The sequence below is a fragment of the Lepisma saccharinum genome, chromosome 26 (assembly GCF_977018435.1).
Source record: "Lepisma saccharinum chromosome 26, izLepSacc3.1, whole genome shotgun sequence".
Lineage (NCBI taxonomy): Eukaryota > Metazoa > Arthropoda > Insecta > Zygentoma > Lepismatidae > Lepisma > Lepisma saccharinum.
In genome coordinates this window covers 47772227-47906662 of record NC_139254.1, presented here as the reverse complement: position 1 = coordinate 47906662, position 134436 = coordinate 47772227, and the positions used below count along the sequence as shown (strand labels likewise).

The window sequence follows — 134436 nt, the reverse complement described above, 5'->3', positions numbered from 1 at the left end:
AGACGTCTTTCTCAACAGAATCCAACTGCAGGTCTCGGCAAGTCTGGACAAGTTATCCAGCAGCATAGGCGCCGACTCCATGGGGCTTGGGGGGCCTCGAGCCCCCCAGTATTAACGATGTGGGGGTTGAGCCCCCAAAATAATTTTGCTTAAGAGGATTTAATGTATTATTTTGCTTCTCTTGCAAAGTTTACTCTGAATTGTTCCACATGAACTTATCTTTAAATACACATTTAAAATTTTCTAGACCATCAACTTTGGGAAGGCTATGACCAGAGACAGCAAAACACGTGACTTATTACTATATACTAAGAATGTAATTATGAGTATTGTTAAAAATGTTTACTAAAAAGAGTTTCAAAAGGCGATGTGCATGAACTAGGGTAGTGGATGGGACGTCCGGGCTACAAATGGCTCTAACATGACATTCAGAACGAGATCGTTGATATATTAGGGAGATCTGTTTTGCGCTCCGTGGTAGCAGATATTAAAAGTCGGGAATATTTTGCTATTATGGTTGACGAAACTTGTGACATATCCATCCGTGGACAATTAATATTCTGCATTCGAAGTGTGAATTATAAAAATGATATTTTGAGGAATTCATGGGCTTTTATTAGGGGTGTGCGGGACGGGAAATGTTCGAAATTTCCCGAAGTTCTGAAAATCTAGAATTCTGCACGTCATTTTCACTTTAAGTGATTTCTGGATTACAAACTAACAATTTACGATAAGTTCAAGAAATTGACAATGTAGATAACGTCGAGAAATAACGACATTTTAAAATGAGCATTCGGTATTTCCCGACTGCTCTGGATCCCGAAAAGTCGGGAAATAATTTTCCGAAGCGGGGATCGGGACGGGATTTTTTTTTTCCAGATCCCGGTCCCGACTTTTCTGGATCCCGCACACCCCTATCTTTTATGAGATTCCGAACATAGAGGCCAAAACTTAAGAAAAGAAGTACGGGAGTCATTCATTAATTTATTTCAGTGATCAGAGCCCCTCCCCCATAATTTTGACATGTCGGCGCCCCTGTCGAACAGGCATGTTACATTTCACCCCCCCCCCCCGCCTCCCATTTCCAATCCATTTCTTTCTGGCTCCGTGTTTAAAGCACTGATAGTTGACACAAGCGAACGGGCAGATATGAGGGTACTTCACCTGTTTCAGCTTGATATTATTAGTACGGTAAAAACATTAGAGCCGCGGTGGTCCAGTCTAACTGCCACGCTGGAAACTCGGGTGCGACTCCCGGGGTGGGTGACCTAAGGTCGGAATATAATGTGGCCCTGGGGACCACCCAGCCTCAAATCAATGAGTACCTGCTGGCAAGCCGTGGTTAAAGTCGGCTGAAGCGTGGTGCTGATCACATCACCTCAAAAATGTCCGAGATCGAGAATGTGTGGGGCCCTATTCCCATATCCCCTAAATGTACTTCATGGCACGGTGCTATATGCACGGGGAACTTTACGTTAGTACAGTAAAAATGTAGAACTTCACAATTTTACCACCACGTGATCTCTGCACGTCAATTTCATATCAGATCTATTTTTTTTATTTGTTTACATAGTTTCAGGTACAGTACAGTAGAGAAACAGGAAAGCAAGAAAAATACAAAAGGTATAGAAACAGTTCAAATGTTACACATATGTTTTTAACAATTGCCGGAATGTGTGTTCTGGAAAGAAATTCTTAACACTTGGGAACAGTTTATTATATGGGGATTATTCCTGAGTAAACTAAAATAAACGATCAGACAATTCGATTATTGATGGCGGGAAACAAAATGAATCACTTGATGTAAAGAAACAAAGGTACCTAGAAAAGATTGGCAATCTCCCGGAGGCAAGGGACAATACTAATATTTTCCAAGGCAATGTTGATCTATCATCAGCTTCGTTTTAGATGATACTTCTCCAGGTTGAAATTAAGCTTAGATTAATTATAAACATTGAAACACTTCGATAACAACAGTAAAAGAAATAATAATAATATATTTATTCGAATTTAGTTATTATTGTTGTATATTATTATCATATTATCATGCTATTCGATGCACAAGGCGAGTGAATATCCAGCACAATTATTTTCCATTAATACCTTTACATTTCATAGTTACTATACTGAAATACACAGTTATTGTATTTTGTTATTAACTTTTGCAAGTGTCGTTCAAGAAAGGACTTTAGAAGTTAGAAAACATACTCACAAAGTTTATATTGTGTGACCTCGTCTAAAATTATAATTTCTCGAATTCTGAAAACTGTGGAACCATTTATTCTTTGAATTAAATGGAAGAATATGTATTTTTCACTCATTTTAACGATCTAATGCATATTTTACATTGATCACTCTGTTAGAATACTAACCAAGTTAAATTTATTTCTGTTATTAACAATAAAAATAACGAACTTCCTGTTTTTTGCAACTTGAAATGAAAGATGCCAATTTCCAGAGGGGGGAGAGGAGGGGTCGACTGACCTACAGACGCTCATGGACAGAGCACTTATAAACACCCAAAAGGCAAATGCGTTATAATATGATTATAAATAGTTCCAACTTTTAAATGTAGTCAACACATGTCCGTTAGACAATTATAATTTTCGAAACACGAAAAATATTTGCATTTGATTTGATGAAGTGCCGACTGCAGAGCCTACTTCCTCGTGTTTGTGTCCAATCTTTTCGCTTTACTGCCTAAATCCACTGATCTTTCAATGTCGGGTCTGTCTGAAAACGATGCGTAGATACCTGAGAACAATTGTTTATTCCCTATCTCATGTTGAAACCAAAGTCCACAGAAATATTGTCGCCTTTTCAGAAGACACTGCCTTTACATCATTGAATTCAATGTTATTATTTTCAAAACCGGAAGTGCAGTTCCCGCCAGAGCCAAGGAAGCACAGAAATGTAAACATGCGTTGAATAGCGCCCATAAGTGGGGAAGAAACGTGGAATTGTGAGAGACCTTTACGTTGCGGGTCGGTTGTGTGGGTAAACAATGATAAACCGTAGCTCAACAGTCCATGAAGGTCAAGGCGTCTTCACTCCCACGTGCGAGGTGGGAGACCATTACGCAGACCCTCTCACTAGGGGGGGGGAGGGAGGTGGGGGGAAGTCTTGATGAAAATCCAGGCGGGGGAAAGAAAAACCTCATTCCATCTCAAAGGCCCGTAGGCCTCCGGGATGGCTCAGAGGTAGCGTCGTCACCTTGCAATCAAGGGTTCCCGCGTTCGATACCCTGTGGAGGCCCATAGTGTTTCGGATCCCACTCTAAACTGTAGGTCCAGTCCCGATTACCCTTACTGTGCATAAAGAGGGCTTAAAACACCAAATAACTCCATCAAAGACCCGTACCCAGGATTTTTTTTTAGGGCGAAGGGGGGGGGGAGGAATATCCGAAAATAAATGCGGAACAAAGAGAAGGACCCAAAATGCTGTTGGATTAGTTGAGTTAGGGTATTTTACGTCACTTTTCTGGCACGTTTGGTTAATTGTGTAATCGCGACGATGAGGATGAGTGATGATAGGATGAAATTGATGAAGAAACACTCACAAAGATATGATATGCTAGCCACTCTACCACGGCGGTCGGCGAAATGCTGTTGAAGTATTAGATGTGACCAGCAATGCTATGGTGGTATTGCAAGGACTTATAGAGTTATAATTGTAGAGTTGACCCAGAGTGAAGGAAAAAATTCAACTCACAAACTCCCCAAACCCGACAATCAGCAGCACAGTCGCTCTAATACAACATCTGAGTAGACCTAGTGTCCGGGTACCCAGTCCTCTTTTGAGGCTCGAATCATCATTTGAGGCTCGTCGTAGCCTTAATGGATTTCTCTCGTAAGGCATGATCTCCACTTGAGGGTAGAGTTGGCAACACTGTGGGGGCACTGTAGCCTTTTATGAGGGGGGTCTATTGCTTTTTGTTTACATCTGGTAACACTGCCGTAGTTTGACAGTGTTGTTAACCTAGTGGGTTTTTTTCACTGAGGCTCGAATCATCATTTGAGGCTCGTCGTAGCCTTTTATGATGTATATTTTGAGGGGCCTAGTGTTGGCGACACTGTGGGTTTACTGTAGCCTTTTATGAGGGGGGGGGGTTTATTGCCCTCTGTTTACATCTGGCAACACTACCGTAGTTTGACAGTGTTGTTAACCTACTGGGTTTTTTTCACTGAGGCTCGAATCATCATTTGAGGCTCGTCGTAGCCTTTTATGATGTATATTTTGAGGGGCCTAGTGTTGGCAACACTGTGGGTTTACTGTAGCCTTTTATGAGGGGGGTTTATTGTCTTCTGTTTACATCTGGCAACACTACCGTAGTTTGACAGTGTTGTTAACCTACTGGGTTTTTTTCACTGTAAATTTTCATCAAAGGACCTGAGGGGTCCATGTATTTTTTATGTCTGGCAATACTGTTGGGGGCCTAGTGTTGGCAACACTGTGGGTTTACTGTAGCCTTTTATGAGGGGGGTTTATTGCCCTCTGTTTACATCTGGCAACACTACCGTAGATTTTTTGACAGTGTTGTTAACCTACTGGGTTTTTTCACTGTAAATTTTCATCAAAGGGCCTGAGGGGTCCATGTATTTTTTATGTCTGGCAATACTGTTGGGGGGCCTAGTGTTGGCGACACTGCGGGTTTACTGTAGCCTTTTATGAGGGGGGCCTATTGTCCCCTTTTTATATTTGGCAACTCTATTGGATGTTCTTTTTTGAGGCTTGGGTTTTGCCAACCCATCCGAAGAAAATTCCACTATATGATCTTTTACTGGCTAAGCTAACCTACAAATAGAAATTGGCAACACCAACGAGCATCAAATGATGATTTCGAGCCTCAAATAATGATTTCGAGCATCAAATGATGATTCGAGCCTCAAATAATAATTCAAGACTCGTCGGTATTACCAACCCACTCTACAAAAATTCCACTATATGATATTTTGAAGCCTTTCACGGTGTATGTTAACCTCACAAGCAGTGTTGCCAACTCGGGGGCGAGGCGTAGCCTTTTATGGTGTATGTTAACCCTACCAGCAGTGTTTCAACTCGTCGTAGTTTTTCACGGTGTATAATTTTTACACGCGCGCGCGTGTATTGTGACGAATGCACTCTCTCATCCTTGAAGGATGAATGCACCTTATCGTAATTTTCCAACTGTGGGACCAAATGTTTATATATCATGACCTTTGTAAACCTTTTTCGGGAACAATGTGTCGCACACACACACACGCGCGCGCGCGTGCCTGTATTGTGACGCAAGCAAACAAAAAAAATTTTGCCTGTTATTACAAAAAAAACTTTGACCGTATTCTTAAATAACTAACAAGGACAATGAATCTTTTTGGCTTCCGCAAACAGATCAACATGGAGACTGCACCGCCAAATTTCAATAACCTCTTACCTTCCGTATTATCTAAACTCAATGGTTTACTGATTGTTCATCTCAACAGCATTTGGACCAAACTGAATGACGATGTGGGCAAGATGTTTTATGTTTTTAATAACAATTTACATTTCTACGAAATTCCGATCGACGGGAAACTTCAAATCACCGTGAATCCGGAAAACGCAGGCGAAATCAAAATTTCTACCGGCAAGAATATTTTTCGAATCAAGCACGACAAGATGCTTTCTAACATTACGTACGATGTGTCTGCAGGAGATTATTTTTACATGGAACTCCTCGGAGATTACGACAAACTTATTCCTCTCTTCGTAGAATTACGAATCGTCTATCCTATTATAAATAACCGTTAACCAAAAATGCCTAACGACATTTTCGGCAACACCAAGCGTGTAGACCACGCAGAAGAGATTCTCATGTTGGACATTCGAGTTAAGAAGTTGAGGACCGATTTGATTGCTTTGCAGGAGACCTTAAACAAAAGTTTAGAGTCACGCTTGTGCTTCTCTTGAAACGTAATCTCTAAAAAAAATGTCTAGACAAGCCATCGTCGAAGAATTGCATAAACCTGCACGCCGTAACTACGAACGTTTGGCTGTGGTAACCAAGGGCATCGACGACCTCTGGCAAAGTGACCTCGTGGAGATGAGTAGCGGCAATTTGAAAAGCGTGCATAAATTGAACAAGGGCAACAAGTACCTTCTCACCGTCATAGACACGTTTTCGAAATTCGCATGGGCTCTACCTTTGAAGGCGAAAACGGGAACGTGCGTCACGGAAGCATTCAAATTAATTTTTCACGAAAGCGGCGGCAGACAACCACGGTTTCTGCAAACGGACAACGGTAAAGAATTTTACAACGCCGTATTCCAAAAGTTTATTCAAAAACACAAGATTCAACATTATTCGACCTTCAGTCACATCAAAGCCAGCATCGTGGAAAGATTCAATCGAACCTTGAAAACACACATGTGGAAACGATTCACGCTTCGGGGAAATTACAAATGGGTCGACATCCTGCCGGAACTCGTCGACACCTATAATGATACGGTACACAGAACGATAGGCATGAAGCCAGCCGACGTTACCAAGTCCGACGAGCAGCGTTTAATTTCTACCGTTTACTGTCCAAAGTACACACCCACGACAAAAAAAGCTAAATACAAAATTGGAGACCAGGTGAGGATCAGCAAATTCAAACGCACCTTCGAGAAGGGATTCACAAAAAATTGGAGCACGGAACTCTTTACCGTGGTTCGAGTTTTACCCGGAAACCGACACACGTATATAATAAAAGATAGTAGCGGCGAGATTTTGAAAGGAAGATTTTACGAAGAGGAACTCTCTAAAACAAAACACCCCGACACGTACCTCATCGAGAAAGTATTGCGTAGGAAAGGTGACAAACTGTTTGTCAAATGGCTGGGACTTCCGGAAAAGAGTTGGATCGACGCGAACGAAGTGATCTTGTGAGTACGTGGAACGTGGTGAAGCGTCTACCGGATCCGGAAAGTCAAACGAGAAAAAAAAAGAACGGTAAGTTGCTTCCCGACAGCATCCGCTGTCTGATCGTAGGTCCTTCGGGGTGTGGGAAAACGACACTGCTCGTGGACAATTTTCTCCTCGCACCGAATTGGTTAGATTGGAAGAACAGGCACCTGTACGTGTTCTCGAAAAGTTTGGAGCAATCCAAATACCAGCAACTGATGAAAGTGTACGATGGTCTGGACATTGCAACGTTCGCCTCGGAAATAAAACCACTTGACGATTGTCGTGAAAATTCAGTCGTCGTGTTCGACGACGCCATCCTGGAAAATCAAAATGAAATTCGCAACTTTTTCACGCAAGGTCGTCACAAAGAAATGGATTGCTTCTACCTAGCTCAAACGTTTTCCAAAATTCCAAAACAGTTAGTACGCGACAACGCTAATTTCATATGTTTGTTTCGTCAAGATCACACCAACCTCAAGCACGCGTACGATGACTACGTAGGCGGAGACATGAACTACAATCAATTTTCGGAACGCTGCTGCTCTACTTGCTGGAACGGTGACGATTTCGGATTCGCGACGATCGACATGACGAGGAAACCCAACGACGGAAAATACAGAAACAAAATCAACGACTTTCTAAACGTTGCAACGTTGTGAGAAACGACGTGTATAAATAACGTCATGACGAAACGAAAAATCGATGACGAAAATCTCAAGCTTCGCGATTACCTCGCGAAACGCTTCAAAGGTTGGAAATCCGAGAATCGCGGATTCTACGAAGAGAAGAAACGTCAGGATCAACCCGTGATCGATGCCATCAGCAGTCTAGGTAAAGAAATTAAAAGTGTCACGGAACAAAATAAAAATTTGATCAACGAACTCGTACCGCTCGCAGCTAAAAGTTATGCCGTACCCACGCCTATTTCGAGCATTCCTTCGACGCCGTTCGAACTGAAGGATGCACCGGCACGACGTCGAGCCATAGGCAGCACGTCTTCGGATAAAATCGAGTTCGGACCTTTGGCACGAGACTACCTGAGCACGGGGAAATTCGACAAGGATGAAGTGTTCGGATTGTATCCCAGCATGGAAACCAGCGAAGGCGGCGGTGTGGTGTGGAAGATTGGGAAATCGAAGGTGACCTTCGAAGGCAACGACATTAAAGTCAATTTAGGCGACAAGGATAGTTGGACCAGGTATCCGGGTACGGTGGGACTGTGGGAACTCGTCGCCAAAAAGCAGCCGAAAGATTACACCGACGAAGATTACCAAAGTTACAAGGAAATTCTGATCATGACGGATGCCTTGTACCAGAACAACGACGCCTCGCAGAATAGGGTGAAATCGAGCAGCGGCGAGAAGTACAGGAATCTCATCAAACCGATTTGGAACCAGGTCTAAACAGGCAGCGGCGTCAAACGCTACAACACGTTACCCAAAGAATTCGTTTGGGTGGACGACGTTAGGAAACTCGTGGACCGATTGTTGGTGATAGCCGGCGAAGAGAATGCAGGCAACCGTAATTTCTACAACGAGAAGGTTGGCATCGTGGAAATGATCAGCACGAAACTTTCCAACTTCATCGTGAACGACGACAAGGGCATAGGTTACCTGATCAAAATCATCAACACGCTGCCTCCGAAATTTTGGAACGTGGCCGAAGGAAAGGGACTCGTGAACGACATCATCAACAAGTTACCTTTCGAGATGCATCTACCTGGCTACCAGTACTGCGGACCGGGTACCAAACTCGAGAAAAGATTGGAGAGAGGAGACAAGGGTGTGAATCCGTTGGACGCGGCATGCAAAGATCACGACATCGCCTACAACACCACGCAGACGGATCTGGATGCACGTCACGAAGCAGACAGAAAGTTAGAGCACGCAGCTTTCGAAAGGTTCGTGAGCAGAGACGCATCGCTGGGTGAACGGGTCGCCGCACCGGGTACCACCATCGCCATGAACACGAAACAAAAATTGGGGTGGGGTATATAAATAACATACCGTAAAAAAAACTACACAAGAAAAAATCTCAGAATATATATATAAATAACATACCGTAAAAATAACACATAGAGCATCAACATGAAGCCCAAGGGTGTCGTGTACCAGATACCATACTCCAATCTTAAAAATCTAGGTGCCCTCGATGGGTTACTCACCAAGAAACAACGCGAGAAGAAACGTTCTTGCTTGTCGAAAGGACACGGAATGAAATTACTGCTCAGCACACCTCAATTGAAAAGATTGCAGCGTTCGCGGAAACAGCAAAAGATCGGAGGTTTCATATTCAGCATCCCCGCCATCCTGGCAGCATTGGGGGCCGTTGGAAGTTTGGCCGGCGGAAGTGCCGCCATCGCGAAAACCGTCATCGACTCGAAGAAGAACAAAGCGGAATTGGAAGAACAGAAACGTCACAACCTGGCCATGGAGAAGAAAGGAGGAAAGGGCGTGATGAGGAAGTTTAAAAAAAAGAAACAGAAGCACTCACCAACCGAGACATTGAATCTCTGATCGGACCGTTACAAATCAAACACTTCAGAGGAGTTTTCATGTCCGACTCGTTACCTTCAAGCATTAAAAGAAGAGAATGCGGAGTAGTCAACTTGGACGGTCAAGAAAATCCAGGCACGCATTGGATATGTTACCACAAAAATGATGATAAAGCATTCGTTTTCGATTCTTTCGGAGGTGTTCCACCTACAAATTTAATTCATTATCTGAAAACGAACAAAACCTCTATATACTACAACGACGAACGCATTCAAAATTTCGGAGACTTGAACTGCGGTCATCTCTGCCTCTCCATGCTCGCGTTTCTCTCTAAAATAAATAACCCTACGATCGAGGATTTCCAGAAAGCATTGTGGAACCTCAAACAGCATCACTAGGATGGGCGTGTTCCATCTCACGAGCGAATCTTCAATCTTGAAACTCACGCTGCACGACGACATCGTCTATCCTAAATCCGTGGCTCTGCGTGCATTCTACAGCATGTACCTCATACCTAACGTCACGCAGCACAACAACAAAATTAGCGTCGGAAGCGAACACATCGTCGTCACGCCAGGACAATACAATCTTTCCACTTTGCAAGCTCAATTACCCAAAGGCACATACCTTTCTCAAAATTCGGTCACGCACAGAGTGGAAATCCTATCCGCGACGGAGACCGTGGACCTGGGCACCATGGGAGAACTTTTAGGTTTCGAGAACGACACCAAACTCGAAGCTGGCATCAAGCACGTAGCAACCAACATTCCTAAATTCTTGGCCATAGAGACTCTGAACGTACACTGTAACGTGGCCGAAGGTATGATCACGAAATCTTCGGACGGATTGTTAGGAAGTCACAAGCAGACGGGAATCATAGCCACTTTCAAACCAAGTTCCGAGTTCATGGAACCGATCATCTACACGCCCTCTTCGCCGATCTATTTTCCAGTATGTCGCAACCGCATAGACGACATAGAGTTGGTGGTGACGAACGAGAAAGGAGACGTGGTGGATTTCGCAGGTGCCACTACGACGGCCATCGTGGAGATCAACGTATAATAAATAACCATACATGTAAAATGGAGCAAATCGAAAGTTACGAATTGCAATCTTTCCCTCCCAACCGTCGCACGTTCGCCAATCTGAACGAAGCGAACAGGGAGATCGAATACGACGTGGACGTAGGCGACGGGTTCGTTCATCCTCACAGAGCGGACCTCTACCTTCAATTCGACGTGGTGAAGAAGGAAAGCGGAGACGCGTTTCCTGCAGCAGCAAACTTGATACTCGTGGACAACTTCGTGCCTCACCTGTTCTCGCAGGTGGAGGTGAGGAAACACAACACCGTCATCGACAGAATAGATTATCCAGGCATCACGTCGACGGCAGTGGGAACGTTGAAATTATCCAAAACGGACGCAGCGTACTACCAGGCCGGGGGATTCGAAGCCGGGACCAAAATATCGACGAGAAGTCACACGGTGCTCTTTCCCATGCGTCTGCTGCCTGGTTTCTTCTCGGACTACAAGGAGATCATGTGGAAGGGAGGACTGAGGATCACGTTTCGAAGAGCGGCCAACGACAACGACGCACTGATGCGATACGCTACTTTGGGTCCGGACGGCACCACGCCGATAGCCAATACTTTACCCGAAGCAGCCAAGTGCGTCATCCGGAGCATGGAATTGAGAATGCCGGTGGTGGAATACGAAACGAACTACGCCCTCAAGTACAAAGCGGAGATCTTGAAAAGTCCGCAGGTGCCGATTCACTTTCACGGTTACCAGTGCGTGCAGAAGATGGCGTCGGGAAGTCACATGGAATTCGACGTGACGACGCAGTTCAACAACATACAGTTCGACATGCCAGATTTCGTCGTAGTGCTCTTTCAGACCGGACGCGATAACGATCAGGAAAAAGATTCCAGCAAGTTCGACGACTGCAAGATCAAGAACGTTTATCTGAAGAACGGTAGAAACGAAGTGTTCCCGCGCGAGAATTACAACCTCGACATGACCAAAGACGATTACCTCAAACTTTACGAAGCTTACACGGCTTACAAACGCGTGACCGAGGGAAGCGTGGACGTGTACTACGCGCCCAGCGAATTCAAAGCACGGAGACCCATGACCGTCATCAACACATCTAAGAGGAAGCAAGTGGTGGTCAACGATCGTACCCACATCAAGATCGTATGCGAGTTCCACGATGCCTTGCCTGCAGATACTCTGTGCAGTGTCATTCTTATTGCAGAGAAAACATTTGTGTATGACGTCAAGAATGAAAGAGTGACTGAACAGTTTTAAATAAATAAAAAAAAATAGCACACAATAAGAAATGTGGAATTTTATATATATAAGTACAAATTGCAATTAGCAGTTTCCAGAAGTTTAATTTTGCTGTGCCATGCATGCATGTAATCGAGGAAGTGGAAGTAAATTAAAATTGTTTTTTTCGCATTGCCTATTACTTTTTGTTACACTCTGGGCAGGTCTTACTAGTTTGGAGGCGATAGTGGCCCCACGGAAGTGTATGGACCCCACATTCAAGAATACACCTCTTGTCGTTGTGTGCATCCAGAGCAACTTTCCTGACAATATTAGTTGTAAGCACATGATCGACGCTTTGGATACGATGCTCTTTTTGTAGAATGGGCGATTTTGTTCTGAGGCACTCGAGGTAATCCTCAAACTTGAGGTGCTCCCGAACCACTTGCCTGCTTACACCCTTTGCCTTTTTTGTTACAGAACCCTCAGCCCGGATCGCATAGGCTTTGGCACGAAGTCCAGCAAACTCCACAATCACATCCCCGTCTTTCTCGTCCTTGAGTTTGCCGGGTATTTTTTTGTTCCGGGGCAGAATTCCATACCGGTTTAGCTGGGGATAGCCCGATGTGTCGAAGAGCTTGACAAGAGTTGGAACTTTGGCTATATCACCATATGCATCGGCCGTGCGAACATGGTATACCAAGCTGTCTGTGTCTGTGTAGAGGAGCGAGATATTGTGGTTGTAGTGTGCACGTAGTATGCCGTAATATGTCTCGAACATGCACAACTTGCTCAGATCCAAAACTGCAGCTCCCACATAGATGGGCTTGTTGAGTAGCACCTTGCCCCGGTTCATGTGAATCAGAGACATCTGTTCGTTGTAAATTGTTCGAGACCTGAACAGCGGGCTTGCAACAAGTCGACGACACTGTGTTTTCTTCGTCACCAACCTCACATCAACGCGATTTCGCACATTCTCCATGGTCTTCCCAAATACCGCATTGTTCATTAATTTGAAAAAATCGCGATCAAGTTCCGAAGTGGCTACAGTGCGATGGTTGGTGTTCAGTTCGATGTACGGCTTCAACCATGGAGACTGCCTGAACAAGAGCACGTCGTAAACTGCTTTGACCGAGACCCCTTGCTGCATTAACCACTAGAGGTTCCGGTAGTGTAGCACATAACGCTTTTTGGGCTCCAAGTCCATGACGAGCTTCGGTTGATCCGAGCCAGGTGGGCACTTCAATTCCGGAGCAGGCGAGAGGTCACAGAATGTATCCTGCAGCTTCTCGGGGAAGTCAAGGTCCACCTCGGCAAAAAACCCAAACTCGTCGCACTCTTTTTCGATGTCGTGGTATAAAGGATCAACCCACTTAAACTGTCCTGTTGGGAGTGGCTGCATCATGGAGTGCCCGTAAAGATTATTCACGTCAGTGTACATGATGTAGCTTGATGGTTGGGAGGGGTCGTAACCAGTGGCCATGTGGTGATTGTTGGCGTGTGCGAAGCGTTGCGACACTTGGACCATGCCGCCCCGGATAGCTCTCTCGATGAAAAGCATGATATCATTATCGGAGATAAGTGAAAGTTTAACTTTAGTCAGCAGGAGCATGGCCGACCATGCCAGTCCAGGAAGGCTGTAAAAATATACAGGGTCCAGGTTGTAAATGTTTATCGCAGTTGCCCGAAACGCCTGGAACACATCGGCAAGAAGCGTCACATCAAGCTTCAGGTATGCATCGTGGTAATCACCGAAAGTTCGGCAACCCAACTCGACCCACATAGACTGAGCATGCTTGTACTCCTCGTCGGTAATACCAGAACCTCTCAGCTGGCTGTAGAACTTATCCTGGGGAGGCAGCAACTCTTCTTCGAACTTGGAAGGGTCTGTGACGTATTCGTAGGGGTAGACCCCTTTACGTCTGATGAGTGCGACATCTAAGTTCGGGAAACTTGATGTGGTAATGGCTAGTTGGTCGTCTCTGAGCTTCCCAGCAAGAGCATCGAGGCTTGCCTGGAGGAACCTCAGAGAGTCGAGGAACCGAAGCTCGATGCTGCTGCTTGAGTCGGGGATCGGCACCCACTTGCTGATGCTAATATAACGCTCCTCGTTCTGTGCCAGGACATTGATTCTCGCATTGTCGTACCCTAGATGTGTGACCAAGTGATGGAAATCATATCCCGAGCCATTGTGAAAAAAGACCGGTATGAAGCGCGGGTCCCTGGCTCTCAAGTTACATCTGTTGCACCACGGGCCAATGTAGCTTCCGGTCCCATAATGGTCATGGTGGTGGACCTTTTTGTTATCGTCAGTGAAGACCGAGTTGCAAACAGGACAATTTAGAGCTATTTCGTGCTGATGCTTGTCTTCCGGAGACAGAGGCAGCATGGGCTTGGGGGCCAACAGCACCTTCCCTATCTTGATGGCTTCCTGTTGCATTCTCTCCAGGAAGTGTTTAACCGGGTCGGGACCGCGATACACATAGGGCTCGGAGGCAATATGTTGGTCTCGCCACACCATAATATAGGAGTAACTCGAGGCCTCGTGGATTTGGAAAGGAATGGTAGAGGATGTTTCGAGGTTGGGCTCGCAGTTAGACAGAGGTTGAAGAAAGGCCTCGAAGTCTGCTACAATATAGGCAGGATGCTTCACCATAGCACTGTGCATGCGAAAGCACTCTACTGCACCAGGTTCGGGCAGGATAATTCGTGCAGGCTTGTTGGTACCACAGTAGAACATGTGGCGAGCTAGCTTCTCAGCAGCAATGTTGGGACCTCTGATGCGCCGGTAATCCTGCTGTTCTCGATTATTAAATGTAGCCAAGCACCTGCGACACACCTCGACGTGGGTTTTGTCTTTGCTCCGTTGGCTCGAAACAAGCCGAGAGAGGGAACGGATAAGGGTGTAATGGTGATGGGTTTCGTCCTTGATGAGCAGGAGGTTGATTTCTCGTACCTCGTTGTTGTTGCTCACGTTGCTCACCCGCATGGGGTGGACCTCATTTTCGTTCTCGGTGAGACCGTAAACATTGATGGCTAATTGTAGGCCCAACAAGTCACGAGCACGAACCTCAAACTTGCGAATATGCGAGACTTCTACAGGGTAGGCAATCCCGGCCATTGCATCCTCCAGTTCCGACTCATACTGCTTGTAGTGGTTAACACGACGTGGACTGTTTTCCCAAGGTATAGGGTGCAATGCTGCCAGCACCGACCAGAGGAAGCATTTGGTGTCTTTGTTCTGAATATTGAGAACAGCTTTCCTTGCTTCAACCTCGGGTGGCAGGGCAATATAGCTAGACCCTGCCAGTGGCAGGGACTTGCTAAGTTTCAGACGAAGTTCATGGGGGTCGCCACACAGCGAACCGCCCGAGCCTTTAGCCTGATGCTCCTCGTGCTTTGCCACAAACTCCTCGACAAACTTGTCGTAGATGCTGTCGAGGTCAGTGATATCTGCCTGATGCAGTGTTTTTGCTTTTGTGGCATGGAAGAAATTATATATTTCATCAGACGGTTTCTTATACTTGCAGCATAGCACAGCATAGAATTTAGTGGAGTATGTAGCCAATGCATCGTTGAGGATGGATATTATCTTAGCTCGCTCGCTCTCCAGAAAACTACGCACATCGCAGAAGCTGTCTGATGTTATGTTAAAGTCTTCTAATAAATGCTCAAACGCAAATCGGTCTGCTTTCTTCGCCAGCTTGACGCGTTTGGCAGGTGGCGATGCATCGAGGGAGGTTACTTCTACCTTTCGCTTGGAAGGTTGCGGTAGAGATGTTCCAGTGCTCTTGCAAATAAGCTGGTGTCGCTTGAAGTTGGCAATAGAAATATTTTTTCCACACTTAGAGCACAGTTTGGTTGCACATATTCGCTTTCCCGGCACACAAGTACGACAGTGTCTTTGAAAATTTTTACTTGACACAGTAATTTGGCACGTAGGGCCATTTTTTTTCAGAACGCATAATGCAGAGATTTTTTGGGGGTATGTTATTTAATACCTAATGCTGTGCAATGCAAAATATAATTGCTCACTTTTTTTTTAACTATTTTCTATGACCTTACTTGGGTTTTTTTTTTCCGCCAAATTATATGCTTCTAGTCTCCTATACAATACAATATACGAACAATATTGTCAACAGTATCATATTTGAGCACGTCGCTTATCACCTAAACACTACAGCTCACAGGTTGGGAAAATCTGACATGAAAGCAGATAATACGCTTATGCCTTATTTATATATAATTTTCACGGGCGTACAATATTGTCAACAGTATCATATTTGAGCAGGTCGCTTGTCACCTAAACACTACAGCTCACAGGTTGGCAAAATCTGACATGAAAGCAGATAATACGCTTATGCCTTATTTATATATAATTTTCACGGGCGTACAATATTGTCAACAGTATCATATTTGAGCACGTCGCTTGTCACCTAAACACTACAGCTCACAGGTTGGGAAAATCTGACATGAAAGCAGATAATACGCTTATGCCTTATTTATATATAATTTTCACGGGCGTACAATATTGTCAGCAGTATCATATTTGAGCACGTCGCTTGTCACCTAAACACTACAGCTCACAGGTTGGGAAAATCTGACATGAAAGCAGATAATACGCTTATGCCTTATTTATATATAATTTTCACGGGCGTACAATATTGTCAACAGTATCATATTTGAGCACGTCACTTGTCACCTAAACACTACAGCTCACAGGTTGGGAAAATCTGACATGAAAGCAGATAATACGCTTATGCCTTATTTATATATAATTTTCACGGGCGTACAATATTGTCAACAGTATCATATTTGAGCACGTCGCTTGTCACCTAAACACTACAGCTCACTGGTTGGGAAAATCTGACATGAAAGCAGATAATACGCTTATGCCTTATTTATATATAATTTTCACGGGCGTACAATATTGTCAACAGTATCATATTTGAGCACGTCGCTTGTCACCTAAACACTACAGCTCACAGGTTGGGAAAATCTGACATGAAAGCAGATAATACGCTTATGCCTTATTTATATATAATTTTCACGGGCGTACAATATTGTCAACAGTATCATATTTGAGCACGTCGCTTGTCACCTAAACACTACAGCTCACAGGTTGGGAAAATCTGACATGAAAGCAGATAATACGCTTATGCCTTATTTATATATAATTTTCACGGGCGTACAATATTGTCAGCAGTATCATATTTGAGCACGTCGCTTGTCACCTAAACACTACAGCTCACAGGTTGGGAAAATCTGACATGAAAGCAGATAATACGCTTATGCCTTATTTATATATAATTTTCACGGGCGTACAATATTGTCAACAGTATCATATTTGAGCACGTCGCTTGTCACCTAAACACTACAGCTCACAGGTTGGGAAAATCTGACATGAAAGCAGATAATACGCTTATGCCTTATTTATATATAATTTTCACGGGCGTACAATATTGTCAACAGTATCATATTTGAGCACGTCGCTTGTCACCTAAACACTACAGCTCACAGGTTGGCAAAATCTGACATGAAAGCAGATAATACGCTTATGCCTTATTTATATATAATTTTCACGGGCGTACAATATTGTCAACAGTATCATATTTGAGCACGTCGCTTGTCACCTAAACACTACAGCTCACAGGTTGGGAAAATCTGACATGAAAGCAGATAATACGCTTATGCCTTATTTATATATAATTTTCACGGGCGTACAATATTGTCAGCAGTATCATATTTGAGCACGTCGCTTGTCACCTAAACACTACAGCTCACAGGTTGGGAAAATCTGACATGAAAGCAGATAATACGCTTATGCCTTATTTATATATAATTTTCACGGGCGTACAATATTGTGAGCAGTATCATATTTGAGCACGTCGCTTGTCACCTAAACACTACAGCTCACAGGTTGGGAAAATCTGACATGAAAGCAGATAATACGCTTATGCCTTATTTATATATAATTTTCACGGGCGTACAATATTGTCAGCAGTATCATATTTGAGCACGTCGCTTGTCACCTAAACACTACAGCTCACAGGTTGGGAAAATCTGACATGAAAGCAGATAATACGCTTATGCCTTATTTATATATAATTTTCACGGGCGTACAATATTGTGAGCAGTATCATATTTGAGCACGTCGCTTGTCACCTAAACACTACAGCTCACAGGTTGGGAAAATCTGACATGAAAGCAGATAATACGCTTATGCCTTATTTATATATAATTTTCACGGGCGTACAATATTGTCAACAGTATCATATTTGAGCACGTCGCTTGTCACCTAAACACTACAGCTCACAGGTTGGGAAAATCTGACATGAAAGCAGATAATACGCTTATGCCTTATTTATATATAATTTTCACGGGCGTACAATATTGTCAACAGTATCATATTTGAGCACGTCGCTTGTCACCTAAACACTACAGCTCACAGGTTGGGAAAATCTGACATGAAAGCAGATAATACGCTTATGCCTTATTTATATATAATTTTCACGGGCGTACAATATTGTCAACAGTATCATATTTGAGCACGTCGCTTGTCACCTAAACACTACAGCTCACTTGTTGGGAAAATCTGACATGAAAGCAGATAATACGCTTATGCCTTATTTATATATAATTTTCACGGGCGTACAATATTGTCAACAGTATCATATTTGAGCACGTCGCTTGTCACCTAAACACTACAGCTCACAGGTTGGGAAAATCTGACATGAAAGCAGATAATACGCTTATGCCTTATTTATATATAATTTTCACGGGCGTACAATATTGTTAAGAGCGTCAGTTTCCGTAGAGCTCTCTTTTTCCATCTTCCCTCTATACAGTGAAGCTGTAGAAGACACAATTAGCTAACCTGGCATACAACATACTTTCCTAATTAATATGGATATTGTCACACATTCCTCTTATTTTATACTGTTGTAAATGGAAAAGATTATGTACGGTAAATGTTTTGTACATTATAGGGAAAAAATGCAAAATATCCCCCAACTTTAATTCGATCCACCTCTGAATCGAATTTTTTACATATTTCCACGCCGCTACACATTGTTCTATTTTGCTTCTTTTACTTGCCTTGCTTAATTAACTCTCGCTAATTAGCATTTTTTTGGAAGAAGTCAAATAGAACAACATATGGCGGTATGAGAAATATGCAAATTAAAGAATATTTTAGCAATATGAGGGCCCTAGCAACTAGCTTCGTCGACTAAGAGTACTCTTTTAAACATCTTCAGCTAATTTTTTTTTTTTTTTTTTTTTTTTTTTTTTTTTTTTTTTTTTTTTTTTTTTTTTTTTTTTTTTTTTTTTTTTTTTTTACTATTCTGTTTACATCTATGGATAGTTTTCTTTCATGTTTACATACAATTACATTACATCGAGATATTTACCAAAATATTGTGACAATCTGACATTTTGTTTTTTTGATTGTTTCCATCTAGATCTTTTAAGATACATTGTATATAGGGTAATATTTGGTTCAAACTTTTTGCTGTATATATAGTATATTGTATGTGCTATTAGCCACACAATGGCATTTTGTTTCTTCACAGGGAAATGTTTGAAGTCTGGTAATATACATATTTTTGCTTGAAAGCATTGTGGCGATATACGACATATTTTGGCAAGGCACATAATGAGAAAGGCCCAAATTTCTGAAATTCCTTTACATGTAGTGAGGCGATGTTGATTTGTATCCACCTCTCCACATTGTTTACACTCATTTGTTGGTAATCTTTTTATTTCATTTAGTCGAACATTTGTTGGAACTAGATCATGCACCAGGGTATACCACAAACTTCGTATGTCCGTGTCAAGGAACGGCTTGTGAAGATTTTGCCATACATTGGACCAAATAACATTAGGAAATTTTTTTTCTATTCGACTCTGCTGCAAGCTAAGTTGTCGTTGAAAATGTTCATACAAATATTTTGACAGAGTATTCTCCTTCAAATCCATGGGAAACTCCACATAACTCCATTCTTGTACAAATATTCGTACATACATAGAATTCTTTGTTAGTCGAGACAAGTTGGGTGGATTTTGTGGTGGAAACGTATCGGTAAATATACGCAACCACATTGATGTAATCGACCCTTCAGTTAAGTACAATTTATAATTTCTAGCTAAAAATAGCGACTTACATTTATTTTCAATATTCCATAGGTCTAGACCACCTGTCATGTGTGTTTGACACATGATCGGGAAAGGTACCCGAAAAAAATGTCCGTACCACATGAACCATCCCACAGCAGACTTTATTTGTCGGAGATATTGCTGTGTGATTGGCAACACTTGCGCGACATAATTTATTTTACTAAAAATAAAAGTGTGTAGGAACCAAACACGCTGAATTAAGTTGAGTTTTCTTCCTCTCATTTGATAGCACTGTAACCGGATTTCGCTTACTATTTTCGTCCAGTTTAGATCCAACATTCTGGATTCGTTACTATGATAAGTGATGCCTAATATTTTAAGTTCGTTCACATATTGTATCCCTATGTCCGGATTGTCTTGTTTCCAGTTGCCAACAGGTAAAGCCTTTGATTTTGTCATGTTTACTTCCGCTCCGCTGGCAGAACAATACAAACACATTGCATTTAGTATATTTTGGAGCTGGTTCGTTGTTGTTACACAAGCTGATAAATCGTCTGCGAATGTAAACACTTGCGTTTCAAGGAAAGCACTCGCTGCCGGCGGGGCTCGGCACTGAATATATCGAAGTAACGGGTCCAAGGTCAAAGCGAAGAGAAGCATACTCAAGGGGCACCCCTGGCGAATGGATCTCGTCACGTGTATTGCAGGAGTCACGAATCCATTGATAAGAAGACGGGAAGTTGCCTTTCTATAGAAACTTTGCAAAAGAGATATAAAGTCTTCACTGAAGCGATAGGCTCGAAGTACTTCAAACAAATATTGGTGAATTACAAGGTCAAAAGCTTTTGTAAAGTCAAAGGATAGTATACAAGCTGATGTTTGTTGCATTTCATAATAAGACATGATATCACGTATACCCGCCACCGTTGAAAATATATTTTGAGTTTTACTGACACATGTTTGCCGTGAACTGAGTAAGGAAGATAATATAGGTTTCAGTCTATTAGCCAAAACTTTTGCCATAATCTTATAGTCACAGTTTAACAAAGTAATGGGCCTAAAGTCAGTAACTGCACTCGGACGCGTTTTTTTGGCAATCAGTACAATTATACCTTCATTTTGAAGCACGCATTTGTTTCGAAATGCATCTTGTATTATCATGACCAATTCATGTTTTATAATATCAAAAAACCGTATATAAAATTGATAGCCTATGCCATCGTTCCCAGGAGTGCGCTTAACGTTACAAGTACGCAGTGCCTCATACACCTCCTCGACGGTGACGTCACTGTCTAACAAAGTTCTGTTTTCGTCCGTTAAAAATTTATTTACCGATGTGAGCAATTGTTGTACAGCCAATTGATCTACTTCTTTACCAGTATACAAATTAGTATAATACTTGTAAAACACTTGTGATATACCTTGTTGGGTTCTAAGTGTATCTTCGCCGGAATCGACAATATTATTTATCAATAGAGCTCTCTTTTGTTTTTGTGTTTGTACATAGTGAAATAGAGAGGTTCGTTCATCTTGCAAAGATGACGCATGAGTAGCTCTTATCTTTATACCCTCCAAGTGATGCCGTTGCAACGTAAGGATTTGTGCTTTGTATTTTTGTATCTGTGGATAATGTTCGGTGACATCAGGTCGCATACATAACTCATGTAAACATTTGTAATAGAAGTTCAACATTAAGTTCCGGTCACGTGCACTCTCTTTCCCTAGCCATTGAAAATAGGATTTAATTCGAGGTTTTACGTATTTTACCCACCACGTATTGTAATCAGTATAGTGTTTTTGTTGCCGGCACCAATACTTCCATTTTTCTTCAAACATATCATTCACATTAGGTTGTTGAAGTAGGGCAGAGTTCATTTTCCAATAGGACGGACCCCAAACTAATTTAGATTCTTGTAGATTAATACTCATTCTGATTGCTATATGATCTGAAAAAGGTACCGGCAAAGCATCTATTGTCGTCACATATTTTATATTATGACCAAGTGTATAGAATCTGTCCAATCGCGAACCTGCTTTGTTATTGAAATAGGTAAACACTACATCCTTTCGTTTTTCGGTCCAGATGTCCTTCAGCTGTAAGTCGTTGATTAAGGTCGTTAATGCTAAACTATTTTGAAACTTGCCTACACAATCACATGATCGCAGCACCTGATTAAAATCACCACCTAGGATTATACACGAATCATTATTTGGAAGTAAGTATACCAGCTCATTCTGGTAAAATTGTTCCCTTTTCCATCTGTTTTGCTGTCCGGAGGGGGCGTAGATATTAACAAAAGTATAACGTTGACTTTGAAAGCTGATTCCCCTCCCATCAACTAATTTTTTTACATTTTTTATTTCTATCCCACTTCTGATTAAAATTGCCGTCCCTCTCCCGCTTGTTCCCAAATTTACAATCGCCTCGTACCCATATATGAAGTTAAATTCTGCAAAACATACTTCTTGCAAATATAGAATGTCAATCGAATGTATTCGGACAAAGTCCGCAAGCACTTTGCATTTTACTGGCGTCAGGATCCCATTGATATTAAGGGTACAAAGACGCGTGCTGTAATTCATGCACAAAAAGATATTATATAAAACTGTATATAAGGATACCACGTAGATGTACATTTTTGGTGCTCAATTTGACGAAAGTAAGTATTTGTCCTAAGTGGGTTTCGGAATGACAATAATCGTTCTTGTGCATGACACAATTTGCACTATTTTTTCTACCTGTTATTATATCGATATTCATGTTGTAACTCACTAACATGTAATATGGAAATTTATGCTGTACACACTGGGAAAGTAACAAATTTATGTCTCGCACTACACCCGGAAATCATTCTCATCTCAAAAGATAAACAAACATTTCTCCTTACACTAACTACAACACTATCACGCGCATCAGTAATTTTCATGAGGAATTATCTTTTCACTAGCACTAACATTAGCACCTAGATTATTAACACTTTGGGACCGGGTAATTCGCACTGGGGAGGGAGAGAGGGGGCGTTGGTCATCAATCTTCTTGGTCGGTGGGTTGATTTCCGCATCCCTTTGAGAACTTTTCTTGCGCTTCTGCTTCGTCAACTGCTTCTGCTGTCCTTCCATGGATAGCTTCCTTCTGGTGGCATCCTTCAACGGGGCCCTTGGAACAGCAACAGGCTTCACATGACGTGGGACTTCATCTGGAGTCAGCTGGATATCAGAATTGTCATGCACATTCATCTGGTCTTCACACTTGATTTGGTGGACACCCTCTGGTAGATCTTCATGTAGTTCCATTTGTACAGTTTCTTCCCGTTCTACTTCATCAGCCCATAACAGTGAATTTTCCATGGTTTCGTCCGTCGCGTTGTTCCCCGAAAGTGTTACCACTGCAGGATCGTCTTTCGGTGCGTTCTCAGTTGACGCTGTTGGTACATCACCCTCTGTCTTCTGCCTCAATGTCGTTCTGGTGGGTATTGGCAACACTGTGGGTCGAGAGTCCAATTGTGTTTCTTTGACAGTGAGTTGCGTTGGTGGTCGATTGACACGTTGTGCATAGGTGCTGGGTTCCTGGTTGTTCATAGATGTGCCCGCTTGGACTGCGGTTGAACTTGCTACGGTAGGAGTAGTGCGTCGTCGTCTTTGGGGACACATGGCTGCTGCGTGTGTCAATTCGTCACAGATCTTGCAAGACGGCTGCTGCCCATAATATGTGACCCAATATCTCGCACCTTGAATCGTGACGTAAGACGGTATTGACTGCTTCAATACCATCCTCAACACTTTTATGCCCGTGCGGGTACGATAGATATGTTCCTGCGAGTAAGTCTCGTCGTCGATAGACTCTATTTCTCCATATTTTATGAGTACCGCAGCTAATGCCTCATCCTTAACTTCCATCGGGATGACATGTAGTCGCACCATTGTTGTTATTCTGTCCGCCCATTCCAATCGTACATCATGATCACCATCCTCATCACGAAACACCAACATTCGTCCACACTTCCGTATTATTTGCTCACCTAACAGGTGTGATACCAGTTTTATGTATACACACTTACGAAAATGGTCAATTTCAATGCTTAGAACCTGGTCTTCGGTGAGAGCCAGCGTTTCACTAATCCAACGGTGTAAATTCACTGACGTGGGTCTCTTTTGAGCACTCGAAAAGGACAATTTTAACGTGTTAACACGACGTGTTTCCATTATACAACAGTCCGAATTACTTCTATTTGACTCGTAACTAATATTCCTTTCTACTCACCAGGACACGGCCTCGTTCGAACCAAGCTGCAAGCACCACGCGAAACGATGTTTCTCGTACGGCTGCTTCCGCTCGACTGAATTGGCACACACTTCTGCTCCGAGCACAGATTCTATACTCTATTATATAGAGCTGTAAGATAAACAGCTAGTACTGTGCCAACATAGCAGCAATGTCTCTTCTTTAATTCGATCCACCTCTGAATCGAATTTTTTACATATTTCCACGCCGCTACACATTGTTCTATTTTGCTTCTTTTACTTGCCTTGCTTAATTAACTCTCGCTAATTAGCATTTTTTTGGAAGAAGTCAAATAGAACAACATATGGCGGTATGAGAAATATGCAAATTAAAGAATATTTTAGCAATATGAGGGCCCTAGCAACTAGCTTCGTCGACTAAGAGTACTCTTTTAAACATCTTCAGCTAATCGTATTACTACGCAAGGACGTTTAAAATTTTTGGGTGTTGAAAAAGTTTGACCCTACTTTTTATTTCTATTGTTTGCTAATAGATGGCGCTAATAGTACCCCCTCCCCTCCCTCTCCCCTCTTCTCCTCTGCTGTATGACAAATAGCACAAACATAAAAATCAAGATTTTGGAGAGCAAAACATAAAATTTGCATGCATCTGATGTCGAACCGGGAACTTTTATCTTTCGGGGAGTCAACATTATTTTTTTACTCAGTCGTCATATAACATAAACACACGCAAACATTCACATGTGCTTTTTATTATTTTGTGTTCGGTAAGTACAAGTATATTCTTACGTAAATTATTGTTTAATTTAATAAATTGTAAACTCAAAGCCTGCTATACTAACACTCCTTCTGTCTATTGAAAGCGAATGTTGCGTGCATGCGGAAATAACACAGAAAAAAAAAGCGGATGGAAGCAATTTAAAATCAGTGGAGCAAGGTCAGTATTACGAGAGCGTAAAAACACGTGTTTTCATTCAACTTCGAAAAATAAGAATAAATGTGTGCATACAGAACACATATGCTTTCTTTTCACAGTTGTAAAATCATATAAATTGTACATGAAGTAAGTTGCGGGAAGGCTCTCTCTTTTATGTCTGTGTATATGTTGTACAATTAGGTACAAGTATTGTACAATTAGGTACAAATTGTTGTACAATTATTTTCCCCAGTTGTCCAGTTGGAGTTAGGGGCACAACACTGGTACTATTTGTAATCACAGTGCTTACTCATGTATTTTGTTTAATATTTTATTTCAAATTCACTGTCAGAAACTAGTGTTGCCAGTTCCTGGATGTAGGTTTACCTACTCTGTTGGTTGTCACTGTCAAGCTTCCAGTATTCGTACAGCATAAAAAGCTATAACCCCCCTCTCAAAATATATACATTGTATACGCCAAGATGCTCAATAGTCTAGCAACACATCATGAAAAAACATGTCAAGAGAACCCAGTGGGTTTATAAGTCAGTGCTGCCAACTCCTATTTGTAGGTTAGCTTAGCTAGTGAAAGATCATATAGTAGAATTTTTGTAGAGTGGGTACGCAACACCGACGAGCATCAAATAATAATTCAAGCCTCAAATAATAATTTCGAGCCTCAAAAAAGGAACATCCAATAGAGTTGCCAAATATAAAAAGGGGACAATAGGCCCCCCTCATAAAAGGCTACAGTAAACCCGCAGTGTCGCCAACACTAGGCCCCCCAACAGTATTGCCAGACATAAAAAATACATGGACCCCTCAGGCCCTTTGATGAAAATTTACAGTGAAAAAACCCAGTAGGTTAACAACACTGTCAAAAAATCTACGGTAGTGTTGCCAGATGTAAACAGAGGGCAATAAACCCCCCTCATAAAAGGCTACAGTAAACCCACAGTGTTGCCAACACTAGGCCCCCAACAGTATTGCCAGACATAAAAAATACATGGACCCCTCAGGTCCTTTGATGAAAATTTACAGTGAAAAAAACCCAGTAGGTTAACAACACTGTCAAACTACGGTAGTGTTGCCAGATGTAAACAGAAGACAATAAACCCCCCTCATAAAAGGCTACAGTAAACCCACAGTGTTGCCAACACTAGGCCCCTCAAAATATACATCATAAAAGGCTACGACGAGCCTCAAATGATGATTCGAGCCTCAGTGAAAAAAACCCAGTAGGTTAACAACACTGTCAAACTACGGTAGTGTTGCCAGATGTAAACAGAGGGCAATAAACCCCCCCCTCATAAAAGGCTAAAGTAAACCCACAGTGTCGCCAACACTAGGCCCCTCAAAATATACATCATAAAAGGCTACGACGAGCCTCAAATGATGATTCGAGCCTCAGTGAAAAAAACCCACTAGGTTAACAACACTGTCAAACTACGGCAGTGTTACCAGATGTAAACAAAAAGCAATAGACCCCCCTCATAAAAGGCTACAGTGCCCCCGCAGTGTTGCCAACTCTACCCTCAAGTGGAGATCATGCCTTACGAGAGAAATCCATTAAGGCTACGACGAGCCTCAAATGATGATTCGAGCCTCAAAAGAGGACTGGGTACCCGGACACTAGGTCTACTCATCTGTCACACAGCGTACAGCTTGGTGCTCATTGTTTACATTCAATTCTCAGAAGTATTCAAATAGTACCGTGCGTCCATTTTCTTGCGAGGCCGAGAGATCGGAAGAAATGTGGCGGGCGGCACTAGCGGTGATGCCGACATTTTCGACTAGTAAGGTCCCGCTTAAGGTTACCCTCGAAAGTGTTTAGCTTCGCTCGGAATCGTATGGAGGTTTAGAATGTGCAACACTGAATCAAGGTTACGTTGCAGACTAAACCTTTAAAAGTCAATGATTCACCTGAGCATTGTTTGCAATCTGAAAGCTCCGAGCTTGAGTTGTTCTTTCCTTCGCGACAACAGGTGCCCTGGACAGAGCTGCGAATGGATTGAGGAACAGACCTTGAACCAATGGCGTATTAATTTCGTACTGTGTGAAATAGAGTGTACCGAAATAACCATCATAGTATCGACAAACTAAAATACAATATAAGGGCAGGACTTGGAAGAATTACGGACGATGAACGTTTGCGTGTGAATCAAAATTTCATCAAACGATGCCAGGAATGTGTGAATGTAGGTGGATATCACTTTGAACAACTCTTATACAGGGTGGCGCAGAGGAACGGGAAAATTTCAATTGACGTAAAATTCACGAATAATCACAGGATCACAGGAAAAAGTACATTTAATGATGGATATGCATGTACATAGTATGCCATTAACTATTACATCAGAAAGATCGAAACTGATCGAAAATGTCGGCATCCCCGCTAGCGCCGCCCGCCACACGTCTCCCGATCTATTGGCCTCGCAAGGAAATGGACGCGCGTTACTTTGTTCCGAAAATTAACAGTGTTTTCAAATTCCCTTTAATATGCTTATACTAGCACCATTGAACAGCCATGATAATTCTTGGTTTAGAAAATAATATATTTATAAATTAAATGATACGTTTTCCGTTGATTGTTTGGTGCCGAAGTTAATGGAATAAATTATATTAAATTCCTCTAATTCTGAGTTATCCATAAAAACTAGGCATTTTTGCAACATCAATGCAGTTCAAAGAAGTCGGACAGTGATGGGCATGACATGCCAAAACTTTCACTACACGCACGCTTGCTAAATAAAAGCACATATTTTTACATCTGTGTTTACAAATATTTTATAACGTAAATACTGTTCGTCAAAGATTAGAATGAACTCCAGCAGTCTTAGGAAAATATCCTATGCTACAAGTCTTCTTTCAGTTGGTAGAAGTTTTAAACACTTCCACTATGTATACATGATGGGGAACTGTTTAATGAGAAATATAAAGTTTATCGGCATGATAAACCGGTTAATAATAGGGGAGGAGGAGTTGCCATTGCAGTTAGGGAAGGTATTATTTCTAAGCACATAAAGTTAGATGATAACCTTGATTTATGTTGTGTAAAAGTAACCATATGTAATATAATATATATTATTGTTGTTGTCTACTTTACACCTGGTTCTAAGGTAGACAAATATGCAGCTTTTTATAGCTTATTTGAGGACCATGAAGAAATTCAAAACAATAATCTTATTATTGTTGGTGACTTCAACCTTCCTTTAATTGTAGATTCAAATTATAGGTTACAAAATGGAGGAAGTTGTTATAGAGTATTGGATGACTTTTTAAGTCTTCTTAACTTACAATCTATTAATAATATTAAAAATAGTAATAATAGAACACTGGACTTGATTTTAACTAACATCAAAAATAACATTTTAGTTTATAGAGAAGTTGCACCTCTTGTTAAAGAGGACAAGCATCACCCTGCTTTAATAATTAATATGAACATAAGAAAACCAACAAATACTTTAAAAAAGAATAAAACTTTAGTGTACAATTTTCGAAAAGCAAACTTTCTGAAAATCTATGAGTTATTTCGGTTCACTGACTGGACCTTCTTGAGTAGTCTCAGAAACGTAGAGGAAGCAGGAAGCCAATTTTATGATGTAGTAAATACGGTATTCGAAGCATCAATTCCAAAAAAGAAAGCTTACGTAAATAATAAATACCCTTGCTGGTTTACGAAAGAAATTGTGGAGATATTGAAGTTAAAAGAGTATCACAGAAAACGTATGAAACATGCAGAGGACAGTAAATTATTGTATGAGGAAACCAGGAAAAAGTCAAAATCGTTGATAAATAAAGCTTATTTTAATTACACTAAGGAGATGGAGGAGAATATCAAACATGAATCACGCTATTTTTGGAAATTTGTTCGAAACAAAAAGGATAAAAATAGACACAGTAATAGTGCTATGGTTTTCAATGGGAAAGTTTTCGATACTAGTCAGGATATTGCAGATACCTTAGCACACTACTTTAAATCTGTTTATGCGGATTCCCCTAGTTCATATAGAGTGTCAGAAAATGATGAGCTAAGAGTTCCACATTCATTATGTATTGAAAGAATTACTGAATGCGAGTTTAATAATGCTATCAAGAAATTGAAACCTAAAAAAGCAGCAGGTCCAGATGGCATACCGCCTTACGTATTAAAGGGATGTTCCGAGGTCTTGAAAAAACCTTTACTGGTGATATTTAATTTAATATTGGAATTACATACCTTTCCAAATATGTGGAAATTAACACGAGTGTGCTCAATTCTGAAATCTGGAGATAGTAGTAACATGGAAAATTATAGACCAGTTGCAATCCTCAGTGCTCCAGTCAAAGTACTAGAACAAATTCTATATACTAGAATTTTTAATCATGTAAAAAGTTACATAAATAGTAACCAACATGGATTCTTTCCTCATAGATCCACTGTCACAAATTTAGTAAATTTCATTCAAAATGTTTATAATGCAATTCATAATCGGTCAAGTGTTCACACTATTTACATGGATTTCTCCAAAGCTTTTGATAAATTAAATCACGATGTATTACTATGTAAACTTGCAAACTTTGGTTTTACGAGTGACATGTTATCTCTCATTATTTCGTATATTCACAATAGAAAACAATATGTGACTTACAAACAATCAGATTCACATCAATACTTTGTAAATTCTGGAGTCCCTCAAGGTTCGAACCTTGGTCCACTTCTGTTTATTATATTTATCAACGATTTGCCACATAAACTTCAGCACTCCAAACTTCTCATGTACGCAGACGATGTTAAACTGTATAAAGAAATTAATTGTACTCAAGATATGTTAGATCTTCAGAATGATATAAATGTACTCTATGATTGGAGTATGGATAACGATCTAAGGTTTAATATTATAAAATGTAGCTTTATGGTATTTTCGATGAATAAACACCCATATGAGTATTCATACAGAATTAGTAATGAAAAGCTGGAAAAAGTGTACTCTGTCAAAGATCTTGGTGTTGTTGTTGATTGTAATTTATCCTTTGAGGAACATATTTTGAATATTGTTAAGGATGCATATAGACGACTAGGATTTCTCATAAGAAGCTCAAAGAGCCTATATAATTTAAATGTTATTATGCTATTGTATAACAGTACGATAAGAAGTAAACTCGAATATGCGTCGGTTGTATGGTCTCCTGGGTTTATATCTTATAAAAATAGAATAGAGCAAATTCAAAAAAGATTTCTACGGTACTTATACTACAAGAAGAATCAAGTATCTGCTTACGAGATGAAATTATCTTATAAGTATTTATTGAAAGAGTTTTGTTATGTAAGCCTCAGTAGTAGGAGAGAATTAGCACAACAAATATTTCTTTACAAAACAGTAAATGGAATTCTGGATAATAGTAACTTTCTTCATCAGTTTAAATTTAATACTAGAAAATCTAATCTGCCGATGCGACACCTTTTCCTCTGTGATATCCCGAGAACAGAAAAATATAAATCATCACCGTTATTCAGGCTTTGTTCTGCATATAATAATATTTCTACAAAGCATGAAAATCTGGATTTTAGTCTGCCACTTTCCTTGTTTCTAAAAACACTAAAACCAATTTTTGAAAAAGACTAGATATACATCTGTGAATCCATTCTACTGTGTATTTTCCCATTGTTCTGAAATTATTTTACCTTCTATGCTATTTTATTATTATTATTATTATTATTATTATTGTTATTATTTTTCCGTTCAATATTATGTAAAGGCTATGTTCCGAACAATGAATATTTATGTATATGGTTGCATGTATATATGTTTCTTTCCTGTAGTACTTCACTTTTAATCTTGTGTGTATAAATGCGTTTTGTGTGTGTTTATATGTAATCTACACTTTTATATGTTTATTATTTGAATTATGTAAGCTTTCCTGTAATTGGAGATTCTCTCTGTAGGAAGCAAACGAATAAATAAATAAATAAATGTCACTAACACAAAACCTTTACGACAAAATTTTGCTCAACATAAGGTAACTACAGATAATTTAATTGTTTAAACGGGTATCTGATATTGCACCACCTTGGAGAACACCATTTCACATGAACAACTTGTCACAGGAAAAACAATGTATATTCAGCAGCTGTGGCCATGGACGTCCGCAGGACTTTTTCCAGAAAGTGGCAAGCAAGGCCTTTTTCCCCCCCAAGGAGGCATATGTTTTCCTATAATAGTGATGCACTCTCCAGAAACACTGCTTCAATCTGAAATTATTATGTTCCTTCAATGCCCTCATAATAATTAACATATATTACTATGTCTGAAATGAAATTATGTGTGATATATAGGGTGATTCAGAATTCATTTTTGCACACTTCTAGGGGTTGTAGAGGGGACTTAGTAGATCAAGTTTTGAAAAGTATCCCATGTCCGAAAACGTACCGTTTTGGTACTACACAGATGACAAGATCACATAATTTCACATCTGCCGCTTCACGGTAGGCAACTCACATTGACGGAGGGCGACGTCTTCAGTCACCTGATGCCATGTGTGCTGCTTCCAACGTCCTCTCTTTACAATCTGTTTACACAGTACATGTGGTTCCAACGTGATGGCGCACCAGCAAGCTTTTCCCATGACGTCCGACAACATCTCAAGCAAACATACGGAGACAGGTGGATAGGGCGCGATGGACCAACTCCTCGGCCACCACGATCGCCGGATATAACTCCTCTTGAGTTTTTCGTATGGGGCCACATGAAGTGTCTTGTTTATGAGACTCCTGTAGTGTCGGAGGAAGAACTAGTTGCACGAGTTCTGGCTGCAGCAGAGGCGATTCAGCACACACTAGGTATTTTTGAGCGTGTGTATTGTAAGCCCATAGTGTAATATTGCACATGAATGACGGATGGAGACTCAACAGACAGGTGACTCTGGAAGGTTCTGCCATTGGCTGGGCTTCTGCGCTGGTCGAGCGAGAAGTTTAGCGTGGCAGATCCTTGCCGACTACGAGAGACTTCTGACGTACTGGACACTGGCTGGACAGGCTGAGTATATTGCATTACAGTCTATCGCCCTTTATAGGCCCTCATGGCCGGGTGTAATTTACCTAAAGTCCATTGATTTATTTTGAGTTCTTAAAAGTGCAACAAAAGGAAATTGTTTTAGTTTAGATTTTTTTAGGTGGATTGCTCCGGGTCATGTTGGCTGTGGGGAGGGGGGGGTTGGGCTGGGTTGCGATTTGCTCTGACTCGTGTAGCCTTTACTTACTGACTGCTGACTATCAAATGGGACAAATTAAACTAGGTTAACTGGGAGATAATCCATAGACATTTCTGTTGAATTAATTGTATTTGGAAAGTATAAGTACTAATATGTTTTGTAATAAATATTGGGTTAACGAATATTAAGTTCCAATTGTATACTTTAAGTACCTAATATATGATCATCCACTGCGCCGATAAGACAATCCTCGTCTCACTTCTTTGGTATTAAAGGGGAAACAAGAGACGTAGAGGATTATAGTATGCAAACATCGTTTGGAGGTACACTCCTTGCAATGACGTTCAGGGTCGCCACATCGAGCAGCTCTTGTAGTGACCCAGGTAAAGCGGGAGATATAAAATTATCTGATATTGTCATCTGTGTAGTACCAAAACGGTACGTTTCCGGACATGGGATCCTTATCAAAACTTGATCTAATAAGTCCCCTCTACAACCCCTAAAAGTTTGTAATAGGAATTGTGAATCACCCTGTATATAATTTTTATGTGGACATTCATTTTCTGGGGGAAGTGCCACCTTGTCCCCCTTCCGGACATCTATGGTGGCGGTAATTGGATGCGAAAACTCTGGGGGCAAGGAAAGTTTACTTTATAGTGGACAACAGCTTAGCTCCAAGGGCAATATTGCGGGAGCAAAAAGTAGAAGGGCAACTGCCTCCTTGCCCCTAATCTGCAGAATTTTAGAACAAAATTGTATATGTTGCATTTGAGGTAGTATCAGAGCCATTCGACCATCTAAGTATGAGGTAGTGTTAATAACAGGAAATTTTCTGAAATGTTAATAACAATAAATTTGCTAGAGAATAAAGTGGGAAAGTCCAATTACATAAAAAATAATGTACTCGTATACCCTACGTAAGTGTATGGAACTCTCACTGACATGAAAATACTTCAGTTTCCTTAATAGTTTTTCTTAATATTGTTTAATATTATTGATAAGATTGCTCTACACTAAATTTTCTATTTGGCAGTATTAAGGGGGGCAACCGGGCGCACGCCTATGCATTCAGCCAATTACGAAATGGCCGCGCTGTTTGCACGGCGAACCCCCAGTCGTTGTACGTTTCCAATACCGAGTTAAGCTACCCATTCTTAGCTCCCAATTTCCTTACGATTGTGGGAGGCCACCGATCGCATACACTGGTCGAAATCTCAGGAGAAAAGTTGTTGCGCTTCCCCCAGGAGGCTCGAATCAGCCCGAGCCAAAAGCCTTAGACAAGACGGTTACGATGAGGCACTATCCTTGTGGATGGATATTTGTAGATTAAATTCATTGATTAGATTTTTTTTTCACTTTAGCATTGATGAGTTTTTGCAACATTTTCATGGCGAGAAGCACAACACTGAGGTATGGGTATCCTCATATTCAAAGCTAACCTTCGATAATCACATATCAACCATCACGAAAAGGCAATCCGTATGCTAGGCTTACTGTACAGATTCATCGAAATCAATAACCCGAAAGCAATTTCCATTTACTTCAAAACATTTGTGTCCCCCTTTCTAGAATATTGTTCACCAATCTGGAACATGTCTGCCCCTTCTCATACCTCCAATATCGACAGTGTTCTCAGTTTTCCCTCTCGATCCTTCGATATAGAGTGCCTGCCCTGAGACACCTGCCTAAGAGAGATCTGCTTGTTAATCTACACATTAATACTCCAGAAACTCGTAGATACGTTGCAGATATGAAATTGCTATACAAGATCATAAATGGAAACTTAAGATGCAGCATCCCACTCCACTAACTCTCACTCAGAGTGCCCAAACATAAAACACGGAGCAAGGAAACTTTCCACACTGCAACCCCCAGACTCTCACTCATACAACGTTCACAATTCCATAGCCTACCAAATCAGTTCAATATAATCTCAAGCCAAACAGATACATTCAGTTCATATTCATCTTTTATCACCAACATGGAAAAAATTGTACATAAGTAATGCCTTTGTGAAACTGATCTGTTTACCTTGGTACTGTTTTGGCTTGTTTTATTTTTGTTTATTTTATTTTATCCTTTCTTTTGTGTTTTTAATCTTAAACTATTGTTTTACTGTTGTTTCTCTCTGGTTTAAAATGGCTTCTGCTGTAATGGAAATTTCAATAAAATAATAAAAAGAAATCATAATACCTGTTTTGTGAGGGGGTGCCATAGAAAGTATGAAGAGCAAAATCGAGGAACTGACGATTGCTTTCGGTACTGATAGGTGAGGAATGTTAAGAACGGAGAATCAAAATATGTACAAATGTATACTCATGGAAGGTTTGTTTTCGCATTCAGTGAGCCTGTAGAGAGAATCAACTAGCTACTGTTCGTCCGTAGATGGGAGCTCAAGTTTATGATCGATATGTTTTTGTGAGGATCCTCTTGTGATGGGGTTCTTTTCAGGGGAATTAACGGAATGCTCTTTGTCCTCTTTAAAGAAATAGTGAGATCGTTTTTGAGAATTCTATTCCAGATTCCGCTGACAACACCACAAGTAGTTCTATAAGAGCTTGTGTTGGATAAATGGACCACGTTCTGATGAGATTTCTTTGAAGAATACACCTTCTGGTACTAAGTCTGCTGATATATTATTTGTATTATTAATTCATCCATATGCGACTATGAAACATATTCATATTGGTAAGGCTAGCGTTAAAGTAAATACTAAATGGCTTGATCTAGTAAATACTTCTTCTTCCTCTTTTTTTGGCTCAAACAGCTTTTGCGATTTCTAACCAAAGTTGATGAATTCAGGTACTATTGCTATTATATATGTATATATGTTCCCAAATGTTGTTTAATATTTTCACTTTCTTCAAAACAGTAATGACATATTGAGTGTTGTAGTCTATTCTGTTCTTATGGTATAACGAGGTCTTATTAATTTAAATTGTCGTACGGGTCATCATGGCTGTTTATATTGTAAACATATGTGTTCTAGCGAAACTATGAAGATTCCAAATAACTGCAATACGAGATTCAGATATTAATGTAGTAGATAAGGATATCGGAAATGGAACCTTTGCATATTGTAAGTTTTTATATAAAGAGTCTGGGTGTTGTTGTCTTAAGGGACATTCAGAAATTGTGGATATTTGTAGATTAAATTTATTGATTAGAAATTGTGTTTTCCATTTTATCATTGATGATGCATATGGTAAATACATATGGGATTAATCCAAGAAATATTAAATAAAATTATTGAAAATATGCTAATGATTATTAATGTTCTTCCTTGATGATTAAATATCCCTAGAAATGTTTTGAATTCTTCATGTAATTTTGATGTTATTACACAGTATTATATATAAAAGATGTCCGTGATTGTATTAATCAGAAGGGAGTGGGTATTATTAATAATGTTATAAGAAAATACATGCATAGGAAGAGAAAACAATATGTTAGTGAGATAATTCATGTAAAAAAATGGGCTTAAAGAGCCTCCTGAGGGACGTCTGCCACTTTCTACTAACGGCGAGGATGAGATGATATTCATGGAGAAAAAACCCAAATAGAACACTCAAGCCCACGACATGATTTAAACCCGGGGCCCTTGACGTTGAAGCACGCTGTGATTCTTTATTATGTGGGAGGTAGCTCAGTTCGCCAATGCCTTTCCTTAGTATTAATCTTATATTACGCCAGTTTTTTGACTCTTTATATTAATCGAGGCGATGACAATGGATAATGATAAATGAAATTGATGAAAGGACGCTCTCAAACAGGGCTGTTAAAGATCCAGGAATCGTAAAAAAAAAAAAAAATCAATTCCTGTCCGGTCCGGGAGAGAAACTCATCACGCGTAAATGGGTAATGGACCGTAAAGAACCCTTTTATATTTGAAGTATTTCAATTAGATCCCCCAACCTCTTTACTGTATAAATTTAAACATGGTCCAAGTTCGGTATTGAAACGAAACAATACGCAATATTTGTCATAATTTGAATTGTGAGCGAAAAAATGTCCTGGTCCTGTTAGGGAACAGAATAGAACCCACCAGAATTTATGAGATCCTGGAACTTTAACAACCCTGCTCGCAAATGAACATTTATGACCACAACGCCTGGACTCGAACCTGGGACTGTCGTTGGTCCAAGCCCGCAAAGCGCTCGACCATCGAGTTGATTGGAACTTTTCGAAAGTGCCCCACCTCCCCGATGGCGCAGTGGTAACGTCGTCGCCTAAAAATCAAGGGGTCCCGGGTTCGATTCCCGGTGGATGCACATAGTGGTTCGGATCCCACTTTAAACTGTAGGTCCAGTCCCGATTAGCCTTACTGTGCATAAAGTGGTCTTAAAACAACACATCAATCCAAACAAATGTGCCGATGGTTGACGCGGAAAGACACTTCCGTCAGATAAGGATATGTACAGTTAGCATTCAATGATTACTGCCACAGAACCTTCCATGGCTGGTTCTTCAGTGGCCTTGACTTTGCCTCGTGTTATAGTTCAAGGTCCAGTGTGTTTTTAAGCCGCAGTAAGTTCACACTTTCTTCTTTACCCATCATTTCCCCATCGCATTCGACAGCGGTAAGTACATTAAATTACAATGTCATATATATTACGACCATGTAGCACTGAGTGTAAGGTTAACGTACGGCTGTTGCACATTGTTTGAATTTTTCTTGAGGTTCATTTTCAAAGTGACATGATGCCGTTTGATACAACCACAGTTTTGTCTGTTGTAACATTGGCCTTAAAATATAGTTACATTTGAGTTTTTTAATTATTTTTTACTTTAAATATACTTCATGCACAAATAGGCTAATCAGGACTGGACCTACAGTTTAAAGTGGAAGTCGAAGCGCTATGTGCTGCACTGGGTATCTACCACACCACTAAACATTCATGTTTCTACGTTCAGTGTTTGGGTTGTGCATTGTGTATTAAGATTAATTATAACACTTCGACTTGAAATGACCTCGTGTGAGCCCAGATTTGTATATAATTACATAATCTCTTCCTTTCTAAATGCATACCTTGACGAGGGAAATGTCAAGTAATTATATAACGGACATGATTTTGCATAAGTTTTAAGTTACATATTTTTACATATTTGCTAATTACTTTACGTGAAACAACATATTTCTATCTTGATCCTATTTCATATATTTTCGATCTCCGAAACATGATGAAGAAAATTTGTAGCTCATGTGATGTCATATTTTCTAATCATTGAGATGCATAGTGCTTAATCTTCAATTAATTATATTTGAATAAATGTCAATAACCAACATTTCTTTCCTTCGTAAAAGTTAAAAACATTTCAAACTTGAGACATTCTGTAACGTATCATCTTTTGTGTACAAGGGCACAATTTTCTTAACACTTTAACTGAAATAATCCATAATTTGTGTAACGCGATGTACAAATATCACATAAAGACTTATAATTTTAATTAATTGATTCATAGCAGTTTTTTTAGCTAAGCTTCCATTCCAGACAATACACTTTGATTTAATTGTGTCTCCCATGGGTCAAATGACACTGCGTTTTCATTCAATCTACCACCTGAAGTAACATTACTGTTCGGAGAAACGAATGGTCGTTCATAGGGCTGACGACAATTGGGACACAAATTTACTTCACTGCACAATCCTTGACTATTGTTCGAGGAATAAGGCAGATGCAGATGATGTAGACTTATTAGGAGATGATATAAATACAATTAAGAATAATGCTAAAATATTTTTCAAAACTTCTAAAGAGATAGGTTTGGAAGTTAACAAAGAGAAAACTAACTATATGCTTACAGGCCGAAACCAAGTGTTAGTTAATAATCAAAATCTAATTAATGATAACAACTCGTTTGAACCAGTTTACAAATCCAAATACTTAGGAGTAATATTAACAAATGAAAATTATATTAAAGAGGAAATAAAAAGTAGGCTTAATTCAGGAAATGCTTGTTACTTCTCTCTTCATAAACTTTTGTCTTCTCGTTTAATATCTAAGAAACTAAAAGTTAAAATATACAAAACAGTAATTTTGCCTGTAGTATTATATGGGTGTGACACTTGGTCCCTTACATTGAAAGAGGAACATAAATTGAGAGTATTTGAAAATAAGATCCTTAGGAAAATCTTTGGACCTAAAAGGTATGAGGAGACAGGTGAAGGTTACATAATTTAGAAGTACATAATTTGTATTCATGTCCAGATATCACTAGAATAATTAAATCAAGAAGACTTAGGTGGGCAGGCCATGTGGCACGAATTGGAGAAGAAAGAAGAGTTTACAGGATTTTTTTGGGAAACTTGATGGTAAGAGACCTGTAGGAAGATGGAGGGATAACGTTGAGATGGACCTAAAGGAAATCGGTAGGGATGGAAAAGAGTATATAGATCTTGTTCAAAATAGGGACAGATGGAAAGCCTGTATTGCTGCAGCCATGAACCTTCGGGTTTAAGAAGGCTAGAGAGTTAGTTAGTTAGTTAGTTATAAGGCAAACAAGCCATATTCGGATCTGAATTTGATCTCGTTTGTAGAAATCCTTGCCTTGTATTAGAACGTCTATATAGGGGTCATTCCATGTCAAATCATCCAGAATTTTGTGAAAATGTCACCCACCATCTCCGATTTTGATGAAATTCAGTATACTTATAGAACTTTTCATGCTGATTACAAAAATGACAACTTTTTTGAGATTGGTCAAGTGGTTCAGAAATTACGCGATTTTAAAAATCTCCCTGTACGCCACATGCGGCTCCACTTTGAATGACACGCATTAGGCTATAAATTATAGTATCTTCTCTCAGGTTTGCCGTAGAAACTTCAAGTTTGATTTCTTTTGCTCAGGATAGTGTAAGCTTTCATTTAAATAAGGTTTCTGATCAGTGTATCAATAATCATGTATTTTATGTATAGTTTCATGTATTTTTTTAGAAAAATAAATGACTAACTTCAAGAGCGAATTTCGTGCAATGCCCCCCCTTCAATTTCACCCAAATTTTATATACAGGTCATTTTTGTAATCAGCATGAAAAGTTCTATAAATATACTGAATTTCATCAAAATCGGAGATGGTGGGTGACATGGCCTGGATGATTTGACGTGGAATGACCCATAGAAGATTACCACCATAGACATTCTACTACAAGATGTTGCAGCTGCGGGTTAAGAATGGTTGACAAGATGGCGGAACTGGAAAGTCGTTTCCTCGATACCACCGGCGGCAGCACCCACGGGGAGAAAACAGAAGACGAAAGGTATGCGCAAGAACTCGCAGATTGCTTGGATTGACAAAACACTATCGTTTTCCGTACCATTCTCTTTCCGATACTTCTAGCTACGTTCAGGCAATATTCGCGGATAACAAATTATACGCGCAAACTGACAGAAAGTAGTTAGAAGTGGCGGAAATTGATTATAAGCAATGCTGTCGTCCAATCACAAACTTTTAGCATTAAAATTCATTTCTATCGCAAATAAAAGTATACGAAAATTATATGGAAAACAATCTATTATTCAAACTTCCTGAATTTGCACCATTACTTTGACCGTAAATATATAATTTCATTAAAAGGATTTTTAAAAACATTTTTCTTTTTAAGATGAGCAACTTTTTTTTCTTGGGTGGATAATAATTCCATACCCACAAGAATTGAGCATCCAAATCGTTTATAACTATGTCATTCACTTTAATTTATGCAAGTGATGATTTGGTAACTGAAACGAGATAAAATTGAAACATAACAGGAAACATTCTTGCTGCGATCATCATAATTTCATATTGTACAGGGTGTCCCACGAACGGCGCAACTGGGAATTAAGAGTGGCGTTACTTTGTAACTGAAACCTGTACATACATAAGTCATACACCAAATGTTAGCCCTGTCCAAGTAGATATTTTTAAACATAGAAACAACAAATGGGGTGCAGTGTTGTTCATGCAGTGTTGCCAAATGTAAGTGAAAGTGTAAATTTATTTTTCCACAAAGCATGGAAAATTGGATGTCAAACATTCGTACGGAAATTTGGACGTCAATTTCCACATTGGGTAGGTGGACTATTTCGCCATCTATAGTTCAGAGAAGAAAACCGATCGTTTTCGCGTATAGCCAATCCTGAAATGCCTCGTAAAGGCGTACCGCTCAAAATGGGTGTTTTAAAAAAAATATGAGGTACAGTGGCAACACTGTTGATGTTTGAAGGCAACAAAAGGTGTGTTTAGTGATGGTCTATGACATGAAAATACTGGAAACAGGAAAAAAGAAAATGAAAATTATGGTGAAAAAAGTGTTACTTACCTACTCCTGGCAACCATGCAATGCGCGTAACAGGCAGTGTAGCATGTTGAAAATGACAACCATTTTCCCTGAGGCATTCATCAACACGTTTTATCATGTTGGAAGCAACTTTATGCAAGGTTGATTGGTTTATATTGTTAATGGCTGTGCAAATGTTTATTTTTAGATCATCAAGTGTTCTTGGGTTATTAATGTAAACTGTTTGTTTCAAATAACCCCACAGAAAAAAATCTGGAGACGTCAGATCCGGGGAGCGACTGGGCCATAAGCTTTTGCTTATAATGTGGTCGCCAAAAAACGCTGCCAACATGTCTAAAGTTTCATTAGACGTGTGACATGTTGCGGAGTCTTGTTGAAACCAACAATCACGTTCATCACGTTCCAACAGAGAAATAAACTGTGTGATAAGGTCACGATAAACTATTCCGTCAACTGTTGTGTTGAAAAAGAATGGACCGATTATTTTTCTCCGCGAAATCGCGCACCACACACCGATCTTTTGTGGATGAAGTGATTGTTCATGTAACAAATGGGGATTGTTACTTGACCAGTGTCGATAATTTTGACTGTTGACATATCCATTTAAGTGTAACCATGCTTCATCCGTGAAAAAGCCTTATCCAAAATATTCACACCATTGTCTCTAATAAAATTTCTAAACCACTGGCAGTATCTTACACGTGCACCTTTGTCTGCTTCCTTCAGTTCTTGCACAGCCTGTACCTTATATGCACGTAGGTGCAATTGTTTTAACGCTCGGTGAGTTGTTGTTTTTGATACACCTGACTGTGCAGCAAGTTTACGAACAGATTTCCTGGGAGATTGTGATATTCTCTTCTCCACATCCTGCAGCACACCATGTGTCAAAACTGGTGGTTGTCTGTGGTAGGGTTTGTCATTAACTGATCCTGTTTCACGAAATCTGGAAACAAGTCGATATATCGTCGAATTTTCTGGAACACTGTTATTCGGATATTTCTCGCAAAACACAGTTTTTACACTAGCGTACGATTTTGAACAAAAATAATGTTCCACAATGAACACCCTTTCTTCCAAAGAGTACTTCATTTCACAGAACAATTCTAATCTTCCCCTACGAACAATGCGAAATGCACGGCTAAAACAGTTCTGAGTACACAACTGACTGATTCTTTTGTTCCCATTCGGTGGGCGCTCTTATCGCATTGCATGGTTGCCAGGAGTAGGTAAGTAACACTTTTTTCACCATAATTTTCATTTTCTTTTTTTCCTGTTTCCAGTATTTCTATGTCGTAGACCATCACTAAATACACCTTTTGTTGCCTTCAAACATCAACAGTGTTGCCACTGTACCTCATATTTTTTTTAAAACACCCATTTGGAGCGGTACGCCTTTACGAGGCATTTCAGGATTGGCTATACGCGAAAACGATCGGTTTTCTTCTCTGAACTATAGATGGCGAAATAGTCCACCTAGCCAATGTGGAAATTGACGTCCAAATTTCCGTACGAATGTTTGACATCCAATTTTCCATGCTTTGTGGAAAAAAAAATTTACACTTTCACTTACATTTGGCAACACTGCATGAACAACACTGCACCCCATTTGTTATTTCTATGTTTAAAAATATCTACTTGGACAGGGCTAACATTTGGTGTATGACTTATGTATGTACAGGTTTCGGTTACAAAGTAACGCCACTCTTAATTCCCAGTTGCGCCGTTCGTGGGACACCCTGTACAATGTTCAGCTAGAAAGAAAAAAATGCTGGAAATATTGATCGAAAATTTGCATGCACATGCACCCATATGATTGCGAGCATCTTTCTATGCACAACGGATTTGAAGGAAATAATTTTAAAGTTCACAACCATAGATGCCAATTGAAATAGCTATGTTATGACTTGTTCATCGCTGGCCCACAGACAAGATTAATTAAGCAAGTTTACGATTCCAGAACATTTTGAATGGTGATGAAGATGCAACTTAAAATGCTTGCAAGTCTGTGTTCGCAATCTTATTTTGTAAATCGCAAAAACTGATTGAGATATGACCTTAGGGCAGATGACAAGTGACACGATTGTGCCAAGTTCAACCATAGGATATTAATAGTCACAAGAATATATTTATCTCAATACAAATTGAGAATAAGCAACATGAGACTGTATATTCGTATACGCGTAATACCTCCCAGGACACGGGAAAACATTAAGATTTGCAGTAAATAGAAACAAAAACACAGAACTTACGTTTTAACATATGAATATGAATCTATTTATCTTGATCATGCAATTTATAAAGAACCAAAGTTATACATCATAACGAAACTCGCAAAAAAAATCACAGTAACAGCAAGCACAATCTTTCTCTCATGCACTTCCGTTAATCTCGTAACTTCCAGCACAAGATTCATATCTATTAGGTAGGATGGTGTACTTCAACAGTCTGTACATACGTCCGGGAAGGACATGTCACAAGGGGCTTTCATAATTATTTTTTGAATTTGAATTTTCAATTTAAAATTTTGGGTGCGTCAGCACTAAGGCTATTTTGAACCCGTCACATTATACGGGGTCCAGTCTCTTATCGTTACACATATAACTCTAACGTTGCAAAACTAAAATCATAAAATATTCTGACTTTCGTTAAAAGCTGAGGCTGTAAAGGAGCACTCAGCACAAATAATGACAAACCACAGGACAACACAAAATAAACAAAATTATACTGGCTATTGGGCCAGTCGCCAGAGCCTCGTTAGTCTGCAGTCCAGGGTGTACTACGTAGAAGTGAGGTTGACTATTGGGTGCACTACGTGAAAGGAGCACCCCTTACACCCCGCTTTCATAATTATGAAATATGCACTATATTAAGCCGGAGCTAATATTCAGCATGTGCAGTCAACTTCTCAGAAGGTCAAATTGATGTTTGCTTGCTTAAGCAATCCCGTAACTAGCAAAGCGAAAGTGTGGATGGATGAAAAATAATATTTCGTTGAAGCCATCGCAGTTATTGTAACACTAAATGTCACAAATAAATGCATTCTTAAGGTGAAAAGCTCGTTAATGTACCAATGGCTTCTAATCTATTGAAGGTGCAGATTTTCAACCTTTTGCCATTTAACACAATCATTCTGCCATTCCTATAGTATGCACCCGCTCATGTTTTTCAATTAACTCTCCAATATAGATGACAAAAAGGGGAAATAATATAAAATATATTTTGAAATTTAACGCACATTTTCACTGAATTCTAGAGAAAACTTCGTGCATATGAGGATCAATGTGATCTCCATTAAGCAATGCATGCTGCAAGATGTCTGGCGTTTTCCGGCCGTTCCCTGGACGAATGATGTGGTGCCAATATCGTTTCTTGGATTCACCTTGTGGTTACAGTTTTTGCTGATTCATATTTCACCATTATGAGCAATGTTACGTGATTATGAGCTCAACAATACTGTTTGCTTATGCTTCTGATTATCAACATTGTCCGTATCTTCACCATCATCAACTTATGTCCAGACATTTCTGACACAGCGTTCTAGCAACTTTTTTTGGTGACGGATATTCCACGTTATGGATTTGTCCGTTTTCAGCACATGCGTCTCTTAGTGTATTTTCAATTTCATGTTGGTTATAATCAGGGTGTATAAAATCATGAGTTTTTATTTAAAATATAATTTTTGTTGATTTTCTTATATCAATCAATTTCTTTAAAAAAACACGCTTAAGATTGCTTGTATGTCTTTTCGGCACCTTACACATAGATATATGTTTTTTATAGAAAGGCTTTTCTATTAAACGGTCCTGTAAAATATTTTAACAATTTGATTAAAGCAATTTAAAAATTATACATAAATAAACATTTTTCTATTTCTGTTACTGTACCTACTATGGAAATCTTTGTTCAGTGTGTTAATAAAACTATAATAATTTTCAGTAACTTTTCTTCCAGTGATGATAAACATTCTGGATTTGCTTTATAAGTGTAACTTAAAATATGAATTTAAATATGTTTATAATCTTTCTAGCTGAAGTTTGGATAATTTTTTTATGATAGTTCCAAAAATATCAGCTGCCATTTTTATTTATAGTTTAATGATAATGACATTAATTATAGTTTAACATGATTGATATTTTGTATACTGTTCTACACAAAATGTTTGCTATTTTTGCCTATAAAAATTATTGAATTTTAAATCAAGAGAAATGTGTTTACATTTTACTTTTCCCTTCGTATGAGGTTCACACCATCAGTACATGTATTTTTTCCCTTTGTTTTCCTTTCTTAGAGCCTAATCAACACCTAGCGTTATCGCCTTGTAATCAAGGGGTCCCGGGTTCGATACTCGGTGGAGGAACATAGTGATTCGGATCCCACTTTAAACTGTAGGTCAAGTCCCGATTAACCTTACTGTGCATAAAGTAGACTTAAAACCCCAAATGAACCAAGCAACCAACCTAATGAACAACATTAAATGATTACGAGATTAATGTCCTTTCACCAAAAGTGATTGTGATATCAACAAAATACGTATGCCCATTCTATAAATTATTTCTTTAAAATGATTTAAATCAGTATTATTTTTTTAAAAAAAATTAGCCGATTTAAGTCTTCATTTAAATCACGATTTAAATCAACCTGATTAAAATCAATCAACTTTAGTTCAAATACGTCACAACCAAATGCTATCTCATTAGAAGCAATTTAAAAAGAGAAAATATTAACATGAAAACTAATTGGAATGGTTATACATGCACACAAGGTGGTGGTGTCTGCACTAACCTGAGGTATAGTGTGACCAAAAGCAAATGAACCTGCGCAGAACCACGTGTCGTATGCGGTGCACTTGCGCGTGTACGGGTGTAGCAGAGTGGAGCCAGACGGCTCCGTTACTTTGTAACCCCATATTTTTGTACCATCAAAACCTCATTTGCCAAATTTTGTACTATTTTTGTACTACTCAAGAATGCTAAAAATAATTTTTGTACCACTCAATTTACCGTCGAAAAAAAATTTGGGGTTACAGAGTAACGTCTCAACCTCATCATCGGTTTCGGCAATGTTTTCCACATCAAAATATTGTACTATTTATGTACCATTTTGTACCACTATTTAAAAATTTTGTACCCATCAGAAACAGCCAGACAAAAGGCGGGAAAACTTTTACATTGCAACCATATATTTTTGTACCGTCTCGAGTTGCTTCGAAGAATATTATGCTATTTTTGTACTAATTTCTTTTAAATTAAACTTTATTAACACTACTTTGCAATAAGTGGATATCCGATTTTTATACCGTTCTTAGAAAACCCTCAAAATTTTGAAATTTGTATTTATTTCTTAGAGGCAGTAATTCACGGAAAAATATTGGACAAAATTTTATCGAATACGTGAGGTTTTTGTCTGCGTAATGTTTGAATAAAATGTCTAGAATGACTACTTTCCAATAAGCCTCTCCATTATTTTTGTACCGTTACGGAAAACCCGAAAATAATTTTCAATTTTTGGATTTTTCATATCAATGTACTAATTCATATGAATAAATGGACAAAATATTATTACAATGGTGAGTTTAGAGCTCCCCAATTTATCAATACAATTTTATAGACATGTACCTTATATCAAGTCCCTTTTCAAGTCTTCGCAAAGTCACGAAAAACCCGGGAAACATTTTATAAATTTCACATTCCTCTCAAAGACACGCATTTTACAACAAAATATGGACCAAATATTAACGAATATCTGAGGTTTATATCTGTTTATCGTTTTAAAAAATGCCCTAATTTCTATTACGCACCTTTCTGATTTTTGTACCTTCACTGAAAACCCGGGAAATATTTTTGAATTCTTACTTCTTCGCTGAGACACGAAGTTTACAACAAACTATAGACCAAGTAATATCAAGTGTGTGAGGTTTGTATATAAGTAATGTTTAAATTATATCTCCTATATTGTTACTTTCTATTAAGCCCGTTATCGATTTTTGTACCGTCACGGAAAACCCGGAAAATATTTTTGAATTCTTACTTCTTCGCTGAGACACGAAGTTTACAACAAACTATAGACCAAGTAATATCAAGTGAGTGAGGTTAGTATGTAAGTAATCTTTAAATTATATCTCCTATATCGTTACTTTCTATTAAACCCGTTATCGATTTTTGTACCGTCACGGAAAACCCGGGAAATATTTTTGAATTCTTACTTCTTCGCTGGGACACGAAGTTTACAAGACACTATAAACAAAGTAATATCAAGTGTGTGAGGTTTGTATATAGGAAATGTTTAAATTATATCTCCTATATTGTTACTTTCTATTAAGCCCGTTATCGATTTTTGTACCGTCACGGAAAACCCGGGAAATATTTTTGAATTCTTACTTCCTCGCTGAGACACGAAGTTTACAAGAAACTATAGACCTAGTAATTTCAAGTGTGTGAGGTTTGTATATAAGTAATGCTTAAATTAAATCTCCGATATTGTTACTTTCTTTTAAGCCCGTTATCGATTTTTGTACCGTCACGGAAAACCCGGAAAATATTTTTGAATTCTTACTTCTTCGCTGAGACACGAAGTTTACAACAAACTATAGACAAAGTAATATCAAGTGTGTGAGGTTTGTATATAGTAATGTTTAAATTATATCTCCTATATTGTTACATTCTATTAAGCCAGTTATCGATTTTTGTACCGTCACGGAAAACTCGGGAAATATTTTTGAATTCTTACTTCTTCGCTGAGACACGAAGTATACATGAAACTATAGACCAAGTAATATCAAGTGTGTGAGGTATGTATATAAGTAATGTTTAAATTATATCTCCTATATTGTTACTTTCTATTAAGCCCGTTATCGATTTTTGTACCGTCACGGAAAACCCGGGAAATATTTTTGAATTCTTACTTCTTCGCTGAGACACGAAGCTTACAAGAAACTATAGACGTAGTAATTTCAAGTGTGTGAGGTTTGTATATAAGTAATGTTTAAATATATCTCCTACATTGTTACTGTCTATTAAGCCCTTTATCGATTTTTGTACCGTCACGGAGAACCCGGAAAATATTTTTGAATTCCTACTTCTTCGCTGAGACACGAAGTTTACAAGAAACTATATACCAAATTATATCAAGCTTGTGAGGTTTGTATATAACTAATGTTTAAATTATATCTCCTATATTGTTACTTTCTATTACGCCCGCTATCGACTTTTGTACCGTCATGAAAAACCCGGGAAAAAGTTTTGATTTCTTACTTCTTCGCTGAGACACGAAGTTTACAACAAACTATAGACCAACTAATATCAAGTGTGTGAGGTTTGTATATAGTAATGTTTAAATTATATCTCCTATATTGTTACTTTCTATTAAACACGTTATCGATTTTTATACCGGCACGGAAAAACCGGGAAATATTTTTGAATTCTTACTTCTTCGCTGAGACTCGAAGTTTACAAGAAACTATAGACCAAGTAATATCAAGTGTGTCAGGTTTATATATAAGTAATGTTTAAATTATATCTCCTATATTGTGACTTTTTATTAAGCCCGTTATCGATTTTTGTACCGTCACGGATAACCCGGGAAATATTTTTGAATTCTTACTTCTTCGCTGAGACACGAAGTTTACAAGAAACTATATACCAAATAATATCAAGCGTGTGAGGTTTGTATATAACTAATGTTTAAATTATATCTCCTATATTGTTACTTACTATTACGCCCGCTATCGACTTTTGTACCGTCATAAAAAACCCGGGAAAAAGTTTTGATTTCTTACTTCTTCGCTGAGACACGAAGTTTACAACAAACTATACACCAACTAATATCAAGTGTATGAGGTTTGTATATAACTAATGCTTAAATTACATCTCCTATATTGTTACTTTCTATTAAGCCCGTTATCGATTTTTGTACAATCACGGGAAACCCGGAAAATATTTTTGAATTCTTACTTCTTCGCTGAGACACGAAGTATACAACAATCTATAGACCAAGTATTATCAAGAGTGTGAGGTTTGTATATAACTACTGTTTAAATTACATCTCCTATATTCTTACTTTCTATTAAGCCCGTTATCGAGTTTTGTACCGTCACGGAAAACCCGGTAAATATTTTTGAATTCTTACTTCTTTGCTGAGACAGGAAGTTTACAAGAAACTATATACCAAATAATATCAAGTGTGTGAGGTTTGTATATAAGTAATGTTTAAATTATATCTCCTATATTGTTACTTTCTATTAAGCCCTAATCGACTTTTGTATCGTCAAGGAAAACCCTTGAAATATTTCTGAAATCTTACTTCTTCGCTGAGACAGGAAGTTTACAAGAAACTATACACCAAATAATATCAAGTGTGTGAGGTTTGCATATAAGTAATGTTTAGATTATATATCCGATATTCTTACTTTCTATTAAGCCCCTTATCGATTTTTGTACCGTCACGGAAAACCCGGAAAATATTTTTGAATTATTACTTCTTCGCTGAGACGCGAAGTTTACAAGAAACTATAGACAAAGTAATATCAAGTGTGTGAGGTTTGTATATAGTAATGTTTAAATTATATCTCCTATATTGTTACATTCTATTAAGCCCGTTATCGAATTTTGTACCGTCACGGAAAACTCGGGAAATATTTTTGAATTCTTACTTCTTCGCTGAGACACGAAGTTTACATGAAACTATAGACGAAGTAATATCAAGCGTGTGAGGTTTGTATATAAGTAATGTTTAAATTATATCTCCTATATTGTTACTTTCTATTAAGCCCGTTATCGATTTTTGTACCGTCACGGAAAACCCAGGAAATATTTTTGAATTCTTACTTCTTCGCTGAGACACGAAGCTTACAAGAAACTATAGACCAAGTAATTTCAAGGGTGTGAGGTTTGTATATAAGTAAAGTTTAAATTATATCTCCTATATTGTTACTGTCTATTAAGCCCGTTATCGATTTTTGTACCGTCACGGAAAACCCGGGAAATATTTTTGAATTCTTACTTCTTCGCTGAGACACGAAGTTTACAAGAAACTATAGAACAAGAAATATCAAGTTTATAAGGTTTGTATATAAGTAATGACTAAATTATATCTCCTACATTGTTACTTTATATTAAGCACGTTTTTTATTTATGTACCGTCACGGAAAACCCGGGAAATATTTTTGAATTCTTACCTTTTCGCTGAGACACAAAATTCAAAGGATACCATTAACCAAATATTATGGAGTATGTGAGCTTTGTATCTACGTAATTTTCAATAAAATTTTCTTAGTGATTACTTTATATTAAGCCTGTTTTTTTTAATTTCTGCACCGCTACGCAAAACAAGGGAAAATTTTTGAATTTTTACTTCTTCGTTCCGACACGAAATTCACAAGAAACCATCGTACAAATATTATCGAATTTGTGAGGTTTGAATCTAAGTAATCTTTAAATAAAATATTCTTTCTGATTACTTCCATTAAGCCCGTTTTTTAATTTTGTAACGCTAAGAAAAACCGGGAAATATTTTTGAATTCTTACTTCTTCGTTGAGACAAGAATTTCACAAGAAACTATTGAACAAATATATCGAATGTGTTAGGCTTGTATCTAAGTAATCTTTACATAATATCTTCTATATGATTACTTTCTATCAAGCTTATTTTTGATTTTTGCATCGTCACGAAAAACCCTGAAAATATTTTTGAATTTTTACTTCCTCCCTGATATACGAAATTCGGAACAAACTATGGACCAAATACTATCGAATGTGTGAGGTTTCTATCTAAGTAATCTTTAAATCAAATATTCTATCTGATTTCTATCTTTTAAGCCCGTATGTTTTGTATCGGCACGGAAAACCCGGTAAATATTTCAGAATTATTACTTCTTCGTGTAGACACGTAATTCAACAACAAACTATCGACCAGATATTACTGAGTGTGTGAGGTTTGTACCTTGGTAATCCTTAAAAAGGATTTTCTATATGATTACTTTGTGTTAAGCCCATTTTGGATTTTGTCCGTCACGGAAGACCCGGGAAATAAACATTAATTCTTAGTTATTCGCTGAGACACGAAGTTCACAAGAAACTATAGACCAAGTATTATCAAGTGTGTGAGGCTTGTATATAACTAATGCTTAAATTACATCTCCTATATTGTTACTTTCTATTAAGCCCGTTATCGATTTTTGTACAATCACGGGAAACCCGGGAAATATTTTTGAATTCTTATTTCTTCGCTGTGACACGAAGTTTACAACAAACTATAGACCAAGTATTATCAAGAGTGTGAGGTTAGTATATAACTAATATTTAAATTACATCTCCTATATTGTTACTTTCTATTAAGCCCGTTATAGATTTTTGTACCGTCACGGAAAACCCGGGAAATATTTTTGAATTCTTACTTCTTCGCTGAGACACGAAGTTTACAAGAAACTATAGACCAAGTAATATCAAGTGTGTGAGGTTTATATATAAGTAATGTTTAAATTATATCTCCTATATTGTTACATTCTATTAAGCCCGATATCGATTTTTGTGCCGTCACGGAAAACCCGGGAAATATTTTTGAATTCCTACTTCTTCGCTGAGACAGGAAATTTAAAAGAAACTATAGACCAAGTAATTCAAAGTGTGTGAGGTTTGTAAATATGTAATCTTTAAATTATATCTCCTATATCGTTACTTTCTATTAAGCCCGTTATCGATTTTTGTACCGTCACGGAAATCCCGGGAAATATTTTTGAATTCTTACTTCTTCGCTGAGAATCGAAGTTTACAAGAAACTATAGACGTAGTAATTTCAAGTGTGTGAGGTTTGTATAAGAGTAATCCTTAAATTATATCTCCCATATTGTTACTTTCTATTAAGCCCGTTATCGATTTTTGTACCGTCACGGATAACCCGGGAAATATTTATGAATTCTTACTTCTTCGCTGAGACACGAAGTTTAGAAGAAACTATAGAACAAGTAATATTAAGCGTGTGAGGTTTGTATATAAGTAATGTTTAAAATATATCTCCTATATTGTTACATTCTATTACAGTAGTAGGAAAGTATATAGGGACAGCGCGAGAAAGTACGAACCCCCCTCAAGCAGATTTGGCTACACTTAAAACAGGCTCAACATGCCCATATGAGCTTTTTGCTCAAGTGTGGAATCTTGTCTAATCCAAGATTTTTGTAAAAATGCCCTCGGGAATTTCCTGAGAAAGTATGACCCCCCTCAGATTGATTTGTCTACACTTACAAAAGGCACTTCTGTGAGATTGTTGTCCATAAACCTGTCAAAAATATGCCCCTCTTGGCCCACACCTAAAACTACGCAAACGTATTAACACACACACACACACACCTACACCCACCCACACCCATCCACACATATTTACTTCCGGTCCACTTCCGGTCCACTTCCGGTTCACTTCCGGTCCACTTCCGGTTCACTTCCGGTCCACTTCCGGTCCACTTCCGGTTCACTTCCGGTCCACTTCCGGTCCACTTCCGGTCGACTTCCGGTCCACTTCCGGTCTACTTCCGGTCCACTTCCGGTTTAAGTTCAATTGGACACCAGGCTCATCTTGCATATCTAGTACTAAGACAATGCAATATGCAGAGACCCTCTAGAATTGCTCCGTGACTCTCTCATTTCTTACGTCATAAACATATGATTTTTCACCTATGAGAATGACACTGCAAATGGTGTCATCTGGTAAAGCCTCGTGGAATTCACAGATAATTTTAATGTTTGTCCTGTCATTATCCACAACTTGTTTCCTTTTTGAAGTGTTGATTACAAACATGGGTCTCTGTGTTTTGAATTCATCTGGTGTGTAATACATGTCAGTATTGCCAATAGTGACACGCTTGAAAGCCGAAAAAGCCTCATATAATTTAAGAAAATCATCCTTGGACATGTCTAAATTATAATTTTCTCTAGGAAATACCTCATTTCTGCCATTTTTAAGATATATGTTCTTGATGTTGCAGTTATCAAATCTACTTGAATTTTTTTCCTGATTATTGTGTCTTCCATTCTGAAACAATACCACCACAATATCCGGCATGTCATATTGTATACTGGAGAATGAATTTGTAGCATCAAACTCATAATAAGACCCAGATGCAGGCTTCTGTACACATTGATATGTGTAAAATTGCAGAGGAATCTGTGGATTTTTTATTATATCAGCTTTGTATTTAAGAGCATAACTGGCCTCATATTCAACAACTGGGATTCTTAACTCCATAGTCTGAATAAGGCACTTGCCTGCATCAGGTAAGGTATTAGGCAGAGCTTCTCCTGTAGGGTTTAATGTGCTGTACCTCATCAAAGCATTGTTATCATTGGCAGCTCTTCTAAATGTAATTCTTAACCCACCCTTCCACATAATGTCTTTGTAATCCGAGAAGAATCCTGGCAACAGGCGCATGGGGAACAGCACTGTGTGGCTCTTGGTTAATATCTTATCACCAGCCTCAAATCCACCTATTTTGTAGTAAGAAGCCTCGGTTTTGGATAATTTTAATGTGGCCAAAGCTGTGGAGGTAATGCCGGGATAATCCACTCTGTTTATAACAACACCATGCTTTCTGATCTCAATTTCAGAGAACAGATGTGGCACAAAATTGTCCACCAATCTTATGTTTGAATTTGCCGGATAATCTGTTCCATCGAGCTTTACAACATCAAATTTGATGTATAGATCTGCTCTGTGGGGGTGTATAAATCCATCCCCTACATCAAGATCAACCTCAATCTCTGTGTTGGGTTGATTTAAATTTGCAAATGTCCTCCTGTTTGGGGGGAATGATTGTAGCTCATAACTCTCAATATTTTCCATTGTATGTATTTTTATTTAAATGTTAATCTCTATGATTGCAGTTGTTGTGGCTCCAGCAAAATCAACTAATTCTTCTTTTTCATTAGTGACCATCAATTCAATGTAATCTATTCTATTATGGCACACAGGAAAATATAATGTTGGGGATGGATTGTAGATGATTGGCTCCATAAATTCGGAATTAGGTTTGAATGTTGCAATGATGCCGGTTTGTTTGTGAGTGCCTATGCCATTTGATTTGGTGATCATACCCTCAGCCACATTACAGTGAATATTCAGAGTCTCTATGGCTAAGAATTTAGGTATATTAATAGCAGTGTGTTTGATGGCTGCTTCAAGTTTTGTGTTGTTCTCAAAGCCTAACAGCTCTCCTATAGTACCCAGATCCACTGTTTCTGTAGCAGATACAATCTCTACTCTGTGAGTGACAGAATTTTGACTTAACACTATACCTCTGGGTAATTGAGCATTTAGAGTGGACAGATTATATTGCCCTGGAGTGATGACAATTTTTTGATCCCCTACTGCAATTTTGTTGTTGTGGTGCGTAATATTAGGGATCAAGTACATGCCATAAAATGCTCTGAGAGCTATTGTTTTGGGATACACTATGTCATCATGCAATTTGAGTTTCAATATTGAATTTTGGCTGGTGAGATGGAATACCCCCATGATGTTTCAGATACCACAAGGCCTTTTGAAAATTTTCAATTGATGGTTTATTTATTTGAGACATATATCCGAGAACAGATAAACACAAATGTCCGCAATTAACATTTTTGAAGTTTTGAACACGGGCATTATTGTAATAAAGATTAGCTGATTTTAGATATTTTACTAAATTTTCAGGTGGAACACCTCCAAATGAATCAAACACAAATGCCTCATTGTTTAAATATTTAAGATAACAAATCCAGTGAGTGCCCTGATTTTTGTACTCATCCAAATTAACAATGCCACACTCTTTGTTGAGTGGTTGTTCTGGTAAAGAATCAGACATGTACACACCCCTAAAATGTTTGATGCCCAGTGGCTTGATCAAAGCTTCAATATCTTGGTTTGTAAGCGGCTCTTGTTTTTTTTAAACTTACTCATGGCTCTCTTAACACCTTTGCCTTTTTTCTCCATGGCCAGGTTATGGCGCCTCTGCTCATCTAATTCTGCCCTATTTTTCTTGGCATCTATTACTGTTTTTGCTATGGCAGCTGATCCCCCAGCCAAGCTCCCAACAGCCCCGAGAGCAGCTAAGATGGCAGGGATAGTAAATATGAATCCCCCCACATGTGATTTTTTTCTTGATTGTTGTAATTTTTTTAATTGGGGGGTACTAAGCAACAATTTCATACCATGGCCCTTGGCAATACAAGAATTTTTTTTCTTGCGCTGCTTTTTGGTCAAAAGACTGTCAATAGTTTTAAGAGATTTAAGACCTGCATAAGGTATTTGATACATAACACCCTTGGCCTTCATTGTAGGTTTATTATATACATATTTACAACCCCCACCCCAGTTTTTGTTTGGTGCTCATAGCTATGGTGGTTCCCAATGCTGCTATTTTTTCACTCAAAGAAGCATCTTTGCTTACAAATCTGCCAAATGCAGCCTCTTCTAATTTCTTGTCTGCAACATGTCTCTTGTCAAGATCAGAATGTGTGTTGTATGCTATGTCATGGTCTCTACAAGCAGCATCTAGGGGATTTACACCAGGATCCCCTCTGTTTAATCTATGATCCAGTTTTGTGCCTGGACCACAATACTGATAGCCTGGAATGTGTAGTTCAAATGGCAACTTGTTTATAATGTCATTCACCAGGCCCCGACCCTCAGAAATATTCCAAAATTTGGGGGGTAGAGTATTAATAATTTTTATGAGATATCCAATCCCCTTAGGGTCATTCACTATAAAATTAGACAATTTGGTGCTTATCATGTCCATAATTCCAACCTTTTCATTGTAAAAATTGTGGTTGCCAGCATTTTCCTCCCCAGCTATCACCAGCAACCTATCTACAAGTTTCCTGACATCATCAACCCAGACAAATTCTTTAGGCAGGGTGTTGTATTGTTTGATTCCACTGCCAGTCTTGATCTGTGACCATATGGGCTTGATTAAATTATTGTATTTTGCCCCACTGCTTGACTTAACCCTTTTTTGTGTGGGATCATTGTTCTGGTATAGAGCATCTGATTTTATTAATATTTCTTTGTAATCCTCAAAATCTTGCTCTGTATAGCTGCCAGGCCTTTTCCTAGTCATCAGTTCCCACAACCCAGGTGTTCCGGTGTACTTAACAAAAGCACCTTTTCTCCAAGTCGAGATTCTGAATATACAATTATATCATCTCCCATAAATGTTACTCTGAAATTGCCAATTCTATGAATAATGCTGCCGTCAAGCTCTGTGTCAGCATATAAGCCAAACTCCTCATCTTTATTGTCTTTAGGTGTGGTTAAATATTTTTGAGCAAGAAGACCCAATTCAATAGGATCCTGAGTAGCTTCAATTCTTCTAGGAGCAACAGGACTAGGTGTATGAATACTGGAAAGTGGGGTGAATGGATAATCTAAAATGTTCCTTGCAGCTACAGGTACAAGCTCCGTGATCAAATCTTGATTTTGCTCTGTAACAGTTTTGATATTCTTACCTAAATTATTAATAGCATCAATTACAGGCTGTTCTGTTTGTTTGTGTTTTTCATAAATTCCACGGTTCTGTGATTTCCATCCCTTGAATCTTTTTACAAGATAATCTCTTAATTTAAGATCGTCAATGATTGGCCTTTTCATGGTTATTTATATATGTTTCAACGTCTAGAAAATCGTTGATTTTATTTCTGTATTTGCCGCTACTGGGTGTTCTTGTCATATCAATTGTGACAAACCCATAACTGTCCTGGTTCCAGCACTTTCTGCAAAATTTAGAAAAATCATTGTAGCTCAAGTCCCCACCTACATATTCATCATGTATGTGTTTGAGGTTGGTATGATCTTGATGAAACACACATATAAAATTGCTGTTGTCTCGGATCAGTTGCTTCGGTATTTTTGAAAAAGTCTGTGCCAGGTAGAAGCAATCAATGTTTTTGTGCCGCCCCTGTGTAAAGAAATTTCTAACCTTGTTTTGATTATCCAGTATAATGTCATCAAACACAACAACAGAATTATCGAGACATTCATGAAGTGGCTTAACATCTGGTTCAAAAGTGGCTATATCCAATCCATCATATAGCTTCATCAGCTGCTGATATTTTAATTGTTCCAAGCTCTTAGAGAAAACATACAAGTGCCTGTTTTTCCAGTCTAACCAGTTGGGTGCCAATAAAAAATTATCAACCATTAGTGTAGTTTTACCACAAGCAGATGGCCCAACAATAAGACATCTAATATTATCAGGCAGCAAGTTGCCATTTCTCTTATTCTGTTGTTCAGGTTCTGGCAGCCTTTTTATAACATCCCAGGTGCTCATATTATCACTTTGTTTGCATCGATCCAGCTGTTTTCCGGATGACCCAGCCATTTGACAAATAACTTGTTGCCTTTTCTGCGGATGATTTTTTCTATGAGATATGTGTCAGGCTGTTTAGTTTTGCTGAGTTCTTGTTCATAGAACCTGCCTTTGAGAATTTCTCCTCGGTGATCTTTTATTATATATGTGTTAAGGATCCCGGGTTTAACTTGAACCACTGTAAATAATTCTGTGCTCCAGTTTCTTGTAAAGCCTCTTCTGAATAAGTGCTTGTATTTGCTGATTCTTACTTGATCACCCACCCTGTATTTGGCCCTTCTTGTTGTTGGCTGGTATCTAGGATAATAAACAGTGCTGATCAATTTTTGCTCATCAGATGAAGTTACTTCAGAGGGTTTCATGTTGATTGTGGAATGGACAGAATTGTTATATTTATGTAGAAGTTCTGGAAGAATATTAAGCCATTTATAATTACCTTGAAGTGTAAATTGTTTATACATAAGATTTTTTAAGGTTCTGTTGAATCTCTCTACAATTGAGGCTTTGAGATCACTGTAACTCGAGTAATGTTTTATTGACTGGCTTTTAATAAATTGTTGGAACACTGAATTATAAAATTCTTTGCCATTATCTGTTTGCAAATAGCGCGGGGATCTTCCACTCTGATTGATGATTGTCCTGATGGCTTCTGTAACACATGTTCCAGTCTTGGATTTGAGTGGCACAGCCCAGGCAAATTTTGAAAATGTATCTATCACAGTGAGTAGATACTTGTAGCTCTTGTTGATTTTGTCTAAGTTTTTCAACTGTCCACTTGACAACTCAATCAAGTCGCTCTGCCATAAATCATCTATGCCTTTTGTGACTACTGGCAGTCTCTTAAAATTATGTCTGGCTTGTCTGTGTAATTCATCAACTATAATTTCTCTAGACATAATATGAAAACAGGAATATTGCAACTATGGGGTGTTCAGCAGCTGAGACTGCAGGATTTTCTAAATATAATTTGTCTCCTATTTGTATTTTAAATTCCAGAGAGCCATCATCTTCAGTATAGGCTGTTTCCAATGTATCGGGATCTGTAAAATCCTCTAAATCTACACTGGTGATTTTCACTTTGTTCTCAGCATTTGTTATTGATAAGGTGGGGTAGTGGTGTGCCTGTGGTTGAAGCCAATATTTGATCTTGATTGGTCTCAATGTGCCCCCAACAAAAAATTGGTAATAAAATTGTGCAGGGGATAGCATATATATTTTGCCACCTGGTGTAAATGGTGAATCATATTCTTTGTTGGGGATGCTGTACAATTCAAGAATTACTGTATGTTTTGGATTCTCGATTATGCCAGTTATTTCTTTTTCTGCTGTAAGCAATCTGCTTGTTACAGATTCAAGGTGCTCATTGATGGTCCTAACAACATCATCGTGGCCTGGCTTGATTTTTATGTCTACAATAAGTTTCTTGTATTGTTGCACAATCTCTTGAAGCTGGGTGGCAAAAACAGACAGAGCATTTGCTTGATTGGATTCCATGGTCCCTAGCTGTTGCTTGATATTAGCTACAATTTGCTGTAAATTTTCAACAACTGCCAATTTTGAATTTTGAGCAGTAAGATCATGGACCTGTCTTCTGATATCCTCAAACAGGGCATGCAGTTCATTAATATGTTGATTAGTTGGTAGAGTGGCCACTGTCTGTGTGAGATGTTTGATCTCTGCTTGGATATTCTTGATATCTTCTGATTTCAATATCCTATTCACAGCTCTCTTAATATTTTTAAGTTCCTGTGATGTGGGAAGATTTGATACTGTATTTTGCAAAGATTCAAGTGCCAATTTCACATTGTTTAATTCAGAAGCATCAGCCACATTTTGCATAGCATTTTGGAGCAGGGCTATATCTGCCTGAGTGGGTGTGGATTGTTGTAAAATTTCAAGCTTTGTTTGAATATCATCGATCAAGTGATGAAAATGTGATAGTTCAGATTCAGTGTTGAGGTTTTCAAGCTTTGTGATTTGTTGCTGGACACTGACAAGAGTATCTACAATCCCAGGCAGGGATTGTCTTGTACATTTGCCAAATCACTTTGCACTGCTGCTATTGTACCTTCAAGATGGGTTATGGTACTTTGAATTTTTCCAAAATCTTCATATGTTTCAAGTTGCAGCTTGATGTTTGCTACACTCCGAGTTATTGCATTCAAAGCATCTGAAGATGGCAAGTTGTTCATAAAATTTTCAAGCGTCTCAATTTTTTCTTTAACCTCGGCTATGGCATTGTGCAGAGGATCCAGATTAGGTATTTGGAGTGACTGAATCTGTTCTTTTAGAGTGGAAATCACTAGATCAAAATCTTCTTGTGATTTTATGCTTTTGACAATTGTTTGGAGCTGTGCCTGGACATTATTTATTTGCTCTTCCAATTGTTGTTTCAATTGCTCCGAGTTGTTAGCCTGGGTCTTAAATTTGGCTTGAAGAGCTGCTACAGCCTCTTCTAAACTTTGAAAATTATCTAATGTGGCCAGATCAGTATATTTCTGAAGCAGCACTTTGAGTTCGGAATCAATTTTAAGAAGAGGGTCCATGCATTGTGATTGTAAATTTGTAATTTCTAATTGAAGACTGGCATTCAGTGTGGTTTGTAAAGCTTGTAAATCACTTCTTAATTTCTTGACTCTGACATCAAGCATCAGAATCTCATCACTGTGATCTTCATGTCTTGTATGGCCAAATATATCATTAGGCATTTTTGTTTTAATGGTTATTTATTATAGAATATCTGATTCTTAATTCTATAAAAAAGGGTATAAGCTTGTCATAGGATCCAGGGACCTCAATATATAAGCAGTCACCAGCAGAAACAGTATATACAGTGCCAGAAATCATGTTTGAGTGCTTAATTCTATAAATATTTCTCCCTACTGAAATCTTGACATCACCCTCAGGGGTTGTAATAAATTGCAATTGCCCACCTACAGGTAATTGGTAATGATTTAAATTATTGTTAAATATGTACAATATTTTGCCTGTTTCATCATCAACATCTGTAAGTATGCTGTTCAGATGAATAATTAACAAGCCACTCAGTTTAGACAGCATATCAGGAGAGGGTTGTGGTGTCGGCAGCTCCATAATTTTGAACCCAAATAAGTTCATGGGCATGTTTATTTATTTCAAATCATGCTCTGTAATTGGGCATTGTTTCCCATTTTTCAAATCACAATGCCCCCATGGCAAAGTATGTATGCCACATGATAAAATGCATCTCTTATCATCATGTGGGTCCAGGGCCACTTTTCTTACAATATTGCTAGTCAGCAAGTGATCCACACTCTGGATTCTGGATTCTGATGTTTTGATTGAATTCTGGGATTTGAGGCAATTTTCATAATCTTCAAATTGAAGATCTTTTTCAACAGTTACTTTGCCAATACCCTTGGCCTTTTTGGCAACAGTGCCACTACATGTCTCAAAAGTGTACATCTTGGCACTTAACCCAGCAAATTTCACAATAACATCACCACATGTCTCATCTTTTAACTTGCCAGGCACCTTTTTGTTGTGGGGTTGAATTCTTGTATGTTCACTGGTATCAAAGTATTGAAACAATTCAGACTGTGCAATATCTTGATAAACATCTTCTGTTTGAATATCAAGAATAAAACTATCCGTATCCATGTACATCAGTTTTACACGATCACCATAAAAAGGTTTCAACACATCATAATACAATGTTAACATATGTAATTTGGACAATTCCAATATCGCAGCCCCTACATAAATAGGTTTATCAAACTTAATCTTTGTTTTCTTCATGTTGAAAAGTGCCATGTGCTCATCATAAATTCTTCTGTAATTGAAATTAGGCTTTGCAACCAATTTTTTGCTCAGGCTGGGGTCAGTAATTATTTTAACATCGGTATGTTTTCTGACATTTTCTATAGTTTTGCCATAGACAGAATTCACCATCAATTTAAACAAGGTCTTATCAAATTGGCTCATTGCAGATGTTCGAAGCTCTGTGTTTGTATCAATATATGGCTTCAACCATCTTGAGTGCCTGAACCTCAAAACTTTTCCAACTTTGGTCACTTGAACACCATGATTCATCAGGAACTGGAGGTTTTTGTAATATATGACATAATCCTGTTTTGGCTCTAGAGTCATCATTAGCTTCTTCTGTTTAGAGCCAGGTGAGCACTGAACCTCGGGAATTGGGGGCAGATCAGAAAATGTGTTGTGTAAATCATCAGGAATTTTCAGATTAACCTCTAAGAATAGACCATAGTCACTGTCATCAAAATCCTTAAGATCCTCAATGTTGAAATCTTCAACCCATTCAAGCCCTGCATATGGTAGTTTTTGCATCATGGCATGACCATAGAGGCTGTTTGCATCTACATACACTATATAATTTCATGGCCGTGCTGGATCATAATCAGGCAGCATAATATGCTTGTTATTTGCTCTGGCATATCTCTGGGAACATTGCACCATCCCCCCTCTTATACATTTCTCCATAAACAGATACGTATCTTGATCGTGGATCAGATCCAATTGCATTTTAGTGTTGAAAAACATTGCGGCCCATGCTAGGCCCGGGGCACTGTAAAAATATATTGGGTCCAGTTTATAATTTTGCATGGAAGATTTTCTGAATGCCTGCAATATATCAGCTAAGAGGGTGACATCAAGTTTTAAATATGCCATGTGATAATCACCAAATGTCTTGCATTTTAAATTGTTCCACATCAACTGAGCATGGTGATAATCATCATCAGTGATTCCAGATCCTCTGATTTTGCTGTAAAACTCTTCTTGTGGTGGCAGGGAACACTCATCAAATTTAGAAAAATCTGTAACATAGTCATATGGATATACACCCTTCCGCCTAATTAATTTCAGGTCCTGATTTGGAAACAATGCACGTGTGATTTTGAATTGATCATCAGATAATTGAGTGGCCAGTGTAGCCAGGCTAGCAGATAAAAATCTGTAAGAATCAAGAAATCTTATGTGAATAGGAACACCATCAACTTTAATTATCTTGCTAATAGATATATATTTCTCATCATTTTCAGCTAAAATATTTAAATTCTGCTTGTCAAACTCCTCGCACCTGATCAGATGATGGAAATCATAATTGGATGTTCCATGGCAAAATATGGGGACAAATCTTGGTCTCTTGATCTTAATATTACAGCTTTTACACAGGGCCATTAAGAATTTACCATCTGTATGAGAATGGTGTTTCACCTTGATATTTGTATCTGAAAATTCAGAATCACATACCGGGCATTTTTCTGCATTGTTGAAATCTTCAATCTCTTCCTCTGTTAAAGGCAACATAGGCTTTGATTTTAATAAGATGTTAGATGCTATGTCACGGCACTCATTTTCTATTCTAAGTGCAAATTCTTTGATGGCATCTGGTCCCATGTATAAGCACGGCTCACTAGCTACACCATCCCGTATAACTGTATAACAAAAACTGGAAGGTTCATGTAACTGGTATGGTGTACTTGAAGATTCCTCGGGATCTGGATTGCAGAATTCAAGAGGTTTGACGTTCGATTCAAAATCACAGACAATATATACTGGGTGTTCCAACGAGGCTTCATACTTTTTGAATTTGCAATTTTCACTTGGATTGGGCATCACCATATGAACAGGTTTATGGTTGCCACAGTATTTCAGATGCTCAATTAACTTGTTTTTAGCAATTTCTGCATTCACTTCCCGAACCCCATTTATTATTTTTTTACCATCAAATTCAGTTAAACATCTTCTGCACAACTTGAATATTGTATTGGATTTGCCTTGTTGTTTTCTCACTAAAGCTTCAAGACTGTGTATCAGAGTGTAATGATATGTGCCATCCCCTTCAATTAAGAGCAGATCAATCGGAACAGCAGAATCATCATCAAGTGTACTGATTCTGAGAGGTGCTATCAAGCAATTGCCAGTGGAACAAATAAATACATTAATAGATAATTGCTTGCCATTGATATGCCTGGCCCTTTCTTCAAATTTATCAATATTCTGAATAGACATTGGATATTCTAAACCCTCCATTGCATCGTCAAAATCGTGCTCATGCTGTTTGTAATAACTTATTCTCTGAGGATCCCTTGAAACTGGATACAGAGCAGCTAATATACACCACAAAAAGCATTTCGCGTCATTATTTTTTATATTGACCACGGCTCTTTTGTTTTTGATATTAGCAGGTAATGGCAGATATGTAGAACCTTTTAATGGGCTGAATTCAGAAATATTAATATATAACTTGTGTGATGAACCGCATAGGCTCCATCCGGACTCTTTTGCCGCAAATTCAGAGTGTTTAATATTCAGTTGATCTATCAACCTGCTTATTATTGTGTCTGAATTTGCATTTGAATAAACCGGTACAGTTTCTGTTATGTGGGGCTGTGTAAATTTTGTGCCATTTGGCTTCATATATTGTACAAACAATTTAAGGGACAACTTATAAGAGCCATTTTGTGCATTTAGAATTGCCTGCACATCAGGATTTACACTGTTCAAAAAATTATTAATTCCACATCTTGGCTCTGATACAAACCGATAATCCCTTAATTGGCCTTTAAAACTGCTACGGATAGGTGCATAGCGTGGCTGCTTTGCTGCTCTGGCATTAAGAGGTGCTTCGTGCCTTCTTTTCAGACCAGAAGTAGATGGTTGTGTTGATGATTGTGCAGAGCAAGTATCTTTATGTTTATATGTGAAATATTCCAGGTTATATTCTCTATGGCATTTGGGGCAAATTATTGTGGGAGTTCTGTATTTGTCTGGATTACAAATCTTTTGGTGCTTGGCCCAATTGGAGCTGGATATATTTTTATTGCACTGATTACATTTTTGTTGTTGTATATTATATAAGATTTCCTGGGTTTCAATTCAAAACTTTATACTGAATAAAAAATATCAGTTGGGTTCAGCACTGTGCTTTGTGTGTGTGTGTATGTATGTATGTGTGTATACACTTAATATTTTTGGCTTTGGTATTTATATACAATTTCTTGGGGTTCAAATCAAAACTCTATGCTGGATTAGTTTGGTTCAGGACTGTGCTTTGTGTGTGTGTGTGTGTGTGTATGTGTGTATGTGTATGTGTATGTGTGTGTGTGTGTATGTGTATATGTGTGTGTGTGTTGATATTTTTGACATTGGTATTTATATACAATTTCTTGGGATTCAAATCAAAACTCTGTGCTGGATAAAAAAAGCAGAAATAGGCCACAACTTGGCCACAAGTGAACCGGAAGTGGACCGGAAGTAGACCGGAAGTAGACCGGAAGTGGACCGGAAGTGGACCGGAAGTGAACCGGAAGTGAACCGGAAGTGGACCGGAAGTGGACCGGAAGTAAATATGTGTGGGTGGGTGTGGGTGGGTGTAGGTGTGTGTGTGTGTGTGTTAATACGTTTGCGTAGTTTTAGGTGTGGGCCAAGAGGGGCATATTTTTGACAGGTTTATGGACAACAATCTCACAGAAGTGCCTTTTGTAAGTATAGACAAATCAATCTGAGGGGGGTCATACTTTCTCAGGAAATTCCCGAGGGCATTTTTACAAAAATCTTGGATTAGACAAGATTCCACACTTGAGCAAAAAGCTCATATGGGCATGTTGAGCCTGTTTTAAGTGTAGCCAAATCTGCTTGAGGGGGGTTCGTACTTTCTCGCGCTGTCCCTATATACTTTCCTACTACTTATTACGCCCGCTATCGACTTTTGTACAGTCATGAAAAACCCGGGAAAAAGTTTTGATTTCTTACTTCTTCGCTGAGACACGAAGTTTACAACAAACTATAGACCAACTAATATCAAGTGTGTGAGGTTTGTGTATAGTAATGTAAAAATTATATCTCCTATATTGTTACTTTATATTAAGCCCGTTTTTCATTTCTGTACCGTCACGGAAAACCCGGGAAATATTTTTGAATTCTTACGTTTTCGCTGAGACACGAAATTCACAGGATAACATCAACCCAATATTGTGGAGTATGTGAGCTTTGTATCAAAGTAATCTTTCAATAAAATTTTCTTAGTGATTACTTTATATTAAGCCTGTTTTTTTAATTCCTGCACCGCTACGCAAAAGAAGGGAAAATTTTTGAATTTTTACTTCTTCGTTCCGACACGAAATTCACAAGAAACCATCGACCAAATATTATCGAGTTTGTGAGGTTTGAATCTAAGTAATCTTTAAATAAAATATTCTATCTGATTACTTCCATCAAGTCCGTTTTTTAATTTTGTACCGCTAAGAAAACCCGGGAAATAATTTGAATTCTTACTTCTTCGTTGAGACAAGAATTTCAGAAGAAACTATTGAACAAATATATCGAGTGTGTTAGGCTTGTATCTAAGTAATCTTTACATAATATCTTATATATGATTATTTTCTATCTGGCTTATTTTTGATTTTTGCATCGTCACGAAAAACCCTGAAAATATTTTTGAATTTTTACTTCCTCGCTGATATACGAGATTCGGAACAAACTATGGACCAAATACTATCGAATGTGTGAGGTTTCTATCTAAGTAATCTTTAAATCAAATATTCTATCTGATTTCTATCTTTTAAGCCCGTATGTTTTGTATCGCCACGGAAAACCCGGTAAATATTTCAGAATTATTACTTCTTCGTGTAGACACGTAATTCAACAACAAACTATCGACCAGATATTACTGAGTGTGTGAGGTTTGAATCTTGGTAATCTTTAAATAGAATTTTCTATGTGATTACTTTGTGCTAAGCCCATTTTGGATTGTTGTCCGTCACGGAAGACCCGGGAAATAAACTTTAAATCTTAGTTATTCGCTGAGACACGAAGTTCACAAGAAACTATAGACCAAGTATTATCAAGTGTGTGAGGTTTGTATATAACTAATTCTTAAATTACATCTCCTATATTGTTACTTTCTATTAAGCCCGTTATCGATTTTTGTACAATTGGGGGAAACCCGGGAAATATTTTTGAATTCTTACTTCTTCGCTGTGACACGAAGTTTACAACAAACTATAGACCAAGTATTATCAAGAGTGCAAGGTTTGTATATAACTAATGTTTAAATTACATCTCCTATATTGTTACTTTCTATTAAGCCTGTTATCGATTTTGTACCGTCACGCAAAACCCGGGAAATATTTTTGAATTCTTACTTCTTTGCTGAGACAGGAAGTTTACAAGAAACTATATACCAAATAATATCAAGTGTGTGAGGTTTGTATATAGTAATGTTTAGATTATATATCCAATATTGTTACTTTCTATTAAGCCCGTTATCGATTTTTGTACCTTCACGGAAAACCCGGAAAATATTTTTGAATTCTTACTTCTTCGCTGAGACACGAAGTTCACAAGAAACTATAGACCAAGTATTATCAAGTGTGTGAGGCTTGTATATAACTAATGCTTAAATTACATCTCCTATATTGTTAATTTCTATTAAGCCCGTTATCGATTTTTGTACAATCACGGGAAACCCGAGAAATATTTTTGAATTCTTATTTCTTCGCTGTGACACTAAGTTTACAACAAACTATAGACCAAGTATTATCAAGAGTGTGAGGTGAGTATATAACTAATATTTAAATTACATCTCCTATATTGTTACTTTCTATTAAGCCCGTTATAGATTTTTGTACCGTCACGGATAACCCGGGAAATATTTTTGATTTCTTACTTCTTCGCTGAGACACGAAGTTTACAAGAAACTATAGACCAAGTATTATCAAGTGTGTGAGGTTTGTATATAACTAATGCTTAAATTACATCTCCTATATTGTTACTTTCTATTAAGCCCGTTATCGATTTTTGTACAATCAGGGGAGCCCGGGAAATATTTTTGAATTCTTACTTCTTCGCTGTGACACGAAGTTTACAACAAACTATAGACCAAGTATTATCAAGAGTGCAAGGCTTGTATATAACTAATGTTTAAATTACATCTCCTATATTGTTACTTTCTATTAAGCCCGTTATCGATTTTTGTACCGTCACGCAAAACCCGGGAAATATTTTTCAATTCTTACTTCTTTGCTGAGACAGGAAGTTTACAAGAAACTATATACCAACTAATATCAAGTGTGTGAGGTTTGTATATATTACTGTTTAGATTATATATACAATATTGTTACTTTCTATTAAGCCCGTTATCGATTTTTGTACCGTCACGGAAAACCCGGAAAATATTTTTGAATTCTTACAGGGGCGTGATGCTGATCACATCACCCCCACTCACGACCGGATCAAGAAAGTGTGGGGCGTTACCCCCACACCCCCTATACGCCTTCATGGCGTGGTGCTATGCACAGGGGAGCACTTTACCTTTTACCTTTTTTACTTCTTCGCTGAGACACAAAGTTTACATGAAACAATAGACCAAGTAATATCAAGTGTGTGAGGTTTGTATATAGTAATGTTTAAATTTTATCTCCTATATTGTTACATTCTATTAAGCCCGATATCGATTTTTGTACCGTCACGGAAAACTCGGGAAATATTTTTGAATTCTTACTTCTTCGCTGAGACACGAAGTTTATTTAAAGATTTTTGTGATTTTTACATGAAACTATAGACCAAGTAATATCAAGTGTATGAGGTCTGTATTTAAGTAATGTTTAAATTATATCTCCTATATTATTACATTTTTTTAAGCCCATTATCGACTTTTGTACCGTCACGGAAAACCCGGGAAAAAGTTTTGATTTCTTACTTCTTCGCTGAGACACGAAGCTTATAAGAAACTATAGACCAAGTAATTTCAAGTGTGTGAGGTTTGCATATAAGTAATGTTTAAATATATCTCCTATATTGTTACTGTCTATTAAGCCCGTTACCGATTTTTGTACCGTCACGGAAAACCCGGAAAATATTTTTGAATTCCTACTTCTTCGCTGAGACACGAAGTTTACAAGAAACTATATACCAAATAATATCAAGCGTGTGAGGTATGTATATAACTAATGTTTAAATTATATCTCCTATATTGTTACTTTCTATTACGCCCGCTATCGACTTTTGTACCGTCATGAAAAACCAGGGAAAAAGTTTTGATTTCTTACTTCTTCGCTGAGACACGAAGTTTACAACAAACTATCGACCAACTAATATCAAGTGTGTGAGGTTTGTATATAGTAATGTTTAAATTATATCTCCTATATAGTTACTTTCTGTTAAGCACGTTATCGATTTTTGTACCGGCACGGAAAACCCGGGAAATATTTTTGAATTCTTACTTCTTCGCTGAGACACAAAGTTTACATGAAACAATAGACCAAGTAATATCAAGTGTGTGAGGTTTGTATATAGTAATGTTTAAATTATATCTCCTATATTGTTACATTCTATTAAGCCCGTTATCGATTTTTGTACCGTCACGGAAAACTCGGGAAATATTTTTGAATTCTTACTTCTTCGCTGAGACACGAACCTTACAAGAGACTATAGACCAAGTAATTTCACTGTGTGAGTTTTGTATATAAGTAATCTTTATATAAAAGCATCTATATAATTACTTCCTATTATGCCCGTTTATGATTCTTGTACCTTCACGAAAAATCCGGGAAGTTTTTTTAATTTCTTACTTCTTCGCTGAGACTCAAAATACACAGGAAACTATCAACAAGATATTATCGAGTGTGTGAGGATTGATTCTAAGTAATCTTTTAATAAAATTTTATATGTGATTACTTTCTATTAAGACCATTTTGGACTTTTGTACCGCCACGGGAAACTCCGGAAATATTTTTGAATTCGTACTTCTTCGCAGAGACTCGAAGTTCACAGGAAACTATTGACAAAATATTATCGAGTGTGTGAGGTTTCTATCTAAGTAATCCTTAAATAAAAAATTTGGTATGATTTCTATCTATTAAGCCCGTTTTTGATTTTTGTACCGGTACGGAAAACTTGGGAAATATTTTTGAATTCTTACTTCTTCTCTCAGACACGAAATTCACAAGAAACTACTGACCAGGCATTATCAAATTTCTGAGATTTGTATCAAAGTAATCCTTATAGAAAATCTTTAATGCGATTAACTTCTTTTAAGCCCGTTTGTGAGTTTTGTACCGTCACGGAAAACACGGGAAAGATTTTTGAATTCTCACATCTTCGCTGGGACAAGAAGTTCCAAGAAACTATAGACCAAGTAATATCAAGTATTTTTAGGTTTGTATATAAGTAATGTTTAAATTATATCTCCTATACTGTCACTTTCTATTAAGCTCATTTTCAATTTTTGTACCGTCACGGAAAACCCGGGAAATATTTATGAATTCTTACTTCTTCGCTGAGACACGAAGTTTACAAGAAACTGTAGACCAAGTAATACGTAGGACACCGTGAAAATATTTCTTCCAGCAGTAATGTTAAAATGCAATATTATTCACATTTTTGTTTTGACATTTATCTGGAATTCTCAAAAAAAATGTTAGTTTTGGCCGAATTCACTGTTTTTTTTGGGGGTGGGGTGTATTTGGTACTTTTTCCTATTTCGGGTGAGGGGGGTTGTGGGGGCAGGGGAAAGAATGTTCCTAGGATATAGTAACAATTCTTGGATTGAGGTAAAAATACACAATTATGCATCCCAAGCATAAAAATCACACATTTCATTAAGAAAATACAATTTTTGGTAATTTTTTATGGAAAATGCCCCCTAAAAAAAACCTACGTGCTGGAACTTTTTCTATGCGATATTCGTGATCAGCGACTCGAAATCTATAAGGTACACCCTTTCATCCTCGTGGGAGGATTTTCATGCCGATCAGTGTAATTAACAAACCACTTAGTTTAGATAGCATAGACTGTATATCAGGAGAGGGTGCTGGTGTTGGCAGGTCCATAATAGCCTGTTTTTTGAACCCAAATAAGTTCATCGGCATGTTTATTTATTGTAAACCATGCTCCGTGATTGGGCATTGCTTGCCACTTATCAAGTCACAATGACCCCATGGTAGAGTATGTATACCACATGATAAAACGCATCTCTTATCGTCATGTGGGTCCAGAGCCACTTTTCTTACAATATTTGTGGTCAACAAGTGATCCACACTCTGGATTCTACATTCTGATCTTCTGATTGTGCTATATGATTTGAGACAATCTAAATAATCTTTAAATCTGAGCTCTTTGTCCACAGTTACTCTACCAATGCCCTTGGCTTTTTTGGTGACAGCACCACTGGATGTTTCAAAGCTGTACATCTTGACCATTAACCCAGCAAATGCTACAATAACATCGCCAAGTGTCTCGTCTTTTAACTTGCCAGGCACCTTTTTGTTGTGGGGTTGAATATTCAGATGGCCAGGCAATTCGCTAGTATCGAAATATTCAAGCAATGCAGACTGTGCTATATCTTGATAGACATCTTCTGTCTGAATATCAAGAATAAAGCTATCTGTGTCCATATATATCAGTCTTATACGATCACCATAAAAAGGCTTCAGCACATCGTAATATAGCTCCAGCATGTGTAATTTGGCCAATTCTAATATTACAGCCCCTACATAAATAGGCTTATAAAACTTGATCTTAGTTTTTTTTCATGTTGAAGAGTGCCAGAATGTCATCATAAATTTTTCTGTAGTTGAAATTAGGCTTTGCTACCAACTTTTTGCTTTGGCTGGGGTCGGTAACCAACTTGACATCAGTATGCTTTCTGACATTTTCTATGGTCTTACCATACACCGAATTGACCATCAATTTGAACAAGGTCTTATCAAATTGTGTTATCGCACATGTTCGAAGCTCGGTATCTGTATCAATATATGGCTTCAACCATTTTGAGTGCCTGAACCTTAAGACTTTGCCAACCTTGCTTACTTTAACACCATGACGCATCAGGAACTGGTGGTTCTTGTAGTATATGCCATAACCCTGTTTTGGTTTTAGAGTCATCATTAGCTTCTTCTGTTTAGAGCCAGGTGGACACTCGACCTCAGGAATTGGCGGCAGATCAGAAAAATGGCTGTGCAAATTATCAGGAATTGTCAGATCAACCTCTAAGAACAGGCCATAGTCACTGTCATCAAAGTCTTGAAGATCCTCAATGTTGAAATCTTCGACCCACTCAAGCCCTGCGTATGGCAGTTTATCCATCATAGCATAACCATATAGGCTGTTGGCATCCACATAAAGTATATAGTTTGATGGTCGCGCAGAATCATAATTGGGAACACACTTGTTGTTGGCTCTGGCATATCTTTGAGAACATTGTACCATGCGCCCTCGTATACATTGTTCAATAAACACATACATGTCCTGGTCCTGGATCAGATCCAATTTTATTTTAGTGTTCAGAAACATCGCAGACCATGCTAGGCCTGGAGCACTGTAAAATAGACCGGGTCAAGGTAATAATTTTGGATTGAGGATGCTCTAAATGCCTCAATAACATCGGCTAAGAGCGTCACATCGAGTGTCAAATAGTATTTATGATAATCACCAAGATTCTGGCAATTTAAGTTGGCCCACATCAACTGGGCATGGCGATAATCATAATTACTAATTACTGATGCTCTGAGCTTGCTATAGAACTCTTGTTGCGGTGGCAGAGCACGCTCGTCAAATTTGGAAAAATCGGTAACATAGTCGTATGGATATACACCCTTACGCCTAAGCAATTGCAGGTACAAATTTGAAAACATAGCACATGTGATTTTGAATTGGGCATCAGATAATTGACTGGCCAGAGTGGCAAGGCTAGCCGACAGAAATCTATATGAATCTAGAAATCTTAAGTGTATAGGCCTACCATCAACACTAATTATTTTGCTAATAGCAATATATTTTTCGTCATTTTCTGCTAAAATATTTAAATTCTGCTTGTCAAACTCCTCGTATCTTATCAGATGATGGAAATCATAATTGGATGCCCCGTGACAAAATATCGGAACAAATTTCGGTCTCTGGATCTTAATATTACAGCTACTACATAGATCCATTTTGAATTTACCATCTGTATGGGAATGGTGAGACACTTTGATATTTATGTCCGAAAATTCAGAATTCCATACCGGGCATTTTTCTGCATTGTTGAAATCTTCGATCTGATCCTCTGATACAGAACAGAAATCACTAAGTTGACCGTTAAAACTACTATGGATGAGTGCATTGCGTAGCTGCTTTGACTTTAACAACACATTAGAGGCTATGCAACGGCACTCATTTCTATTTTATGTGCAAATTCTTTGATGGCATCTGGTCCCATGTATAAATATTTATTACTAACAACACCATTTTGTACAACCACATAATAAAAACTAGAAGGTTCATGTAGCTGATACGATGTACTTGAAGATTCATCAGAATCTGGGCTGCAGAATGCAAAGGATTTGAGATTCGATTCAAAATCACAGACTATATACGCTGGGTGCCCCAACAAGGCTTCGAATTTTTTGAATTCGGCATTTTTATTTGGTTTAGGCATAACCATATGAACAGGTTTATGGTTGCCACAGTATTTTAAATGTTCAACCAACTTGTTTTTAGCAATTTCGGTATTCCGTTTACGAACGCCATTTACTATTTTTTGATCATCAAATACAGTCAAAACATCCTACACTCCACCGGGTATAGAACCCGGGAGCCATCAGCTGATATCAGCTGTATTACAGTCAGAAGTTGGAGTTCCGAATCTGCGGTGAATATTTTCAAAGTCCGACCTGGGCTGATATTGTTCAGAGCATAGAATTCTACTGCTTTGTCCGGGTGACGGAGTCAAAACATTACCGTGGGGTTTTTCCAAATACTCAGTCTGTTGTCTAGGTGACGGAGTCAAAACATTACCGTGGGTTTTTTTCTAATGTGGGTTTTTTTCAATTGAAGTGCCAACTCATGTCCGGTTACAGACCGAGTATTGATTTTTTTGCGGCGGCAGTTCTGAGCTACAGCATATCACAAAAGTTTTGCCCATGTTAGCAACTACAGGGTATTACAAAAGTTTATCTTGTATTTTATTATTTAAGCATATATTACAGTGTACTACTGTGTAAGCAAAAGGGCTATATTTTTAGCAGGCTTATAGACAACAGACTGACTGATGCAGCTTTTGTACACATGGCCAAATCAGTCTGTTGAGGGTTCTTCATTTGTACACTAGAATTCGGGATTCTTGGGATTTTGACAGAGTAGCACACTGTAGGCAATAGGCTCTTATGGACAACTTGATATAGTTTTAAGTGAAGCCAAATTAGTCTGTTAAGAGTTCTTCATTTGTACACTAGAATTCAGGATTCTTTCGATTTGACAGTGTATCACACTTGGGGCAATTGACTCATATGGGCATCTTGACATAGTTTTAAGTATAGTCAAATCGGTCAGTTAATCATATGAACTCTTCATTTGTACGATTTTTTGTCCTCATCCTATGGTATTTATTACTACTGTGATGGTACAAAAACAAAAAAACTGGCTTAATTGAAAATAATTATATAGATGACTTTATATAAAGAATACTTAGATACAAACCTCACACATTCCATAATATTTGGTGTATAGTTTCTTGTGCATTTCGTGTCTCAGCGAAGAAGTAAAAATTCAAAAATATTTCCAGGGTTTTCCGTGACGGTACAAAAATAAAAAGGAGGCTTAATAGAGGATAATTAAAGAGAAGATTTTATTTAAAAATTAATTAGATACAAGTCTTACACACCCGATAATATTTGGTCGATGGTTTCTTGTGAATTTCGTGTCTCAGCGAAAAATGTAAGAATTCCTTGACGGTACAAAAATAAAAAAGCGGCCTTTATAGAAAGTAATTATGTAAATGAATTTATAAAAAGATTAGATAGATACAAATTTCACACATTCGATAATATTTGGTGTATAGTTTCTTGTGAAATCCTTCACTCCTTACAGTGAAGAAGTAAGAATTCAAAAATATTTCCCTGGTTTTCCGTGACTGAACAAAAATTGAAAATGAGCTTAATAGAAAGTGACAGTATAGGAGATATAATATAAACATTACTTATATACAAATCTCACACACTTGATATTACTTGGTCTACAGTTTCTTGTAAACTTCGTGTCTCAGCGAAGAAGTAAGAATTCATAAATATTTCCCGGGTTTTCCGTGACGGTACAAAAATTGAAAATGAGCTTAATAGAAAGTGACAGTATAGGAGATATAATTTAAACATTACTTATATACAAACCTAAAAATACTTGATATTACTTGGTCTATAGTTTCTTGGAACTTCTTGTCCCAGCGAAGATGTGAGAATTCAAAAATCTTTCCCGTGTTTTCCGTGACGGTACAAAACTCACAAACGGGCTTAAAAGAAGTTAATCGCATTAAAGATTTTCTATAAGGATTACTTTGATACAAATCTCAGAAATTTGATAATGCCTGGTCAGTAGTTTCTTGTGAATTTCGTGTCTGAGAGAAGAAGTAAGAATTCAAAAATATTTCCCAAGTTTTCCGTACCGGTACAAAAATCAAAAACGGGCTTAATAGATAGAAATCATACCAAATTTTTTATTTAAGGATTACTTAGATAGAAACCTCACACACTCGATAATATTTTGTCAATAGTTTCCTGTGAACTTCGAGTCTCTGCGAAGAAGTACGAATTCAAAAATATTTCCGGAGTTTCCCGTGGCGGTACAAAAGTCCAAAATGGTCTTAATAGAAAGTAATCGCATATAAAATTTTATTAAAAGATTACTTAGAATCAATCCTCACACACTCGATAATATCTTGTTGATAGTTTCCTGTGTATTTCGAGTCTCAGCGAAGAAGTAAGAAATTAAAGAAACTTCCCGGATTTTTCGTGAAGGTACAAGAATCATAAACGGGCATAATAGGAAGTAATTATATAGATGTTTTTATATAAAGATTACTTATATACAAACCTCACACATTTTAGATAACATTTGGTCCATAGTTTGTTCCGAATTTCGTATATTAGCGATTAAGTAAGAATTCAAAAATATTTCCAGGGTTTTCCGTGACTGTACAAAAATATAAAACGGGCTTAATAAAAAGTAATCACATAAAAGATTTTATTAAAAATTACTTAGATTTGGAACTCTCACTCTGGATAACAATTGGTCGTTGGTCTCTTGGGAAGTTCGTGTCTCAGCGAAGAAATAAGAATTCCAAAATATTCCCCGGGTAATCCTTGGCGGTACAAAAATAAAAAATATGCTTAATACAAATTAATCACATGGAAGATTTTATTTAAAAATTTCTTAGTAACAGATCTCACACACTCCATACAATTTGAGCGATATATTCTTTTGAATTTCGGATCTCAGCGAAGAACTCAAAAATTATTTCTCGTGACGGTAAAAATTTCAAAAACGATCTTAATTGGAAATAAATGAATATATACGATTTTATATAAAGATTACTTTGATACAAACAGGACACGTTCGATAATATTTGGTCTTAAGTTTCTTGTGAACTTCGTGGCTCAGCGAAGATGTATGATTTGAAAAATGTTTCCCGAGTTTTCCGTGGCTGTACAAAAAAGAAAATGGGCTTAGTAAATTTAACCATATAGGAGATATAATTCAAACATTATTTATATACAAACCTTACACACTTGATATTACTTGGTCTGTAGTTTCTTGTGAACTTCGTGTCTCAGCGAGGAAGCAAGAATTCAAAAATATTTCCCGGGTTTTCCCTAACAGTACAAAAATAAAAAAACGGGCTTAATAGAAAATAATCACATAGAAGATTTTCTATAAGCATTATATAGATACAAATCTTACACATTTGATAATGCCTGGTCTATAGGTTATTGTGTCTCAGCGAATAAGTAAGAATTCAAAAAAAAAAAAAAATTCAGGGTATTTCGTGGCGGTACAAAAATGAAAAACACGGCTTTATAAAAACTTATACAAGCTTGACACACTCGATAATATTTGGTCGATGCTTTCTTGTGAATTCCGTGTCTCAGCGAGGAAGTAAGAATTCAAAAATATTTCCCGGGTTTTCCGTGGGGTTACAAAAATAAAAAAAACAGGCTAAATAGATAGTAATCAGATAGAATAATTTATTTAAGGATTATTAGATACAAACCTCACAGAATCGTAAATAGTTGGTCCATTGTTTGTTCTCATTTTCATGTCTCAGCGAATAAGTAAGAAATAAAATATATTTCCCGGGTTTTCCGTGACGGTACAAAAATCCAAAATGGGCTTAATAGTAAGTAATCCCATAGAAAACGTTATTTAAAGTTTACCTAGATACAAACCTCACACGCACGGTAATATCTGGTCGATAGTTTCCTGTTAATTTCGAGTCTCAGCGAAGAAGTAAGAATTAAAAAAAAATTCACGGATTTTTCGTGACGGTACAAAAGTCATTAAGGGACTTAATATGAAGTAATAATATAGATGATAGTATATAAAGATTACTTATTAACAAACCTCACACAATCGATAATATTTGGTCCATAGTTTGTTCCGAATTTCGTATATCAGCGAGGAAGTAAGAATTCAAAAATATTTTCAGCGTTTTTCGTGACGGTACAAAAATGAAAAACAGGTTTTATAAAAGGTAGTGAGATATAATATTTTACTTAAACATTACTTAGATAGAAGCCTCACACACTCGATAATATTTTAACAATAGTTTCTTGTGAAATTCGTGTATAAGCGAAGAAGTAAGAATTCAAAAAAAATGCCCTTGTTTTGCGTGGTGGTGCAAAAATAAAAGAAACAGGGTTAATAGAAAATAATCACAGAGAAGATTTTATTTAAAGATTACTTAGATAAAAAGCTCACACACTCGATAATATTTTGTCTTTAGTCTCTTGTGAACTCCATGTCTCAGTGAAGAAATAAGATTACAAAAATATTTCCCGAGTTTTCCGTGGCGGTACAAAAATTGATAACGGGCTTAATAGAAAGTAACAATATAGGAGATATAATTTAAACATTACTTATATACAAACCTCACACACTTGATATAAGTTGGTCTATAGTTTGTTGTAAACTTCGTGTCTAGCGAAGAGGTAAGAATTCAAAAATATTTCCCGGGTTTTCAGTGCCGGTACAAAAATCGATAACGGGCTTAATATAAAGTAACAATATAGGAGATATAATTTAAACATTACCTATATACAAACCTCACACGCTTGATATTACTTGGTCTATAGTGTCTTGTAAACTTCATGTCTCTGCGAAGAAGTAAGAATTCAAAAATATTTCCCGAGTTTTCCGTGACGGTACAAAAATCGATAACGGGCTTAATAGAAAGTAACAATATAGGAGATATAATTTAAACATTACTTATATACAAACCTCACACGCTTGATATTAGTTGGTCTATAGTTTCTTGTAAATTTCGTGTCTCAGCGAAGAAGTAAGAATTCAAAAATATTTCCTGGGTTTTCCGTGACGGTACAAAAATCGATAACGGGCTTAATAGAAAGTAACAATATTGGATATATAATCTAAACATTACTTATATGCAAACCTCACACACTTGATATTAGTTGGTCTATAGTTTCATGTAAACATCGTGTCTCAGCGAGGAAGTAAGAATTCAAAAATATTTCCCGGGTTTTTCGTGACGGTACAAAAATCGATAACGGGCTTAATAGAAAGTAACAATATAGGAGATATAATTTAAACATTACTTATACTCAAACCTCACACACTTGATATTTCTTGGTCTATAGTTTGTTGTTGTGCCTCAGTGAAGAAGTAAGAATTCAAAACGTTTTCCCGGGTTTTGCGTGACGGTACAAAAATCGATAACGGGCTTAATAGAAAGTAACAATATAGGAGATATAATTTAAACATTACTTATATACAAACTTCACACACTTGAAATTACTTGGTCTATAGTTTGTTTTAAACTTCCTGTCTCAGCGAAGAGGTAAGAATTCAAAAATATTTCCCGAGTTTTCCGTGAGAGTACAAAAATCGATAACGGGCTTAAAAGAAAGTAACAATATAGGAGATATAATTTAAACATTAGTTATATACAAACCTCACACGCTTGATATTATTTGGTATATAGTTTCTTGTAAACTTCGTGTCTCAGCGAAGAAGTAGGAATTCAAAAATATTTTCCGGGTTTTCCGTGACGGTACAAAAATCGATAACGGGCTTAATAGACAGTAACAATATAGGAGATATATTTAAACATTACTTATATGCAAACCTCACACAATTGAAATTACTTGATCTATAGTTTCTTATAAGCTTCGTGTCTCAGCGAAGAAGTAAGAAATCAAAACTTTTTCCCGGGTTTTCCGTGACGGTACAAAAATCGATAACGGGCCTAATAAAAGTAACAATATTGGATATATAATCTAAACATTACTTATATACAAACCTCACACACTTGATATTACTTGGTCTATAGTTTCATGTAAACATCTTGTCTCAGCGAGGAAGTAAGAATTCAAAAATATTTCCTGGGTGTTCCGTGACGGTACAAAAATCGATAAGGGGCTTAATAGAAAGTTACAATATAGCAGATATAATTTAAACATTACATATATACATACCTCACACACTTGATATTATTTGGTATATAGTTTCTTGTAAACTTCCTGTCTCAGCAAAGAAGTAAGAATTCAAAAATATTTCCCGGGTTTTGCGTGACGGTACAAAAATCGATAACGGGCTGAATAGAAAGTAACAATATAGGAGATGTAATTTAAACATTAGTTATATACAAACCTTGCACTCTTGATAATACTTGGTCTATAGTTCTTTGTAAACTTCGTGTCACAGCGAAGAAGTAAGAATTCAAAAATATTTCCCGGGTTTCCCCTGATTGTACAAAAATCGATAACGGGCTTAATAGAAAGTAACAATATAGGAGATGTAATTTAAGCATTAGTTATATACAAACCTCACACACTTGATAATACTTGGTCTATAGTTTCTTGTGAACTTCGTGTCTCAGCGAATAACTAAGAATTAATGTTTATTTCCCGGGTCTTCCGTGACGGTCAAAAATCCAAAATGGGCTTAACACAAAGTAATCACATAGAAAATCCTTTTTAAAGATTACCAAGATACAAACCTCCCACACTCAGTAATATCTGGTCGATAGTTTGTTGTTGAATTACGTGTCTACACGAAGAAGTAATAATTCTGAAATATTTACCGGGTTTTCCGTGCCGATACAAAACATACGGGCTTAAAAGATAGAAATCAGATAGAATATTTGATTTAAAGATTACTTAGATAGAAACCTCACACATTCGATAGTATTTGGTCCATAGTTTGTTCCGAATTTCGTATATCAGGGAGGAAGTAAAAATTCAAAAATATTTTCAGGGTTTTTCGTGACGATGCAAAAATTAAAAATAAGCTTGATAGAAAGTAATCATATAGAAGATATTATGTAAAGATTACTTAGATACAAGCCTAACACATTCGATATATTTGTTCAATAGTTTCTTGTGAAATTCTTGTCTCAACGAAGAAGTAAGAATTGAAAAATATTTCCTGGTTTTTCTTAGCGTTACAAAATTCAAAAACGGGCTTAATGGAAGTAATCAGAAAGAATATTTTATTTAAAGATTACTTAGATTCAAACCTCACAAATTCGATAATATTTGGTCGATGGTTTCTTGTGAATTTCGTGTCGGAACGAAGAAGTAAAAATTCAAAAATTTTCCCTTGTTTTGCGTAGCGGTGCAGAAATTAAAAAAAACAGGCTTAATATAAAGTAATCACTAAGAAAATTTTATTGAGAATTACGTAGATACGAAGCTCACATACTCCATAATATTTGGTTGATGGTATCCTTTGAATTTTGTGTCTCAGCGAAAAGGTAAGAATTCAAAAATATTTCCCGGGTTTTCCGTGACGGTACAGAAATAAAAAACGTGCTTAAGATAAAGTAACAATGTAGGAGATATAATTTAATCATTACTTATATACAAACCTTATAAACTTGATATTACTTGTTCTATAGTTTCTTGTAAACTTCGTGTCTCAGCGAAGAAGTAAGAATTCAAAAATATTTCCCGGGTTTTCCGTGACGGTACAAAAATCGATAACGGGCTTAATAGACAGTAACAATATAGGAGATATAATTTAAACTTTACTTATATACAAACCTCACACCCTTGAAATTACTTGGTCTATAGTTTCTTGTAAGCTTCGTGTCTCAGCGAAGAAGTAAGAATTCAAAAATATTTCCCGGGTTTTCCGTGACGGTACAAAAATCGATAACGGGCTTAATAGAAAGTAACAATATAGGAGATATAATTTAAACATTACTTATATACAAACCTCACACACTTGATATTACTTCGTCTATAGTTTCATGTAAACTTCGTGTCTCAGCGAAGAAGTAAGAATTCAAAAATATTTCCCGAGTTTTCCGTGACGGTACAAAAATCGATAACGGGCATAATAGAATGTAACAATATAGGAGATATAATTTAAACATTACTATATACAAACCTCACACACTTGATATTACTTTGTCTATAGTTTCTTGTAAACTTCGCGTCTCAGCGAAGAAGTAATAATTCAAAAATATTTTCCGGGTTTTCCGTGACGGTACGAAAATCGATAAGGGGCTTAATAGAAAGTAAGAATATCGGATATATAATCTAAACATTACTTATATGCAAACCTCACACACTTGATATTATTTGGTGTATAGTTTCTTGTAAACTTCGTGTCTCAGCAAAGAAGTAAGAATTCAAAAATATTTCCCGGGTTTTGCGTGACGGTACAAAACTCATTATCGGGCTTAATAGACAGTAAGAAAATAGGAGATGTGATTTAAACATTAGTTATATACAAACCTCTCACTCTTGATAATACTTGGTCTATAGTTTGTTGTATACTTCGTGTCTCAGCGAAGAAGTAAGAATTCAAAAATATTTCCCGGGTTTCCCGTGATTGTACAAAAATCGATAACGGGCTTAATAGAAAGTAACAATATAGGAGATGTAATTTAAGCTTTAGTTATATACAAACCTCATACACTTGATATTAGTTTGTGTATAGTTTGTTGTAAACTTCGTGTCTCAGCGAAGAAGTAAGAAATCAAAACTTTTTCCCGGGTTTTTTATGACGGTACAAAAGTCAATAGCGGGCGTAATAGAAAGCAACAATATAGGATATATAATTTAAACATTACTTATATACAAACCTCACACGCTTGATATTACTTGTTCTATAGTTTCTTGTAAACTTCGTGTCTCAGCGAAGAAGTAAGAATTCAAAAATATTTCCCGGGTTATCCGTGACGGTACAAAAATCGATAAAGGGCTTAATAAAAAGTAACAATATAGGAGATATAATTTAAACATTACTTATATATAAACCTGACACACTTGATATTACTTGGTCTATAGTTTCTTGTAAACTTCGTGTCTCAGCGAAGAAGTAAGAATTCAAAAATATTTCCCGGTTTTTCCGTGCCGGTACAAAAATCGATAGCGTGCTTAATAGAAAGTAACAATATAGGAGATATAATTTAATCATTGCTATATACAAACCTCACACACTTGATATTAGTTGGTCTATAGTTTGTTGTAAACTTCGTGTCTCAGCGAAGAAGTAAGAAATCAAAACTTTTTCGCGGGTTTTTCATGACGGTACAAACGTCGATAGCGGGCGTAATAGAAAGTAACAATATAGGAGATATAATTTAAACATTAGTTATATACAAACCTCACACGCTTGATATTATTTGGTATATAGTTTCTTGTAAACTTCGTGTCTCAGCGAAGAAGTAGGAATTCAAAAATATTTTCCGGGTTCTCCGTGACGGTACAAAAATCGATAACGGGCTTAATAGACAGTAACAATGTAGGAGATATATTTAAACATTACTTATATACAAACCTCACACACTTGAAATTACTACGTCTATAGTTTCTTGTAAGCTTCGTGTCTCAGCGAAGAAGTAAGAATTCAAAAATATTTCCCGGGTTTTCCGTGACGGTACAAAAATCGATAACGGGCCTAATAGAAAGTAACAATATAGGAGATATAATTTAAACATTACTTATATACAAACCTCACACACTTGATATTACTTGGTCTATAGTTTCTTGTAAACTTCGTGTCTCAGCGAAGAAGTAAGAATTCAAAAATATTTTCCGGGTTTTCCGTGACGGTACAAAAATCGATAACGGGCTTAAAAGAAAGTAACAATATGGGAGATTTAATTTAAGCATTACTTATATACAAACCTCACACACTTGAAATTACTAGGTCTAAAGTTTCTTGTAAACTTCGTGTCTCAGCGAAGAAGTAAGAATTCAAAAATATTTCCCGGGTTTTCCGTGACGGTACAAAAATCGATAAGGGGCTTAATAGAAAGTAACAATATAGGAGATATAATTTAAACATTACTTATATACAAACCTCACACACTTGAAATTACTTGGTCTATAGTTTCTTTTAAACTTCCTGTCTCAGCGAAAAAGTAAGAATTCAAAAATATTTCCCGAGTTTTCCGTGACAGTACAAAAATCGATAACGGGCTTAATAGAAAGTAACAATATAGGAGATATAATTTAAACATTACCTATATACAAACCTCACACACTTGATATTACTTGGTCTATAGTGTCTTGTAAACTTCGTGTCCCAGCGAAGAAGTAAGAATTCAAAAATATTTCCCGGGTTTTCCGTGACGGTACAAAAATCGATAACGCGTTTAATAGAAAGTAACGATATTGGAGATATAATTTAAAGATTACTTACATACTAACCTCACTCACTTGATATTACTTGGTCTATAGTTTGTTGTAAACTTCGTGTCTCAGCGAAGAAGTAAGAATTCAAAAATATTTTCCGGGTTTTCCGTGACGGTACAAAAATCGATAACGGGCTTAAGTAGTGGTATTTACAATAGGATGAGCGCCGGAAAGGAAGAGCTGCTCTTATGCAGCTTTGCTATACTTAAAACTTGCTCAACATGCCCATATGAGTTTTTTGCTCTAGTGTAGCACTCTGTCTAATCCAAGGATTTTGGAAAAATCCCCCTCGGGAATTTTTCGGAATGGAAGAGCTGCTCTTATGCAGATTTGCTATACTTAAAACTTGCTCAACATGTTCATATGAGCTTTTTGCTCTAGTGTAGCACCTGCTTAACCTAAGATTTTTGTAAAAATGCTCTTCAGAAAGGAAGAGCTCCCTCAGATTGATTTGTCTATACTTAAAACTTGCTCAACATGTCTATTTGTTCAAGTGTAACACCTGCCTAACCCAAGAGTTTTGTAATTCGGAAAGTATTAACCCCCCTCAAGCAGATTTTTGTCTATAAACTTGTATCCATACCTATCTATACATATTTACTTCAGGTTTAAGTTCAATTGGATACCATTCAATTTGCTTATCTAATATTAAAACAATGCAATATGTAGAGACCCCCTCTAGTCTAGCCATAACCTTGTTATGTATTGATTTTTGCTTCCCGAGTTGTGCGTAAATGGGAAAGAGCGAACAAATATGCTTCCATGTTCTTATAATCTTTTGATCAGTCCCATTAGTAAATGCCTGGAAGTTGTATGTCAACAGATATAATCTATATTGTGTCTTTTCAGAGTTATTCATCGTCATTAGTAAATGTCTGGGAGATTATATCTGTTGATATTACCTATACTGTGCTTTTTCCGAGGGAAATTACATGTCATTTGTCATGGAACTCAAAGAGAAATTCTTATCTACACTATGCTCTTTTCAGGAACCATCTATCATATTGAGGAATTGCCTTCTCGGATATTGTCATGCAAAGATTTGGTCTTGTCGCAACAGAATAATTGCAATGGCAAATGTGCTGGGTAGGTAAAAGCTTTTCTGCTACGAGCAGAAGTAAAATGGGTAGGTAATATATTTTCTGACGGTAAAGTATTGTTTTATATCCAAAGGGCCTCTGTGTTTGAATCGGATCTCTAGAATTGCTCCGTGACTCTCTCATTTCTTACATCATAAACATATGATTTTTCACCTATGAGAATGACGCTACATATGGTGTCATCTGGTAAAGCCTCGTGGAATTCACAGATAATTTTAATGTTTGTCCTGTCATTAACCACAACTTGTTTCCTTTTTGAAGTGTTGATTACAAACATGGGTCTCTGTGTTTTGAATTCATCTGGTGAGTAATACATATCAGTACTGCCAGTAGTGACACGCTTGAAAGCCGAAAAAGCCTCATATAATTTAAGAAAATCATCCTTGGACATGTCTAAATTATAATTTTCTCTAGGAAATACCTCATTTCTGCCATTTTTAAGATATATATTCTTGATGTTGCAGCTATCAAATTTACTTGAATTTTTTTCCTGATTGTTGTGTCTTCCAGTCTGAAACAATACCACCACAAAATCAGGCATGTCATATTGTATGCTGGAGAATGAATTTGTAGCATCAAACTCATAATATGTGCCAGATGCGGGCTTCTGTACAGATTGATATGTATAAAATTGCAGAGGAATCTGTGGATTTTTTATTATATCAGCTTTGTATTTAAGAGCATAGCTGGCCTCATATTCAACAACAGGAATTCTTAGCTCCATAGTCTGAATAAGGCACTTGCCTGCATCAGGTAAGGTATTAGGCAGAGCTTCCCCTGTAGAGTTTAATGTGCTGTATCTCATCAAAGCATTATTATCATTGGCAGCTCTTCTAAATGTAATTCTTAACCCGCCCTTCCACATAATATCTTTGTAATCCGAGAAGAATCCTGGCAATAGGCGCATGGGGAACAGCACTGTGTGATTTTTAGATAATATCTTATCACCAGCCTCAAATCCACCGATTTTGTAGTATGAAGCTTCGGTTTTGGATAATTTTAGAGTGGCCAAAGCTGTGGAGGTAATGCCGGGATAATCCACTCTGTTTATAACAACGCCATGCTTTCTGATCTCAATTTCAGAGAACAGATGCGGCACAAAATTGTCCACCAATCTTATGTTTGAATTTGCCGGATAATCTGTTCCATCGAGCTTTACAACATCAAATTTGATGTATAGATCTGCTCTGTGGGGGTGTATAAATCCATCCCCTACATCAAGATCAACATCAATCTCTGTGTTGGGTTGATTTAAATTTGCAAATGTCCTCCTGTTTGGGGGGAATGATTGTAGCTCATAACTCTCAATATTTTCCATTGTATGTATTTTTATTTAAATGTTAATCTCTATGATTGCAGTTGTTGAGGCTCCAGCAAAATCAACTAATTCTTCTTTTTCATTAGTGACCATCAATTCAATATTATCTATTCTATTATGGCACACAGGAAAATATAATGTTGGGGATGGATTGTAGATGATGGGCTCCATGAATTCGGAATTAGGTTTGAATGTTGCAATGATGCCGGTTTGTTTGTGAGTGCCTATGCCATTTGATTTGGTGATCATACCCTCCGCCACATTACAGTGAATATTCAGAGTCTCTATGGCTAAGAATTTAGGTATATTCATAGCAGTGTGTTTGATGGCTGGTTCAAGTTTTGTGTTGTTCTCAAAGCCTAACAGCTCTCCTATAGTACCCAGATCCACTGTTTCTGTAGCAGATACAATTTCTACTCTGTGAGTGACAGAATTTTGAGTTAATACTATACCTCTGGGTAATTGAGCATTTAGAGTGGACAGATTATATTGCCCTGGAGTGATGACAATTTTTTGATCACCAACTGCAATTTTGTTGTTGTGGTGTGTAATATTAGGGATCAGGTACATGCCGTAAAATGCTCTGAGAGCTATTGTTTTGGGATACACTATGTCATCATGCAATTTGAGTTTCAATATTGAATTTTGGCTGGTGAGATGGAATACCCCCATGATGTTTTAAATACCACAAGGCCTTTTGAAAATTTTCAATTGATGGTTTATTTATTTGAGACATATATCTGAGAACAGATAAACACAAATGTCCGCAATTAACATCTTTGAAGTTTTGAACACGGGCATTATTGTAATAAAGATTAGCTGATTTTAGATATTTTACTAAATTTTCAGGTGGAACACCTCCAAATGAATCAAACACAAATGCCTCATTGTTTAAATATTTAAGATAACAGATCCAGTGAGTGCCCTGATTTTTGTACTCATCCAAATTAACAATGCCACACTCTTTGTTGAGTGGTTGTTCCGGTAAAGAATCAGACATGTACACACCTCTAAAATTTTTGATGCCCAGTGGCTTGATTAAAGCTTCAATATCTTGGTTTGTAAGCGGCTCTTGTTTTTTTTAAACTTACTCATGGCTCTCTTAACACCTTTGCCTTTTTTCTCCATGGCCAGGTTATGGCGCCTCTGCTCATCTAATTCTGCCCTATTTTTCTTGGCATCTATTACTGTTTTTGCTATGGCAGCTGATCCCCCAGCCAAGCTCCCAACAGCCCCGAGAGCTGCTAAGATGGCCGGGATGGTAAATATGAAACCCCCCACATGTGATTTTTTTCTTGATTGCTGTAATTTTTTTAATTGTGGGGTACTAAGCAACAATTTCATACCATGGCCCTTTGCAATACAAGAGCTTTTTTTCTTCCGCTGCTTTTTGGTTAAAAGACTGTCAATAGTTTTAAGAGATTTGAGACCTGCATAAGGTATTTGATACATAACACCCTTGGCCTTCATTGTAGGTTTATTATATATATATTCACAACCCCCACCCCAGTTTTTGTTTGGTGCTCATAGCTATGGTGGTTCCCAATGCTGCTATTTTTTCACTCAAAGAAGCATCTTTGCTTACAAATCTACCAAATGCAGCCTCTTCTAATTTCTTGTCTGCAACATGTCTCTTGTCAAGATCAGAATGTGTGTTGTATGCTATGTCATGGTCTCTACAAGCAGCATCTAGGGGATTTACACCAGGATCCCCTCTGTTTAATCTATGATCCAATTTTGTACCGGGACCACAATACTGATAGCCTGGAATGTGTAGTTCAAATGGCAACTTGTTTATAATGTCATTCACCAGGCCTCGACCCTCAGAAATATTCCAAAATTTAGGGGGTAGAGTATTAATAATTTTTATGAGATATCCAATCCCCTTAGGGTCATTCACTATAAAATTAGACAATTTTGTGCTTATCATGTCCATAATTCCAACCTTTTCATTGTAAAAATTGTTGTTGCCAGCATTTTCCTCCCCAGCTATCACCAATAACCTATCTACAAGTTTCCTGACATCATCAACCCATACAAATTCTTTAGGCAGGGTGTTGTATTGTTTGATTCCACTGCCAGTCTTGATCTGTGACCATATGGGCTTGATTAAATTATTGTATTTTGCCCCACTGCTCGACTTGACTCTTTTTTGTGTGGGATCATTGTTCTGGTATAGAGCATCTGATTTTATTAATATTTCTTTGTAATCCTCATAATCTTGATCTGTATAGCTGCCAGGCCTTTTCCTAGTCATCAATTCCCACAATCCAGGTGTGCCGGTGTACTTAACAAAAGCACCTTTTTCTCCGAGACGAGATTCTGAATAAACAATTATATCATCCCCCATAAATGTTACTCTGAAATTGCCAATTCTATGAATGATGCTCCCATCAAGCTCTGTGTCAGCATATAAGCCAAAAACCTCATCTTTGTTGTCTTTAGGTGTGCTTAAATATTTTTGAGCAAGAAGACCCAATTCAATAGGATCCTGACTAGCCTCAATTCTTCTAGGAGCAACAGGACTAGGTGTATGAATACTGGAAAGTGGGGTGAATGGATAATCTAATACGTTCCTTGCAGCTACAGGTACAAGTTCCGTGATCAAATCTTGATTTTGCTCTGTAACAGTTTTGATATTCTTACCTAAATTATTAATAGCATCAATTACAGGCTGTTCTGTTTGTTTGTGTTTTTCATAAATTCCCCGGTTCTCTGATTTCCATCCCTTAAATCTTTTTACAAGATAATCTCTTAACTTAAGATCATCAATAATTGGCCTTTTCATGGTTATTTATATACGTCTCAACGTCTAGAAAATCGTTGATTTTACTTCTGTATTTGCCGCTACTGGGTGTTCTTGTCATATCAATTGTGACAAACCCATAACTGTCCTGGTTCCAGCACCTACTGCAAATCTTGGAAAAATCATTGTAGCTCAAGTCCCCACCTACATATTCATCATGTATGTGTTTGAGGTTGGTATGATCTTGATGAAACACACATATAAAATTGCTGTTGTCCCGGATCAGTTGCTTGGGTATTTTTGAAAAAGTCTGTGCCAGGTAGCAATCAATGTTTTTGTGCCGCCCCTGTGTAAAGAAATTTCTAACCTTGTTTTGATTATCCAGTATAATGTCATCAAACACAACAACAGAATTATCGAGACATTCGTGAAGTGGCTTAACATCTGGTTCAAAAGTGGCAATATCCAATCCATCATATAGCTTCATCAGCTGCTGATATTTTAATTGTTCCAAGCTCTTAGAGAAAACATACAAGTGCCTGTTTTTCCAGTCTAACCAGTTGGGTGCCAATAAAAAATTATCAACCATTAGTGTAGTTTTACCACAAGCAGATGGCCCAACAATAAGACACCTAATATTATCAGGCAGCAAGTTGCCATTTCTCCTATTCTGTTGTTCAGGTTCTGGCAGCCTTTTTATAACATCCCAGGTGCTCATATTATCACTTTGTCTGCATCGATCCAGCTGTTTTCCGGATGACCCAGCCATTTGACAAATAACTTGTTGCCTTTTCTGCGGATGATTTTTTCTATGAGATATGTGTCAGGCTGTTTAGTTTTGCTGAGCTCTTGTTCATAGAATCTGCCTTTGAGAATTTCTCCTCGATGATCTTTTATTATATATGTGTTAAGGGTCCCGGGTTTAACTTGAACCACTGTAAATAATTCTGTGCTCCAGTTTCTTGTAAAGCCTCTCTTGAATAAGTGCTTATATTTGCTGATTCTTACTTGATCACCCACCCTGTATTTGGCCCTTCTTGTTGTTGGCTGGTATTTACAATAATAAACAGTGCTGATCAATTTTTGCTCATCAGATGAAGTTACTTCAGAGGGTTTCATGTTGATTGTGGAATGGACCTAGTTGTTATATTTATGTAGAAGTTCTGGAAGAATATTAATCCATTTATAATTACCTTGAAGTATAAATTGTTTATACATAAGATTTTTTAGAGTTCTGTTGAATCTCTCTACAATTGAGGCTTTGAGATCACTGTAACTCGAGTAATGTTTTATTGACTGGCTTTTAATAAATTGTTGAAACACTGAATTATAAAATTCTTTGCCATTATCTGTTTGCAAATAGCGCGGTGATCTTCCACTCTGATTGATGATTGTCGTGAAGGCTTCTGTAACACATGCCCCAGTCTTGGATTTGAGTGGCACAGCCCAGGCAAATTTTGAAAATGTATCTATTACAGTGAGTAGATACTTGTAGCCCTTGTTGATTTTGTCTAAGTTTTTCAACTGCCCACTTGACAACTCAATCAAGTCGCTCTGCCATAAATCATCTATGCCCTTTGTGACTACTGGGAGTCTCTTAAAATTATGCCTGGCTTGTCTGTGTAATTCATCAACAATAATTTGTCTAGACATGGTATGAAAACAAGAATATTGCAACTATGGGGTGTTCAGCAGCTGATACTGCAGGATTTTCTAAATATAATTTGTCCCCTATTTGTATTTTAAATTCCAGAGATCCATCATCTTCAACATAGGCTGTTTCTAATGTATTGGGGTCTGTAAAATCCTCTAACTCTACACTGGTGATTTTTGGTTTGTTGTCAGCATTTGTTATTGATAAGGTAGGGTAGTGGTGTGCCTGTGGCTGATGCCAATATTTGATCTTGATTGGTCTCAGTGTGCCCCCAACAAAAAACTGGTAATAAAATTGTACAGGGGACAGCATATATATTTTGCCACCTGGTGTAAATGGTGAATCATATTCTTTGTTGGGGATGCTGTACAATTCAAGAATTACTGTATGTTTTGGATTCTCGATTATGCCAGTTATTTCCTTTTCTGCTGTAAGCAATCTGCTTGTTACAGATTCAAGATGCTCATTGATAGTCCTAACAACATCATCATGGCCTGGCTTGATTTTTATGTCTACAATAAGTTTCTTGTATTGTTGCACAATCTCTTGAAGCTGGGTGGCAAAAACAGACAGAGCATTTGCTTGATTGGATTCCATGGTCCCTAGCTGTTGCTTGATATTAGCTACAATTTGTTGTAAATTTTCAACAACTGCCAATTTTGAATTTTGAGCAGTAAGATCATGGACCTGTCTTCTGATATCCTCAAACAGGGCATGCAGTTCATTAATATGTTGATTGGTTGGAAGAGTGGCCACTGTCTGAGTGAGATGTTTGATCTCTGCTTGGATATTCTTGATATCTTCTGATTTCAATATGCGATTCACTGCTCTCTTAATATTTTTAAGTTCCTGTGATGTAGGAAGATTTGATACTGTATTTTGCAAAGATTCAAGTGCCAATTTTACATTGTTTAATTCAGAAGCATCAGCCACATTTTGCATAGCATTTTGGAGCAGGGCTATATCTGCCTGAGAGGGTGTGGATTGTTGTAAAATTTCAAGTTTTGTTTGGATATCATCGATCAAGTGATGAAAATGAGATAGTTCAGATTCAGTGTTGAGGTTTTCAAGCTTTGTGATCTGTTGCTGGACACTAACAAGAGTGTCTACAATACCGGGCAGGCGGGATTCTTGTACATTTGCCAAATCATTTTGCACTGCTGCTATTGTACCCTCAAGATGGGTTATGGTACTTTGAATTTTTCCAAAATCTTCATATGTTTCAAGTTGCAGCTTAATATTTGCTACACTCCGAGTTATTGCACTCAAAGCATCAGAAGATGGCAAATTGTTCATAAAATTTTCAAGTGTTTCAATTTTTTCTTTAACCTCGGCTATGGCATTGTGCAGAGGGTCCAGATTAGGTATTTGGAGTGACTGAATCTGTTCTTTTAGAGTGGAAATCACTAGATCAAAATCTTCTTGTGATTTTATGCTTTTGACAATTGTTTGAAGCTGTGCCTGGACATTATTTATTTGTTCTTCCAATTGTTGTTTCAATTGCTCAGAGTTGGTAGCCTGGGTCTTAAATTTGGCTTGAAGAGCTGCTACAGCTTCTTCTAAGCTTTGAAAATTATCTAATGTTGCCAGATCAGTATATTTCTGAAGCAGCACTTTGAGTTCTGAGTCAATTTTAAGAAGAGGGTCCATGCATTGTGATTGTAAATTTGTAATTTCCAATTGAAGACTGGCATTGAGTGTGGTTTGTAAAGCTTGTAAATCACTTCTTAATTTCTTGACTCTGACATCAAGCATCAGAATCTCATCACTGTGATCTTCATGTCTTGTATGGCCAAATATATCATTAGGCATTTTTGTTTTAATGGTTATTTATTATAGAGTATCTGATTCTTAATTCTATAAAAAAGGGTATAAGCTTGTCATATGATCCAGGGACCTCAATATATAAGCAGTCACCAGCAGAAACAGTATATACAGTGCCAGAAATCATGTTTGAGTGCTTAATTCTATAAATATTTCTCCCTACTGAAATCTTGACATCACCCTCAGGGGTTGTAATAAATTGCAATTGCCCACCTACAGGTAATTGGTAATGATTTAAATTATTGTTAAATATGTACAATGTTTTGCCTGTTTCATCATCAACATCTGTAAGTATGCTGTTCAGATGAATAATTAACAAGCCACTCAGTTTAGACAGCATATCAGGAGAGGCTTGTGGTGTTGGAAGCTCCATAATAGCCTGTTTTTTGAACCCAAATAAGTTCATAGGCATGTTTATTTATTTCAAATCATGCTCTGTAATTGGGCATTGTTTGCCACTTCTCAAATCACAATGCCCCCAAGGTAAAGTATGTATGCCACATGATAAAATGCATCTCTTATCATCATGTGGGTCCAGGGCCACTTTTCTTACAATATTTGAAGTCAATAAGTGATCCTCACTCTTGAATTCTATTTTCTGATGTTTTGATTGCGCTACATGATTTGATGCAATTTTCATAATCTTCAAATTCAAGATCTTTTTCAACAGTTACTCTGCCAATGCCCTTGGCCTTTTTGACAACAGCACTACATGTTTTAAAACTGTACATCTTGGCACTTAACCCAGCAAATTTCACAATAACATCACCAAGTGTCTCATCTTTTAACTTGCCAGGCACCTTTTTGTTGTGGGGTTGAATTCTTGTATGTTCACTGGTATCAAAATATTGAAACAATTCAGGCTGTGACATATCTTGATAAACATCTTCTGTTTGAATATCAAGAATAAAACTATCCGTGTCCATGTACAATAATTTTACACGATCACCATAAAAAGGTTTCAGCACATCATAATACCATATTAACATATGTAATTTGGCCAATTCCAATATCACAGCCCCTACATAAATAGGTTTATCAAATTTGATCTTTGTTTTCTTCATGTTGAAAAGTGCCATGTGCTCATCATAAATTCTTCTGTAATTGAAGTTGGGCTTTGCAACCAATTTTTTGCTCAGGCTGGGGTCAGTAATTATTTTAACATCGGTATGTTTTCTGACATTTTCAATAGTTTTGCCATACACTGAATTCACCATCAATTTAAACAAGCCCTTATCAAATTGGCTCTTTGCAGATGTTCGAAGCTCCGTGTTTGTATCAATGTATGGTTTCAACCATTTTAAGTGCCTGAACCTTAAGACTTTGCCAACTTTGGTCACTTGGACACCATGTTTCATCAGGAACTGGAGGTTTTTGTAATATGTAACATAACCCTGTTTCGGCTCCAGAGTCATCATGAGCTTCTTCTGTTTAGAGCCAGGTGAGCACTGAACCTCGGGAATTGGGGGCAGATCAGAAAATTTATTGTGTAAATCATCAGGAATTATCAGATCAACCTCTAAGATGAGGCCATAGTCACTGTCATCAAAGTCCTGAAGATCTTCAATATTGTAATTTTCAACCCACTCAAGCCCTGCATATGGCAGTTTTTGCATCATGGCATGACCATAGAGGCTGTTTGCATTCACATACAGTATATAATTTGATGGCCGTGCTGGATCATAATCAGGCAGCATAATATGCTTGTTATTTGCTCTGGCATATCTCTGGGAACATTGCACCATCCCTCATCTTATACATTTCTCCATAAACAGATACATATCTTGATCTTGGATCAGATCCAATTGCATGTTAGTGTTCAAAAACGTTGCGGACCATGCTAGGCCCGGAGCACTGTAAAAATACACTGGGTCCAGTCTATAATTTTGCATGGAAGATTTTCTGAATGCTTGCAATATATCAGCTAAGAGGGTGACATCAAGTTTCAAATATGCCATGTGATAATCACCAAATGTCTTGCATTTTAAATTGTTCCACATCAACTGAGCATGGTGATAATCATCATCAGTGATTCCAGATCCTCTGATTTTGCTGTAAAACTCTTCTTGTGGTGGCAGGGAACACTCATCAAATTTAGAAAAATCTGTAACATAGTCATATGGATATACACCCTTCCGCCTAATTAATTTCAGGTCCTGATTTGGAAACAATGCACGTGTGATTTTCAAGTGATCATCAGGTAATTGAGTGGCCAGTGTAGCCAGGCTAGCAGATAAAAATCTGTAAGAATCAAGAAATCTTATGTGAATAGGAACACCATCAACTTTAATTATCTTGCTAATAGATATATATTTCTCATCATTTTCAGCTAAAATATTTAAATTCTGCTTCTCAAACCCCTCGTACCTGATCAGATGATGGAAATCATAATTGGATGCTCCATGGCAAAATATGGGGATAAATCTTGGTCTCTTGATCTTAATATTGCAGCTATTACACAGGGCCATTAAGAATTTACCATCTGTATGAGAATGGTGTTTCACCTTGATATTTATATCTGAAAATTCAGAATCACATACCGGGCATTTTTCTGCATTGTTGAAATCTTTAATCTGTTCCTCTGTTAAAGGCAACATAGGCTTTGATTTTAATAAGATGTTAGATGCTATGTCACGGCACTCATTTTCTATTCTATGTGCAAATATTTTGATGGCATCTGGTCCCATGTATGAATATTCTTTAGTAACAACACCATCCTGTACAACCATATAACAAAAACTGGAAGGTTCATGTTGCTGGTATGGTGTAATTGAAGATTCTTCAGGATCTGGATTGCAGAATTCAAGAGGTTTGACGTTCGATTCAAAATCACAGACAATATATGCTGGGTGTTCCAACGAGGCTTCATACTTTTTGAATTTGCAATTTTCACTTGGATTGGGCATCACCATATGAACAGGTTTATGATTCCCACAGTATTTCAGATGCTCAATTAACTTGTTTTTAGCAATTTCTGCATTCACTTCCCGAACCCCATTCACCATTTTTTGACCATCAAATTCAGTTAAACATCTTCTGCACAACTTGAATATTGTATTGGATTTGCCTTGTTGTTTTCTGACTAAAGCTTCAAGATTATGTATCAGAGTATAATGGTATGTATCATTCCCTTCAATTAAGAGCAGATCAATCGGAACAGCAGATTCATCATCAAGTGTACTGATTCTGAGAGGTGCTATCAAGCAATTGCCAGTGGAACAAATAAATACATTAATAGATAATTGTTTGCCATTGATGTGCCTGGCCCTTTTTTCAAATTTATCAATATTCTGAACAGACATTGGATATTCTAAACCCTCCATTGCATCGTCAAAAAAATGTTCATGCTGTTTATAATAACTTATTCTCTGAGGATCCCTTGAAACTGGATACAAAGCAGCTAATATACACCACAAAAAGCATTTCGCGTCATTATTTTTTATATTGACCACGGCTCTTTTGTTTTTGATATTAGCAGGTAATGGCAGATATGTAGAACCTTTTAATGGGCTGAATTCAGAAATATTAATATATAACTTGTGTGATGAACCGCATAGGCTCCATCCGGACTCTTTTGCCGCAAATTCAGAGTGTTTAATATTCAGTTGATCTATCAACCTGCTTATTATTGTGTCTGAATTTGCATTTGAATAAACCGGTACAGTTTCTGTTATGTGGGGCTGTGTAAATTTTGTGCTATTTGGCTTCTTATATTGTACAAACAATTTAAGGGGCAACTTATAAGAGCCATTTTGTGCATTTAGAATTGCCTGCACATCAGGATTTACACTGTTCAAGAAATTCTCAATACCACATCTTGGCTCTGATACAAAACGGTGATCCCTTAATTGGCCATTAAAACTGCTACGGATGGGTTCATAGCGTGGCTGTTTTGCTGCTCTGGCATTAAGAGGTGCTTCGTGTCTTCTTTTCAGACCAGATGTAGATGGTTGTGCAGAGCAAGTATCTTTATGTGTATATGTGAAGTATTGCATGCTGTATTTTCTATTGCATTTGGGGCAATTTTTTGTGGGAGTTCTGTATTTATCTGGGTTACAAATTTTTTGGTGTCTGGCCCAATTAGAGCTAGATATATTTTTATTGCATTGATTGCAATATTTTTGATTCGGCATTTTTGCTGTTGTTTATTATATACAATTTCCTGGGTTTCAATTCAAAACTTTATACTGAATAAAAAATATCAGTTGGGTTCAGCTGTGTGATTTGTATGTGTGTGTATGTGTGTATGTGTGTATACACTTAATATTTTTGGCTTTGGTATTTATATAAAATTTCCTGGGTTTTAAATCTAATCTCTATGGATTAATATTATTAATATTAATCTTATGACAGGTTGTAAAGCCAATAGCTTACAAGTGGAAAAAGAGAATAAATATTCATTCACACTAACCCAGCGCAAATACCTGCACAAACATGCAAAACATGGGACAGCTTGACTCTAAATATGAGTGATTTACAACAAATATCAGATTTTATATTGTTCAATATGAATTTAAACCAGTAAGTATGAGAAGCACTGTATCAACACATCTGTTCTCCTCAGTCAGTCTCACAATACTGGCTGAAGCAATACTCGGGAATTTCTGTAAATACTGGCGCTGAGGAGAACATGCAAACCAAAAATCAATACTACCGTCTCGGGAATTCCACACACTGACACAGAGGGGAAACATGCAAACACGGAGCAATTCTAGAGGGGGTCTCTACATATTGCATTGTTTTAATATTAGATAAGCAAATTGAATGGTATCCAATTGAACTTAAACCTGAAGTAAATATGTATAGGTAGGTATGGATACAAGTTTATAGACAAAAATCTGCTTGAGGGGGGTTAATACTTTCCGAATTACAAAACTCTTGGGTTAGGCAGGTGTTACACTTGAACAAATAGACATGTTGAGCAAGTTTTAAGTATAGACAAATCAATCTGAGGGAGCTCTTCCTTTCTGAAGAGCATTTTTACAAAAATCTTAGGTTAAGCAGGTGCTACACTAGAGCAAAAAGCTCATATGAACATGTTGAGCAAGTTTTAAGTATAGCAAATCTGCATAAGAGCAGCTCTTCCTTTCCGAAAAATTCCCGAGGGGGATTTTTCCAAAATCCTTGGATTAGACAGAGTGCTACACTAGAGCAAAAAACTCATATGGGCATGTTGAGCAAGTTTTAAGTATAGCAAAGCTGCATAAGAGCAGCTCTTCCTTTCCGGCGCTCATCCTATTGTAAATACCACTACTGGCTTAATAGAAAGTAACAATATAGGAGATATAATTTAAACATTACTTATATACAACCTCAGACACTTGATATTACTTGGTCTATAGTTTGTTGTAAACTTCGTGTCTCAGCGAAGAAGTAAGAATTCAAAAATATTTCCCGGGTTTTCAGTGAAGGTACAAAAATCAGAAAGGTGCCTAATAGAAATTAGGGCATTTTTTAAAACGATAAACAGATATAAACCTCAGATATTCGTTAATATTTGGCCCATATTTTGTTGTAAAGTGCGTGTCTTTGAGTGGAATGTGAAATTTATAAAATGTTTCCCGGGTTTTTCGTGACTTTGCGAAGACTTGAAATGGGACTTGATATAAGGTACATGTCTATAAAATTGTATTGATGAATTGGGGAGCTCTAAACTCACCATTGTATTAATATTTTGTCCATTTATTCATATGAATTAGTACATTGATATGAAAAATCCAAAAATTGAAAATTATTTTCGGGTTTTCCGTAACGGTACAAAAATAATGGAGAGGCTTATTGGAAAGTAGTCATTCTAGACATTTTATTCAAACATTACGCAGACAAAAACCTCACGTATTCGATAAAATTTTGTCCAATATTTTTCCGTGAATTACTGCCTCTAAGAAATAAATACAAATTTCAAAATTTTGAGGGTTTTCTAAGAACGGTATAAAAATCGGATATCCACTTATTGCAAAGTAGTGTTAATAAAGTTTAATTTAAAAGAAATTAGTACAAAAATAGCATAATATTCTTCGAAGCAACTCGAGACGGTACAAAAATATATGGTTGCAATGTAAAAGTTTTCCCGCCTTTTTTCTGGCTGTTTCTGATGGGTACAAAATTTTTAAATAGTGGTACAAAATGGTACATAAATAGTACAATATTTTGATGTGGAAAACATTGCCGAAACCGATGATGAGGTTGAGACGTTACTCTGTAACCCCAAATTTGATTATTTTTTTTCGACGGTAAATTGAGTGGTACAAAAATTATTTTTAGCATTCTTGAGTAGTACAAAAATAGTACAAAATTTGGCAAATGAGGTTTTGATGGTACAAAAATATGGGGTTACAAAGTAACGGAGCCCAAGCGACCATGTCGTCTGAGCTAAACGGCTGGAGGGGAAGGTACGCGAAAGCTTCTGGCAGGTTCTTTCGTTTCTTGTTTATCTTGAACTGGAACAGTTGCATGAGTATACAAACGTAAACAACATAACATAAATATATTATACCACGAGAATGCTCAAAGGAACAAAAACTATGTTTGGCAAAATATTCCAGAGATATTCCTGCCAGGAGGAGTCCTTTGTCATGCGCATCCAGTTCCTAACACATCGCGGAAATGGTTGCTAAGAGCCCTAAACAATTACCTCCTAACCTAACACCGAAGGCATTATTGTAAGTGTAATTGTAAAAATAATGCTACTTGGTTAGGAGGGTTACACTTGGTGCTATCAGCATGTTTTAGCAATCGATTTTCACAACGTGTTTGGAGCTTGATGTGCCTGCTGGCAAAACCTTTCCTCGTGCTATATCCGATATCACCAAGGAAATTAAAGATTATTCTCCTTCTATCATTACTCAATGGTACAAGTTATTGATAATATTGTAACGGATGGATTTTTCAACCATCCTTTACAACGGACAAATTAATAGAATACATTTTTTTAATTAAAATATTTCAGCGCATGTGTATTGGCTTGGTGTTAGTCTCAAGAATACTGGGAATCTACTTTATTTTTCACATATCAGCGTGCAACAATAAAGCATACAGTCTCTGTCTCTTTGCGAACCAGCAGCATGGAAAAGGCATAAGTCCAATTCATTGACCAAAGGCCAAGGTTGGAATATGTAGGAGTGGCTAACCCATAAAAAGTTAACTATTTTAAAAGCAGTAAACAACATCAAGGTTCTCTGAAAACAAGGAAAACAGTGAACTTGTGATTTCCCAAATATGGATAATTGCTCTAGGACTAAATATGGGAATCTAATGATTACCTTTCATGAGCAAAATTAGGAAATGGACTTATGTATAACAAACCACTGAGATCGAAATGACTTTGACAGGTCACTGGTAAGGAAACGGACAGGAAGACACTTTGCTATATATAACCTCTTCCCCCCCAAATATGGAACAGGATCCCAGTCCAGGGAAATTGCTGCTTGACGCAGGACTGCACCAGTCTTACCTCTGAGCAAGGTAATATACATATTTTTACTAACTTAAACTAAATCTTGGATAGTCACCTACAGAGATATTAGACTTAGCTAGTTTAGGGAAATAACTTAGAAATAATTCTATGTATGAGCTTTGGTGAATAACTTGTAAGAAATAAGAAAGAGTGTCTTGCATTTTCAAATGTCTAAAGAACTGATCTACGCACCCCATGTAACGAGAATTCGTATCCCCCCAAAAGCATTACAATATTTAAATGAACTAACTAGCCATTTCTTCCTGGTTAATTATTATATACATATCTGCCTCTTCCACTACAGATTACTAAGATGTACTTCGAGACTTTGACAGAGAAACAAAAAATTCTTCTTGAAGAAATCTCCCAAGAGAATCCAGAGCAGATGAAGTATGATCTCTGTTACTTAAGGGATTGGCTAAGTAAGCAGCCTCACATGCCTTCCGGAATCAGTAAGTTCAAAGTTTTCTCTGTACTATTTATCTAAGCTGGCACGTAATTAATTAGCTATGACACTGATAAACTTCTGTCTTTTTGGTTAAATCTAGTAACAGAATGTGTTGCAAGGATTATGAGAGACTTTAAAACACTAAAAAAACTGTTTCTGTTGTCACAGTATTCAGTGACATGTAAATCATTGTTCAATATTTTTAATTATGTGTATCAATCAATATTACTGTTGTAAGGCGTGAGGTTTTAGATTTCAGTTCTTAGTTTTAAAAGTCCTTAAGTATATGTTGGAAAAGTGAAATTCTGCGAGACAACGGGGGTTAGGATAAAAAAGTTCTTGAGTCACTCCAACGATCGTCAATTAGGTTAATTCTTTACGGCCCACCTGTGCAAATATAGACCTTATCGTATATCTTCGTTTCCTGTCAGCGGATATACTTGAAACTTGGACCACCGAAGCGGCATGTTATAGAAGGCACCTGGATTTAATTTCACGACGATCGAATTAATATCATGGACGCAAGAACGAATTTGTTATAAGATGACAATTCACGGGCAACCTCCGAATTTACGATTCTGGCGCCGAGCAGACGGGAAGATAATCCGGCTGTACTTGGCTATGGACACGCGCTGGGTTGGGTCAGAATACAATGGACTCGGGTTGAACCACCTTGGAGACAGCGGGAAGCGACGCGCCTTTAACATTCTTCCCAACTGAAATTTTCAAAATAGGTATATAATCATCGGAACCCAAAACCTCGACAAAGTTTACCGCGATTCTTGTAGTGGAAGCATCTCCTCTCTACACCTCCGCATAGCCTACCGTGGATTATGTTTTTGTACGAACATCGGTGTGTGACTGCCAGTGAGCAGACAGTGCCTACATCAATCCGTGAAGAGCGTCGAAGGGAGACCATGGTTGTATTATAATCTTAAGCTGTTATTTGTTTTGTGACACAACGAACATCAAAAGCCATGGCCGGATAGGAGGAGAGGGGAACGTCGGGTTCCCAACCGTCAAACCAGCCGACGTCACCAACACCACCTGTCGCGATCGCCCCACGGACCAACGCCCAGCAGTAACGACGTAGAGTTGTCCGTCGCTTGAGAGCAAGGAGCCCGAGCTGACGCTGGAGATAGTAGTGGGAAAGGCCATATTATAAACTCGAGAAATGATGAGCCCCCCTCAGGCAGATTTGGCTACACTTAAAACAAGCTCAACATGCCCATATGAGCTTTTTGCTCAAGTGTGGAACCCTGTCTAATCCAAGATTTTTGTAAAAATGCCCTCGGGAATTTCCTGTGAAATGATGACCCCTCTCAGATTGATTTGCCCGCACTTACAAAAGTTGCATCAGCCAGATTGTTGTCCATAAGCTTGTTAAAAATATACCTCTTTTGATATTGTTTTGGATACACTTGAAATTAAGCCAAGATGCTCATAAAACCCACATACACCCACATCCACCCACACCCACCCACACCCACCCACACACACACATATTTACTTCTGGTTTAAGTTAAATTGAACACCAGCCTCAACTTGCATATCTAATACTAAGACAATGTAATAAGCAGAGCTCTTCTAGAATTGCTCTGTGACTCTCTCATTTCTTACATCATAAACATATGATTTTTCACCTATAAGAATAACACTACATATGGTGTCATCAGGGAGTGTATCATGGAATTCACAGATAATTTTAATGTTTGTCCTGTCATTAATCACAACTTGTTTCCTTTTTGAAGTGTTGATGACAAACATGGGTCTCTGTGCTTTGAATTCATCTGGTGTGTAATACATGTCAGTATTGCCAGTAGTGACCCTTTTGTATGCTGTAAATGCTTTATATAATTTGAGGAAATCATCCTTGGACATGTCTAAATTATAATTTTCTCTAGGAAATACCTCATTTCTGCCATTCTTAAGATATATGTTCTTGATGTTGCAGTTATCAAATTTACTTGAATTTTTTTCCTGATTATTGTGTCTTCCAGTCTGAAACAGTACCACCACAAAATCTGGCATGTCATATTGTATACTGGAGAATGAATTTGTAGCATCAAACTCATAATAGGTACCAGTGGCAGGCTTCTGCACACATTGATATGTATAAAATTGTAAAGGTACCTGTGGATTTTTTATTATATCTGCTTTGTATTTAAGAGCATAACTGGCTTCATATTCAACAACCGGGATTCTTAGCTCCATAGTCTGAATAATGCACTTGCACTCATCAGGTAGGGTATTAGGCAGAGCTTCCCCTGTAGAGTTTAATGTACTGTACCTCATCAAAGCATTATTATCATTGGCAGCTCTTCTAAATGTGATTCTTAAACCACCCTTCCACATAATGTCTTTGTAATCTGAGAAGAATCCTGGCAACAGGCGCATGGGGAACAGCACTGTGTGGCTCTTGGATAATATTTTATCACCAGCCTCAAATCCAGCTATTTTGTAGTAAGAAGCCTCGGTCTTGGATAATTTTAGTGTGGCCAAAGCTGTGGAGGTAATGCCGGGGTAATCCACTCTGTTTATAACAACACCATGTTTTCTGATCTCAATTTCAGAGAACAGATGTGGCACAAAATTGTCTACAAACCTTATATTTGAATTTGCCGGATAATCTGTACCATCGAGCTTTACAACATCAAATTTGATGTATAGATCTGCTCTGTGGGGGTGTATAAAGCCATCCCCTACATCAAGATCAACCTCAATCTCTGTGTTGGGTTGATTTAAATTTGCAAATGTCCTCCTGTTTGGGGGGAATGATTGTAGCTCATAACTCTCAATATTTTCCATTTTTTTGTATGTATTTTTATTTAAATATTAATTTCTATGATTGCAGTTGTTGTGGCTCCAGCAAAATCAACTAATTCTTCCTTTTCATTAGTGACCATCAACTCAATGTAGTCTATTCTATTATGGCACACAGGAAAATATAATATTGGTGATGGAGTGTAGATGATGGGCTCCATAAATTCAGAGTTAGGTTTGAATGTTGCAATGATGCCAGTTTGTTTGTGAGTGCCTATGCCATTTGATTTGGTGATCATACCCTCGGCCACATTACAGTGAATATTTAGAGTCTCTATGGCTAAGAATTTAGGTATATTAATAGCAGTGTGTTTGATGGCCGGTTCAAGTTTTGTGTTGTTCTCAAAGCCTAACAGCTCTCCTATAGTACCCAGATCCACTGTCTCTGTAGCAGATACAATCTCTACTCTGTGAGTGACAGAATTTTGAGTTAATACTATACCTCTGGCTAATTGAGCATTTAAAGTGGACAGATTATACTGCCCTGGAGTGATGACAATTTTTTGATCCCCAACTGCAATTTTGTTGTTGTGGTGTGTAATATTAGGGATTAGGTACATGCCATAAAATGCTCTGAGAGCTATTGTTTTGGGATACACTATATCATCATGTAATTTGAGTTTCAATATTGAATTTTGGCTGGTGAGATGGAATACCCCCATGATGTTTTAAATACCACAAGGCTTTTTGAAAATCTTCAATTGATGGTTTATTTATTTGAGACATATATCTAAGAACAGATAAACACAGATGTTCACAATTAACATCTTTGAAATTTTGAACACGGGCATTATTGTAATAAAGATTAGCTGATTTTAGATATTTTACTAAATTTTCAGGTGGAACACCTCCAAATGAATCAAACACAAATTTATTTATTTCGTCTTCTTTTACATGGCGAAGTTAAGGCTGTGGAGCCTTTTCTTCCACTTGACCATGTTTACAAAAAAATTGAATATGAAATAATTAAAATTTTGAAAAAAAGGAAGAAAAAAATATATAAAAAATTACAGAGAAATAAAAAATACAAAGAGAAATTACATATAAGAAAGGTAAACTAACCTATATATACGGACACACACACTCACACACACACATACATATCTTTGCCCTTACACACGTACAAGCAAATACATAACACTACACTTACTTAAGCACAGTCCAATATTATACATACTTAAAACACAGTCCAAAACGGTATACTTTGACGATAATTCATCTTAACTATTACTCTAATTCATTTTAGTGCCTTACGTCCTTCTATCATTCTCTGCATCTGCATATTAATAGGGAAATCAAACATTTAATTTTCATTGTATAATATGTGTAACTTTAACAATTTTTTGAACGTCACAATTGAGGAAGAGACATGAATTTCAGGTGGCAACTTGTTCCAAAGGCCTGCTGAGGTAACAGTAAAAGAATTTGCATAAAAGTTGGATTTGTGGAGTGGAATGGACAGCAGAGACCTTTCGCGCGATCTGGTGTTGTGGCTGTGAAAGTCGGAAAGATGCTGAAATCGGTTATAGAGATATTGCGGGTCATTTATTTGGAGGATTTTGTACAGTAAAATTAACTTATGAAAATTACGTTTATCGCTTAATTTAAGCCACTCGACCTTCGCAAAGTACGATGTCAAATGGTCTGAATATCTTAGGTCGAAAACGAAACGAATGAGTAGTATAAAAGTATATAGGATAAACCCAACTTACAAGTGTAGAAAAGGCGAGGCTATTTGATTGAACAATCAGATTTGCTTACACTTAAAACAATGCCAAGATGGGGCCTGTACCCCAATTCTTCAGGTGTGATATGCTCTGATTTTTAAGAAATTCTGAATTTCTAGTGTAGAAAAGGCGAGGGCTCAACAGATAGATTTACCCATACTTAAGACAATGGCAAGAGGGGCTTATACCCTAATTTTTCAGGTGTGGAGGTTCGGGTTTAAGTCCTCATAAAATATGAAGCCTCCCCTGATGGCAAAATGATAATATTGTTGCCTTGTAAACAAAAGGCTCGGGGTTCGAGTCCTGATAAAATATTTAAGATTGAAATACATGTGGCAAAATAATATGTCCACAAGTGAGATTTTGAGAATAATTACTGCTAGTTGATAGCCCCCAAATCTGAAACCCTGGTAAAACAATGTTTTACAACAATATATTGTACAAAAACTGAATTTCTCAATTTTCTTATTTTCTCATGTTTTATAACCACTTGCTCAATACAATAGAAGAATAGTGGGTAGGCATAATTAATTGCCTCCATGTCCTGCCGGCACGCAAGAGATAAAATCTACACGCTAGAAGAGAGCATTAATGATTTTTCTGTACGATTCACTGAAGGGGGCATTAATCTTTCTGTGCGACAGGGGGGAAAAGTGTAACATGTTGCAGACATGTAAAAGTGTAACAAAGATTATTGAGATAAAAATACATATTTTCACACAGTGGCAATGAACTGCACCCCCTTCATGCTGAAAGCAATTCTATTCTGATAATATGAGCCTAGGCAAAGACTTAGAAAATATTATGGCAGTTCAAAATCCAATTTTGTCTGTATAAGGGTCTCAGAACCCAGTAAAATGTGGGCATATTCCATATTGAGAAGTGTTAATATTGTTGCATTGTAATCAGGGGCTTTAGGTTTGAGTCCTGATAAAAGATTGAAATATATACAACTGCCCACACATAAGATATTCACTGCTAGCTGATAATACAGTTGAGGTTTCAAAGCTGGTAGAGTGTCTGGGACCTCTCTGACAGCAAAGTGTTGGTATTATTGCTTTGTAATCAAGGGGCTTCTGTGTTTGAATCGGATCTCTAGAATTGCTCCGTGACTCTCTCATTTCTTACATCATAAACATATGATTTTTCCCCTATGAGAATGACGCTACATATGGTGTCATCTGGTAAAGCCTCGTGGAATTCACAGATAATTTTAATGTTTGTCCTGTCATTAACCACAACTTGTTTCCTTTTTGAAGTGTTGATTACAAACATGGGTCTCTGTGTTTTGAATTCATCTGGTGAGTAATACATATCAGTACTGCCAGTAGTGACACGCTTGAAAGCCGAAAAAGCCTCATATAATTTGAGGAAATCATCCTTGGACATGTCTAAATTGTAATTTTCTCTAGGGAATACCTCATTTCTGCCATTTTTAAGATATATGTTTTTGATGTTGCAGCTATCAAATTTACTTGAATTTTTTTCCTGATTGTTGTGTCTTCCAGTCTGAAACAATACCACCACAAAATCAGGCATGTCAAATTGAATGCTGGAGAATGAGTTTGTAGCATCAAACTCATAATATGTGCCAGATGCGGGCTTCTGTACAGATTGATATGTGTAAAATTGCAGAGGAATCTGTGGATTTTTTACTATATCTGCTTTGTGTTTAAGAGCGTAACTGGCCTCATATTCAACAACAGGGATTCTTAGCTCCATAGTCTGAATAAGGCACTTGCCTGCATCAGGTAAGGTATTGGGCAGAGCTTCCCCTGTAGAGTTTAATGTACTGTACCTCATCAAAGCATTATTATCATTGGCAGCTCTTCTAAATGTAATTCTTAACCCGCCTTTCCACATAATTTCTTTGTAATCCGAGAAGAATCCTGGCAACAGGCGCATGGGGAACAGCACAGTGTGGCTCTTGGTTAATATTTTATCACCAGCCTCAAATCCACCGATTCTGTAGTAAGAAGCCTCGGTTTTGGATAATTTTAGTGTGGCCAAAGCTGTGGAGGTAATGCCGGGATAATCCACTCTGTTTATAACAACGCCATGTTTTCTGATCTCAATTTCAGAGAACAGATGCGGCACAAAATTATCTACCAATCTTATATTTGAATTTGCCGGATAATCTGTTCCATCGAGCTTTACAACATCAAATTTGATGTATAGATCTGCTCTGTGGGGGTGTATAAATCCATCCCCTACATCAAGATCAACCTCAATCTCTGTGTTGGGTTGATTTAAATTTGCAAATGTCCTCCTGTTTGGAGGGAATGATTGTAGCTCATAACTCTCAATATTTTCCATTGTATGTATTTTTATTTAAATGTTAATCTCTATGATAGCAGTTGTTGTGGCTCCAGCAAAATCAACTAATTCTTCTTTTTCATTAGTGACCATCAATTCAATATTATCTATTCTGTTATGGCACACAGGAAAATATAATGTTGGGGATGGATTGTAGATGATGGGCTCCATGAATTCAGAATTAGGTTTGAATGTTGCAATGATGCCAGTTTGTTTGTGAGTGCCTATGCCATTTGATTTGGTGATCATACCCTCGGCCACATTACAGTGAATATTCAGAGTCTCTATGGCTAAGAATTTAGGTATATTCATAGCAGTGTGTTTGATGGCCGCTTCAAGTTTTGTGTTGTTCTCAAAGCCTAACAGCTCTCCTATAGTACCCAGATCCACTGTCTCTGTAGCAGATACAATCTCTACTCTGTGAGTGACAGAATTTTGACTTAACACTATACCTCTGGGTAATTGAGCATTTAGAGTGGACAGATTATATTGCCCTGGAGTGATGACAATTTTTTGATCACCAACTGCAATTGTGTTGTTGTGGTGTGTAATATTAGGGATTAGGTACATGCCATAAAATGCTCTGAGAGCTATTGTTTTGGGATACACTATGTCATCATGCAATTTGAGTTTCAATATTGAATTTTGGCTGGTGAGATGGAATACCCCCATGATGTTTTAAATACCACAAGGCTTTTTGAAAATTTTCAATTGATGGTTTATTTATTTGAGACATATATCTGAGAATAGATAAACACAAATGTCCGCAATTAACATCTTTGAAGTTTTGAACACGGGCATTATTGTAATAAAGATTAGCTGATTTTAGATATTTTATTAAATTTTCAGGTGGAACACCTCCAAATGAATCAAACACAAATGCCTCATTTTTTAAATATTTAAGATAACAAATCCAGTGAGTGCCCTGATTTTTGTACTTATCCAAATTAACAATGCCACACTCTTTGTTGAGTGGTTGTTCCGGTAAAGAATCAGACATGTACACACCTCTAAAATTTTTGATGCCCAGTGGCTTGATTAAAGCTTCAATATCTTGGTTTGTAAGCGACTCTTGTTTTTTTTAAACTTATTCATGGCTCTCTTAACACCTTTGCCTTGTTTCTCCATGGCCAGGTTATGGCGCCTCTGCTCATCTAATTCTGCCCTATTTTTCTTGGCATCTATTACTGTTTTTGCTATGGCAGCTGATCCCCCAGCCAAGCTCCCCACAGCCCCAAGTGCTGCTAAGATGGCAGGGATAGTAAATATGAAACCCCCCACATGTGATTTTTTTCTTGATTGCTGTAATTTTTTTAATTGGGGGGTACTAAGCAACAATTTCATACCATGTCCCTTGGCAATACAAGAGCTTTTTTTCTTGCGCTGCTTTTTGGTTAAAAGACTGTCAATAGTTTTAAGAGATTTGAGACCTGCATAAGGTATTTGATACATAACACCCTTGGCCTTCATCGTAGGTTTATTATATACATATTCACAACCCCCACACCAGTTTTTGTTTGGTGCTCATAGCTATGGTGGTTCCCAATGCTGCTATTTTTTCACTCAAAGAAGCATCTTTGCTTACAAATCTACCGAATGCAGCCTCTTCTAATTTCTTGTCTGCAACATGTCTCTTGTCAAGATCAGAATGTGTGTTGTATGCTATGTCATGGTCTCTACAAGCAGCATCTAAAGGATTTACACCAGGATCCCCTCTGTTTAATCTATGATCCAATTTTGTACCTGGACCACAATACTGATAGCCTGGAATGTGTAGTTCAAATGGCAGCTTGTTTATAATGTCATTAACAAGCCCCCGACCCTCAGAAATATTCCAAAATTTGGGGGGTAGAGTATTAATAATTTTTATGAGATATCCAATCCCCTTAGTGTCATTCACTATAAAATTAGACAATTTTGTGCTTATCATGTCCATAATTCCAACCTTTTCATTGTAAAAATTGTGGTTGCCAGCATTTTCCTCCCCAGCTATCACCAATAACCTATCTACAAGTTTCCTGACATCATCAACCCACACAAATTCTTTAGGCAGGGTGTTGTATTGTTTGATTCCACTGCCAGTCTTGATCTGTGACCATATGGGCTTGATTAAATTGTTGTATTTTGCCCCACTGCTAGACTTGACTCTTTTTTGTGTGGGATCATTGTTCTGGTATAGAGCATCTGATTTTATTAATATTTCTTTGTAATCCTCATAATCTTGATCTGTATAGCTTCCAGGCCTTTTCCTAGTCATCAATTCCCACAATCCAGGTGTGCCGGTGTACTTAACAAAAGCACCTTTTTCTCCGAGACGAGATTCTGAATAAACAATTATATCATCTCCCATAAATGTTACTCTGAAATTGCCAATTCTATGAATGATGCTCCCATCAAGCTCTGTGTCAGCATATAAGCCAAAAACCTCATCTTTGTTGTCTTTAGGTGTGCTTAAATATTTTTGAGCAAGAAGACCCAATTCAATAGGATCCTGTGTAGCTTCAATTCTTCTAGGAGCTATAGGACTAGGTGTATGAATACTGGAAAGTGGGGTGAATGGATAATCTAATATGTTCCTTGCAGCTACAGGTACAAGCTCTGTGATCAAATCTTGATTTTGCTCTGTAACAGTTTTGATATTCTTACCTAAATTATTAATAGCATCAATTACAGGCTGTTCTGTTTGTTTGTGCTTTTCATAAATTCCTCGGTTCTCTGATTTCCATCCCTTGAATCTTTTTACAAGATAATCTCTTAACTTAAGATCATCAATGATTGGCCTTTTCATGGTTATTTATATACGTCTCAACGTCTAGAAAATCTTTGATTTTACTTCTGTATTTGCCGCTACTGGGTGTTCTTGTCATATCAATAGTGACAAACCCATAACTGTCCTGGTTCCAGCACCTGCTGCAAAACTTGGAAAAATCATTGTAGCTCAAGTCCCCACCTACATATTCATCATGTATGTGTTTGAGGTTGGTATGATCTTGATGAAACACACATATAAAATTGCTGTTGTCTCGGATCAGCTGCTTCGGTATTTTAGAAAAAGTCTGTGCCAGGTAGAAACAATCAATGTTTTTGTGTCGCCCCTGTGTAAAGAAATTTCTAACCTTGTTTTGATTATCCAATATAATGTCATCAAACACAACAACAGAATTATCGAGACATTCGTGAAGTGGCTTAACATCTGGTTCAAAAGTGGCAATATCCAATCCATCATATAGCTTCATCAGCTGCTGATATTTTAATTGTTCCAAGCTCTTAGAGAAAACATACAAGTGCCTGTTTTTCCAGTCTAACCAGTTGGGTGCCAATAAAAAATTATCAACCATTAGTGTAGTTTTGCCACAAGCAGATGGCCCAACAATAAGACACCTAATATTTTCAGGCAGCAAGTTGCCATTTCTCTTAATCTGCTGTTCAGGTTCTGGCAGCCTCTTTATAACATCCCAGGTGCTCATATTATCACTTTGTCTGCATCGATCCAGCTGTTTTCCGGATGACCCAGCCATTTGACAAATAACTTGTTGCCTTTTCTGCGGATGATTTTTTCTATGAGATAAGTGTCAGGCTGTTTAGTTTTGCTGAGCTCTTGTTCATAGAATCTGCCTTTGAGAATTTCTCCTCGATGATCTTTTATTATATATGTGTTAAGGGTCCCGGGTTTAACTTGAACCACTGTAAATAATTCTGTGCTCCAGTTTCTTGTAAAGCCTCTTTTGAATAAGTGCTTATATTTGCTGATTCTTACTTGATCACCCACCCTGTATTTGGCCCTTCTTGTTGTTGGCTGGTATCTAGGATAATAAACAGTCCTGATCAATTTTTGCTCATCAGATGAAGTTACTTCAGAGGGTTTCATGTTGATTGTGGAATGGACCGAGTTGTTATATTTATTTAGAAGTTCTGGAAGAATATTAATCCATTTATAATTACCTTGGAGGGTAAATTGTTTATACATAAGGTTTTTTAAGGTTCTGTTGAATCTCTCTACAATTGAGGCCTTGAGATCACTGTAACTCGAGTAATGTTTTATTGCTTTCCTTTTAATAAATTGTTGAAACACTGAATTATAAAATTCTTTGCCATTATCTGTTTGCAAATAGCGTGGTGATCTTCCTGAATGATTGATGATTGTCCTGAGGGCTTCTGTAACACATTTTCCAGTCTTGGATTTGAGTGGCACAGCCCAGGCAAATTTTGAAAATGTGTCTATTACAGTAAGTAGATACTTGTAGCCCTTGTTGATTTTGTCTAAGTTTTTCAACTGTCCACTTGACAACTCAATCAAGTCGCTCTGCCATAAATCATCTATGCCCTTTGTGACTACTGGGAGTCTCTTAAAATTATGTCTGGCCTGTCTGTGTAATTCATCAACTATAATTTCTCTAGACATAATATGAAAACAAGAATATTGCAACTATGGGGTGTTCAGCAGCTGATACTGCAGGATTTTCTAAATATAATTTGTCTCCTATTTGTATATTAAATTCCAGAGAGCCATCATCTTCAGCATAAGATGTTTCTAATGTATTGGGGTCTGTAAAATCCTCTAACTCTACACTGGTGACCTTTGCTTTGTTCTCAGCATTTGTTATTGATAAGGTAGGGTAGTGGTGTGCCTGTGGCTGATGCCAATATTTGATCTTGATTGGTCTCAATGTGCCCCCAACAAAAAACTGGTAATAAAATTGTGCAGGGGACAGCATATATATTTTGCCACCTGGTGTAAATGGTGAATCATATTCTTTGTTGGGGATGCTGTACAATTCAAGAATTACTGTATGTTTTGGATTCTCGATTATGCCAGTTATTTCTTTTTCTGCTGTAAGCAATCTGCTTGTTACAGATTCAAGATGCTCATTGATGGTCCTAACAACATCATCGTGGCCTGGCTTGATTTTTATGTCCACAATAAGTTTCTTGTATTGTTGCACAATCTCTTGAAGCTGGGTGGCAAAAACAGACAGAGCATTTGCTTGATTGGATTCCATGGTCCCTAGCTGTTGCTTGATATTAGCTACAATTTGCTGTAAATTTTCAACAACTGCCAATTTTGAATTTTGAGCAGTAAGATCATGGACCTGTCTTCTGATATCCTCAAACAGGGCATGCAGTTCATTAATATGTTGATTGGTTGGAAGAGTGGCCACTGTCTGAGTGAGTTGTTTGATCTCTGCTTGGATATTCTTGATATCTTCTGATTTCAATATGCGATTCACTGCTCTCTTAATATTTTTAAGTTCCTGTGATGTAGGAAGATTTGATACTGTATTTTGCAAAGATTCAAGTGCCAATTTCACATTATTTAATTCAGATGCATCAGCCACATTTTGCATAGCATTTTGGAGCAGGGCTATATCTGCCTGAGTGGGTGTGGATTGTTGTAAAATTTCAAGTTTTGTTTGAATATCATCAATCAAATGATGAAAATGAGATAGTTCAGATTCAGTGTTGAGGTTTTCAAGCTTTGTGATTTGTTGCTGGACACTGACAAGTGTATCTACAATCCCAGGCAGGCGAGATTCTAGTACATTTGCCAAATCACTTTGCACTGCTGCTATTGTACCTTCAAGATGGGTTATGGTACTTTGAATTTTTCCAAAATCTTCATATGTTTCAAGTTGCAGCTTAATATTTGCTACACTCCGAGTTATTGCACTCAAAGCATCAGAAGATGGCAAGTTGTTCATAAAATTTTCAAGTGTCTCAATTTTTTCTTTAACCTCGGCTATGGCATTGTGCAGAGGATCCAGATTAGGTATTTGGAGTGATTGAATCTGTTCTTTTAGAGTGGAAATGACTAGATCAAAATCTTCTTGTGATTTTATGCTTTTGACAATTGTTTGAAGCTGTGTCTGGACATTATTTATCTGCTCTTCCAATTGTTGTTTCAATTGCTCGGAATTGGTGGCCTGGGTCTTAAATTTGGCTTGAAGAGCTGCTACAGCTTCTTCTAAACTTTGAAAATTATCCAATGTGGCCAGATCAGTATATTTCTGAAGCAGCAATTTGAGTTCAGAATCAATTTTAAGAAGAGGGTCCATGCATTGTGATTGTAAATTTGTAATTTCTAATTGAAGACTGGCATTGAGTGTGGTTTGTAAAGCTTGTAAATCACTTCTGAATTTCTTGACTCTGACATCAAGCATCAGAATCTCATCACTGTGATCTTCATGTCTTGTATGGCCAAATATATCATTAGGCATTTTTGTTTTAGTGGTTATTTATTATAGAGTATCTGATTCTTAATTCTATAAAAAAGGGTATAAGCTTGTCATAAGATCCAGGGACCTCAATATATAAGCAGTCACCAGCAGAAACAGTATATACAGTGCCAGAAATCATGTTTGAGTGCTTAATTCTATAAATATTTCTCCCTACTGAAATCTTGACATCACCCTCAGGGGTTGTAATAAATTGCAATTGCCCACCTACAGGTAATTGGTAATGATTTAAATTATTGTTAAATATGTACAATGTTTTACCTGTTTCTTCATCAACATCTGTAAGTATGCTGTTCAGATGAATAATTAACAAGCCACTCAGTTTAGACAGCATATCAGGAGAGGCTTGTGGTGTCGGCAGGTCCATAATAACCTGTTTTTTGAACCCAAATAAGTTCATGGGCATGTTTATTTATTTCAAATCATGCTCTGTCATTGGGCATTGTTTGCCACTTCTCAAATCACAATGACCCCATGGTAAAGTATGTATGCCACATGATAAAATACATCTCTTATCATCATGTGGGTCCAGGGCCACTTTTCTTACAATATTTGAAGTCAATAAGTGATCCACACTCTGGATTCTGGATTCTGATGTTTTGATTGAATTCTGGGATTTGAGGCAATTTTCATAATCTTCAAATTGAAGATCTTTTTCAACAGTTACTTTGCCAATACCCTTGGCCTTTTTGGCAACAGTGCCACTACATGTCTCAAAAGTGTACATCTTGGCACTTAACCCAGCAAATTTCACAATAACATCACCACATGTCTCATCTTTTAACTTGCCAGGCACCTTTTTGTTGTGGGGTTGAATCTTTGTATGTTCACTGGTATCAAAGTATTGAAACAATGCAGGCTGTGCAATATCTTGATAAACATCTTCTGTTTGAATATCAAGAATAAAACTATCCGTGTCCATGTACAATAATTTTACACGATCACCATAAAAAGGTTTCAACACATCATAATACAATGTTAACATATGTAATTTGGACAATTCCAATATCGCAGCCCCTACATAAATAGGTTTATCAAACTTAATCTTTGTTTTCTTCATGTTGAAAAGTGCCATGTGCTCATCATAAATTTTTCTGTAATTGAAATTAGGCTTTGCAACCAATTTTTTGCTCCGGCTGGGGTCAGTAATTATTTTAACATCGGTATGTTTTCTGACATTTTCAATAGTTTTGCCATAGACAGAATTCACCATCAATTTAAACAAGGCCTTATCAAATTGGCTCTTTGCAGATGTTCGAAGCTCTGTGTTTGTATCAATGTATGGTTTCAACCATTCTGAGTGCCTGAACCTCAAAACTTTGCCAACTTTGGTCACTTGAACACCATGATTCATCAGGAACTGGAGGTTTTTGTAATATATGACATAATCCTGTTTTGGCTCCAGGGTCATCATGAGCTTCTTCTGTTTAGAGCCAGGTGAGCACTGAACCTCGGGAATTGGGGGCAGATCAGAAAATGTGTTGTGTAAATCATCTGGAATTGTCAGATCAACCTCTAAGAACAGGCCATAGTTACTGTCATCAAAATCTTTAAGATCTTCAATATTGAAATCTTCAACCCACTCAAGCCCTGCATATGGCAGTTTTTTCATCATGGCATAACCATAGAGGCTGTTTGCATCTACATACAGTATAAAATTTGATGGCCGTGCTGGATCATAATCAGGCAGCATAATATGCTTGTTATTTGCTCTGGCATATCTCTGGGAACATTGCACCATCCCCCCTCTTATACATTTCTCCATAAACAGATACGTATCTTGATCGTGGATCAGATCCAATTGCATTTTAGTGTTGAAAAACATTGCGGCCCATGCTAGGCCCGGGGCACTGTAAAAATACACTGGGTCCAGTTTATAATTTTGCATAGAAGATTTTCTGAATGCCTGCAATATATCAGCTAAGAGGGTCACATCAAGTTTCAAATATGCCATGTGGTAATCACCAAATGTCTTGCAATTTAAATTGTTCCACATCAACTGGGCATGGTGATAATCATCATCAGTGATTCCAGATCCTCTGATTTTGCTGTAAAACTCTTCTTGTGGTGACAGGGAACACTCATCAAATTTAGAAAAATCTGTAACATAGTCATATGGATATACACCCTTCCGCATAATTAATTTCAGGTCCTGATTTGGAAACAATGCACGTGTGATTTTCAAGTGATCATCAGGTAATTGAGAGGCCAGTGTAGCCAGGCTAGCAGATAAAAATCTGTAAGAATCAAGAAATCTTATGTGAATAGGAATACCATCAACTTTAATTATTTTGCTAATAGATATATATTTCTCATCATTTTCAGCTAAAATATTTAAATTGTGCTTCTCAAACCCCTCGTACCTGATCAGATGATGGAAATCATAATTGGATGCTCCATGGCAAAATATGGGGACAAATCTTGGTCTCTTGATCTGAATATTGCAGCTATTACACAGTGCCATTAAGAATTTACCATCTGTATGAGAATGGTGTTTCACCTTGATATTTGTATCTGAAAATTCAGAATCACATACCGGGCATTTTTCTGCATTGTTGAAATCTTCAATCTGTTCCTCTGTTAAAGGCAACATGGGTTTTGATTTTAATAAAATATTAGATGCTATGTCACGGCACTCATTTTCTATTCTAAGTGCAAATTCTTTGATGGCATCTGGTCCCATGTATAAGTGTGGCTCACTAGCTACACCATCCTGTACAACCATATAACAAAAACTGGAAGGTTCATGTAGCTGGTATGGTGTACTTGAAGATTCTTCAGGATCTGGATTGCAGAATTCAAGAGGTTTGACGTTCGATTCAAAATCACAGACAATATATACTGGGTGTTCCAACGAGGCTTCATACTTTTTGAATTTGCAATTTTCACTTGGATTGGGCATCACCATATGAACAGGTTTATGGTTGCCACAGTATTTCAGATGCTCAATTAACTTGTTTTTAGCAATTTCTGCATTCACTTCCCGAACCCCATTTATTATTTTTTTACCATCAAATTCAGTTAAACATCTTCTGCACGACTTGAATATTGTATTGGATTTGCCTTGTTGTTTTCTCACTAAAGCTTCAAGACTGTGTATCAGAGTGTAATGATATGTATTATTCCCTTCAATTAAGAGCAGATCAATCGGAACAGCAGAATCATCATCAAGTGTACTGATTCTGAGAGGTGCTATCAAGCAATTGCCAGTGGAACAAATAAATACATTAATAGATAATTGTTTGCCATTAATATCCCGGGCCTTTTTTTCAAATTTATCAATATTCTGAATAGACATTGGATATTCTAAACCCTCCATTGCATCGTCAAAATCGTGCTCATGTTGTTTGTAATAAGTTATTCTCTCAGGATGCCTTGAAACTGGATACAAACCAGCTGAAATACACCACAAAAAGCATTTCTGGTCGGTATTTTCAATATTGACCACGGCTCTTTTGTTTTTGATATTGGCAGGTAATGGCAGATATGTAGAACCTTGTAATGGGTTGAATTCAGAAATATTAACATATAACTTGTGTGATGAACCGCATAGGCTCCATCCTGACTCTTTTGCCGCAAATTCAGAGTGTTTCATATTCAATTGATCTATCAACCTGCTTATTATTTTGTCCGAATTTGTATTTGAATAAACCGGTACAGTTTCTGTTATGTGGGGCTGTGTAAATTTTGTGCCATTTGGTTTCTTATATTGAGTATACAATTTGAGGGACAGCTTATAAGAGCCATTTTGTGCATTTAGAATTGCCTGTATATCAGGTTTTTTACTGTTCAAAAAATTCTCAATGCCACATCTTGGCTCTGATACAAACCGATAATCCCTAAGTTGGGCATTAAAACTGCTATGGATAGGTGCATGGCGTGGCTGCTTTGCAGGTGAAGCATTAACAGGTGTTTCATGCTTCCTTTTCAGACCAGATGTGGATGGTTGTGAGGGCAATGCTGATGACTGTACATAAGAATTACACTTATGCCATTTGTAATATGCCTTGCTTAATATTTTATGGCATCTTGGACACATTTTTGTGGCTTTTCTGCATTTCTTAGAGTTACAAATACGGCAATGCCTAGCCCAATGAGAACTAGATATATTTTTATTACACCGATTGCAATATTTTTGTTTTGGCATTTTTTCTTGTTGTTTATTATATAAGATTTTCTGGGCTTCAATTCAAAACTTTATACTTAATAAAAAATATCAGTTGGGTACAGCAGTTAGTGGCTGAGCTGGTGCTTTTATACCCAAACAACAGCAGTAACTAGGTTTTGGTGATAGTTTTGCTGATGTACAACACACTTCACCAGGTTTAAAACCTCATCTCTATATCAACTAAATACAATTCAAAATTGGATTTTGAACTGTGCAATAAATATTCTGTAAGTCTCACTTGTGTTTATATTAACAGAACAATACAAAACCAGAATTGTATTCAGGATTGTATGTGTTCATACAAAAAAGCCATATTTTTGACAAGTTTATAAACAACAATCACACAGATATAGCTTTTACACACATGGCCGAATCTGTCTGAGCAGAGGAGGGAGGGGGGGGTTTCAGATTTGGGGGCTATCAACTAGCAGTAATTATTCTCAAAATCTCACTTGTGGACATATTATTTTGCCACATGTATTTCAATCTTAAATATTTTATCAGGACTCGAACCCCGAGCCTTTTGTTTACAAGGCAACAATATTATCATTTTGCCATCAGGGGAGGCTTCATATTTTATGAGGACTTAAACCCGAACCTCCACACCTGAAAAATTAGGGTATAAGCCCCTCTTGCCATTGTCTTAAGTATGGGTAAATCTATCTGTTGAGCCCTCGCCTTTTCTACACTAGAAATTCAGAATTTCTTAAAAATCAGAGCATATCACACCTGAAGAATTGGGGTACAGGCCCCATCTTGGCATTGTTTTAAGTGTAAGCAAATCTGATTGTTCAATCAAATAGCCTCGCCTTTTCTACACTTGTAAGTTGGGTTTATCCTATATACTTTTATACTACTCGAATGCAGGCATTTTGAATTCGCTGCAGTCGTTTAGCTTGCTCGTGATTGACATCCAAGAAAGCAATGTCGCAATAGTCAACAATGGAAAATACAATGCCTCATCTTTTAAATATTTAAGATAACAGATCCAGTGTGTGCCCTGATTTTTGTACTTATCCAAATTAACTATGCCACACTTTTTGTTGAGTGGTTGTTCTGGTAAAGAATCAGACATGTACACACCTCTAAAATTTTTGATGCCCAGTGGCTTGATTAAAGCTTCAATATCTTGGTTTGTAAGCGGCTCTTGTTTTTTTTTAAACTTATTCATGGCTCTCTTAACACCTTTGCCTTGTTTCTCCATGGCCAGGTTATGGCGCTTTATTTCATCTAATTCTGCCTTATTTTTCTTGGCATCTATTACTGTTTTTGCTATGGCAGCCGATCGCCCAGCCAAGCTCCCCACAGCCCCAAGTGCTGCTAAGATGGCCGGGATAGTAAATATAAATCCACCCACATGTGATTTTTTTCTAGATTGCTGTAATTTTTTTAATTGAGGGGTGCTAAGCAACAATTTCATACCATGGCCCTTGGCAAGACAAGAATTTTTTTTCTTGCGCTGCTTTTTGGTTAAAAGACTGTCAATAGTTTTAAGAGATTTAAGACCTGCATAAGGTATCTGATACATAACACCCTTGGCCTTCATCTTAGGTTTATTATATACATATTCACAGCCCCCACCCCAGTTTTTTTTTGGTGTTCATAGCTATGGTGGTCCCCAATGCTGCTATTTTTTCACTTAAAGAAGCATCTTTGCTTACAAATCTACCAAATGCAGCCTCTTCTAATTTTTTGTCTGCAACATGTCTCTTGTCAAGATCAGAATGTGTGTTGTATGCTATGTCATGGTCTCTACAAGCAGCATCTAGGGGATTAACACCAGGATCACCTCTGTTTAATCTATGGTCTAGTTTTGTGCCTGGACCACAATACTGATAGCCTGGAATGTGTAGTTCAAATGGCAGCTTGTTTATGATGTCATTAACCAACCCCCGACCCTCAGAGATATTCCAAAATTTAGGTGGTAGAGTATTAATAATTTTTATAAGATATCCAATCCCTTTAGTGTCATTCACTATAAAATTAGACAATTTAGTGCTTATCATGTCCATAATTCCAACCTTTTCATTGTAAAAATTGTGGTTGCCAGCATTTTCCTCCCCAGCAATCACCAGCAACCTATCTACAAGTTTCCTGACATAATCAACCCACACAAATTCTTTAGGCAGGGTGTTGTATTGTTTGATTCCACTACCTGTCTTGATCTGTGACCATTTGGGCTTGTTTAAGTTGTTGTATTTTGTTCCACTGCTAGACTTGACTCTTTTTTGTGTGGGATCATTGTTCTGGTATAGAGCATCTGATTTTATTAATATTTCTTTGTAATGCTCATAATCTTGATCTGTATAGCTGCCAGGTCTCTTCCTAGTCATCAGTTCACACAATCCAGGTGTGCCGGGATATTTAACAAAACCACCTTTTTTCTGCAAGATGAGATTCTGAATATACAATCAGATCATCTCCCATAAATGTTACTCTGAAATTGCCAATTCTATGTATGATGCTACCATCACGCTCTGTGTCAGCATATGGGCCAAAAACCTCATCTTTGTTGTCTTTAGGTGTGCTTAAATATTTTTGAGCAAGAAGACCCAATTCAATTGGATCCTGAGTAGCTTCAATTCTTCGAGGAGCAACAGGACTAGGTGTATGAATACTAAAAAGTGGGCTGATTGGATAATCTAATATGTTCCTAGCAGCTACAGGTACAAGCTCTGTGATCAAATTTTGATTTTGCTCTTTAACAGTTTTGATATTTTTACCTAATTCACTAATAGCATCAATAATAGGCTGTTCTGTTTGCTTGTGTTGTTCATAGATTCCTCGGTTCTCTGATTTCCATCCCTTAAATCTTTTTACAAGATAATCTCTTAACTTAAGATCATCAATGATTGGCCTTTTCATGGTTATTTATATATGTTTCAATGTCTAGAAAATTGTTGTTTTATTTCTGTATTGCCACTATTGGGTTTTCTTGTCATATCAATTGTGACAAACCCATAACTGTCCTGGTTCCAGCACCTACTGCAAAACTTGGAAAAATCATTGTAGCTCAAGTCCCCACCTACATATTCATCATGTATGTGTTTGAGGTTGGTATGATCTTGATGAAACACACATATAAAATTGCTGTTGTCTCGGATCAGCTGCTTCGGTATTTTAGAAAAAGACTGTGCCAGGTAGAAGCAATCAATGTTTTTGTGTCGGCCCTGTGTAAAGAAATTTCTAACCTTGTTTTGATTATCCAGTATAATGTCATCAAACACAACAACAGAATTATCAAGACATTCATGGAGTGGCTTAACATCTGATTCAAAAGTGGCAATATCCAGTCCATCATATAGCTTCATCAGCTGCTGATATTTTAATTGTTCCAAGCTCTTAGAGAAAACATACAAGTGCCTGTTTTTCCAGTCTAACCAGTTGGGTGCCAATAAAAAATTATCAATCATTAGTGTAGTTTTACCACAAGCCGATGGCCCAACAATAAGACATCTAATATTATCAGGCAGCAACTTGCCATTTCTCTTAATCTGCTGTTCAGGTTCTGGCAGCCTCTTTATGACATCCCAGGTGTTCATAGTATCACTTTGTTTGCCTCGATCCAGCTGTGCTCTGGAAGTCCTAGCCATTTGACAAGTAACTTGTTGCCTTTTCTGCGGATGATTTTCTCTATGAGATATGTGTCAGGCTGTTTGGTTTTGCTGAGTTCTTCTTCATAAAACCTGCCTTTGAGAATTTCTCCTTGGTGATCTTTTATTATATATGTGTTAAGGGTCCCAGGTTTAACTTGAACCACTGTAAATAATTCAGTGCTCCAGTTTCTTGTAAAGCCTCTTTTAATAAGTGCTTATATTTGCTGATTCTTACTTGATCACCCACCTTGTATTTGGCTTTTTTGTTGTTGGCTGGTATCTAGCATAATAAACAGTTCTGATCAATTTTTGCTCATCAGATGAAGTTACCTCAGAGGGTTTCATGTTGATTGTGGAGTGGACAGAGTTGTTATATTTATGTAGAAGTTCTGGAAGAATATTAAGCCATTTATAATTACCTTGAAGTGTAAATTGTTTATACATATGATTTTTTAGGGTTTTGTTGAATCTCTCTACAATTGAGGCCTTGAGATCACTGTAACTCGAGTAATGTTGTATTGGCTGGCTTTTAATAAATTGTTGGAACACAGAATTATAGAATTCTTTGCCATTATCTGTTTGCAAATAGCGCGGTGATCTTCCACTCTGATTGATGATTGTCCTGAAGGCTTCTGTAACACATTTTCCAGTCTTGGATTTGAGTGGCACAGCCCACGCAAATTTTGAAAATGTATCTATGACAGTGAGTAGATACTTGTAGCCCTTGTTGATTTTGTCTAAGTCTTTCAGCTGTCCACTTGCCATTTCCACCAAGTCGCACTGCCATAAATCATTTATGCCTTTTGTAACCACTGGCAGTCTCTTATAATTATGTCTGGCTTGTCTGTGTAATTCATCAACAATAATTTGTCTAGACATAATATGTAAACAAGAATATTGCAATTATAGGGTGTTCAGCAGCTGATACTACAGGATTTTCTAAATACAGTTTGTCTCCTATTTGTATATAAAATTCCAGAGAGCCATCATCTTCAGCATAAGATGTTTCTAATGTATTGGGATCTGTAAAATCCTCTAACTCTACACTGGTGATTTTTGGTTTGTTGTCAGCATTTGTTATTGATAAGGTAGGGTAGTGGTGTGCCTGTGGTTGAAGCCAATATTTGATCTTGATTGGTCTCAGTGTGCCCCCAACAAAAAATTGGTAATAAAATTGTGCAGGGGACAGCATATATATTTTGCCACCTGGTGTAAATGGTGAATCATATTCTTTGTTGGGGATACTGTACAATTCAAGAATTACTGTATGTTTTGGATTCTCGATTATGCCAGTTATTTCTTTTTCTGCTGTAAGCAATCTACTTGTTACAGATTCAAGGTGCTCATTGATAGTCCTAACAACATCATCATGGCCTGGCTTGATCTTTATGTCCACAACAAGTTTCTTGTATTGTTGCACAATCTCTTGTAGCTGGGTGGCAAAAACAGACAAAGCATTTGCTTGATTGGATTCCATGGTCCCTAGCTGTTGCTTGATACTAGCTACAATTTGCTGTAAATTTTCAACAACTGCCAATTTTGAATTTTGAGCAGTGAGATCATGGACTTGTCTTCTGATATCCTCAAACAGGGCATGCAGTTCATTAATATGTTGATTAGTTGGTAGAGTGGCCACTGTCTGAGTAAGTTGTTTGATCTCTGTTTGGATATTCTTGATATCTTCTGATTTCAATATGCGATTCACTGCCCTCTTTATATTTTAAGTTCCTGTGATGTAGGCAGATTTGATACAGTATTCTGCAAAGATTCAAGTGCCAATTTTACATTGTTTAATTCAGAAGCATCAGCCACATTTTGCATAGCATCTTGGAGCAGGGCTATATCTGCCTGAGTAGGTGTTGATTGTTGTAAAATTTCAAGCTTTGTTTGTATATCATCGATCAAGTGATGAAAATGAGATAGCTCAGATTCAGTGTTGAGGTTTTCAAGTTTTGTGATCTGTTGCTGGACACTGACAAGGGTGTCTACAATACCAGGCAAGCATGATTCTAGAGATTCTTGTACATTTGTCAAATCACTTTGCACTGCTGCTATTGTACCCTCAAGATGGGTTATGGTACTTTGAATTTTTCCAAAATCTTCATATGTTTCAAGTTGCAGCTTAATATTGGCAACACTCCGAGTTATTGCACTCAAAGCATCAGAAGATGGCAAGTTGTTCATAAAATTTTCAAGTGTCTCAATTTTTTCTTTAACCTCGGCTATGGCATTGTTCAGAGGGTCCAGATTAGGTATCTGGAGTGATTGAATCTGTTCCTTTAGAGTGGAAATCACTAGATCAAAATCTTCTTGTGATTTTATGCTTTTGACAATTGTTTGGAGCTGTGTCTGGACATTATTTATCTGCTCTTCCAATTGTTGTTTCAATTGCTCAGAGTTGGTGGCCTGGGTCTTAAATTTGGCTTGAAGAGCTGCAACAGCCTCCTCTAAACTTTGAAAATTATCCAATGTGGCCAAGTCAGTATATTTCTGAAGCAATAATTTGAGTTCTGAGTCAATTTTAAGAAGAGGGTCCATGCATTGTGATTGTAAATTTGTAATTTCTAGTTGAAGACTGGCATTGAGTGTGGTTTGTAAAGCTTGTAAATCACTTCTTAATTTCTTGACTCTGACATCAAGCATCAGAATCTCATCACTGTGATATTCATGTCTTGTATGGCCAAATATATCATTAGGCATTTTGATTTAGTGGTTATTTATTATTGAATATCTAATTCTTAATTCTATAAAAAAAAGGTATAAGCTTGTCATAGGATCCCGGGACCTCAATATATAAGCAGTCACCAGCAGAAACAGTATAAACAGTGCCAGAAATCATGTTTGAGTGCTTAATTCTATAAATATTTCTCCCTATTGAAATCTTGACATTACCCTCGGGAGTTGTAATAAATTGTAATTGACCACCTACAGGTAATTGGTAATGATTTAAATTATTGTTAAATATGTACAATGTTTTACCTGTTTCATCATCAACATCTGTAAGTATGCTGTTCAGATGAATAATTAACAAAGCACTTAGTTTAGATATTATATCAGAAGAGGGTTGTGGTGTTGGCAGGTCCATAATAGCCTGTTTTTTGAACCCAAATAAGTTCATAGGCATGTTTATTTATTTCAAATCATGCTTTGTAATTGGGTATTGTTTGCCACTTTTCAAATCACAATGACCCCATGGTAGAGTATGTATGCCACATGACAAAATACATCTCTTATCATCATGTGGGTCCAGAGCCACTTTTCTTACAATATTTGTAGTCAACAAGTGATCCACACTCTGAATTCTATTTTCTGATGTTCTGATTGTGCTACATGATTTGAGGCAATTTTTGTAATCTTCAAATTCAAGTTCTTTGTCAACAATTACTCTGCCAATGCCCTTGGCTTTTTTTGCAACAGCACCACTACATGTTTCAAAGCTGTACATCTTGGCCCTTAACACAGCAAATGCCACAATAACATCACCAAATGTCTCATCTTTTAACTTGCCAGGCACCTTTTTGTTGTGGGGTTGAATCTTTGTATGTTCACTGGTATCAAAATATTCAAGCAATGCAGGCTGTGACATATCTTGATAAACATCTTCTGTTTGAATATCAAGAATAAAACTATCTGTGTCCATGTACATCAGTTTTACACAATCACCAAAAAAGGGCTTCAACACATTATAATAGAGCTCCAGCATGTGTAATTTGGCCAATTCCAATATCACAGCCCCTACATAAATAGGCTTATCAAACTTAATCTTTGTTTTTTTCATATTAAAAAGTGCCATATTTTCATCATAAATTCTTCTATAATTGAAATTAGGCTTTGTTATCAATTTTTTGCTCCGGCTGGGGTCAGTAATTAATTTAACATCAGTATGTTTTCTGACATTTTCTATGGTTTTGCCATACACTGAATTGACCATGAATTTAAACAAGGTCTTATCAAATTGGCTCATTGTAGATGTTCGAAGCTCTGTGTTTGTATCAATATATGGCTTCAACCATCTTGAATGCCTGAACCTCAAAACGTTGCCAACTTTGGTCACTTGAACACTATGTTTCATCAGGAACTGGAGGTTTTTGTAATATATGACATAATCCTGTTTTGGCTCTAGAGTCATCATGAGCTTCTTCTGTTTAGAGCCAGGTGAACACTTAACCTCAGGAATTGGGGGCAGATCAGAAAATGTGTTGTGTAAATTATCAGGAATTGTCAGATCAACCTCTAAGAACAGGCCATAGTTACTGTCATCAAAATCCTTAAGATCTTCAATATTGAAATTTTCAACCCACTCAAGCCCTGCATATGGCAGTTTATCCATCATAGCATAACCATACAGGCTATTGGCATCCACATACAGTATATAATTTGCTGGCAATGCTGGATCATAATTGGGAATATACTTGTTAATTGCTCTGGCATATCTCTGAGAACATTGCACCATGCCCCCTCTTATACATTGTTCCATAAACAGATACATGTCTTGATCTTGGATCAGATCCAATTGCATTTTAGTGTTTAAAAACATTGCAGACCATGCTAGGCCCGGAGCACTGTAGAAATATATTGGATCCATTTTATAATTTTGCATGGAAGATTTTCTGAATGCCTGCAGTATATCAGCTAAGAGAGCCACATCAAGTTTTAAATAAGCCTTGTGATAATCACCAAATGACTGGCATTTTAAATTGTTCCACATCAATTGGGCATGGTGATAATCTTCATCAGTGATTCCAGATCCTCTGAGTTTGCTGTAAAACTCTTGTTGTGGTGGCAGAGAACACTCATCAAATTTAGAAAAATCTGTAACATAATCATATGGATATACACCCTTCCGCCTAATTAATTTCAGGTCCTGGTTTGGAAACAAAGCACATGTGATTTTGAATTGATCATCAGATAATTGAGTGGCCAGTGTAGCCAGGCTAGCCGATAAAATTCTGTATGAATCAAGAAATCTTAAGTGAATAGGAACACCACTAACTTCAATTTTCTTGCTAATAGCAATATATTTCTCATTATTTTCAGCTAAAATATTCAAATTCTGCTTGTCAAACCCCTCGTACCTGATCAAATTATGAAAATCATAATTGGATGCACCATGGCAAAATATAGGGACAAATTTTGGTCTCTGGATCTTAATATTACAGCTATTACACAGGGCCATTAAGAATTTACCATCTGTATGAGAATGGTGTTTCACCTTGATATTTGTATCTGAAAATTCAGAATCACATACCGGGCATTTTTCTGCATTGTTGAAATCTTCAATCTGTTTCTCTGTTAAAGGCATCATAGGTTTTGATTTTAATAAGATATTAGATGCTATGTCATGGCACTTATTATCTATTCTATGTGCAAATTCTTTGATGGCATCTGCTCCCATGTATAAATATTCTTTACTAACAACCCCATCCTGTACAACCACATAATAAAAACTAGAAGGTTCATGTAATTGATATGATGTAATTGAAGATTCATCAGGATCTGGGCTGCAGAATGCAAGGGGTTTGAGATTTGATTCAAAATCACAGACTATATATGCTGTGTGTTCCAACAAGGCTTCAAATTTTTTGAATTTGGCATTTTCATTTGGATTAGGCATCACCATATGAACAGGTTTATGGTTGCCACAGTATTTCAGATGCTCAATTAACTTGTTTTTAGCAATTTCTGCATTCCTTTCACGAACCCCATTTATTATTTTTTTACCATCAAATACAGTCAAACATCTTCTGCACAACTTGAATATTGTATTGGATTTGCCTTGTTGTTTTCTGACTAAATCTTCAAGATTATGTATCAGAGTGTAATGGTGTGTGTCATCCCCTTCAATTAAGAGCAGATCAATCGGAACAGCAGAATCATCATCAAGTGTACTGATTCTGAGAGGATCTATCAAGCAATTGCCACGGCCAGTAGAACAAATAAAAACATTAATAGATAATTGTTTACCATTGATATCCCTGGCCTTTGTTTCAAATTTATCAATATTCTGAACTGACATTGGATATTTTAAGCCCTCCATTGCTTCATCAAAATCATTTTCATGCTGTTTATAATAACTTATTCTCTGAGGATTCCTTGAAACTGGATACAAAGCAGCTAAAATACACCACAGAAAGCATTTCTGGTCGGTATTTTCTATGTTAACCACGGCTCTTTTGTTTTTAATATTGGCAGGTAATGGCAGATATGTAGATCCTTGTAATGGGCTGAATTCAGAAATATTAACATAGAGCCTGTGTGGAGATCCGCATAGGCTCCAACCTGACTCTTTTCCAGCAAATTCAGAGTGTTTAATATTCAATTGATCTATCAAACTGCTTATTATTTTGTCTGAATTTGTATTTGAATATATAGCTACAGTTTCTGTCATGTGGGGCTGTGTAAATTTTGTGCCATTTGGTTTCTTATATTGTGTAAACAATTTGAGGGACAGCTTATAAGAGCCATTTTGTGCATTTAGAATTGCCTGCACATCAGGATTTATACTGTTCAAAAAATTCTTAGTATCACATTTTTGCTCTGATACAAACCAGTGATCCCTAAGTTGGCCATTAAAACTGCTATGGATGGGTTCATAGCGTGGCTGCTTTGCTGCTCTAGCATTAACAGGTGCTTCATGCTTCCTTTTCAGACCAGATGTAGATGGTTGTGGGGGCAATGTTGATGACTGTGCAGAACAAGTACCTTTATGTTTATAAGTGAAGTATTCCATGCTATATTTTCTATGGCATTTGGGGAATGTTGTTGTAGGGGTTCTGCATTTATCTAGAACACAATTATTTTGATGCCTAGCCCAATTGGGGCTGGATATATTCTTATTGCATTGATTACAATATTTTTCATTCGGTATTTTTGTTGTTGTTTATTATATAAAATTTCCTGGGCTTCAATTCAAAACTTTATACTGAATAAAAAATATAAGTTGGGTTCAGCAGTGTGCTTTGTATATTTCTTGTACATATTTAATGTTAATATTATTAATTATTATTAATATTATTATTAATTTTTATCCTCGGGTTATTATATAAAATTTCTTGGGTTTTAATCAAAACTCTATGCTTACTATGACAGGTTGTAAAGCTAATAGCCTACAAGTGGAAAAAGAGAATAAATATTGATCTACACTGACCTTCCACAAATGCCTGCACAGACATGCATGTCTTAGAAAGGCAATGACCTAACACTGTGTGTTATGTATTGATTTTTGTATAACAGGCTAGGACAGATATAAGCCTGACTCTAAATATTAGTGGATTACAATAAACAAGCTGGATGTAACAAATATCAGATTTTTTATACAAAATATAAGCCCTTTTGTTCAATATACCAGAAATATATTTAATGTGAATAATAAGAAATGTTATATATTAAACCAAACAGGCCTGTAGTATGAGAAGCACTGTAACAACACATCTGTACTCCTCAGCCACTCTCACAATACTGGCTGATATGTAATGCAAAATCTCTTTATATACCCTAAGCACGGATTAAAACTGAAACAATGAACCAATCAGAATATAACACATCATCACATTATGTCATAATTAACCAATCAGAAAACAACACATGCATAATATTGGATAATAATTTGTTGCACAGCATGATGCAAGAGCTCTTGCCTTATAATTTGTTGCATAATATTGGATAATAATTTGTTGCACAACATGATGCAATAGAAATAAACCAGAAGTAAACATGTGTGTGTGTGTGTGTGTGTGTGTGTGTGTGTGTGTGTGTGTGTGTGTGTGTGTGTGTGTGTGTGTGGTGTGGGTGGGTGTGTGTGTATGTGGGTTTTATGAGCATCTTGGCTTAATTTCAAGTGTATCCAAAACAATATCAAAAGAGGCATATTTTTAACAAGCTTATGGACAACAATCTGGCTGATGCAACTTTTGTAAGTGCGGGCAAATCAATCTGAGAGGGGTCATCATTTCACGGGAAATTCCCGAGGGCATTTTTACAAAAATCTTGGATTAGACAGGGTTCCACACTTGAGCAAAAAGCTCATATGGGCATGTTGAGCTTGTTTTAAGTGTAGCCAAATCTGCCTGAGGGGGGCTCATCATTTCTCGAGTTTATAATATGGCCTTTCCCACTACTGGAGATGAACAAATGTCCAACTTTAACGATGAAGAAAAGATGTCAGTAGCTTGAGAGCAAGGAGCCCAGGTCAACGGTGGAGAGAGAGGGAGCCGCCAGATGAAAGCGACGAGCCCGGGAACGCTAGCCGTCGGAAGCCGACGTCCGACCGATGAAGAGACACGCGACGCCCGACATGTAAAAGTCCCCGGCCAGGAGCGACACCCGAGGAGCGAAAGTGCAAGAGTATGATCGACGAACGCCCATCGTCGCGGTTGCTAACCGAACGAACATTTTTCGCCACAAGGAAACCAAGTGTGATTAACCGTACCGAGGAAAGACGCAGAACCCCGACGACGCAGCAGAGTCTGGTACAGTATTCTTATGTAGATACACATCTACGTGCGAATGTATTGTTTTTGTCAACGCCCTACCATCGAAGCCGGGATCATATTGATTCGCGATCCTCTACGTGACTCAGGATTCTGAACCTAATCTCCGTGTCTCGTATTTATGTAATTGTCATAACTTATAAAATAGGTCGTTTCATGTTTAATATTAATCTTTTAATTGTCTGCATTTAATGATAAAGCTCCTGATTCGGTAAAAACTTCACTGTAATTTGTCGAAGTGTGCTCCATTGTAGTGTAACCAACCGGACAGTCGTTAGTATAACTTATGGAAGGTCGACTGTTCAGTCGTTTATTTGTGGGTATTACATGCTAAACTGCAGGTCGTGCAAGTGTTGTATTCCCTGTTGTAGGGTGGTAATGTAATTTTTGCTCGCGCCGATGTTAAGTGAAGTATTCCGGCAGCTGGAGCCTAATTAGGTAATTTGCATCACGCAGCAGAGGTGTAATTGTCTTGAAAGGACGAGAGAGGCTTGTTGTAACACCCCTGTCCAAGAAATTTGTTAATTTCATACTTGCGATATAGATGCGTATGTTCTTGTGAACAAAAGGTCTAACTACGCCGACCTATCATTCCCATAATGTTTTTTTTATGGCTGGGACATATTGATAGTAATGAGCACTGGAGCAGAAAGATTAACAACCCACTTTAAGTTCATGTCAAACACAAGAGAGAGTACGTTGATGAAATACGACCCTTATACGAGTATTTTTCATGTTGAAATTTTTTATATTCAAATACCCCATGAGAATGAGTAAGAGAGAGAATGAACGAATGAGTGAGGGGGATCTGTATTGTGTTTGATGTGTAAATATTTTTGACTCCAATATACATATATATTTTTCCGTTTGTATGAGTTTTGTCATTTATGTTTACAACTAAACCTGGATCGTTTGCAATCGCATGAACGGCATTTCCCTGACTAACTAGTGTGGTGTAATATTTGGCACGCCGATCACTGCGTTGGGGATTTTTCCTCGCACAAGAAATGCGGATGCCATACCGAAATTCCGCAGCAAATAGCTTACTCCCTCCTTCACTCAAACCCGAATAATATAAAAAAGCAAGCGATCCTAGCTTGTGAAAAATTAAATCATCAATACGATATGAATTCAACTTTGAAGCTTGGTCCTGCGGATTTAATTCCACTCTTGATGCGCATTTTTTTTATTCTTTATTTATTCTTTACACGACTACCACCAAATATGCTTTACGTATACAAATTATCTAATATATAAGTTTGGAATTGGAGAATTCCTACTGTAAATATGTAGAAATATAGATATGCAACTTCCTCTCCAATAATACAACTAAGGGAAAACGGCTAACATCATAATGTGATGTTGCAGATGCGAGTATATTTAATGTTTATCTTAGGATTTGAGAGTAGACTTGGGATAATCTTGTATAATGGAAAAAACTATGGATAGATAACTATTTACTCTTCAAAGTCACTTTCGCCTTCTAACTCTCTACCATATCTAGTTACCAATTCACCATAATTTCAACTCTCGGTCCCACTAAGAACACTGTAACAAATGTTTGCGGCGAAAGAGTTTTGATAACGTTGATTATGGCTTTGGAAATATTATAGTGATACTATTTGTCACATTTATGAATAAATTGAAGCTTGATCTTCACAGTGAAAGTTGAATATTGATCAATAAGAGAGAACAATAGGGTTGTTGAATGTTGTGCTGTTTCGGCGACATTTGCATTTTGTTGTTTGTCAAGATGCTTGTGTGACAGATTCAATCACACTGGGAAAATGCCAACGCAGGCACATATTACAGTAAACAAAGAGTTGGTACAGCTGTAGCTTGTGAAATACGAATCCATTAAGTTCCAGATACTTTCAGGCGCATATTGCAGTAAACAAAGAGTTGGTACAGCTGTAGCTTGTGAAATACGAATCCATTAAGTTCCAGATACTTTCAGGCACATATTGCAGTAAACAAAGAGTTGGTACAGCTGTAGCTTGTAAAATACGAATCCATTAAGTTCCAGATACTTTCGCGCACATATTGCAGTAAACAAAGAGTTGGTACAACTGTAGCTTGTGAAATACGAATCCACTAAGTTCCAGATACTTTATAAAAATATTTTTCTTTGAAGTAGTGCTATGGTTATAATTATTTGTGAATGGATAAGTAAGATGTAAGTGTGAACTATACTTATTGTATTTTAATTTATTAATCCTTGATGGTCCTAAATTGCCGGACTAAAATAATCCTTCTCAATTTGCAGGTAATGAGATGCTGAAGTGTTTCCTAATAGGATGCAAATACAGCTTAGAAAAGACGAAACAGAAACTGGTGTCACATTTCGAGTTGAAAGGTGAATTTCCAGAATTTTTTGCCAACCGCGATTGGAACGAAGACTTAAAATTGAAACTTAGATCCACACGAAAAAAGATTCTGGAAAAATAAGATTTTGTTTTTACTTTTCAAACATTTAGGAATATATCTGAATTTCATTTCAAGTTCAACTCTGTACTTTCGAATTGGAAGTACGAATTTTGCCATTTTAGCACATAATCTAGTCAAGTAAGCCAAAACACTCAAAACGTTGCCACTTCAATGGAACAAAATGTGACCAAAGAAAGGAATTTAAGGACAAATCCTGAAGTAGACCGTAAAAGTTCTTACGAATATAGCTCCACGTTTTATATCACATATATCTTATATCCGACATCTTTAATTTTTACACACTTTTATTAAAATATGATGATATTTTGAATACAATATAGAGTAAACAATAAACTATATCGATTGTGATCAGTATTTCGACTGGCCCAAAGTACTGTTACAGTTTTGTGAGAGTTTTAAATGGTATTCTTGAAACTATGGACAACAAATGACTTTTGACTGTATTATTGCTGGACATACCTGAAGCTTTTGGTGCAGTTCAACGCAAATTACTGCTTAATATTCTTTACTATTACATTTTCTACACATCTGCCCTTAAAAACGTTATTAATATAAACTAATCGATGTAAATGTGTGAAACGTACTCGTAACTTATCATCTGAGAGTATACATATTTCATTTCGTGTTCCACAATGACGTATTATACGTTACTTATTGTTCATGGTTTATATTACAGTTGTTAAATACTGTAACGTACATTCATTTTGTTCTGTAACTCAATATAAATTAAAAGTGAATACATAAATAAAGACGTGAGTGCTACAAAAATTAAGCGTCATATTAATGTGCTTGAAATCAACATTATTGTAATGTTCAGATATTATTGGAAGTGGATAAGCCATACGTTTCTTTAAGCTTAGCGATACTGCGATTAAAATTAATGACATCGCCTGTCAGCAAACTGAAAGGCTAAACAGTATAGGACTAGTATTAATTTCTAATATTTCATGGAATGAACATATTAAATGAAGCCTTGAGAATAATATTTGTATGAATGGTATACATCAGCAATGAAGCAGCTACAGAACCGGAGTTAGAGATTTGGGCGTTCAGAAATACTTATTCTCAGCCCCTCTTCATAGATTGCATCCTCCCCCTCTTTTGCTCGAGAAAATTGCTTTTCCATAACTTAAAATTGCACTTCAATATATTACTCGCAAAAAAATCTCAGACCCTGTTAAGAATTCACTACAAAAGTTATATGAATTTTGTCTTAAGTACAGTATCTCCACTGCCTCAAAAATATTTTTCCTAAACTGTCCCAAAGTACACGAAAACAAAATAGTTCTGCGATATAAGGTTGGGAAAGCTAATTTTGGCATTATTTATCTCCATGTTCGATTGAGGACTTTACATTGCGTTGCTGAGTAGTTGTACACAGTTTTTACAGCGCGAAGAAAATCGGAAAGAACGGTAGTATTTCTAATGGAACAACATTGTACACGTTATGACCGTCTCCTTTAAATATAGCAGGACATAGTGACATAGTATTATGTTACAACTGACATTAATACATACTGAGAACATTTTAAGTCTCTCAATGTAGTTACCGTATAATACTCCATAATGAATCATTTAAACGCTTTCGCACAAAATTTTAGTTTCACACAGTTTCTCACAAAACACATCAGCATGAACAAATCGTATACCATATATGCCGGTCTCCCTGGTGGAGTGGTTAGCATAGCGCGCTACGAATCTCATCATATCATCACTCATTCTCATCTTCGCGATTAGCCAAAAGTGGTAGAAAGGCGAAGTAACGTTAACCAAAATCCATCAATTAATCAATTGTGTACCATATTTTTTGTCCTGAGTAAATAAAAAAAATAATTGCATGAAGTTTATATACGATTCATAGTATAACATCTTTCCTTACCTAAATTTTACGGATATTTAGTTAAGTACCACATAAGCTAGCAAATACATATTGCTTCACATGTAAAATTTCTGTAAGTTACGTTTTTTTCTCTTGGCAGGTATTTATTCCCACTACCACGATTGACATCCGAAGGATATGCAGTGGGGTTTGGTTCTCTTCAAGGGGTATGTGATGATGCATTCGACTTTGAAATCACGTTGAAGCAGATGCTCATGGCGCGGGATGCAATTTTCGAATTCGCCCCATTCAGAAACGGAGATGTCATCCTCGCAGATATGAAGAACTTCAGTTTAAGACATCTTTCAAAAATAAATCTGTTGGTAGCGAGGAATTGTCTGCGTGTTATAGAGGTGAGGGACATATTTAAACACGTTTCTTTGCAGATATAAAGAAGTTCTTTGTAGCTACTTTAGTATTATTCTGATGTAGAAAGACTATTTTTAAAATATTATAATTTCAAATTGTCAACAAAAAATATAAAAAACAAATGGAATGCTATTACTTTTCTTTAGACTATGAAAACGGATTACGATGGATAGAAAACTTGTGTATCTTGTCTGTAAAGAACATGATCTTATTTTTAATTGGTGAGATTTGCCTCTATATCAGATTAGAAGTTTAACTGGTTTCACACTAAAAACTGGTTATTGCAAAATATTAAAATTTGTATTAATGTGATTGAATATTATTGGTTTGTTTCCCATGAAGAACTCTATATCTAATAACGGTCTACTGGTTAGGGTTTGGTAGATACAAACGGTTTACAATAACTAGATAGAAATTTGTTCATTAATATATGATGCAACATCGAAAGTGGATTTTTTACAGTCATGAATTATATTATACCAACCATCACAGTTACATGTCAAGTGAGGAATCCTCACTTTCAGGAGGATAATAGTATCATAGTTTCAGAAGATTTACACAATTGATTTCACACACGTGTGTAAATGTATCTCATTTTTTTGGAATACCTTCATTAGGAACAAGTTATATTGTGAAGGTTTCCAACATGCACCAAACAAAAAATTCCAAATATAATATAATAGAATAAACTCGCCTTTATTGAGTGGGCGTGTTTCGGCCTCACGGGCCGATCCTACAACAAACCCTTGTCAAATACATATTACAATTGATATTTTACACAGCACTTTCTGAAAATCAGTTTCACAGTAGAAAAGTTAATATATAGAAACATGATAGACATATACTCAGAAATATAAATTGCTAATGTACTGGTTACCCAGAGTAAATTCTAAAACCACAATTACTATAATATTATTACAGAGTGAATATTAAAATTAAAGCCAATACCTCATACCTGTATCTTACAGGAAAGACAAAGCCAGGCACTATTGTTTGAACAGTATGTTTCATGTTGAATGTTTTCTAAAGTTTAATTTGTATGTTGTATGGTGGAGCTCCCCTGAGGTGGGGGGAGTTCATTCCATTCTTTTATCGCTGTGACTATGAAAGAGTTTTCGTCAAGTGCTGTTTTGTGCGTGGGAATCGTGAATTTAGTTTTCTGACGAAGGTTAATTTGTTTCCCGTTCTTCCTGTACGGAGCAAATTGGTAAATATTTAGGTTCCTTGTTGTTCATAATCCTGCACAGTAAAGATAACACAAATCATATTTATATTGGCTTAATATAAACCCCCGCTGGGGATCCATCAAGTTTTATGGAATCCTTCGAAACGTAAGACCAGTGGTGGTCATTGGAGGCGACCATAATACACAACATGATTACTCTCATTTCTGAACGCAAGGAGATTGAAATGTACGGACTTGGCTCTCGCAGTTCCTAGGGACACAAT

General features: G+C 37.2%; 2 protein-coding genes across 2 annotated transcripts in view; both read left to right on the top strand.

The window, feature by feature from the left end:
- Nucleotides 1–36667: 36667 nt before the first annotated feature.
- LOC145979658 (uncharacterized) lies at nucleotides 36668–130739 on the top strand. Its single transcript, XM_083112623.1, has 3 exons — nucleotides 36668–36719; nucleotides 98796–98943; nucleotides 130558–130739. The coding sequence occupies exons 2-3, from the start codon at nucleotides 98805–98807 to the stop codon at nucleotides 130737–130739; spliced, it is 321 nt and encodes a 106-aa protein (XP_082968749.1). The 5' UTR covers nucleotides 36668–36719; nucleotides 98796–98804.
- Nucleotides 130740–131733: 994 nt separating this feature from the next.
- The window catches only part of LOC145979657 (alpha-tocopherol transfer protein-like), a 14370-nt gene continuing 11667 nt past the window's right edge, over nucleotides 131734–134436 (top strand). Inside the window, exons 1-2 of the mRNA XM_083112622.1 lie at nucleotides 131734–131771; nucleotides 132719–132971. Coding sequence (XP_082968748.1) covers nucleotides 131734–131771; nucleotides 132719–132971 — 291 coding nt within the window. The remainder of the gene's footprint in view (nucleotides 131772–132718; nucleotides 132972–134436) is intronic.

Coding starts and splice junctions, on each gene's coding strand:
- LOC145979658 (XM_083112623.1), top strand. CDS start 98,805: ATGTACTTCGAGACTTTGACAGAGAAACAAAAAATTCTTCTTGAAGAA. Junction 98,944..130,557: donor TCACATGCCTTCCGGAATCA/GTAAGTTCAAAG, acceptor CTCAATTTGCAG/GTAATGAGATGCTGAAGTGT.